Here is a 144,179-nt window from a genome sequence, read left to right as displayed (position 1 = left end):
GGTTGGTGTTCTGAAATCAGCCACTATCAAACAGCTGGCGAACACGTGATCTTGGCGCTGCTCTTGTGGGTTCTGTGAGGACACTCCGTGCTAGCTCTAAGTCTTGGCTTAATATTCCATGTCCAAAGATGACAACCCTTGGGTTTCCTCGCTCATACGTGCACCAAGTTGGGCGTTCCATGGTTGGCAAGGAAGGCTGTCCGGCAGATTGATACTCTACTTGTTTTGTTGCTGGCATGTTTCTTTGTATGCTACTGTTTTGTTTGTGTGCTGCTGGGAGCTCTTCTTTTGGTGCCTCATAATCTTGCCATGCTTCCACGTTGTTGTTTAATCCAATTTGAAAATGATCCTCCTTAGTCTTCAAGCAAAAATCAACAAGGTTAATAGGTTCAATGGGCTTTGCAAGTGCAATGATGCAATTATGTTTTTCTTCCTTTACTTTGGATTGTGGGCTATCAATAATTGCATCAACCTTGGAACTATTTTTGCCTATTAAGTGGGAATTGCTTAATCCAACTACATTCAATTTTAATAAAGTCAACTTGCTTTCCTGTTTGAATATTTCAATTGTCCCAATTTTTGAACAAAATTTTAAATTTAATTTAATACTAATTTAAGACTTTCTAATAAATTACTCTTATGGTGACACATATTTAAAATGAATATTTTATAAACAACTAATTAAATGAGTGTATTAATATCTAAATTGTTAAATTTAATATAAAATGATGTGGTAAATATTAAATAAGGACTAAAATAATTATTTAAGTATAAATATAAATGTTTTAATTAATAAAGATAGACTATTTAGTCCAATTTAAAATTATCTTATGATGATTAAATGAGAATTTGTGATTTATCTTTTTTATTACCATCATTTTGGGGGTAATAATACTCAATAATGTGCTTCGAATAAAGCCCAAATAAATTAAAAAAATAAAATTTCTTACGAGATTGTGGACTTGTAGAATTTTGTCTATTTTTCCAATTGATCAATTTAAAAACATAAATAATCTTTTTCAAATTATAAAAAGTAAAAACTTTAAGCTTGTAACTTGTCACTTTTAGATTATAATTGTTCACGAACAACTATATATAAGTGGTCATTTAAAATTATAAATGATCATTTTAAGATTATAAGTGTAGATTGTACAAATTATTTAAAAATAGATTTATTATACTAAGATCATTTTATTTAAAAATTTGTGAAAAAAATGCTTATACCGGAATTATGAGACATTTGAAATTTGAAGTTTGAAGTTTGAACACATCAAACCCAGCTCAAGTTGTATTGAATTGATTAAAAATCTTTACAATTTAAAATTAAATGTTGTTGGGGGAACATGCTCAAGTTATTATTCGCCTAAACAAGGCGACATAATAAAGGTGTAAACTACCACACAATTTGACATGAGACGCCACACATAGTTATATGTCAGAGATGAAACAAGGTTACTGCTCTCTCCGTTGCATAATATTTGCTATAAATAGTGACATTTTTCCATACAATATATCACACTCAGTAGCAAGTATTATGAAACGGAGAAAATATATCTATATGACAACCTCTGAGTTAAGTATTAGTGAAGTTAGCCGTATTCGGATATGATATGCCATAACACAATTGGACATAAAATAACGTCTCGAAGATTTTTCTATGATAATAATACAATTTGACACGACACAATTTTATAGTTACCATATGACAATCTTCATGATATTGTTATCAACGCATTGAATAAACAATTCATTACTAATATACTTTACTAATATATTATATTTAAGTCACCAATAATAAATATATTTTATGTTAAAATTATAAGAAACTATCTAATCTATACCTTTTTTAAAAAACTACCTTATATAAAAGTTTTTGCAAAAAACTACCTTACATAATTATATATTTCAAATTTTTGCAAAAGACTACCTTTTAACGGATTTCGTTTGTTGACCGTTACTTTTGACCGTTGACCATCACGTGACTTAATAAATGTCTCCTTCTTAAATCTTAGAACTTTTTCTGCACTTCCTTAAATCTCCATCACCAACACTACTAATCCTACAAGATCTTCCGCCATTGTTAAACATCTCGAAATTCCCATCGCCTCGAAAGTCGAAACTCGATATCTTTGGTAGATAATCCAAACCCACTCCTCCTCATAGCAGCAAGATCAGGTATAGGAACTCTTGAGTAATCTGATGATGATGATATATCATGGTTTTCTACTTCATTGTTGTATTTTAGGATTAATTTAAAACTTTTTTTGTTTTAAAAATTTGAATCCATTTTGCATTTTTTGATTTCTTACTTCATTTTTATTAAGAAATTGTTCTTCTCCCAATTAATCTAAACTATAGTTGGGAGGAAATTACGGGTGATGATTTCCGCACATGCAAATTTGATATTCGTTCTCCTCAGAGCGAGTTTCCAAGAAGATGATTTGGAAATGTACAACGAAGAACTATAGTGCGGAAATCACATGCCGGTAAATATGTCACGTGAAAGGTTCTGCAAAGAACGAACCTCATTGAAAAAGAAGGAGACATTTATTAAGTCACGTGAGTGTCACGTGATGGTCAACGGTCAAAAGTAACAATCAACAAACAAAATTCGTTAGAAGGTAGTCTGTTGCAAAAATTTGTATTATATAAGGTAGTTTTTTGCAAAAACTTTTAGATAAGATAGTTTTTTAAAAAAGGTATAAATTACAAAGTTTCTTATAATTTTGCCATATTTTATTTATCTATTAGTACTTTCTCTGGCCCAAAGATATAACATCAAGAAGAAGGAGAAAATCAAGAAAAGTAAATAAAGTGGTACAATACTACGATGTACTCGAGACCCGCCCCATCCCCGTCCCATCGGGGCGGGGATGGGTCCCGGTTTGATGGATCATGGGGCGGGTATGGGTATAAAATTCATACCCATCGCGGGGATAAAAATGGGGATGGGTTTTAGGTGATACCCGCCCCATCCCCGCCTCGCCCCGCCCCGCTCCGCCCCCCTCAAGATATGTACAAATATACAAATTTATAAATGTATGAAACTATGAATAGTATGATGTACAAGTATTAAAAATGTATTTATTTAAGTATATGAGCTATTGGGCTTTGTACAAATTATGAGCCCAATATTACTTATTCATTTGTTGCACATGTACTGAGTTATTTAAGTAATTATTTGAGACTTTGGATGGATGGTGGGGCGGGGATGGTTTTAGGTACAAACCCATCGGGGCGAGAACGAGGAAAAAAATTATACCCGCCGCGGGGATGGGGACGAGAATGGGTATTGCATTAACAAATGGGGATGTGGATGGGAATTCCAATACCCGCCCCGCCCCGTTTGCATCCCTAATAACAACTTGTAATATTGTGATTCTGCATAAATATTAATAATTGATAAGATTATTTAAATTGTGTGAATTATTTTAAAGCAGAGTTGAAATGTGTGGATAAAAATAAAAAACATTAGAAACTTTTCCTTGAAAAAAATTGCAGTAAGTAAAAAAATATGAACTAAAAAGAAAAGTGTGACAATCTCTTAAAGATAAAATTAATATATTTTATGAATAAATTAGAAAAATATATGAGTAAAATTAAAAGATATAGTAGAAAGTAAAAATAAAGTAAAAAAATAATAATAGTTTTTTTTGAATGAAAGGGTAAAATGTTGACCTAGTGGGTCAAGTAAGTTTTTTTATTTAATATTCCCTTGCGTAGCCTTGTATACGTGGCGCCATTCTCAAGTGGAAAAGGTAAAAGACTAGGGAATTTCGATGCAGCATCGTTTCGCAGCGTCGCATCCGGTGTCTGATATCAACTTGCACTATCAATGGCTCAATACCGTCTCATGTCATCACTAAAAAAAAAAAAAAAAAAAAGAATTTGAAGACAAAAGTCATCTACGAGGAGAGGACGTTAGTGATAAATTTAGTGATAAAAATACTTTGTAAAATCAACTAGGGACAAAGAGTTTTTTAGTTGAATTTGTCGTAAAACTAATTGTTTAATTTAATGAAATTGAATTTTAGAAGAATGAGCGAGAAAAGGTGAAATTGAACATTAAAAATGTCTAACGATGAAGTATTTGTAGTCAATTTTGTCGCTAAATTATTTTCCAATTTCAAAATAGGCAAATTTTAGCGACAAAGGTTTTGTTGCTAACATTTTTTCTCGAATTTTAAATGCGGACTTGAATCACTTTCTCATTTCATTATTTAAACTTATTTCCCTTCTTTTTCAACTTCTCTTTACTTAATTAATTTTCTCCTCCCTCTCTCTACTTTTCACCATTCAATCTGGTGACTTTTCGGCGTTTTTTCGGCAAAAATTCTTGCTTTTCCACCGGTAATCTCACTCTTTCCTTTGTATATAACGTTCGTTCTTACATACTTTCTCCATTACATTGTACTTGTTATATTAGATTTTTTACGCAATCCAATGAGTTATTTCGATCATTTATGTATTGAACTATAAACATCGAAAAATTATAAGAAGTAAATATTATGAAAGTATACGATTAGACGATCAAACAAGATCTCACTTGACTATGTTTTTTCTTACATATTAGCCGCAATATATAAAATAAGCTTGAACGATAAATAGTTAATAACCGTAATGTAACAAGTATTTCTGTACAGAAGAAATACTTTGATACTTATAATCAAAGTTGTTAAATCGTGATTCTAATTAGAATCGTTTAGAGAGGTTGAATCGAATCGTAGGATCGTAAGATTCTACAAAAAACCTAAATTTGCTATTTGATCATAATGTTTTCATCTCAAAAGTTTAAGTTTAAGAATAAAGTTTCTTTAAATCATTTTTAAGAATAAAATGAGAAAATTAATAAATAATTATTTTGAATCTTCATATCGATGAAGAAATTTTTTTTTTAATTATGATATATTGGATCGTTGAATCGAAAGAAAAATTAATGAAAGATGATACATAAGAAAAATTAATAAAAATTAAGAATAAATTTGTAGAAACGAATCGCTAAATGGTAGGATTGTTGAATCGTGTTATGATTTTACCTCTACAAATTTTATTGTAATTAGAATCGTAAGATTATACCAACTTACAATATTCTACCTACGATTCAAATCGTTCGCTTGTTTTCGGATCGTAGAATCGTGATTTTAATAACCATGCTTATAATTGATTGTGACACATTAATATGAAAAAATATCACTATCAGTTACTTCTTCTGTTCCAAATTACTTGCAATAATAGAAATATTACACTATTCACTCTTCACTTTATATTTGTCATTAATTCTTAATCTATGCAAGTTAAAATATAGTCAAATGAAACCTTGTTTGATTTGTTTCAATGCAAGGATTATTAGTATTAAATTTTTATAATTTTTTAGGAAAAATTACCTAGAATAATCCAACATTTTCATGATTTTCCTACAATAATTCCACCTATTAATTAACCATAAATAATCTCAACTTTAGGGGGTATTTGCTTAGAATAAACTTGGGTAACCCGATAGCCTGATATAGTAGGTAATTTACCAAAATAGTAAACTAAAATTAATTTAATATTAGAAAAAAATTTGAAATTTTACATAAAAGTTTTTGAATAATAAAAAAAATCATAAAATTTTTGTAAATATTTTTTTAACATTTTTTCGATATTTTATTTTAATTTATTTTTTTTTTAAAAACAAAAAACTTGCTAACAAGTCATCCGATTACCGGGTTTACTCTACGAAAATACCCTTCAAAGTTGATATTATTCATGGTTAATCAATAGGTGGGATTGTTGTAGGAAAATCATGAATATGTTGGATTATTCTAGGTATTTTTTTCACTTTTTTACTATATGCATTGGAGATATTAAGGATTTAATTAGTGTATTGAACTACGTGAAAAAGCAAAGATTGCAAATATTATATAACAGAGAAAGTATAAGTATAATGAAAACTCATTTTCTCTGTCTAACATGATATCAAGAGTCGTAACATTATTATAATGAATTGAATGCCCCAATAGACACCCTTTTATCATGAAAGTAAAAAAAAAATAAAAAAAAATATTCAAACCAACAACAATACATACCAAAAACCCCTCTTTAAAATCAATAAAAAAATCTAAATCTACCTTAAATAACCTAAAATTTTCTCTCAAATGAAAACCTAATCCTACAAGCCCTAATGGATGATTGGGGCATTGAAAAGAGAGATGTTTACATACAAATATACAATCTTAAAAAGTTGATGCTTGTGAGCTTGAAAAGTAATCTTCTCATTCAGGTATAAACATTTGATTTCTCGAGAAAAATAACGTTTCTTGAGACTATATCCTTTAAAAATGACTTAATTAGAGAAAATAATTGACAAAGATTATGAAAGATTCAATATTACAAATTGAGATGATAGAAAATTTGAATAAATAAAAAAAAAGAATAAGTGTAGACAATCATTAAAAGTGATATATTAGTTCATATAGTCGATTCTAATTTTTAAAAATTCAAAATTTGACATTATTGTTGACTATTTATATATTTTGTTATCTTGTCCAATTCCAATTTCATGAAAGTATTAACTACTTACAATAAACATAGCCGAATCCATAGACATATTAAATAATATTTCTTTAACAGAATTATGGATTAATCTAATAATAAATTTTTTTTTTTCACCTTCTATATTTAAAAAATTAATTTCATTTCTCCTCCTATCGATAAGATATTTTTTTCTAACCTATTCCAAATCATTGATAAAAAAAAATCTATCTTCAACAGAAGTTAGGTACATCTCAAATTATGATTATAATAATAAAAGGTGTATGAAAATTAGTTGATCGACTAATGGAAATGGAAACGAAGAGAAAATTTCTTAAATTGGACATGAAAAAGAAGTTGAATTAGGAATGCTGTGTAGCAATGAATAACGTGTTACATGTGGCCACTAAGCCAAGCCAATTTAGTAAAAGGTTTTGTATGAACTTATTTCATATTAATTTAATATACATAAACCTAATAATAAAAATATACTTTATAAGTATTTTTTTAATAATTATACTTGTCAACTAAAAATTATTACTACTATTTTCGTTCTCTGATGTTTTAAAATATATCCATATAAGATCATATAAGATCTCATTAGATTCGTCTTAATGTATATTTTTTTATTATGTATTTTTATAATTGTTTATTATTCATATTTAGAGATATTAAAGATAATAATTTGCTCTGAAAATAATACAAAATGTAAACAAGAAAAACAAACAAAAGAAAGAGAATATTTAATACATTTTAAAGTTATTGCGCATTAAAATAGTATAGACTAAATCCATAATTTTTATGTCTAGATATATAGTTAGTAGTTACACTTACACTTAGTCACTTACCCCAGATAATACCTTGTCATTCGCCAAATTCCATACAAAATTCCTTCCCCAGTTACAGCCTTGTTGCATCCATTTTCTCTTTATTGCTTTTGTCCTTCCTCAGTTTGTTCTTAGAAGTAGTTCTTACCAACTTTTTGCTAATCCTGATTAGCAACTAATTTAAATCAATCTCACCCATCTAGACTCCCTCATAGTTCATAAAAATCAATTCGAGTTACCAAGTTGGTTAGATACCTAAATATTAAAAACTAATATAAAAACTCGTATAATGCACGGAATTTTCAGTTTAAAGACATATAAACATTTATAGGGATATGTCATAATAAACATACTATATACTAAAGCTAAAATAGTAATTGTTAAAATATTGTGATATGTTAATGTTTATTTTTGTAATAACTTAAAATTTTTAGATGATATGATATGTTGTTATTTTAGAACCTTTTATATCATTCTATGCTACAAAAATTTCTAGCTAATTAATTTTATAAATGTTCACATTCTTTAGTTTATAAAGATGATAAATTTAAGGTATGTAATAAGTTCAAATTAATTATTTATCTAATAAAATTAATCAACATCATAAAATATGCTACAAAAATTAATTTTATTTGTCATGTAAGGAAACATCAACCAATAGAAATTTTCTATTTAACGGGGCTACATAAGGCTGACACGTGAAATTTTTCAGCATTTTTGTTAAATAGTATGATACTCATAAAATAATTTAACCTCATGTCTTCGGACATGATCCAATGCCAACGATTCTAAAAAGTTAACGAAATTATTTAATAAATGACTTTTTAGTTGATTTTTTTTATTTTTGGCTTATTAGTTAGTTAAAAAATTAAAAAAATGTTTTATACATGTGTCTCTAAGGAGCTAGAAAACTAGTTTAATGGTTTTTGGCTTGTTAGTCCTTTTTTCTCTACTAAGCAATCAACATTCAAAGTTGTATTTGATTAATGACTTTTATGTTGACTTTTGAATTTATGTTTTTTGTTGGTCAATAAGCTAAAAATCATGTTTACTTTTCAGTTGATTTTTAAACCAAAATAAAAGGCTAACTTGATTGGCTTGTTTTATTGGCATTTAGCTTGCTGACCACTTTTACATCTGGTCAAATAAGTCAACTAAATAAGTCAACATTTAACAACCAATAGCCTTATAAAACACTCTCAAAGTCCATTATACATATTATCTCCATAAATAGCTACCATTTTCAATCAACTTAAAAGCTAATAAAAATCTTCAGTATTTCCAACTGGTCAAACAAGCCTATTACAAGTCTATAACCAAAATCTTACAATAATTTGTCAAATGCTTTCAATATCTAATATATCAAACATCTCCTTAATAATAGGAGTAGTTTATTCAACCAATTTAAAAAGCAATAAAATCTCCAAAACTTTTAATTAATTAAACAAGAGAACTAATGATTCAACAACTATTTACTAAAAATCCCTAAATATTAATGATAATTGTACATGTTTTTCAATTAATTTTTATTCTTTTTAATTTTAGTACCAATTTAGCTAAAGCCAAAGGTATTCAACTTATATGGAGTGGTAAAATTGTGTTGGGTTTAACCCTCCAACCTCTTCATACTTCTTATCGTAAAAATTAGCCGACAACACAACCTTTTTATACTTCGTAAGCAAGTGTACAAATTTCCATTCCAAAATATCTACCTTTCAACTACTCCCTTTGATATTCCCACAAAAAAATATTTATAAAATGTAAAGAACTAAAAGTTGAATCTTGCGTGTACAATAATAATAATGAGATTCATGATGACTAGTATTTTAGACAAATTGTTATGTGAAACGGTTTCTTTGAGAGACCATTTGTAATTGGATCGGTTTATTTTATATTTTTAAAATATTATAAATAGACATTAAGAATAATGTATGTAGACATTTATGATATTGAAATATAGGTATCAAGGTTACGGTAAGTAGGCATTAAGAATAATGTAAGTAGACATTAAAAATACGATAAGTAAACATTAATCTTTAATGGGTTGGACTTGATATACATCTTTCAAAGAGACCGTCTCTCAATAGACTAGCTGATTATTTTAGCATAATGAAACTAACGATAAAAAATGCGCTAACCATCAAAAACATATTGTCTGTTTGTTACATCCCTCTCTCATATTTAATTTGTGTGGAATATTGATTGATGATTAAAACTAAAATGAAGAGACCGTAAGTATTTATAAATATTGTAAAAATTTTAGTAAGTTATATACGGGGATATAAGTATTATTACAAATATATATATAAAAATAAGGATGACTAAATTTAATTTAGTCCAATTGTTTTTATATAAAAAGTAAGAACTTTAAAAACTACTTATTTATTATAACTAAATTCACTTTTTCGACATAATATTTACTGACATTATAAAAAATTATTGATTTATATTTTTAATGTAATAATTGTTGGTTTTGATAAACTTCCACTATAAAGTGATTTAGTGACACTTTATTTGGCCGTTCGTGACATACTAATTGTTATAGCCTATAATAACATTTATGAGAAATGTGAGCAAATTCTATGTCGCGAAAAACTTTAATATGATTTTTTATTATGCTGGTAAATAATCTTATAAATATCACTAAATCCCCTATATATACCATTAGAAATTTAAAATAATTACCACACTAATCTAGAAACATATCCCAATAAAAGTCATATTGTAGTGATTACAGTAATGGAAAGATCATTTATGAGTGAAGGGCATATTATATTTTAGTCCTTCTAAATAACAATTTGAACAATATTCTTTTGTCCGTATCAATTTGAAAATGATTTTCTAAACTTTATCCTTCTCAATTTTCTTTTATAATTTCATAAATATTGAAATCTACAATATAAAATGAAATACTTATTTCCAAACGCAATTTAATTATGTTTGTTTGAGCATTGCTTCTTTATATTTTAAAAATCAAATTTAAAAATACTATCTTGTCAAGAAGATGATATATTTTATACTTCCTCCTTTCGATTATACATGCTACATTGACTTTTTGTGCAACTTAATGTGTAATTTTAATTCTTTATATATTGAATTATGCATAACTAGAAATTATAAAAAGTCAATGTTATGAAAATATGCAATTAGACGATTTAAACAAGATCCTACTTGACTATAACCATCTTTACGCACAACAACAAAATTAAATTTTTGCGAGATATAATTTAGTGACATTAAAAAAATGTCACTAATTTATATTTTTAGTGTAATAATTATTGATTTTTATTTTAAGTTTCATTATAAAGTGATTAAGTGACACTTTATTTGACCTTTAGTGACATATGTAATTGTTACTATATTTTGTAGTGACATTTATGAGAAATGTCATTCGATCCTTTGTCGCGAAAAACTTTAGTATGATTTTTTATTGTGCTGCTAAAGAGTCTAATAAATAACATTAAATCCACTATATATGCCATTAGAAATTTAAAGTAGTAACATGTAAATTAAATATCATTAAATATATCCCACTAAAAGTATGTAAATGTTATAGTGACACATTAGCCGCAATATATAAAATAAGCTCGAACGATTATTAGTGCCAATAACCGTAATGTAGCAAATATTTCAGACCAGAAGAAGTATAACCCTAACATGTTTTCTAGAGGTGTACAAAACAGACACGACGACCCGATATTTACCTGATCTTGAAACTGAATCCGACTAAAACCGACTTCAAAATGAATTTAAAATGATGTAGAAATCAATATGGACACAAGACTCGATTTTAAACCGACCCGAAACACCTAACCTGAAATTAATTCGATGACCCGAATGAACACCACCTCTAATGTTTTCTATCCAAAACCATCTATAATCACATATAGTCAACACTCAACACTAAGTTAGGATCTACTTATCTCTTGACAAGTTTGATAGTCATGATTATTCTCCTTCAACGATCTTATTTTCTTCACAAAATTCACTTAAATGCATCACTATTGAAAATGTGATATTAGTTGGTAATGAAAAATTGTGAAAAAAAAAATTTTATGATCAAACTTTCAACAATCGGAGGGCTTTTGTGGTTTAATAATAAGGCCTCTTCTAGTAGTGCCATTTGTATGTGGTAGATTCTCCAAAGCAGATTCCCGACGAAGGTTAGGCTTGCCAAATGGGGGATCACCTATGGTGTTCGACGTGTTTTGTGTCATCTTGAGGTGGAGGATAAGGATCATAATTTTCATGGGTGTCATTACATTCAAGAGGTTTATCATTATATCTGTTATCATATTCTCTTTCATTGGGCTTCTTCTTTTGAGAACGAGGTGCACTTGATGACTAAGTTGTGCAAGAGAAAGTTTTCCAAAGCTAGTGTCTCTGTTATGGTCTGGACTGAGATGTTATACCAGACTCGGCTCCAAAGAAATGCTAAGATCTTTGAAGGAAAAGTCTTATTGGCTTGGTGTGTGGCTAAAACTGTCATCTTTTATGTTGCTTTTAGACTTAAGGATGATAGAAAAGCTAGCCTTATGTATACTTTGACTCTTTTGTTTTTATTTGTTTGGTCTTTCTTGTTGGCTATTCTGCTTAGTTTGAAGTCTCTCTTTCATGTTTAGGGTGATGTTTTTTCCTTTCATAGCATAGTTGTAAAACGTTTTTTTAGATTTAATATATTCCTCTTAATTGTCAAAAAAAACTTTTTTTTATCATGACATGATCCATATTATAAAAATTTATACTCTAAATCATTTTTATTTTCAGTTTTACACCATTTAGTAAAGATTACCAAATAGAGCGTTAATAACAAATTAAAAAGAGACAGAGGAAGTACATATGGATGATGTAATTGTAGGGATAACCTTTCATTTGAGTGGCCATAGTTGTGATTAGTATTATGCACTTTTTATAAGTGCACTGTGCACTATAAAAAGTAAGCTTATTGTTTTCGATCCGCCAAAAATCAAAACAATAAGCATGGGATTGTGGTAGTTATCAGCTTAAATTAGATTGGGACTTTGGTTTGAAAACCTATCCAATGCTGTCTATTCATTTTAAAGCAGATGCACTCAACTAACCTTATTACCTCTATATCATATTCCTTCTAATGAACACACATTATTTTTATTTGGGATGTTTCATTTTCGCTATGCACTTTTACATTACAAGCCACTTTATTTGAGTTTTAGTGGCTACAAATACTTCATGCAATGTTGTATGGACTCTGTTCATAGTATACTAATATTGCACTTTTTTATTTGAATAATAAATTAAGTGTTTTAAGTACAAAAAATGAAAATATAAAAATTATTACACATTATTTTAGTATTGATTAGGTTCACACTAGCCTTAATTATATACTTTCTCCGGATTTTAATAGTTGTTATAGCTTCTGTAACAACTACTGTTCATTAATTGATCTTATTTGGTATGTATATCTCCATTTATAATGTAAAATATAATCAAGTAAGATCTTGTTTAATTCGTCTGAATGTATCTTTTCATAATATTAACTTTTTTGAATTTTTATCATATAAAATTAAAGATATTAAAGATTAAAATTGTGAATTGGATAGCGTAAAAAATATAAATGTAGCAACTATTAAAAATCAGAGGAAGTATGAATTATTAATTGAGAAATGGGCAATGAGCAATGAGGAGCAGATTGCACCCGTGCTAGGACTATAAAGGCATATTGATTCGTGTTATTGCTTTAGTTTAGCGTTGATAAGTTGGCTCGAACGGACAACTTATATAACAAATTGTAATCTAATTGAATGTTTAAGATAGTTTGAGCTATACACAGTTTGGCTCGAAGATTTCTTTTCACGAGGAAAGTTTTTTGTTCATAATTCACGTATTCAAATGAATTTTATTGCTCCTATATGTAGGAAAGGACACCATCCCATACGTCCTCTTTTTATGCAACTCTTTATTAATCAATCTTTAACTAAGTAATAAATTTTAAATTAACCTATGAGCCGCATATAACTCCATGAAAAAAAGAATACACAATATACTATGTAGGCTCTATGATACCCTTCATCATCAAGAAGGGTTTAATGAACACCTTTTCACACTCCTATTTAATATTGTTATTAACCATAAAATTAGGAGATGTTTGATGTAATAAGAGGAATGTATAGAGTTTGGGTTTGAGATTTTGAGTAGAAATATAGAAAAATTCTTATTTATTTAAGGGTACTAAACGTTGAAAAAAGGTTGAGAAATGAGACTCAGAAAAAGAAAAAGTCTCATAAAAAAGGTCTTCAAGAAGGGATGCTAATTGAGATGAGACATGAGTAAGTAATAAAAAACCATTTTTAACATTAACGAAAATAAATAAAAATGAAAATTAAGGACAAATTTGAAGATATAATCAATTTTTATCCAAATCCATCTACGTTAATTATTTGCCAATGACATTAGATATATTTATTTTCAAAGTCTCATCTAATTAATTCTCATTCTCACTTGCCAAATACCTCTAATCAAAAACTTTTTATTTCACGCTTATAATAATAATACAAATTTAATTTCTATTGTCTATATAAAAATTAATTTTCCTAAATATATAAGGAATTTTCCCATTAGAATTTATTTTTTATTAATATACTGTTTGAAACAACTGTTTTATTCTCAAGTTTTGGGTATTTTTCTTAATATAGTGTTTGGGAACAAGTCTCATCTAAATATATAAGGAATTTTCCCATTAGAATTGCTGAAATGTGGTGACTCGAACAGAGTGAACTCTGCGGGGCGCGGAGTACCTGCTGTCCCAATCCGCGGGGCGCGGAGTAGGTTCTGTCTCAGTTTTCGCGGCTCGCGTAGTTTTACACGGCTCGTGTAATGGCGGTTTCTTGGCACGTTTTTGGCCGGTTACTCTCGGTATTTGACGGTTTTTTGTATTTTCTTAACCCTAATTTCTTTTTATTATGAGGTATACTATATAAAAGCTCCATGTAATTAAAATTAGAATGGGATGCAATGCAAAACACAAAGTGAGGAAAACTAAGAGAGAAAAAGCTTGGAGAGCCATTGTTGTGGTTTCTCGTGTTCATCTTGTAATTTCCCGGTTTATAGTGAAAAGTTTAATCTCATGCCGGTGGATGTAGCTATCACGTTGATAGTGAACCACGTTAATTTCTCGGTGTGATTTTCTTTATTATTTGTTTGAATCTTTATTTTTTTATTATTGTTTTTCGATCTTTGCTTCCGCTGTCGCACAACAAGAATTATGAAATCACAAAAGAAGAATTTGAGAATGACAAGTTTCGTATAGTCATTCTCAAATTCTCAATTTTAACTACTTTAAAAATAATAGTGAAATTTGATTTAAATTCAAATTTAAAATTTTTAATTTGCCAAACAATAAATTTGAATCAATTTAAAATTTTCAAATGAAATCATTATTGCTAAAGATGACGTAAACTCATTGTCTTGGGACCCAGGTTTAATCTTAGATTGCATTGGCATTTTGGTAAATACACCTCCAAAATCACATTTCCAGCTTGCATATTTAAACAAGGTGGCAACACAAGCCTTCTCTCTCCATTCCTCAAATCCTCTGAAGATCTGTCAGCCAACATCCCCAATTACAAAGGGCAGGTGAGAAGTAGAAGGAAGAGTAGTAGGAGAAAGGAAATACATCTTTCTCCGTCCTCTTTCTCTCTCACAAATACCGACCAGAAATCAAAGGAAAATTGTAAGAGGATCTCAACTTTCAAGCCATTCAACATGATTTCTCTTCAAAGGATCACTTTTCTGGTAAGTTAATGTAAACCCAGTTTATAAATCACAAATTTATTCTTACCCATTCACTTGATTTCCCCTCATTTCTTGAATCCATGATCTGGGTCTTTGAATTCCTCTGATTTTCCCCATTTTTTCATTAATTTGTTTATTTTTATTGCAGAATAACACACCATGTATGTCTGGGAGATCAATCGTATTGATCCGGTTTCAGACGAGAGGTCCTCCAGTGGTTCGGGTGGCGGTGGGCCCGTCAACAGGTCGATCAGGGGAAGGAAACGGTACCGTTTTAACAGAGGAGGGAAGAAAAGGAACATCATTTTCTCCGATTGATTTGAATGATAAATCGACGGTCAGTACTGGTGGTGTGGAAGACGTGTACGTTGAAGATGCTGCCACGGAGGATGAGCTTGTTACGCCGTGGTCTCTTTCTGTTGCTAGGTAAGAAAAATAAAGTGCTTATGAAAAGATCAATATTTTGTATGCTTGTGTAGATTTTCTTTGGTTTTTTAAATTGTTTTTCTTTTGTTGTTTGTTTTCGTCAGTAAATTATTTGGTCTTTTGTGACGTTTCATATATTTTCTATCCTGCAAGATTAATTAGAAAAATTATTTTAATAAGTTGTATTTATGGCCAAAAATAGAAATAGAAATAAATCATTACACTAATTAATACTATCTATACGATTTGGTGATAAATTTATACTTTAGTCAAGTGTAATGGTATGCACAATCCTCAGGCTAAAATAAAAATATATTTTGGTGAAAAATAAGTATATTATTTGTGTAATTTGAATTGAAATTATAATATATGGGTGAAATTATAATATAATAATTACAGTTATTTATGTAATTTGCATCAAATTAATAAGATGATTCTATTTTAGAAAATAAAGTAATATGTCCTTTCTCATAATTAAAATATAATATATGATAGTTTAATAATGTGTAATATTCAATTCACTAATTCTTAATACATTTTTTGTGTTAAAATAAATACTTATAACGTTAAAGTGATTACTTATAATTTAGTGATTATTTGTAACCTTAAAACGATTACTTATGATCTTAAAGTAATCAATTGAAGAAATGGGCTATTATATGGATCCGTCTTATGGTGAGACGGTCTCATATAAGACGAGCTATATCCAATTTCTTATTTTTATATTTGTATTATCCTTAAAAATACAAAATATTTTGAAATCTAATTTATTATTGTCAATTTTATAACCGAAAGTGGAAAGTGGTCACTCACGCCTTTTTTTTCAAAAAAATCTGTGGGGATAATATCATAACCCCTTATAGCAAGAACATAGAGATGCTTCCATTTTTTTGATGCTATTAAAAAGTTTATCTTGAGTATCTGATTCATCTTATGACTTGAATTTATACAAGTATACTCTGAATTTTCCAAGTTTTGGTCTTTTGCGGAAGAAATGAAATTGTGGAATTATGGGAATATAAAGCTGTAAAGGGGCCGCCTTGGAAGAAGAGATTGAAAGAGGAAGAAAAAGGGGAAGTCATGTATCATAAATGGTGAGAGGAGAGGTGGCCTAACTTAACAACTGTCCTTCCGAATGCCTTATGATTTAACAGGACTGGGACAGTAATGAATTGTTGACATTTCATTTTTATTTTTCTCTTTGCTAGTACTCCCTAAATTGCAATAGTAGGATATGACGCAAAGATTAAGGAATGATACTGATATTTGAATTGTGTGGATGATATTTAAAGATAAAATTAAACATGTGGTATAGTTAAAGGGCGGACTAAAAAGTAAAGTGACAATTTTCAAGGGGACAGAGAGAGTATTTATTTTATTTCGACTTTTGTTTTACCTCGTGGAAAATTTTGGGTATAAAGCCAAGTCTGATCCTTGGACCATAGACATGTACTTGTGTGTGATCGTTTGTTGAATTTAGTTGCTTGAATTGGGAGTTTATGGCTGTGTGCTGAATTTAATCTTTGGAGCTAAAGAGTTTCAGGTTGAATTATGGTGTTGCAGCTAGTAGCATTTAGAATTTGCTGTTTGTAGCAAAATACTGTACTACTCTGTCCTCTTTGATTTGCATCAAAGAGAAATTGAGTTATTTTTAAGAATGTGGTAATTAATGAATTGTGTGGATAAAATTCAAGAGAGTTAAAATGAATGAATGAAATTAAAAGAAAATGGTGGGCCATTATCCAAAAATAGAAATGATGCAAATTAAGTGGGGCGGACCAAAATGGAAAATGCTGCAAATTCAATGGGATGGAGGGAGTATCTATTATTGTGGGCCCTTTACCGTTGTGTGGTTGAGCTTGGTACTTAAGTCTAATGCAATGGCCTAAAAGCTTTATTTCATTTTTTTAAAAATTCATCGGAAGAGAGTGAGTGAGGATGACAAAGTTAACCCCCTTGTTCGAAATACATAATTATGCACTCTTTTCTGTCTTGTGTAAATATGTTACATTCTATCAGACTTTTACTTGAATATAGTAGGTTGGGTGATTCGATCATCTGTTGATGATATACAGTCGTTTGTTGTGTCTTGTTTCATTGGTTGATACATTTCTACCCATGTCTAGGTCTTCTTTGCTCATCCTCGGAACATTTGAGTCAGTGAAAGTTGATTATGTCCTTTTGTTTATATAAGGCGTTCCAATCTATGGGATCATGACCTAAAAAAAAATAACCATCATCAAACTTGCATCTGTTGTCTACTCGAATTTGGATAAGGTCTACTTTTTTAATCTAACTGCATCTGTAATCGTATTCCTTTGTAAGAAGCTGACAATGAAATGAGTTATTTCTGCTTATTAGGATTTCATGTGCATGTAAACAACTTTGTTAGCAAGAACTAGTGCTTTGTGTGACATTGATGAATCTTTGCTTTTTTTTTCTTGGCTGCAGTGGCTACTCGCTGTTGAGAGATCCTCGCCATAACAAGGCACTCGCCTTCACAGAAAAAGAGAGAGATGCGTACTACTTGCAGGGTCTTCTTCCCCCAGCTGTTGTTCCTCAAGATATTCAGGTTTGTTTTTCTAATGCAATTCTACTGGATGATAGTTATCTTGATCAAAGGTTGCTTGAGGTTTTTTTGTTACCTGTTAAAATTTATCTTTGTGCTGGTGTTTATCAATGTATAGGTGAAGAAAATGATTCACAATATCCGCCAATATCAAGTTCCCTTGCAGAAGTACATGGCAATGATGGATCTTCAGGTACTTTTTTCATCTTTCCCTTTTTTTTTCTTGTGTAATTAAAGCTTTTTATGTCCATCGCATTCTTGCTTCTAGTTTATGGTGAAGTTACAAAAGATGTTTTGGGATAGTGATTTTGTGATAAACGTTTATGAATTATATTGAATATGTAGTGCTTCTATAGGATAAGATTCGTTCTGTTATCCTTCACAGGCCACTAAGATTAAGTGAAAACAGAGTTATAAGTGGCTGATGAAATTTAACGATGTAGTCTTCCCTTTTTTGCAGGAAAGGAATGAAAGGCTTTTCTACAGGCTCCTTATTGACAATGTTGAAGAGTTGCTCCCTGTGGTCTACACCCCAACTGTTGGTGAGGCTTGTCAGAAGTATGGGTGTATCTTTAGGCAACCTCAAGGTCTCTTCATTAGTTTGAAGGAAAAGTATGTTAGTTGTCGAATCATTTGTCTAATAAAATTATTTTGTTCTTCAATTGAAACAGAGCGCCATCTAGTAGATATTTGACAACTCTAAATGGTTTTGTACAGAGGAAGGGTTCTGGAAGTATTAAGGAACTGGCCAGAGAGGCAAATCAAAGTGATTGTTGTTACAGATGGTGAGCGTATTTTAGGTCTTGGAGATCTTGGTTGCCAAGTGAGTTTTCTCATTTTGTTAACTTTATCCTTTACACGAATAAGTTAAGGTTTATATTACCCTTTATTTTTTTAATTGTGATGTCAACTTAATTTTCAGGGAATGGGAATACCTATTGGAAAGCTTGCCTTATATACTGCCCTTGGTGGCATTCCTCCTTCAGCGGTAGGTTTTTGTCTATTCACATGCCTTTTCGGTCATGTGTGTTGTTTTGGTAGTTGTCAGAATGCTTCATCATTTTGGCTTTCTAGCTAACGCTACTGATATTAGTGGTTAAAATACTGAAGCTATACAACAACTGTTTATTATATGTCAGTGTCTTCCGGTCACTATCGATGTGGGAACAAACAATGAGACCTTGTTGAAAGATGAATTCTACATTGGGCTAAGGCAAAAGAGAGCAACAGGCCAGGTGATTTTTTTGCTACTCTGAATATTCATACTATGGTAATTCAGATCCACAAAATGCCAATTCCTTTAATATTGTTGATACAGGAATATGCAGAACTCATGCACGAGTTTATGACAGCTGTGAAGCAAATTTATGGAGAGAAAGTTCTCGTTCAGGTGAGACTGATTTTCTACCAAATGAAGAATGTTTTGTGTTTTTCATTGGGTTTTAGCGTGTGCATATGTTTTGCCTGCATTAATCTTGTGCGTAAACTTTACAGTTCGAAGACTTCGCCAACCATAATGCTTTTGACCTACTTTCTCAGTACGGATGTACTCATCTTGTCTTCAATGATGATATACAGGTACATCTGTCGACAGTAGTTAATATTCTCATCCTCATTAGCCTCAAGTTGAAATACTTAACTCTCTTCTTTAATCTGTTTGTTGTAGGGAACGGCCTCTGTTGTCCTCTCTGGTCTTCTTGCAGCTCAAAAGTTGGTGGGAAAAACATTGGCTGACCAGACATACTTGTTCCTTGGAGCTGGAGAGGTATGTGACATCCAACAAATGCAAATTGTTTTATTGGATAGTGTTTCCTTTAAATTGGAACATTTGTGCATAGACCCTAGGCGAAGCTACTAGATTATCAAACCATGGTCCATAGATATATACTTTAGTTACAAATGCCTATCAAATTTCTCTTGTGTAGTTTTTGTCCTAGCATAAAGGACAATAACTTGATGTAGACTTTGTGCATTATTATTTAGGAACGAGCTTCAATATCCATTCCCTTTTATCGTTTTGGTAGTTGGAGATTTTCTATGGGTTCATGGTGTAATGCCAAATAGTTATATTTCTTATTTTTCATTTATGTAATTGTCACAGGCTGGCACTGGTATAGCCGAGCTTATTGCTCTCGAAATTTCAAAACAGGTTAGAAATTTTATGTTTTTAAAAACTACTCTTACGTGTTTTTGTGGCATTTTATTGAATATGTTACTGTTCATTCCTGCAGACCAATACACCACTTGAGGAGGCTCGTAAGAAGATCTGGCTCGTGGACTCTAAGGTTTGAGAAATTTAGATTGCTGTTATTCAATACCTTAGACTTTCCAACGTGTTATGCTTATGTGAAGATTAATTATCAACAGGGGCTTATAGTCAATAGTCGCAAGGAGTCGCTGCAACATTTCAAGAAACCCTGGGCTCATGACCATGAACCTGTAACAGGACTCCTCAATGCTGTTAAGGTGAGTTTCTTTTACCCTGCGAATTCAAAATGCTTACATGTAGATAAGAACAGTCAAGAATCTTTTAAGTTCTTTTCTTTTTCTATTATTGTCATGCATAGGCTTTGAAGCCGACTGTCTTGATTGGGTCATCTGGAGTTGGCCGAACTTTTACTAAGGATGTTGTTGAAGCAATGGCTACATTGAACGAGGTATGCCTATAATCTATTCTTGCCTTTTTATTCTGTATTCTATCAATGATCTTAGTCAGGAAGTGCTTTTTTTGGGGAAGACACTAATTATGTTTGTGAACTCCATGCAGAGACCTATAATATTTGCTCTGTCTAATCCAACTTCTCAATCAGAGTGCACAGCTGAGGAGGCTTATACATGGAGTAAGGTATAATACTTTGTAAATACAAAACTTCAACATATCTTATGGTGATTTTATTTAGGTTCCAGAGCCCTAGTTGACTATTGTTTGCCCTCGGAATAAGTTTGTCTTCCATCAATTTTTAAGAAAATAAAGTGTACTATTCTCGTGCAATTTGCAGGGTCGTGCCATTTTTGCTAGTGGAAGTCCTTTCGATCCTGTCGAATATGAAGGGAAGACTTTTACATCTGGACAGGTCCTCATCCGTGACTTATTGATGTTGTTGAGATTATTGTTTTGAATTTTTGTTATAGACAATGTTGATTTGAAAATTATGTTTTCAGTCAAATAATGCATACATCTTCCCTGGCTTTGGTCTTGGCTTGTTAATAGCTGGTGCTATCCGTGTTCATGATGATATGCTCTTGGCTGCCTGTAAGTGCTTTGCTACTTCTTACTTCAAATCTTTTTTACTTGATTAAGTGTCTTTTCCCTTTGCTCCTCCGGTAGGGCAGTTGTCCTTGGAGTAATGCGATAGCAATTCTAGAAGATAGAAATGATCCTCCTTTACGTTCTAAGTTGTGCCTAATTTGGTGTTTTTGATGTTTCTGATAGGATAATTGAGGTAATTTAGGAAAAATTGATCTGGTTGTATAAGCTCACTTAACACTGATGCAGATTAGAGTTGAATCTTTATTTTAGGATATATATATATATATATATGGGGAGTAGTTATCCGAGAGAACTTGTGTCCATTAGTAAGGGCAAGAAATTAGGAAAAATGAATCCGGAATAGTTTTGACGTGTTAAGAGGGAGCACCTATTGAAACCCTTTTCGTGTTGGTGTAGATATGTAGGTCCAAAGCACATTGAGTATGAAACTATGCATTGAAGTTTGACTGTAGCAGCATTATTAAAGATAGAGGTAGTTTAGGACTTCAGTGTTGTATTTTTTTTGTGGTGTTATGTTTTGGAACAAAGGATGATAACAGAGGTGTGTGTTGGAAAAATAACCCATATGTAAACCCGCATCGAAGATTAGAGAGAGGTTGACGATATAAGCTTGATGGGTTACCCCTCTAATTACCAATTGGTTTTAGGATGAAACCTCATTGGGCTTGTGTGTAGTCAACTTTCCTCTTATGTGGGTTTTGTTGTGTACATGGCCAATAATAAATTTATCAGTGTGTTATTTAGATACAAGTGGGCTCCCTATAAGTGAGTGTTTCAAGCACCTTGGTTAGGTGTTAGATATTGTTCTATATGTTATGTCACACTAACTGAGTGTATAATATAGAGTAGTTTTTGGTGAACAGTCTAGACTGACACAATATTGGTTGACATTTATTTATCTTCATTATACTTGATCTTGCTGTGACATCTCTGTTTGTGGTGCAGCCGAAGCCCTAGCAGCGCAGGTAACCGAGGAGCATTTTGCCAAGGGTCTTTTGTACCCTCCTTTCAAGAACATCCGAAAAATATCAGCCTATATTGCAGCCAGTGTGGCAGCCAAAGCATATGAATTAGGTGAGTTTCATTTCTCGCTAAACGTCATGTACCTAGTCTCATGGAATGCTTTATTTAGTACCCTTCGATAATTTCCTTTCAGGTCTTGCAACTCGGCACCCAAAACCGGAGAATCTGATGAAGTATGCAGAAAGTTGCATGTATAGTCCTGCATACAGAAGCTATCGGTGAAATTTTTGTGGAGCAATTTCTCCGACCCCACCCATTGTTGTTCTTTGTTGTACCGAAGATTATTATATAGTTTTATTGTATGTTTTAATATGCGAAATGTAATGCTTATTATGTTTGTATATGAATTTGCAACTTAAAAACCCCGAAAAGAAACAAAAAATCGATGGAAATAGGCGGAGGTAAGGTAAAATAAACTTACCTCAATAGATCAAGATTATTAAAAGATGCCTAGTGTGGTCAACAAATTACTGATAACGATGAAAAAACGGATAGAATTCAGTATGAACTCCGAGCAAGGACATAGTAGTTGCAGAAAGAAAGGGGACTGGGGAAGATACTGTAGGAGATGCTAATACATTCTTATGTGTAATCAATAACGAGTGTCATTATCTGCTATAATGTACAAGTTTGTGTCGTTTTAATTTTTGGTTTCATTGAATCGTTTTCAATGGAGCTAAAGTTTTGTAGTAGCCATAGTTATTAGAATTTCGATTCTAAACTATGATTCTACGATCTTATGATCTAAAAATAGGCAATCGATCCGGATCGTAGGTAGAATCTTAATGTGGTAGAATCGTGCGATCCTACTTAGCTCAAGAATCTAGGTGGTAGGATTATAACACGATTTTACGATTCTATGATCCAACGGTCTGATCCCTACAAAAGTGATTTCAATCATAAAATATTTTCATATAATACAGATTTCACTTACGTATAAATATATAAAATAATTATATCAATACCTTATAAAATTCAAGTTTCTTTTAGATTTGTAGTTTAAAATAAATTATTAAAAGTTTTTTTTCAAAACTTAGTAGATGAAGTTAATTAAATTTTTAGTTACACCTTAAAAGTTAAAAAGAGAACAAATACAATCAATAATCAGTAATCCTAAACACATTAATGCATATTTGTAGGATCACATGATCCTATGATTCGATTTTATCGATTTCGATCCTGTCCCTTCAAAGTAGCTCTTTGGTTTTTGATTTCACTGAATTGTGGTTAATGGGGTTGTTTGGTACTTGGTTTTTACATTAGCTTCTTGGTTAACTATTGCCTTTTAGCTTGTTGGTTGTTTAAATAACCAAAAATTTGTTTGGTAAATGTCTTTTAAGCCAATTGAAAAGCTGGCAGCTCCAGTTAGCTTTTCTTGCTGGCTTTTGACTTGTTGGCCAATTTTTTCTCTAATAAATAACCAACAATCAGTACATAATTTACCAAAAATCTCTATTGATAGTTGGCTATTTCAGCTAACTTTAAAATCAACAAACCCATCGTTTTCAGTTGGTCAAACAAGCCAATTAAAAAGGTTAATAGCCATCAGTTAATCGTCAAATACTCCCCATGGCTCGTTGAATCAGTCATATTTTTCTTTATGTGAAATTTCAATTTCTTTTTTTCTCAATGGTAATGTTGTGTGTATCTAGTCTTCGAACCTCTGCTTAGGCGGAATTTGCGGAATTTATTTGGCATTGAGATGATGGTATGCATAGTGTTTTTGAACGACAATATTGTTTGAATTGGTAGATAAATAGGCTTGGTTATAGCCAAACTTAGTTTGTATTTCAAGCTCCATGGAAATGGATGTTCATACCTAGCTTGTCGACTTGGTTGTTATAGCCTAAAATAGTATTTATTTCAGGGCCCTATTATTTGGGGGCCTGAATATTTTAATACATCTTATTTTTTAGTTAAAATCTTAAAATATGTAACATTTTTTTTTTGAAAGAACCACTCGTGCAAGCCATTATAGAATTTATGTTAATAATTTAATGTCATTTATTATCTTGATGTTTACTAAATGTTTTGTGATTATTTATTTTGGGTTTTTAGTTAGTGTGTCATTTGAAGTTTTTTTTTTTTAATTTTTTATATGTTTTTTCACCAATAATAATTGAATTGGCAAGGAGAAAAAGAAGGAGGAAAGGAAAAGAAAGGGAAGAAAGCAAGTAGAAGGGGAAGCAAGAAAAAAGTAAAGGTAGGAATTCCAACCTTAGAAAAGAATATGATCTTAACAAAAAAATTCCATCTAATCCATTCAAAATTTTCTTTGGTTTTGTTATCTAAATAAGGTATAATTCATTCCTTTAAATATCTCATGGTATTTATATTTATATTAAATGTTTTAATTTTTATTTAGTAACTTTTTCCCTTACTAATGTCTCATGGTATTCAATTATTCATCAAATTTACATCAAAATATCATTTTTTTTCTTCTTATTCACTCTTTTTATATGGTCCTTTATTTTCTTTTTTTTTTATTTAGTGCCAAACAAAATAAAACATTTATTTTAAATATGAGAGATTATATAATCAAATTTTTACTTTAAAAGTAAAGTAAATAGATATGTCAGTTGTCAATACTTCAAAAGTTTTGCCTCGCATTTGACCGGTCCCGTTGACTAGCAACTACCGAGGTCCACTTGACTAAGTTAAGCAATAAGAAAAAACAATAAAAAAAAGTTCGTGTTATCAATCGTACATTGTGATTTTTTATTATTTATTTTCTCCGATTCACAATGCTAGTTACGTATCGGGTGTTTTTTTGTTGGTTATATTTAAAATTTTTCTTGTTATGGTATTATTTATTTATTTATTTATTTATTTATATTATTCATATTATATTATTTAAATACCCCTTGACCTTTTGGGTTGACTTTGACTTTCGGTCAACGGGCCTTTTCTGGATTCCCCATCTTCCTTGAATGGCCCATGGGCCAATTATCTCTAAAAACCCTAACTTCCCATATGGGAATGACCATCAAATTGACTCATCCCTCCACTCTCCCATAATACATGGTTCTCCTTGCTTGGTAACTTCTCACTCCCCCTTAATTGTATGGTAATCCCTCCTCCATGGGAATGGACTGCCCATGTCTCCCATGATCTTCAACTCCCACTCTATGATGTAACTTCCCTTCCTCATCATTATAAATAGGGGCTACCATCAAGAGAGGATGAGGCATCTGAAAATAATCCTCTTAAGCATCCTTGCTCATACTCCACTTCACTAGCCTACCAACAATCCAATAACATTCCCCACTGCATCTTTTTGTATTCATTCTGTACCATATTCTCATATCCACGTTCTAACTTGAGCGTCGGAGGGGTTTTCCGGGAGATCACCCCCCGGACAAGGCTAACGAGTTGTTTTGCAGGAATTCAAGTCACTTCCTCCCACGAGTTGCTCCTCTTGATCACACTTCTACCTATCTCCAGGTATTCTAAGTGTCTTTTGCACTCCCTCGTTTCATTACCGAAACAGTTTGGCGCCGTCTGTGGGGAGGTGCGACAAAAAGTCATGGCTCCCAAAAGAAATCCAACACAAACCGCAACCGTGCATAGCACAGATACAGACACTTCTGCAGGTCAGGCCAACAATCAGGCCGTGACCCGCCGTGATCTGGACATGCTAGCACGAAACCTCACCGATGCGTTTTCCGAACAGCTCCGCGCCGTCATGAATAACAATAATCCTACTCCACAACAAGTATTGGAAGATATGGCGGATCAAATAAAAAATCTGCGGGAACGGATCGAGCCCCCTAACGAGACACCCAAATCCCACGAATCTCAGGATGGGAACTCGGAGATGTCACGTTCCAGCAAGAGAAACAAGAGGCGACGGGAGAGACCAAGGACTCATGCAAGCCTCAGCAGAAGTGATCCTAGAGACAGAGAGTCTAAAACCGCCTCTCAAGATGCCCGTACTTATTTAGAAAGCAAAAAGCATAAGGCATCCGAAAGCATCCAGTCGCTGGTGGATCGACGGAGGGAAGAGAGGAAGAGGGTGTAGCTGATAGGATCTAGCCATCCAGCGAGTCCTGTAACCATGCCGCGGAACGAAGTCGAGGTCAATATCCTCCCTGGAGATCCTACGCCTATAATCTCCCCAATGGCTCCGGAAATACTAAACATTCCCAACCCGGGGAAAATAAAAATCCCAAATATGGCAGCGTTTGACGGTACGTCGTGCCCCGAAGAACACTTGATGGCGTACAAGAATTTGATGGTGCTGCACACAACCAATCCTTCCTTATGGTGTAAATTTTTCCCAACTACTCTTACGGGAGCAGCCTTGACGTGGTACACCTCCCTTCCACAAGGGAGTATCCACAATTTTGCCCAACTAGAAGGCAAATTTCTGGGCCACTTTATAGCCTCAAGAAGGCAGGAGAAATCAAACTTCCACCTACTTAGTATCACTCAATTGGAAGGAGAATCCATATCCTCCTATCTGAAGAAATTCCATGAGGCGGTGCTAGAGGTGACGGATTTAGAGGAATCAGTCGCCTTAAACGCCCTTATCAATGGAATGAAGGCTCAAAGGCTCAAGTTCCAGTTGGTGGAAAGCCAGGTGAAGACATATGCGGAGGCCATGAAGCAATGTCAAAGTTATGTCACGGCCTCCGAGGTATGTCAGGCACATGACCCCAAGAGGCGGAAGTCTGACAAGAAAGACGTCGCACCTCCCCACCAATCCTCGAGGAACAGAGAAGAACACCAGTCGAGGAGGGAAAGAAATTACACGCCGTGTCGTTCCGCGCCCCCTTCAGACATGGGACCCCCGCGTTCCCATCACGTTTATACCACGGCGGGGGAATCCAGAACACGCAATTTGTTAGACGGAAGAAACGACCCGATGTTTAATCGAAACAGAAGGGATATTTTCTTTGCCGTTCGCGACAAGTTGCCAACTCCACCTCCCACTACCACTCCTTCCGACAGGCGCAATTACAATTTGTAGTGTGACTACCACAAAGAGCACGGCCATACCCTCGCCCAATGTCGCGAACTCAAGCGTATTTTGCATCAACTGGCCGATGAAGGAAAGCTTTCCAGGTTCCTCAACAAGAGGGACTATGACGCGGGGGGAGGAGCAAACAGAAGGCAGTGGAATCAAAGACGCGGATCCCCCAAGAGGGAAGAGGCAAGGTGCGAAGGTTCCCATACACAAGGGACCATCAACATAATTTTTGGAGGATATATCGAGGAATATCCTACCGTCCGCGCCGCGAAAGACAGTGTCCATACTCTGCTGAAAAGACCGACAACTACCGTAACCAGCGGGCCGGTCATGAAATTCGATGCCACGACCTCTCAAACGCTGCAACAGCCCCATACTGACCCTCTGGTGGTCACCCTCAAAATCGGACAGATAAAAGTCAAAAGGGTACTCGTGGATACTGGAAGCACGGCTGATCTCATTACAATGGAGTGCTTGAGAAAAATGAAGTTTGAGGAAAAGCACTTGCAGCCCCTAGAAAAGCCGTTGATCGGGTTTGGGGGAAGTCAGGTCATTCCGCTAGGAACGATCATTCTCCCCGTACGCGTGGGAGAAAGAAGTGAAAGCAGGTCCCTGCCCATACGTTTCACGGTAGTGGATCTCACTTTCCCTTACAACGCCATCATGGGACTACCCCTCATTAACAAGATCAAAGCCGCAATCTTCCCTCATCAACTCTTGTTGCAATTCGAGCGGGACGATGGGAAAGTTGGCATCCTCAAGGGAGATCAGGTAACGGCCCGCCAATGTCTTATAAACACTCTGAAGTGCGGACATTCCGCGACACCCGCCAAGAGGGAAAGGGAAGACCAAGACGCTCCCGCTGTCATGAGCGTATATACGGAAAACCCTAGCACACATGAAAGGCCTCGCCCCATAGAAAGATACGAGGAAGTAGACATGTTCGAAGGAAAGCAAGTCAAGATAGGGAAAGATCTTCCTGGTACGATTAAACAAGAAATCGTGGCCACCATTGCTGAGTTCCGCGACGTCTTCGCCTTCAGCACCGAAGAAATGCCTGGCATCCCTACTAGCGTCATGTGTCATAAACTTGACATAAGACCAGGCCACAAACCAGTAAAGCAGAAGCTGCGGCATCAAGGAAAAGAGCGGACCGAGGCCGCCAAAGAGGAAGTTGAAAAATTGTTGAGGGCCGGATTTATTAAAGAATGCAAATACTCCGATTGGCTATCCAATGTCGTCCTCGTGAAGAAACCAAATGGCAAATGGAGGATGTGTGTCGATTTCACGGATTTGAATAAGGCCTGCCCCAAAGACGACTATCCACTTCTAAAAATAGATCGCCTTGTGGACTCCACAGCAGGCCATGCGCTACTAAGTTTCATGGATGCCAATGCCGGATATCACCAGATTCGATTGGCGCCGGAGGACCAAACACACACGGCCTTCATTACTAGCATGGGGGTCTACTGCTACAAAGTCATGCCCTTCGGGTTAAAAAATGCTGGAGCCACCTACCAAAGGATGGTAAACAAGGTCTTCCAATCTCAGATTGGACGGAATTTAGAGGTATACGTGGATGACATGATAACAAAAAGCAAGCATGCAACTCAGCACGCTGCGGATTTGCGTGAAACGTTCAACACCCTCCGTAAACACCAGATGAAGCTCAATCCAGACAAGTGCGTGTTCGGGGTCACCGGAGGAAAATGTCTCGGCTTCTTGGTAGACGAGCGGGGCATCGAGGCAAATCCAGATAAGATTCAGGCCATTCAAAACATGAGATCCCCTACCTCCGTAAAAGAAGTACAAAAGCTCACGGGGTGTATAGCTGCACTAGGAAGATTCCTTTCAAAGTCAGCGGACAAATGCTCGCCTTTCTTCAAAACGATGAAGCAACAGAAATTCGAATGGACCGCGGAAGCAGAAGAGTCTTTCCGCCAGCTTAAGGAGCACCTATCGGCCTTGCCAAAACTAGTTTCGCCCATCAACGGGGAAAAGCTAGTCTTATATGTCTCTGTCTCCGGATACTCGTTATCCGGAGTGCTTGTGGCGGAAAGGGAAAAGAAGCAGCTCCCAATATACTATGTGAGTCATGCATTCCGCGGCTCAGAAGGGAACTACTGCGAAGTGGAAAAGGTCATATTTGCAATAGTGATGGCCAGCAGGAAATTGAAGCCATACTTTCAGTCCAACCCGATCATTGTCCGGACTGATCAACCTTTAAAAAAGATTCTTGAGGGGAAAAACAAGTCGAGCCGTGTCACAGATTGGGCAAACCAGCTAGCAGATTTCGGCATCGAGTACGAGCCTCGAACGGCAATTAAAGCACAAGCCTTGGTCGACTTTATTGTTGAAAGCACTTCCCCCCCTCCTGCTGAACTTAATCGTGAATGGAAATTGTATGTAGACGGGTCTTCAACACAATCGGCGAGTGGGGCCGGGCTCCTCATTGTGTCTTCCGCCGGGGTCCGCATGGAAAGGGCGGTCAGATTTGAGTTCGCGGCATCCAACAATGAGGCTGAGTATGAAGCATTACTGATGGGGCTGAAAATCTGCTATGAGGCAGGGGCTAAAGAATTGGCCGCATTCTCGGACTCCCAATTAATAGTGGGGCAAGTAAACGGGGAATTCGAGGCTAAAGATGATAGCATGAAAATGTATCTGCAGCAAGTGAAGGACTTTGTTCCAAAGTTTGATAAGTTCACGTTGGAGCACATTCCACGATCCCAAAATGCCCAAGCCGATTCCCTAGCAAAACTCGCCAGCTCCGCAGATACTTCCGCGGCTCGTGATATAATTTGGGAAGTGCTCCCCAACCCCAGCATCAACTTCATGATCAATACCATCGACAGATCTGAAACATGGATGGGGCCATACGTTAAGTACTTGCAAGATCAAACGCTCCCCCAGGACGAGAATCAGGCCAAAATGCTCCAGAAGAAGGCCAAATGGTTCGAACTTCATGAAGGAATGCTTTATAAAAAGTCATACACACATCCCCTCCTGAAATGTGTTGCTCCTGAAGAAGGAAACTATATCCTACGCGAAATACACGAAGGCGGATGCGGAATACACTAGGGAGTGCGAACTGTCATTAGCAAGGTCCTTAGGAGTGGTTATTATTGGCCTTCACTCTGGAAAGACGCGGAAGAGTTGATCCTACGGTATCCTGAATGTCAGTATCACTCAAAGATAGGGAGGAAACCCTCTAATTACTTGACCGTCTTGCAAGCCGTCTGTAACACCCCGAGTTTTTCTGACGTCATTAATTAATATTTTAGTAACTTTTGGGGATTTTATAATTATATTAAATTATTTCTGAATTAATAAATTTCTTTCATATATGAATTTAAATGTGAACTTATATACATATATTAAAAATATAATTACGATTTCTCAAACAAAGAGGTTCGAATCAAATTGATTATTTTATTAAAATGTGTGAGTCCACGAAGGTGAGTCTCTTAGTTGGGTCTCGTAAGAAAACAAATCGAGATGAAAAAAAATAAATAAATAATAATAATAATAATAATGATAATAATAATAATAATAATAATAATAATAATAATAATAATGATAATAATAATAATAATAATAATAATCATAATAATAGAAATAACTAGTATAAAACCGTTGAAACCCTAAACATTCAAGAAGGAGCCGTCACTTTCTTTCCTTCCTCTTCTCCTTCTCTTCTCTCAGTTCGCTTCCCTCACTCACGGGCGCAGCCGCCTTCTCTCTTCACCACCACCAGCCGCATTTTCCTTCACCGGTGAGCGACCATTGTAGCAGCAGCAGCCCTGCCTTCCTCCCTCGCGACACGCAGCAGCAGTGGCTGCTTCATCCTCCTCCTCCCTGTTGCAGCAGCGTGAACCCACAGCAAGGGCAGCCACCTTCGTGGTGGTTTTCCCGGAAGCAGCAGCCGTGTCTAGCTGTCCACCTTCGTGCTCCACCACCACCACAACACCACCTATACCCTCACCCTTTTCTAGTTTCTCCATTGTAAGCCACTTCTTCCATTGTTTTGATTTTTTTTCTTACTTGTTTCTAATTGCAATTTTAACAAAGTTTATAAGTTTGGTGCTGAATTTTTGTATGATTGTCATTAAATCTTGTTATGGGCAAGAATTTGATTGATGATTTAATGTACTTATGAATTGGGATTTTGAAATGTGAATGAAAAGGGTTGAACTTGTATTATTTTCATTGAATCTTTTGTGGGTAAGAGTGTTTGATGAATTGAACATGTTCATGACTTGAAGGTTGATTTGAAATTATGGGTTGTGTGTTGATTTTGTATTAGTTTCTTTGAGTCTTAATGGGTAGTAAATTAAAGTGTTATTTTTGAACATGAAATGACTAGGATTTGGGATTTAGAGATGAAATTACTAATAATGTGGATTTATGCTACATTTTGGTGGTGTGATGAATGATTTGTGATGAATGATTTAATAACCTTTAAAGTTGTTTTGAGACTTAGTCGATTGGTTATTGTTATGATAATTAGTAATGGTGATGATTGTAGCTGACTATGATAGTGATTGTGGTGGTTGTAAATGATTAGTAGTATTTGTTAGTTGTCGTGTGGTTATTGTTTGTTAGTAACATGGTGTCATTGTTGTTAATAGTGATTGACATTGTTGATTCTGTTTATCGTTGTCGTAAGTTGCGTAAACTTAGTTGTATTTATTATGATTTATCTAAATAACTTGTTTCTTTTCATTGTTACCACCTTAAACTTGAATAATGTAGGAATATAAAGTAATACCATCATGAGTATTTTCATTATTATTTGGTGTAATACATTGCATTATAGAGCTTAAGTCTACTAATTTCTAAAAGTTATGCTAGTGCAAAAAGTATATAATTAGAAGCTTTCTCATTAGATCATACCTTGATATAGAGTTGAGTATAAATTTTGTGTTGTGGTTAGAATTGTAATATGATATTTTAGTTCATAAGCTAGTTTAGGATTAAAGTCATTGTGTGTGGCTAACGTACTTGTTAGCACAAGTTGAAACTTGTTTGAATGGCAGTAGAGTCATTTCTTTTAAAGTAAGTAGCTCTTAAATAAGACCAAAAAGGCTTATTAGTTTGCTATCTCAAACTCGTATAGGTACTCAGTATATAAGAGGGTCGTAAAACCTCACCTTGGCTAATTATTGTGACTTTTGGTCGTATTGTAGCAGTTTCAGGTACGTACACGCAGTAATAACCCTTATATGCAATTTTCTTTAAGAAATTATTGTTTATTTTGATAATATGCATTGTATTGAAACTATGAAGTATTAGTGAGTACACTTTATATGAAGAGCTATCGACTACGAAGTCCTTGCGCTTAGAATAGCTTAGAGAATGAGAGTGTTAATAGAAGGTGGGAACCACCCCCTTATTTATTTAAGAATTAGATTATGCCTAATTGGAGTTAGAATGACTCCTTTATAGGTGAATTTTATATTCTATTGAGTGGCTCAGTGGGTTTTGGCGCGCTGCTATCCCAGGGCGCTCATTAATAGTTGAGAGTGGAAGTTATTCCCATCTGATAAGGTACTATATTATGATTGGCTGGCGTGACTTAACTGGATTATGTCCGGTTGTTTTATTAGTCCCCTAGGTGAGGTTCGACGGGACCACCGTAAGGGGGGTATGAGCATGCTTGGGTCACTGGGCGCCGGATGGCCGATACCGCCCCTTGACCGAGGTGATACCATGCGGGCCTTGCAAACCCCAATATGGTGGCCTCTTCACTGGTTTAGTACCCCAGTGTGTTAGGTTTTTTCTGAAGGTAGGACCCGAGAGGGTCAGCTGGAGGGGGCATGAGCTCATACTTTGCCAATGGGCGCCGGATGGCAGATAACGCCCTTGGCCGTGTCACTATGCCAGGAAGTAGAGAAAAGATCCACTGATAGAAAACTATTCAGTGATAGAAAATTTATTCATTGATCGAAAGTTATTCATTGATAGTAGGTTCATTCTTTGGTAGAAAGCTCACGCGTTGATAAAGCGTTTACTCTTTGATAGAATATTTATTCATTGATAGAACATCTACTTATTGATAGAATAGTTTAGTTTATGCTAGCGAGAAGTGTGCCTAAGTTAAGTTACCTCAAGGGTATTACGGACTATGATCAAACTTACCTTAAGATAGACAAGCTTTATAAGGTCATGCGTTAGGTATTCTGTTAATGCCTTGGTAGAGTTGATACTATACGTGTTTGCAGGAGTTATGTTTAAAAAGAGGAGCGTGAAGACCTGCATTCTACCCAAGAAAACATGGTTCGGGTTAGGAAGCACGTAGTGAAATTAAGAAGTATAAGTGGCCGATAAACGGTTACTCCATGTGCTGGTGTCTTATGAAATCGTCTTATGTTGTCTTATAATATAATGTTATCTAGTAGTTGGCCTTATTATATTTGATGCTAGTTACTGACGTGTACGTGTTTGTGTTTATGTTTGGTTGTTGATGACTTTCTATGATTGTCCTGCTATGACACATTGGCCTTTGGTCTAATGTCGAGCAGCAGGAGGATCATAGACAAGCGTAGTAGGTACTGGAGCTTCTTATGTATTGCATTGCATTGGGAAAGGTGATGAGGGCGAAGCATAACCTGTGTCCTTACCGCTATCTTTCGATTTTGAATCACTTGTTATCCTTTGTAAATTTTGATTGTATATGTTTTGTTATGAGGCCTTGTGTCCTCCCACGTGTATTTGTATTTCCGCTGCGTAGTCTATAACTATGTATGGTTTTAAGGAGTTAAGTCTTTTTAAAACGCAAACGTCGACACTGGAACCACGATCCATGTTTGGCATGTTGATTTGAGAAGCCGGTGACGAATCATTCCGCTGTGACATAGTTTTGATAGGCCATTAGTGCCTTTACTTTATTAACTTCTTAATTAACTTTTGTTTTTCTACAAAGGAGCACAGTTTTAAGGCAGATGCTGCCAAAATTTCCACTCACTCATTTTTTTTTAAAGTCAATAATCAAAGTTTATCTAAATTCTTTTTATTTTTCTTTTATGTAACACTCGAATTTCCTCCCGTCTTTTACGGTTTTGGTTTCGTTAAGGGGTCGGAAATTCTGGGGTGTTATACCGTCCTACCATTCGACAAGTGGGGTATGGATCTCCTTGGCCCTTTTCCACCAGCAAAAGGGCAGCGCAAGTTCATCATTGTGGCTATTGATTACTTCACCAAATACGTAGAAGCAGAGGCTCTTAGTTCGATCACAGACAAGCAAGTCTGTCAGTTTTTATGGCGGAACATCATCACAAGATACGGCATACCACGGGTGATCATTACGGATAATGGAAGGCAATTCGTCAGCAAAAACACCATCGAATATTGCGACAAATTCCACATCCAAATCAGATTTAGTTCTGTGTCCAGGCCGCAAACTAACGGTCAAGTCGAGTCCGCCAACAAGGAGATACTAAATGGTATCAAAAAGAAGATAGAAGGGGTCAAGGGCAATTGGGATGAAGAACTACCTGGAATCTTATGGGCCAGTCGAACCACCATAAAAGAAGCCACGGGGCACACACCGTTCTCTTTAGTGTACGGGTCCGAAGCCGTACTTCCAGTGGAAGTAGGAGTACCCTCTACAAGGGTCACCTACTACTCATACGACGAGAACGAAGATGGAAAAAGAGCAAACTTAGACCTACTTCCAGAGACCAGAGGAAATGCACTACTAAGATCGATGGCCCAAAAGCAGAAGATGATTCGTAGCTTCAATCGCCATGTGAAAACAAGACGTGTCCAGGTCAACGATCTCGTCCTCCGTAAAGTCGAAGCTACTGGGAAGATTGTTGAAAAAAGAAAGTTAGGAGCCAACTGGGACGGACCTTTCAAAGTCACTCGCATCATCAAGCCAGGAACGTTTGAACTAGAAGACATGAAAGGGAAGAAACTACCCCGTCCATGGAATGGAAACCACTTAAAGAAATTCTTCATTTAATAAAATTTGCAAGGGGCAATCAGTTACTAGTATCAAGTGTAAGCAGCTTCATCAGTGACAGACTTATCATTATCAATCCGAGACTACCTTCATTCAACAACAGTCGCGTTGTCATTCGAAATCACTTTTGTCATCGTCATTTGTATTCTTATCAATCATTTATAAACAGAAGTTTCATTTTCAGATTATCCGGCTCTTATGTTCGCAAATATTTGGTAAAATTCTTTTGCAAATCTTATTAAATCAGTAATATTCATAAGTCGGACCCCTTGAGAGGGGTCCCATTATCAAATTATTCTAAGTCACTAACGAACTTGTGATACCTATAAGTCTGACCCTTAGAATAGGGCTCCAAGACCAAAAATCATTTGAAGCATTCACCATCTGTTCGTAGCATCGATAAGTCGGACCCCCAGTTTGGGGTCCCTGAATTCAAAAATTTTCTAAAGTTTTTTACAAAGATGTTTCCCAACCGGGACATCGATAAGTCGGACCCCCAGTTTGGGGTCCCTAAGTTCAAAAATATTCTAAGTTTTTCACAAAGATGTTTCCCAACCGGGACATCGACAAGTCGGACCCCCAGATTAAGGTCCCAAACTACAAAAATAGTCAAAGTTATTCGCCTAAATGTTTCCCAACCGGAACATCGACAAGTCGGACCCTCAGATTGGGGTCCCAAATTAAAAATCATTCCAAATATCTAGCTGAATGTTCCTTGTCCACAACGTCGACAAGTCGGACCTTCTGATAAGGGTCCTGAAGTTCAAGCCGTGACATCTATTAAAGGCTGTTTCCCGCCTAGTGAGGGAGAGAAGCCGCGGCCGATGAAAGAAAATTTGAAATACTTTAAAACAATACGTTGGAATGATTTATCATCAAAATAGTTCGAAGCACAAAATAATTCTATTCAAGGTTATAAAAGTCAAAATTACAAAAATTTATATTACAAAGACTAGACATTATCCAAAAAGGCATCGACGTCCCCCTCTGTGTCCTGGGCCGGCAACGGAGGAGATTCGGCCGCCCCCTCCTCAAGACTGGGAGTGAAGCACACAAAATCTTCAACATTGAACGGCTCCACTTCAATCCCGGATAGCTCCTTGGACAAACCCTGGAGGTTTCTTCCTTCATCAATAAGGAGATTCGACAAGTCTAGGCACAAACTCTCCAGATGGGAAAGCGCCAAGTTTCCAGGGGCCCCCGAGGTCGAAGGAGGGGAGAGGGTTAGTTGATCCAGATCAAGGCATAACGCCTCCTTTTCAGCCGCGACATCAACCCTCTCCGACCAAGCCCTTGCCTCCTCCACATCCCAGTCGGGGTCCACCAGTACCGCCGACTCCCGGTCCAAAATTGGAGCTAGGTTGGCCAAAGCTTCGTTCCCCTTGAGATATGCCTTTTGTTTGAAGGAATCGAAGTCAATGCCTAACTCCGCGGCAGCCAGACGGTACCTCTCTTCAGTAATTGTGGACCCCGTGCCCACCATTTCCGCCGTCAGACTCCCTAAGAAACTCGACGCTTCCGGTTCGTCCGAAGTGAGCCAATCCCTAGCTATCCGGGCTCGTCTCCCTAAGCTGGTCTTGTAAATCCGAGCCGCGGATAGCAAAGTCTTGAATTTGGCCGAATCAGTCGACACCTGTTCCAAAAGACACTGGTTCTAATGAACCAGTTTAGCATGAACATCCATCAGGTGACCGATTTCGTGGCCGAGGGTGGCCGATTTATTAGAAGCCGCGTCCAGACTCTCGACGGTCTCCTCCAGTTGCTTCCTCGCCCTCTCCCGCCACTGCTCAATCTTGACTAAACGCTCCTTCAGCTCAGAGCATTTAGCCAGCTTTTCCTTTAAACCCGGCAGTTCATCTCGGAGCTTTTGAAGCTCCTCGTCCTGCTCATCGCAGCGGGAGGATAAGGCAGCCAGAGTCTCCCTATCCGCGGCACTTTGGCGACTGAGGTTGAGCTCAAAAGACAACCTCAGAAAAGCCTGCAAAAAGAATATATCAAAATCTAACAGTTAGACTCAAAGAGATGTAAGAGGAAGGAAGTTACCTCAGCCGCGGAAACTTGGAGTTGACGGACCCTATCGGTGGGGGAAAGGGAATCTAATAGATCAACATCCACTTGGCTGATCAAGTGAGACGTCGCCCTATTAAATCGGGTTATCATGCCCTTATGGCCTAAGTCGGTGAAAGGGGTGTCGTGCCGAAAAGGAAGAACCTCCCGACGACGATACACCTCTTCCACCTTCGCTTTAGGAGCCTCGGCCGACTCCCCCACCTTCTCTTTGCCCCGACTCAGGACAGGGGACGCCTTGGTTTGAGGTGAAGCCACCTCCTCTTCCACCGACCTCATTTGCAGAGGTACGGCTGACATAATTGTTGTTCCCGCTGAGGCCTTTTTTGAGGCACTCTCTTCATGAGAGGAAGAGACTCTCTTTCTCTTTCTCTCCCTTTTCTTCGATTCCCTCTTCTTAGAAGGGATTACCCTCTAAGAGTCATCGGGAATATGGACCTGTCTCCTCTCCTCAAGGAGCCGGAGAGCCTCCTCTTCGCAGGGGACTTCATCCAGCCCCTTCTCCGCCGTTGCAGAATCCTATAAGAGAAAAAATTAGAAAGAATCAAAGAAATCCACTATAGTTCGGGAAGAACGAAGAAAGTTATACCTTTGGCGGAAGAGGTAGAGGTTTCTCCGCGGGCCGTTGGATGGCCCCTTGAGCAAGTCTCATGACACTGAATTTTTTCATGAGTTCCGGGTCTTTTGCTCGAAGATTTTCCTTGGCTATCCCTGCAAAAACCATGAGTTAGAGGCAAGCAAATAATAGAAAAAGAAGGAAGAAGTCCGACAACTCTTACTCCGATCGATAGCCAGGCTGATACCGAATGCTGAGAGGAGGTTTTCATTCTCCAACTCAGGACGACCGGGTATCCAGTTGAGCTGGACGTTCATGGGTTTCCTTCCCAGTTGAACGTCCATCTTTGCATACTCGATTATCACCGCGTCGCTAAGAGAACATTGCGGGATACCATTATTGAAACCCGAAAGGTTGGGTTTGATGTCGAAGGAAGTCTTGATATTCCATCCTTCCGAATTATAGAGGTAGGCAAATTTAGTCCTATACCCCCTTTGGTTATCAGGGAGGTCATGGACTATCTTCAGTCCCCGAAGATGGGTAAAAGTTATCCAGCCGCAGCCGTATGATTGAGAATTACATAGGCGGGCTCTGAATATATATCTAAAGGCGGTGAGTGTTGGTGGCACGACCAAAACTTTGCACAAGATCAAAAATGCCACCATACAACCCCAGGCGTTTGGGTATAACTCGGGCACTGAAACGTTCAAAAACTCTAACACCTCCCTAAAAAAGGGTGAAGAGGAAACCTAAGTCCTAACTCAAAAGAGGGAAAGTATACAGCTATACAGTGTGGGGGAGGAAACCTAACAGTGTCATAATTCCCCGGGGTAATAATGTTTATGTTGTCTTTCAAACCCCATTTTTGAGAGATGGCTTCCCGACGGTTGTCTAGATCTCTCTTGGTCTGTAAATCAATGAAGTAGTTTAGGGGCCCGCCGTTTGGAATGTAGAATGGAGGAGGAACCGGCGCTGCACTCTCCCTTCCAGAAGACTCGGCTGATCCTTCAAGGTTTTCCATATCTACATACAATAACCCTTCCAGGTCAGGATTTATTCGCGGCAAGTAATTGGGAAAGAAAGCAATGCTCACTTCCCAAGGAGCAGTTTTCATAATCTCCGGAGGGTATATAGGGGATACAGACGACTCATCCCCGGCTTTTACTGGTTCGTAATGTGGGGTAATTCTCACCGAACTACTTTCGTCCTAATCATTCATTAATAACCCCTTTTTATTAAGACGTCTACGTACTATCAAAGGAGTCTCCGGCAAGTTAGTAGGGTTGATGTCTGAGTTAGCTATGGTCTCTTGAGTAGCCGCGACATCCATGTTAACAAGAATCATAAAGTAATAGGCGAAACTTGTAAAGGACAGAGACTAAATTCATAAAACGAATTCAATGTCCTAGGCTAACATTCAAGAATAATTTGAAGAAATTCAAGAACAAATCGAAAAAATTTAAGAACAGTTTGAAGATTAACTTGAAGAAATTCGAAGATCTGGGAAAAAGTTTGAATACCTTTAAAGAAAGTTGGAGATTTGTCAGAAACTTGATGAAGATCTGTCAGATATCTTGAAGATCTTCAAGAATTTGTCAGAAGTTTGAAGGAGGGATGAAGATTGTCAGAGCGTCTCTCTCTACTTTCTCTTTCCAGCGATGTAAAAATGTGAAGGAAGTAATGAAAATTAAGTGAGAGGGAACTGTTCCAACCACCCTATTTATAACAGCAATAAATGCCTTTGGGACTTGAGTACAATAAATGGACAAGAGAATCCCAAACGAGAGCCGGGAAAAAGATAAGTCGGACTCCCCATGAGGGGAAATCGTTGGGAATTTTTCTAAGTGTTCAACGTGTTCCGTAAGGTCTACAAGTCGGACTCTCAATAGAAGAGAAATATTGAAAAATCTTTAAAGTGTCAGTTCTTAACTACAGCCGGGAGATCGATAAGTCGGACCCCCAAGGAGAGGGAGAGTGTGGAAATTTGTTCTAAGTCTTCCAACACTTGAGTACGTCCGGGTGGTCGACAAGTCGGACCCTAAACTGCACCTCCAAGAATGAAAATTATTTCAAGTATGAAAAGTTATATATTCAGCTGTCCGACTTATGGATACGGCGAACGCCATGCCACACTACTTTTGCTCTAAACCGTCGTATGTATGAGGTGAAATATTTCAGAGTCCGTATGATTGATAAGTCGGACTCCTTGGAACACTCATGTAAAAACTAAGTATGGTATAATCTGCCTTTATCCGTATGATCGAAGATGCGGACCTAAATGCCCCTTCCGCGTCATAGGAAAGTTATGGATATGTTTTGTGGTCTAGTATTGATAATATTCCGAAAGGTCGATGAGTCGGACCCTGAGTTACACTCCAGAATGAATGCGAATTATTCCGTGTTGTGGTGTCCGAATGGTCGACAAGTCGGACCCCCAAAGGGTCCCAGTTAAGGTAAAAATTCTAAGTACGGGAGAAATGCTTCCGTACCTTTAGTGTCATCCGTGACATGGAATTAACGAAATCTTTCCGCGTCTTTTGAGATAGAAGGGGGTATGTCAGAACGAGGAAATTCAAAACGACAAGTTTTAAAAATTCCCCGCTTCATCGATAAGTCGGACCCCCCTAAGTACCTCAGTAAAGAATAAAAATCAAAGTATATGTTCAAGCCGTGTCTTCCATACATGTGGCTCATTTAGCTAGGGGGTCAGTTCAACTATGCCGCGGTATCATGTTTCCTTCCTACTCTCCGGCCCGAAGCCCTGATAAAAAGAAGATACCCAGGACCTTGGAGATCCGTGAGGTCGATAAGTCGGACCCCCCCTTGGGGGCTGCCTTACTCAAAAATATTCTATGTACTGAGACTTCCGCGACATCAGTGGGGCACGTATCGGGGTCCGACTCCCACATCTATTCTTCCGAGGATAAATAAAAAGGATAGCCAAAGATATTCCGCGGCATGCTGGAAGCCGCGGCTTTTATGGTGTTAATCATTTTTCTTTACTTTGAAGCATCTCTTGCGGTTATTTTGAAAAGCCGATAACTTCTCCATTATAACTCGAAATTTGACATGTGAACTGTCGATTCGAAGCTTACGAGCCAAATTTTCCTAATCCGTCCGAAGATCTGCCAGATTGTGGCCGTATTACTCCTTATGAGCTTTTGAGTATTCTCTACGATCATGTTTCTTCATTAAACCAAGTCCGACGGACGCGTATTTTTCCGCATAAAGAAAGATGTTTCTGATCGCTGGGGCTATTCCTCTCATCCTCCTTCATGCGTGGGGCTAAATGTCATGGTATTATTTATTTATTTATTTATTTATTTATTTATTTATATTATTCATATTATATTACTTAAATACCCCTTGACCTTTTGGGTTGACTTTGACTTTCGGTCAACGGGCCTTTTCTGGATTCCCCATCTTCCTTGAATGGCCCATGGGCCAATTATCTCTAAAAACCCTAACTTCCCATATGGGAATGACCATCAAATTGACTCATCCCTCCACTCTCCCATAATGCATGGTTCTCCTTGCTTGGTAACTTCCCACTCCCCCTTAATTGTATGGTAATCCCTCCTCCATGGGAATGGACTGCCCATGTCTCCCATGATCTTCAACTCCCACTCTATGATGTAACTTCCCTTCCTCATCATTATAAATAGGGGCTACCATCAAGAGAGGATGAGGCATCTGAAAATAATCCTCTTAAGCATCCTTGCTCATACTCCACTTCACTAGCCTACCAACAATCCAATAACATTCCCCACTGCATCTTTTTGTATTCATTCTGTACCATATTCTCATATCCACGTTCTAACTTGAGCGTCGGAGGGGTTTTCCGGGAGATCACCCCCCGGACAAGGCTAACGAGTTGTTTTGCAGGAATTCAAGTCACTTCCTCCCACGAGTTGCTCCTCTTGATCACACTTCTACCTATCTCCAGGTATTCTAAGTGTCTTTTGCACTCCCTCGTTTCATTACCGAAATATTTCTTTTTTAAAATTTTTTTCAAATCAAGTGAGAAATGAATAAAACAAATTTATTGATCTTTCAATTTAATAGAAAATTGCGAGGATATTAGAATTTCTTGATTATTACTTATTCAAATAATAAAATCTAAAATGAATAGATCTCTGATTTCTAATTCCAATTATAAAACATGAAGTAAAGCATTTCATGATTCCTTGTATTAATCATCGTGTAAGATACCAAATATAATCAAAATTGTGAAATAGAAATAGTTTTATTTATTTTAATTTTTTGGGTTACAATACAAGTGGGATGAACATATTTGTAAAATAATTGTTAGTTAGAGATGTTAGCTAAATCTGTCAACTGAAAGTATTAGCTAATAAGCCAACTGTTTGAGCTACTTGTTTAAGCCAACTGTTAATAGATCTTTAATAAATATTATTTGTTAGATGTTGGTTATTTATTAGAGAAAATGTAGATCAAAAGCTAAGAACTAATTAATGAAAATAACTACAACGAGTAATTTTTGCTTTTAACTTAAAAACCATTATCAAAACATATTTTTTTAACTGTTTGACCAATCAAAAACTAAAAACCAATAAAAATGCTAATTTCTAAATGGCCCCAAAAAAGTAATGTAAAAGTAAAATATAAAGCAAGTGCATTTTCTATCATATTGGCAAGCAGCAAGCACCTTCCATGTTGTAAAGTATTGTATTAATGCTGGACCTACATTCAACATTCCAGTAAAATGTGAAATGTGAAATGTAAAGCCGTCAAGACCAAATAATAATATCCATCACATGTATTGTCATTGGCTCATTGCATGACTCATATTTGGTGTCTATGACTATTTTTTCTAAAATAACCATGATAGTGTTGTAATTATAGCTCGTTTGGAAGGTGGTAATAGAAATGAAAAATTAGTGTAATTTTAGTTAGAAAATCTCTTGACTATCTTGATGATCATGCTTGCTTGTTCAACTTTAATCATCTCATTTTTTTCATAAAATTCATTGCATTACTATTGGAAGAGGTGGTAATAAAAATTTGTAAATAAATAAACTTTTTTGTGATTAAAGTTTTATTACCATAGGAATGATATGAAACTTTTGATAAAATTTTACACTATAAATCATTCCCATTACCATCATTTATTTCAACTAACCAAATTGGTTGTTAATGTTTTTAAATATTAAGAACTTTTTAAACTTCACTGCATAATAATTTTTTAAAATTTCATTTAAATTTATATAAAGCTGTAAATTTAAAGAGATAAAAGATTAAAAATTTTATTGATTATGACAAAAAATTTCCTTCATTGGAGGGAGGAGACAAGGGGATAGGAAAAGAGAGTTGAAGATTAGTTTGTCTTAGTTAATACTTAAGATACTTTTTTGCGAATGTTTTGAATGCGAATGTTTTGAATTTGATTTTCACTGTCCTTATTCCTCCGACAACCCTATACTACAAAAATGATGATGGGTGAAGGTGATTATGAATATTTTGGGCTTGCTTTACTAATGAGTCTGATATATTGATTCGATCCTCTTTTCTTTCCGCATCTCTTTTATATTTCTCCAATTAGAGAATGCTCCACATTGTAAACAAACTAAAAAAGAATTGGTATGTACTAGTGATGAATTTAAATGGATTTTGTGAAGCCTTTCAGTGCAATTTTCGTATCAGTACATAATGATTATTGAACAACTATTCCATTGTAGTAATTGTTTAGCCACTTGAATGACCATTTCAATTGCTTTTATCTCAGCCATGGTTTGTTAATTGTTACCCTCTATTACTTTATCCCAAATAATTAGTCTATTTTTTGTTTTAGTCTGTCTTATTTAGTATATTCTTATTTTTGCTCATGATTTATATTTTATAAATTATCATCTACACATTTTAATTTATCTTTTTATCTTATTCACATATTGCTCTTATTTTTTTTTTACTCACTTCTCCTATGTAGTCCAATGTGGTCTCTCTCCTTTTTCTTAAACTAGTGCCAAAACAAATGAGATAATTGATTAGAACAAGATGGAGTATGTTTTTACCATTTTTACTTAATATTTTTTTGAGTAGTATAGAAATTATAATGTAGATAATTATATGTCAGACTTAAATCCGGTTAATTCAAACTCATTTTATATACTGTGTGAACCTAGACCCATTTACCTTTTAGATCCGGAACCATAATTAGATTCATTGGGTCTTAAAAACTTGAATCATAACGGGGAATAAAGGGTTTTAACCTTTTTGACAACTTTCTTTGTTTATTGTTAGCTACAACAAACAAATACTTGATCTTAATTTTGTGAAGACGCTTATTTTAAAATTCAAATTTCAGAAACTTCTTTTGTGAATTTTTTTGAAAATAAACTTATTTTTTTTCAAATTTTTATCATTAAACCTTATGGTCCAGATTTCAAAATTTAAAATCCGACAAAGTTAAATCTTGACTTTAAATGTATATATGCCCAAAATAAAAAATTCGAAATTTTAAGTCTAACTTTTTTTTTTGAGTGGAAAATTTAAGTCTAACTAAACTCGATCTAAATCCTTGTTATGAGTAATGACAATCTTTAATTTTTCATATAGAAAATTAAAAATAAAATAAAAAGGATAAAAAAAAAAGAAGCAAGGAGGACGTTAAATTAACTCCATAGTCCACACAAGACGCACCGCGTTCTTTTTATCCTTCCTCTCTATTCTCTCCTCACTCCTCTCCTTTCGTCTCCTTTATTTATTTATAATCCTTTTAAATCTCCTCTTCTTACAAACTAATTCTCTTTTTTCCTCTCCCTTTTTTTTTTTAATTAAAATCCTAAAACCCAATTCAATTTATCAAATTCCAACCGAATCTAATCCAAAAATCCCATCCACTCAATCATAATTAATTAATACATAAACCAATCATCTAATCAACCCAAAATCTCCAATCAATCATAATCTTTTCATCCACATGCAACTATGACTCGTCGATGTTCTCATTGCTCTAATAATGGCCATAACTCCCGCACTTGCCCTACTCGTAGCAACGCCGCCGGCGCCACAAACTCCTCCCCAAATAGCACTTCTTCCAATGCCGGCGGAGGTGGCGGTAGCGGCGGCGGGGGTGGGGGTGGGATTAGATTGTTTGGGGTAAGATTAACAGATGGTTCATTCATGAAGAAGAGTGCAAGTATGGGAAATCTTTCTCATTATCACTCTAATTTTTCATCTCCCAATAATAATAATACTACTTCTCCTTCGTCTGATCCTCTTCGTCTTGATGGGTATCTTTCTGATGATCCTAATCATGCTTCTTGCTCTTCTAATCGTCGCTCCGAGAGGAAAAAAGGTAGGATTTTTTAAGGATTGTTTTTTTTTGAATTATTAATTGGATCATGTTTAGAAATATTTTTGTGGGTTCCTTTTTTTCTGATTAGTTTGTGGTTATTTTTTTGAAATTTTAATAGTCTTGTGGTGAATGTTGATTGCTTTATTGTGTTTTTATGTGTTATTTTTAGTGTTTCTATGTGATTTTGGGGATACAGCCAACTTATGTGATGTGGGTTTCATTTTTATTTTTTTTTTAAATATGTGATGTGGGTTTCTAAGCAAGTGGATATATAACTTTAATTATTTATTGGTTTTGTTTTATATCTTGTTGAAGCTGGTGACTACTCATGATGTTTACAGTTGATTATTGTATTTTGGAGTTTGTTTCTTGTAATTTGGATAGTAATTCTATTTAATGTTTATTGAAGTTGTCAATTTCAATAATATAAATAAATATTAAGCTTATAAGAGAATGAAAATTGAAATACTAAGCATTGATTGGACATTCTTTACTTAACTTAATAATGAATTGGGGTAATTTGTGTGTAGATAATAATAATAATAAACACATAAAAAGGATATTTGTTGAGAGGAAAGCTTGACATTTGGGGTGTAGAGAAGTTACATGTTACACTTGTGCATAGAAACCAAACTTTGGAAATGGGTGTTGGAGAAAAATAGTGTATAGATATAGCTAAGAGATCAATTTTGGCATATTTTTGGGGGTGGACCGATGTTCCACGTAATATATTCAGGTATTGGATTTGTTTGACAGTAGGATGGTAGTGGTTGTTGTGGTTTTCAACATTATGCATCCATTTTCGAAGGGGATTAGACGGTCACGTTTTTTTGATAATACAGAATAGTTGTGGTCCTACTATCAGAGTTTATGGATAGCCCTTTATCCTAGTTGAACTCTATTGACGGAGGTTAGTTTATTAGTAGTATGTATGTGTGCACAAGGAGAACTACTTTGTACATCAGTACAAACTTATGGTCGTATTTTGTCTGTTGTTAATTTTGAGTTTTGTTATTGTGGAGGTTGGTGTCTCATTAATGCATCTAGTTTTTGTCCTTTAACAACTTATATTTTGAGAATTGTGTTGTGGGTTCGTACCTTTGTGGATTAACATGGTTTGTGTGTTCGTAATTGATTGTATGTCAAGTCATTTTTAAGTGGCTGTTATTAACAATGATACGGACTTGCTAATGGACTATAGTAGGAAGATGTGTTTTCTGTAATTTATTTATATGTTTGGATAGAGTATACGAGCTGCATATGAATGCATCTAGTTTGGGTCCTTTAAGTAATATTTTTGAGAAGTGTGTTGTGGGTTCTTAGTACGTACCTTTGTAGATTAACCAGGGCTTTGTGGTCATAATTGATTGTATGTTAAGTCCTTTCTAAGTGGTTGTTAAGATTAACAATGATAAGAACTTGCTAATGCACTTTGTAGGAAGATGTGTTTTTGTAGTTTATTTGTATGTTTGGATTAGTATACGAGTTGCATATTAATGCATACCATGGGGATGGAGGGGAGAGGAGATTTCAGGGGATAATATCAACTGTTTGGTTGTTGGGTGGACCCAAAATGCCCTGGATATTGGTAGGACAGGCAGTACATAGCATACCATGTTGAATAGTTGGGGTCAGATATGTCTCACATTGTTCAAACATTAGGCTTTGAATATGTTCTGATTTGTGAATTTGCATGTGAGTGATTGGTAAGCATATAGCTGGCTACTTCTCTACTATGTTGAACTGAGCTTTGAAGATCCCTCAGTTTGGTTATTTTGTTATGAAATGTTCTTCTATATGTTAACTCTGACTATGGATGCTTGGTGTCTGTTGACCTTTGGAATTATGTTGTGTTCACGGACTGGGATTGTCTTTGCTGATGTTGATGATCGTTTCAATGGTTGTGCTTTTCCCTTTAAATTGTTTTTAACTTTTCATCAAGGACTCAGGATTATGTTATTTGTTCATGTAAGCTAAATGGAGTACGCTAGACATATTTCTCATATATGTTCAGATGGCAGACAGCTCCATTTTCTAAAATAGTGTTTTGTCGGCTTTCATCTCGGTGTTGAAGTCTCATAGAAAGTTAGTTGATTCTTGTTCTTCTTAAGGAAACGAGATGTCCATATGAGACATCTTTGCAATTGAGTATGCCACACCTGAAGTTTGATCTTATAGTAACGTGTTTTAATCTTTACTCTTTTCACATCATAAAATTACGTTTTAGGAAACTTAAGGTTAAACTAAGTTTTTGCAAAAAATACCCAGATTCACTCACATTTGGAATAAGCTGAGATTATTTCATATCAGCTTATATAGTTAAGACGAGGTACGTTTAAGGTGAAAAGAATGAAGCCTAGCCTGTGGGCTTTGGCAGCTCTTGCCTATGGGCGACAAGAGCTCTAGGTTTTTTCTTTTTAAATTTTTTTATTACTATTATATTTGCTGTAGTTTTTTCTTTCAACTACATTGTATTGAAGATTAAGCACTTGGTTTCAGTTAGCTTGCATGCAAAATTGTTTTCCCCCTTCTTTTTAATAGTTTTTCTATGTACCTTTTTTTTTTTTTTTTTCCCTACAATCTGTTTTGTGGTGATGATAGACCAGCCGTCTGTGCCTACTCCCTAGCTCCAATTATATGGGCTACCTGTTATCCCTTTCTTTCTGTGAAGAATTAAAAATTGTAGAACTAGGAAGAAACTTTTGTTCTTTTTAGATGATTATACTTGCTGACAGCTGATATGTAGTGTAGTTCCTTGCAGATAATTATATATGAATGATGGTTAAACTATAACTTTTTGCTTGTATTTTTATCAATTAATATACATTTCAGGTAAACCATGGACTGAGGATGAGCATCGTTTATTCTTAATTGGTCTTCAGAAGTTGGGTAAGGGAGATTGGAGAGGGATAGCTCGCAACTATGTGGTGTCAAGAACTCCTACCCAGGTGGCTAGTCATGCTCAAAAGTATTTCATCCGACAGAGTCATGCCACTCGTAGAAAGAGGAGATCAAGCCTTTTTGACATGGTTCCTGATATGGTTAGTTTCCTGTGTGTTTGTGATGGTTATGATGTGCATATAAGGCACTATTGACAGTCCATTTTTTGCCATTTTCGACCGACCGATCATTAATTTATTTTGACTTTGGCTTGGTTTTAGTTGAGTTGGACCATATCAGTTCAATTTATCCCTCCACTTTCTCATGTTTTCACTAATCAATTATTTCAGTTTAGTTGCATTAGTAAAATATTTCAACTCAGTTTTTACAAGTTAAGTCTAGTAGACTAGGACCCTAAATAGAAATAGAAAGTAAAATAATGCTTTTATTTTGGGACGATGAGAGTATTGGATTTGGAGATGTCACTTAAATATAAGCAAGGCTGGTAAATTTGGAGACTAGAGTATTTGAGTATCATTGGAGCTTGGTTGTCTAATCTGTTGATTCATATGCTAAAAAAACAGACATGAGATGTGGACAGGCGCACAATCTGTTTTATTGGAGCTTTGTTGTCTATTCTGTTTTTTTTTTTTTTTTTTTTTTTGTTAATGCTGAAGCTATTCTTTCATAGTTTGTAAATTTTCCATACCTGTGTCAAGTTCAAACCTACACAGTTGCTCACCTTGTGAGATCTTTTTAAAAAATGTATCTAGTCCACTGGTGACTGGTGATCCTTAGGCTCGATCTTTTTTTGCCTTGCTGCCTTTAGGTTTGTATCATTGTTCAGTTTAAGAAATCCCAAAATATACAGAATATTGAAGGTCTAGTACTTTTGTAGCAAGTGTATCTTTGCATGGAGGATTTGAGATGGACACAAAGATGGGCATCGAGGCACAGGTCTATAGTAAATTTGTTCATGTCTTTGAGTATTGCACGTTGAACATGGAACCTCCAAGGAGTGTATGTGCTTTATGGACCCTTCTGCAAGCTGATATATTGCTGTTTCAGACCGACAGATCTATCGAACTACATGTCTTAACTACCGAAACTGCATTAATGAGACTAACAGGGTAGTGGTCAGAATCTTGACACCTTAATCCCTTTGTCATGCTTTTGAAGTTCTTCCATAGGTGTAAGGGAACAAACTTTCTGGTATTTGCTGATTATGTACGAGATTTGGCTGAGGCTTTCCAAATCCTTTGATCAGGATCAGGATCAGGAGAAGTAGTATTATTATTTTTGGGAGATAAAAAATTAGAGTGATGATGAGAAAGATTCCCCATGCTTGCACTTTTATTCAAGAATGAACCATCTGCTAATCTTGCCCCAAATAATATAATCCCACCGCCAACGGCATTGGTTGAGGTGCTATTGGAGAAGGAGTTTGTGCCGGTGTCGGCATTGCTACGAGTAGGGCAAGTGCAGGAGTTATGGCCATTATTGGTTCAATGAGAACATCGAGTCATAGTTGCATGTGGATGAAATATTATGATTGATGGGAGATTTTGGGTTGATGAACTTATTGGATTATGTATTAATTAATTGTGATTGGGTGGATGGGATTGTTGGATTAAATTGGGTTTGAACTTGATAATTGATTTGGGGGTTTAGGATTTTGGTTTATGTATAGTTTTGGAAGTTATGACACCTTTCCGGTTATCCTTTTGTCCTTTATAATGGTTTATAAATTATAATACTACCTCGTGTTTTAGCCATAACAAGAATTAAAATGTGTAGTCTTTAATCTTCTTGATTCAGCTGATTTCTTGGCACTAATTGCTCAAATTCTTTACTCCCTGCTGCAAGTGTTCAAGACATCTTATCGGATTAATTAAGTTCAAATGCTTTAATTGCTCTGCTACTTGAATTTTCGAATCTCCGCTATAGTATAGCACGAAGGGTGCCATCACAGATAGTGGCAAAATGTAGGTTTAAATTACTGTACTTTGGAAATTGTTTGAAATTTTAGGATTGTTTGATGTAAAATTGTAGCCTATCATTTAAGGATAGTAGGGACTACAACTTTGTTCAAAATTGCATCTGGGTGTACATAATAATTTTGGTCTGCTCATTCATATCGTTTTTTTCAAGGTAACTGAAGAGCCCGAGACTGTTCCTGAAGACCAATTGCTTCCTCTTCCGTCCGAGCCTACAGAAACCGAAAATACAAGTTCAATGCCATCATTAGATCTCTCCCTTTGTACGGAGACGGAGCCCATGGAAGCTACATCTACAGAAGAAGTTAAAGAAAACGACGAGCCACTGGCACTTCAAACCAACCTAACACCTACTATTCCCACATTCTTTGTACCCGTTCACTATCATTCCTTCTGGCCACAAGCTATCCATCCGGAAGAAGATAATAAGGGTGAAACCTCGCAACATCAAGTCCTGAAGCCAACCCCAGTGCTCCGTAAGGATCCTGTGAATGCCGATGAACTTGGAATTTCCCAACTCAATCTAAGTGAGACTGAAAATAATAGCCATATAGTTCCCCCGCAACTCTCTCTAAATCTTCTCGGCTCTCCATCTCGACAATCCGCATTCCATGTCAGTGTTCCGATTGCCGTTAGCAAGTCTGACGTAAATGAAGGTAAGAATAGTCCAGTTCAAGCAACATGATGGATTTGAGGAAAGTCGGGTGTTCCAGTTTTCGTTTTGTCCCGTGTAATGTATCTTCATTGTAGATGGGTAATAGGATGCTTGTTAGGGTCTGAATATCTATGTCATTTTGTCTCTGAACTTGTTAGAGTAAATGTTATTAGTTACATTCTTTTTCCCTGTAAGGAAACTAAAATTTTTTTAGATAATTGAAAACAAGAACTGAAAAGGGAAGTAAATACCCCTCTTTGTACATCATCTTGATGTTTCTTTTTCTGGTTTCAACCCCCTCTTCTCCCTTCCTCAAATAGATTAGAAAATGAAGCAATGTTGATGAAAATGCAAGCCTCAAAGAGGTTTAACAATGAAAAACAAACGAAAAATATAATGCAAATGTTTATGAGGTATCTTGGATACCTCCTCCTCAAATGTAGTTTTATTATATTGAAATTCAACCCCTTTATCTTAAGAACAATCTCTCAAGATCATAAAATGCTAGAACAATAATGAACACTCTCAAGTTTCAATCAAAGTAATAGCTTTCTCAAAATGTGTTCGTGGTGATCATTGTTCTATGAATGATACTCCCTTTTATAGTGGAAGGTGAGTATCATTCTTAGAACCTCTCAATTACTCACCATAAAGTACCTTTAACACCCCATTTAACACCCCGAATAACTATAACAATAAACATTACAGTATTGCACCACATTATTGCATAATTACCACAAATTCTGACCAAAAACAGGATCCAATGTAGTCTGTTGGACTACTGCTCGATCGAGCCACTACCTCGCTCGATCGAGCGAGCTTCCAGTGAAGCTACTGACTTGTTCTAGGCATTCTGCTCGAACGAGCCAATATCGCTCGACCGGTCGAGCTAGGCATTGCTCGATCAAGTGCCTGGTCGAGCCACTCACAGTTTGCTTCTTTTCTTGTTGCTTTGATCAAGCAACTCTCATCAATTGTTTCAAACCTTAAACCACCCATATCCGACACATCTTTGTCGACCCTCTCCAAAGTACAGGACAAAGCATGTTCGATTATATGTTTAAAGTTAACGTCATCATTAAAATTATTGGCACTTGCTTTAACAGTTGATGTTCTAGAAGTCTCGTCTCATTTAATTTGCTATATTTGTATTGCCCACATAAATCCGATGAATATTTGTATCAAGCAGCAAACACAGGGCAAAGGAGTGTAAAGTAATGAATCATCATCTCTGTTTGTATTGCTCACATAAATCCAATGAACATCATGTGACTTTGCACCATAAAGTTTTTCACCAGAGTGTCTTGTGTCTGTTTTTGTTACATGTGAATCTCATTTTCGAAATGTAAGCGTTTTTTCTATGAAATAGTAATGTGGGCTTGGGCATGTTGGCCATCTTGATGAATGAAAACGACATAAAATTCGTGTTATTCATGCTTGTTTTTTTCTTTTTATTACGGGTATGATTTGTCCGTTATCTTTCTCTCTTCCGAAATCTGAACTTCGACTTGTGCGGAATATTGAGTTGATGGCTCTGATTCTGACTCTTATTTAGGGGTGTTCATAATTGAGTACCAAAAAATCCCAATATATTAGGTTTGTCGTTAAATGCGACCTATATGCTGACTCAATTACCGGATAGTTAAAAGTGTGACCTATGTATTGACAATTTATGTCAATGGTTGACAATGAAGTAACCCACTGATAATACTAAATAGAAGTACTTTTTTACTCCGGTTATCACCTTGAAAAAGCACCTAAAATTTGTAATGTAAAAATTTATTTGTAGTTACAAAATAAAACAAAATATGACAATCATGATCAGTTAAAATGTAAAGAAAAAATAAGTTTGTAAATGAAATTAAAAGAAAAAGAGTGCGAACGTAAAAATAAAGGTGTAAATTTAATAAGACAGATCAAAATAGAAGACGGAACAGATTAAGTATGAATTCCAAGTTACAATCACTAATGTTGTCTAGGATTGCAAGGACAAATTCAAGTAAACAGGTATAAGATGAGTCAAACATTCATGTGTTGAGTATGGATTACTTATCAAAATAATAACATACTTTGAAGGAAATTAACATGAGATGATATTCTGATCCCTCTGCCCTTCAATCTTTGGAAACATGTGTAGGAAACATTAAACAGGGGTCTGATTTTCTTTTCTCCCAACTCTCAGTCTCACCCACTGATGACTGACATATGGAATCAGAATCAGAATAAAGGATTAAAGGGAGAATCTCTAATCTATGTACTTCACTTGCTTTACCCAATTTGAGCTGTGAAATATTTTTCCGATTCTTATTTGTCGCCACCTTTTTTATTTTATCGCCACCCCTCGAATGAAACTACAAATTTGTCCCTGAAATTTAAAAAATTACGAAAATGCCACTAACCTTAAAACCTCTATAAAAACACTTCAAATTCACTCAATAACACTCTCATCACTTCCATAAATTCAAATTCTTCACATAAAAGTAATCGGAGCTAAAACTTTGGAATCGAAGTCGTCGACAAAAATTCGGGGTAATTTTTATTTTAATTCATTCGAAGAAAAAAAAAAGTTCTTCACAGTCGCACGAAAAGTGTGACTGTACCTAGGTACAGTCGCACTTTTTGTGCGACTGTGAAGAACATTATTTTTTTTATTTTTTTATTTTTTTAAAATTTCGAATGAGTTTGTTGTGTTTAATTAATTTATTTTCTTAGTTAATGTTATTTAGTAAATATTATAATAGAATGTATTATGATAATGTTATTGTAAGAAGTAGTTTTTAATTTAGATTTGAGAAAAAAAAAAATTCTCCGCAGTCGCACAAAAAGTGCAACTGTACCTAGGTGGAGTCGCACTTTTTGTGCGACTGGGATGAACATCTGATTTTTTTTTTTTTTAATTTCGAATGAGTTTGTTGTGTTTAATTAATTTATTTTCTTAGTTATTGTTGTTTAATAAATGTTGTAATAGATTGTATTATGATAATGTTATTGTAAGAAGTAGTTTTTAATTTAAATGTGAGAAAAATTAAAAAAAAATTAAATAAATAAAAAATTAAATAAATTCAAACCCCAGGTGCACAACCCAGTCGCACAAAAAGTGCGACTGTACCTAGGTGTAGTCGCACTTTTTGTGCGACTGGAATTTTTTTTTTTTTATTTCGAATCAGAATTTTGAATTAATTTTTTTTTAATTTGGAATGAATTTATTTTGTGTAATTAATTTATTAAATTTTAGCTGTTTAAATATTTATAAATATAATAATTGTTTATTTGTTTGTAATTGTGAATTATTTTTGTTGTTACTTATTTGTAATTTATATGATTCTAAGTGTTTATTAAATTAACTTTGGAATGTCGTCTTAATTTAAAATATGAAAATTGTAGTAAATGGCTGGAAATCAAGGTAAGGGAAAAGGATTTTTTAGAGGGTTATTAAGCGGCAATAGATCTAGGCCAACTTTACTGAGAGGGGATCCCCATGAGAAGGGGGTTACGGGATCTGCAAGGCGAGCAAGGCAAGAACAGGTGGCCATACATAGTCAGGCCCAACGTTCAAGTACCCTAGAGCAAGTGCGTAGTCGCTTTGAGCGCCAGAGTAGCCTACATAGTCATATGGTCGGCTCAGGTGACGATGATACTGATTACGACGAGTCTCTTAGTCGGGAAAAGTCACTCAGTCAGGATGAGTCTGCATGTCATCCTGTTGATTGGACGATCGTAAGAGGGCATGCTAGTCAGTTCAGGATTAGAGGGCATGGCTCGGGTGACACTTCTGACCAAGCAGGAGTAAGCCAGGTTGAGGATGCGGCTCCACGGGGGAGGAGGTGCTCGCAGTCGGCGAACACGGACTGGTTGATCACATCACCCCAGCCCGGGGGCCCTGTTGATACCACTTTAATACCTAGCTACGGTGGGCACGTAGCAAAGGTTATATTTGAGGGATCGGAGCGCACCCCTCCGATTTTGGAATGTCGTGCTCGGAAGAAGACGTTGGATTCAATCATCAGACTTTAGGACATGTCTGATGAATTGTACAGGGTGTTACCTGGCAGTCCCCTTGGTCGTCTGCCGTATATAATGCACCTGCACATCGACAATGCTCTCATTATGGCATTTGTGGAAAGGTGGCAGCCTGACGCCAACACCTTCCACATGCCATGGGGGGAGATGACCATAATGTCGCACGACGTCATTCCAATGATTTCGCAAATGGGCCACTTTTGCTTATTTGTTTTGTACGTTGTGTCTATCAACACAACATGGGGCCACGAACGTAGCATCTGGATAGATGTTGGATTCGCAATCAATTATTTAGTCAACTGACCCTCACTTTCCAAGTCTGTCCAAACTACATAATTATGCTCCGTGGCCATATACAGACAGTGTTGAAGAGGAGTCCTACCATCCATCTCTTCTCTCCTGATTGACTGTCTGTCTGTCTCACATTGTAAATTTGATTCATACTAGCATAAAAACGAGGAAAATTTCTTCTAATTAAAGACATTATAAATGCTGGTTGCATGCCAGTTGCACTTAGATCTCGTATGTGCTGCCTGATATCCGCAGTCATCCTATTTACTCTTATTTGACCATCTCTGTACATGAAGAATGGGTGGTTATGTCTTCCTTTTTCACCAGGAAACACTCTAACCGTCCAAGGTCTTTCCTCTGGGTTACGACTAGTTCCTAAAATCATAAATTTACACCCACAACCCCTACTTTTGGAACCAGGTCGGGCAGCATTGTCTAAGTTATGCAAATCACCCCTTCTATTATCGTAGCGGTGACATCTTAAGTACAGACTCACTCTAGAACGTCCTTCTTTTTTTTATATGAAGCACGTGTAAATTGAAAACCAATTGTTACTGCTATCTCATTAGCCTAACCCAAGCATGTAAATCATCTACTGAATCAAATTCTCTGTCGGTAACAAATCTATCAGAATAATCTACATTATCCCCTAAATTTTCAAAGTCCTGCAAATAATAATTATAATAACATTATCATAATATATCAAAATAATAATAACTTCAAAAATAATTATAAAAAATCAGAAGAATTAATTTTTCAATAAAATAATTAAAATAAAATAACATTATTATAGCACAATAATACATTAAAATAAAATAATATATTACAACATTTATGAAATAAAAATAACTTAAAAAATAATTTAATTAAACAAAATAAATTTTATAATTCGAAGTTCAAACAAATAAAAAAAATAAAAAAATCAAAAAAAAAAATAAATTCCAGTCGCACAAAAAGTGCGACTCCACCTAGGTCGAGTCGCACGTTTTGTGCGACTCACCCTAGGCACAGTCGCACTTTTTGTGCGACTGGTTATATTATTTTTTTAAAAATTTTTAATATTCAACACTACTACACTAATTATTATAATAACATTATCATAATATAATAAATTAAAATATATTAATTAACAACAACTTAAACAATAAATTAATTACATGCAAGATATTTTAAATTTCGAAATTCAAAAACACAAAAAAAATTTATTCCCAGTCGCACAATAAGTGCGACTCAGCCTAGGTCCAGTCGCACGTTTTGTGCGACTGGTTTGTGCGACTGCTTCCTAATTTTTTTTTTCAAGACAAAAATCGAACCGGTTAATTACTTACCGAATCGTTATCATGCTCGTCTTGGTATGCCATTGATGTTCGATGTAGAGTTCTAGCTTGTTTAAGTTAACGTAGTGTTTTTAGAGAGAAAGTACCGTGTTTGAATTCGAATATACTACAATAACGCCTCTGAAAATTCAATATATATATATAGTTCCGATAATAATGTTATTAAGCGATAACAGTGTTATTAAGTGCCATTTACATTTGTTAAACATTTTTTAAGTGAAGTGATATTTTTGTAATTTTTTTAACTTTAGGGGTAATATCGTAATTTCATTAGAGGGGTGGCGATAAAATGAAAAAGGTAACGACAAATAGTAATTCCATTGGCATGGTATCCAACACATAGGGATCTGTTCAGAACTTCAGATAAAAAAAATTTCAAACAAAGGTATAAAACGTGGACGGCAGGATTCGAACCTGCGCGGGCAAAGCCCACATGATTTCTAGTCATGCCCGATAACCACTCCGGCACGTCCACCTTCCTGCTTTCCAGTTCAACATTTTTTAACTTTAGATCAATTTTGGTTTAAAATACATCAAAAAATACTCCTCTTTCTTTTGAGTTTTGACCCTTAGAAAATACATCAAATGTTTATTAAATTTTTTTATAAAGTAGGAGAATAAGATGAATAGATGAAAGAATTACATGGATGAGATGAAGAAAAAAAATAAAATCTGTAAATAAAATTAAAAGTGATAATACATGATATTTATCAAATTTTAAAGTGCAAAGTAATTGTAATATTTATAAATGGTTTTTTTACAAATCTATAGGGAGCGCAGGGGCAAGTTTGTAGTGATACGATAATTAAAGGAGTTTGGTTTAGAAAAAAATATATGCAGCATGCAATTTTCATTAAATTATTATTATTATTATTATTATTATTAAAACAGTGCAAATTATAATTATTATTTTTCTGTTTGGTTTTTTGATAGAAAAACTATTAAGTTTGAAATAGAGGACTACCAATTAATATTAAAACCAAAAAAGCGGATGATTGTGTTAAAAGTTGGGGAGAATATAAGTAGAAAAATTTGATACCAGTTTGTTAAACTAGTATACTTAGTACGCCAATAGCCATAGCAATACAAGCAATCATACATATTTATAGTACAATATTTACACTATTCCTATATTATTCAATCACTATTTACAACTAGTCCTAGAGATAATATTTCCTCTTTATAATGCATTTATCATTCCTAACTGATTCTTAATTTAATCTAGTTTTGAAGGAAAATGTACGTAAAAAGCTTGGAAAACCTTTTTCATTGTAGTTTTTCATGTTAGTATAGTTCTAATTCGACAAAATAAATAATGGTAAATGAAAAAAAGTTCTATGAGATTAAGAACTAGTGTTTTGGGTTCAAAGCCTTAATTATAATTGGGCCTTAAAACTTAGTAAAAGAAAGTTCATAACTTGGTCAAACCCAAGTCAAAGATAGTCAATGAAATATTCAAGCCTAATTTAGTATTACGCATAAATCCATTTCATCAATTGAGTTTGTAAAGTAGATTCGGTCAATTTAAATGTCAATTAGAACCAATAACTATAACCTCTGTTTAATTTATAAATATACACATCATAATGAAGTAAGTTTTCCCAAATTATCTCCAAGTAATTTTACTTTTATATTCACATTCAACCTCCGTTTAATTTAAGCATTAGAGAGGTTTTATCGGGATCACTTCGGGTTAGTAACCTTTGTTTGTTTAGTAAGCTCATTCGAAGATCTTCAACCATTTTCAATCATCTTCAACCCCGAAGAATTGGCCATGCTTTAAATTGGACAACTTTATACCTAGACACATTGACAATTGGACAACTTTATACCTAGACACATTGACAATTATACTTAGACATATAATAGACATTACTCTTTTTCCACGTAATACAAAATATAACTCAGTTTCACCTAATACAACTATAGTTACTATTTGTCATTTTAATTTTATTGCACTACATAAAAAAGCTTTTGCTTAATGCAAGTTATGCAACAAGATTAAAGAGATAAAAAAATACATTATTTTCTCAACATTCTTTTGTAAGTTATAGCCTATCACTAAGATTATTTTATTTCAAGTTGTCCCAAAAATGTCCTTTTCTCCATTTAAGATATTCCTAATACATAATTGGATTGAATTAGTGAATCAAAAGAAAGCAAAGTGAGTTGAGTGTCCCACATTAGAAAAAAAAAACTAAAGAGCAAAGTGAAGTTGATTAGTAATTTAGTAGTATAGATATCACTATTCATAATTGATATTAGAGGCTCCTAACACCTAAGATATTCCATTCTTCCAAAATTATACTTCCACTTGGTATTCTTATTCTCCCAACATTCATTAACAACACAAGCAAGTGCATTCAAATATCACATTCCATCCTATAAAAAAAAATTTAATACTTATATAATATATCCTATGCAACAGAGATATAATTGCATATCGTTTTAATCTAAATTCTCTATATGGTATCAAGAGCTTTGATCTTTTTTCATTCTAATCATAATGGTCTAACACTCCCATCTTAACCATTTCCTCTCAAACAAAAACAAAAAAAATTGTTAAACCTGTTATGGGGTCAAATAAATAAACCCGTAATTTATTTAGTCAAATCCTAACCACCTAACTCAGTCTAATAACTTCTTAAAATAACTACCCATTACTCACCATAATCTACCACTCACCCATCATCCCCATGATTCCCACATTTATTCACCATTTAACCTCCATTCTACCATGATAAATACATGTCGCGTACATCATTTGCAGGGGACTAAGCTTTTATATTGCTATCGTTACACCACAATAAATATTCACCCTCCTACGTACAATCTATACTGAACCAAATATTCCTTCAATTGATCTGAACTCATCCTACAATCCGTTAATCTTGTATTCATTCATTATCATATATTCATTACTTTCTGTCTCCCGATCTGACTTGAGCGTCGGAGGGGTTTTCCGGGAAATCACCCCCCGGACAAGGCTAACGTTGTATTGCAGGATTTGAGGTCTCATCAGCGGAAGGATCATAAACATTTTCAGCATATTGATGGTTGTACCCGATTACACCTATCTCCAGGTATTTTAAGTGTCTTTTACAATTCATCATTTCATTACCGAAACAAAACCCTTATTTCACCCATCGGTGGTAGTTTAAATCTCACTTTCAAACTAACCATTAATTTTTTTGGCTTCCACTAAACTTCATGGCTACATCATCAAAACCGTTGTCAACATTGACAAATGATGGTGTCCGTATAATAATTTTTTCATTACCTAAATTGATAGTTCAATAATTCAATGTCCCTTTTTAATGGAGGTCGTATAAATTATGATTCTAAACCAAGACTAAAACCAAATTTTATTTCATAAAACTCATATTTATCTCTCTTTTTCATTGGTTCAAACTCTATTATACTCAAATCCTAAATTTTTGAGTTGAGCGTGTGTAAAGAAACCAAATAACAATAAAATCCCTTTACTTTCTTTCGTGATAAGAAATTCTAGTGATTTTAATACATCACTCCAATGACCTTTCTTCACAAACAACACGATATCAACAACACATTTCTCATTGTGAAACTTTTTTTTTTTTTTTCATATCACCATCATCAAACCTTCCAAATCCAAGTGCTCTCCCACCAACAACCTCCATAAAACATGTCAGGATAAACTCTCTTCTTTAACTATGTTCGTGCTCATTATCGCTTATTGTTCAAGATTGTACTTTCCCTTTCGGACGTTCATCTTGAGGGGGAATAATAGAGATATAATTGCATATCATTTTAATCTCAACATATCAATCAAGATAACTCTATTGATATGATGATTATCTTGGGAATATAATTATTTTATCTAGTAATAATTTGTAATATTACATGTAATCTTTATTTTAGTATTTATATTATTCTATGTAATATTCTAGATATTTCTTTTCTAGTATAAATACAATATAATGTTATGATTAATATTAACAATCATTTTAAAAACTTCTCTAAACTCTTATAAACTCCCTACACTTTGCTCCCCATTAATACTTTTCATAATGAATATTTTTATTTAAGAAAAGCGAACTTCATACATAATTCAACGATATTTTATAGATTAAATATATTCATGTGAGATTTAATTACTAAAATCGTCTCAACATATAAATTTTATTGTATATTATATATATTTTTTTTACAAAATACTTTAATAGATATAAAATCCAGACAACATGATTTAAGATTGTGAAAAAAAAGATAAGAACATCAAATAATAACCGAGGAAGTATAACATAATGAAAAGATTGATAGTGGATAGCCATCATCCATGTTATGGTAGAAGGTGAATTCCAAAGATAAGTAAAAGAGGCACATGCATAAGATCTACAGGATCCCAAACAAAACATAAACTAACAACAAAGCAAAGCATGCTCATGACATGCATCTACGGTGCAACGTGAAAGGAAGAATGTCTTTCTACAAAGTATGAATACCAATTTACTTAATTAAAATATTAGATATTATTTCAGATTGAGAATAAGTACGATTTTTTAAATATGATTATGGATCAATTCTCACGTAATTCGCTCCGTCCCTCTGCCTTATCCTATTATAAAAAAGTAATACTCCTAATAATGATTTGGTTTCTCCAAATCAAAAGCTCATCTCAGGACATAAATTACTTTCACGTATAAAGTATAAGGTTTAAATCTCAAACCCATGTAATGTATGATTCTTTTTAGCATCGACGTACATAAACATATGATATTATATTCTCTAATTTACTCAATTTAACTATAAATAAATGTTAGTCAAAGATACTTTAATGATTAAAATATTGGTCAAGATCAAATGTCATGTCATTTTTCTTTGACTTTTAATTTAACTCTCTAAGATTTTACTTACGTATAAAATATATTTTTTTAAAATAATTAATCTCTTTAAGATTCTTATTTAGATATAAAGAATTAATGTAAAATTATATTTAAATACTTACTTAATTTAACTTTAAATTCATTTAGGAAAATAAATTGACATGCACATAATCATTTATAGTCCTATTAAATTAAGAAAATAAATTGTCATGTACACAATCAATTATAGTCCTATTAAGTTAATACTTCTATATTTGGCAAAACTCTAAGCAATCGACATGTGTTATTTTCCAATTTTTTTTATTATATTGTGTTTAGTTAAAAACAAAAACATTAAGTTAAAATTTATTAGTAACGGGCAACAGCAGACAATGACTAATGCTTAAAATGTCCTTATTTAGAAGTGGACCGCCTCTTTCTTTTAATGTTATCCGTACATTATAAATTATCACTCAATTTAATTTGATACACACCATTCAACTCGCTCTTAATTTATATAAAATATTCAGTTTTCTTTAAAAACAATTATCATCTCGTTGATGCTAATTAAAAAGGACCGAGTAGAAATACTATTTTATATCAATTATTAATTCACTGTCTTGTGTTTTTACCATTCCTCTCTCCAACAATTCAACTTAGTTTGTAATGGATCAATGAAAAAAAACTCCTATTTGAAATGATTTGTTGGGACATCCACATTTTTATGAAGATCATATATGAGAGTATATGTTGGATACACACTTCTATAAAGACTATATATGAGGAGAGCTGGAGTCCAAAAAACACTCATTCAAAGGCATAATAGAGCATATGTTGCACTAAAAAGGTTGTATTCAATCGAGTATTTATTATAAAAACCATTTGTAATTCACATAAACTAACGAACTGTTTTATTATAATTTTGATGCCACAAACTGATTAATATTTAGTTTCAAAAAGGATATCACAAATTTTCATTTAAAACAATCTCATCGTGAAACAAATTTAAATTAAATCAAACATTCTAACTAAATTAATTAAAAGATGAAAAAAAATATTAGAAACTACCTAGAAAAAGTTTGTTTTTGGCAAAAATCACCTATAAAATATATTTTGTTTCTCAAAGACTACCTATTAATGATTACCGTTAAATATCAATTAGTACTCAAGATTTAAACTTAAAAAAAACAAAATTAGAAATGTTTTGTCTTATCACGTTCAACTTTCCCCTTCCCCAAACTCAACATTATGAAACTCAACATCTCTAAAAGTGGGGTTTCAAAATTTTTCCCCAAAATTTCCTTTCCCTTCCCAGTTAAATTAGGGTTTTGAAATTTCTTCCAATTGTACTTCTTCCATTACAATCGCACTTCTACCATTTCAAACTCATCATGATTCGTTGATTCGTTTCTCAGGTAAGTTATTCTTAGTATCGAAATTTAATTTACTTCACTTAAATTGGATGATAAAGATTGAAGATTACTTAAACTGAATTAAAAAGTCAATCTAAAAATCATGTATAACAATATACCTTAATCAAAATTTTTTGTTCGCATATGACCTGCTGTTAGTAACGGGCAACAGCAGACGATTACTTAAATTGAGTTAAAAAGTTAGTAATAGTGAACAACCTTCTAACCTAGGTTTGGAGATTTACGTGTTTATTTTGAGAACTAAGTTTCCCCATACTTAATTTTGGGTTTTTCATATACTTTTGCTCATTTTGTTCAAATTTCCTGTTTCTCAATAATATAAGCCTACCTATCATAAAAAAAAATCTAGCTTCTTTTTGTTAGTTTGTTTTGGGCATTTCTCATGGTTACACAAGACACATATTTTACAGAAGAAGACATCAATAAACATGGCCCGAAGCCTTGAAGTCGGCATTCAACCTACCCAACATTTTATCATGAATTCATGATCATAATTTGACAAAGGATCATTGTCAAAATCAAGATCGTAATAATGCTAAGTCGAATTGGAAACGAGGCTTCACTGGTGTCTGAAAAAATTGCAGTATCAGATCAGAACTGAAACAGTCGTATTTCATTAGTCGTTTTTAGCGCCTAATTTTTCTTATATATTTATTCGTTACTAATTGTAATTTAATTAGTGATGGTAGTAATTTGAAAAATCTCTATAATGATTAGAAACTTGTTAATTCGTAACGTGATTATGAATCGTAATAAGTAACGTAAATTTTGGAGGTAAAACTTAAAGTTGAGCAACTACCGATAACAGTTCGAGAAAATTTTAATTATTACCCAAGCATATTATATAACCATGATGGGAGTAAATTAAATATTTCGCACATATACAAGTGATTTTTAAATATGAAGTACAAGTTACATAACTTGTTACATGTACAATAATTTTTACCCAAACCTTAAATTATCTTAGATAAACATTTCTTACACTATAATAGATCAAATGATGGACAAAAATCACCAAAAAAAAAACTCCAACCAGTCATGCTAAAGCTGTCCTACTTCCCCTTATAGCCCTTCGTATACTTACATACACAAGCTAAAAACTCTACCCAATAATCCCTTTTGTTCTACCCAAAGCTTGTGCATCATTACAAGCATGCAAGAGGCAAATATTTAAAGCAAAAACACTCTATTTTTTGAACAATTATTCAGCCATAAACCCCAACACATTGCTCCCAAGTTCATCTATAAACAAACACTAGAATCCTCCAAACTTTCAATAACTAAAACATTTTCTTTTCTCTTCAAATCTTCTTCAAAAACCCATCTAAAACTTCTGAAAATTTATATTTATAAACTCAAATCTCCCATAAAAATAATCTTCATCTTAAGAGCTTTCTATAGACACCAAACATGAAGAAATCCACCAAGTATAAAGAAAGTTATGTTCATTTCTTTATTCCACTAATTTTTGTTAAAACTTGTTCATATAAAACATTTTTTTTACATGAATCTTTCTATAAACTAAAATCATTATAAAATGAGTATTTTATCTCTAAACTAAGAAAATCATCACTTATAAATCTATAAAAATCGGCCATAATAGAAAGTAAGAAATGTATTTCCACAAACATATAAATTTTGTTACTTAAAAGATTCAAGTAAAATTATGGGACTTAACTAAGTGTGTTACTCAACATAATAAGTATACTCCAAATATGTTAAAATCATCACAAGTATTAATCTAACAACTGTAACTAGGGAAAGTTAAGTGCATGTTAGAAATCCAAAATTATTATTGATTTTTGGATGAATGCAATATGTTTAGTTAAAGAGTTGGAGTTGAGACTTGAAGGGCAAGGACCCGAAGTTAGAACCACTTCTAAGAACGCGTAGGAGCTTACGGAATAATTATATAGGCTTGGAGTCGAGGTATGTCACATGGGGTGATTTTTAAAGGATTTAAGAACAAGTTGGAAAAGTTTGTGTATAAACTTGTTTTTAAAAAAAAATAAAAAATTCCCAAAGAGAAGTTCTTAAATCATGAAAAATGATGTCAAAATGCTACATTTGAGTATGGAATAATTTATTACATGTATTATTATTGTGGACATCATACATGTTGATTTTATAAATTATTGTATGTTTAAAGGCATGTTTAACAGTACTTTGTGAAAGTTATTGTGATAGAAATGATTATATGAATTTGAAAATATTTGAAATTCATTTTAAAAGAGATTTTCAATAGCTATATGTTAAGAAAATTTCTTGGATACTTTTTGTTGAGATTATTCGTTATTAAATACTCTTATTATAAAACATGGTATTAGATGAACTCTTCATCATCAAAAATAATTAATAAAAACATATTATAATGTCTCCAACAAGATTTGGCCATAATATATTTAGTTTGAAATTTTTTTTTATGATTTTTGAATAATCGTTAAATTGTAAAATGGTAAAATAAAAATAATTAAGACATATGGACTTGAAATTTTTCTCACATACTCATATGGACAGTAGGTAAAATTGGTAAAAGTTTAGAAAGGTTTTGTTGTCATTTAAGGACCTTAATAATTTTTATTCGGTTATTAATAATCGGTAAGTTTAAAAACAGTAAAATATAAAATAAATACTAAATGACGTCTTTTGGACATGAAAATTTTAATTGACACTTATATAAACAATAGATACATGTTCAAAAATTTATATGGATTTTCGTGACCATATATGGACTTAAATAAATTTTATTCAGTTTATCGGTAAAATAACGATATTAATTATTAAAAATACCCCACATGATTTTTAATGGTTATTTAAAATTTTATACCCCCTAAAATAGCTTCTAGAATATCATATAATTTTTATAATATTTTATTCAGACTCAAATAATTTTAAACCTATTTATTCTATTTATCGATAAAATGTCTATACAAAATAATAAAACATCATACATGACTTTTATAAGTTCAAATGGCCTAATAAACATGTTATATGATTTCTGGAACTTTGGTATAATTTTATAAAATAAATTATTAATTATTTACTAAATTATCAAATTAATAGAAAATGTTTATTTATTAAAAGGTGTAATATTGTTAATTAAATTTCCGTATAAATAGACCTATATCAAAAATTTATAATTATATTAATAACCTACTGCCTCATAGTATAAAATAAGTTTAAATTAGATAGTTTATAAATTTTACGGATTTAAGACACCATTTAAATAACGGTAAATACCCAAATTGTCGAAAATAATTGTAAGATCGTTATAAATTTGCATAACCAATTATAATCTGATGGGACAACCTTAAATTCATTTTAAATAAGATATTATAATGACTTGATTAATTTGGGCCTTGTTGGAGAATTAATATGTATTTTGTAAATCAATTATCGATTTTATTACGGCAAAACTAGCTCGTATTTAAGAAAATAATGTTTTATGAAATCTTCTGTCATAATGATTTTATAGACTGATGAATCATATTCTAGTTGTTTTGAATGAATTTCAAAACCCTTTTAAGTTATATTTATTTTAAGAAGGATTGAAACGGAACATTTTAGTGGTTTCCTTAAAAAATCGTATTAAACTTTAATCACTTTTTGTTACGATGCATTTCCATACATGCTAGTGATGCCCCAATATAATACAAAGTCTATGTTTAATGATATGATTATGCTAAGCATGTCTTACCATGGGAAATATTATGATTTGATTTTGCTAAGTCGCAAATAAAGTATGTTTTGCTATGTGCAAAAAAAAGATGTTTATCATATTGAAAAAGTTAATATTTTTGACTTTCAAATGCTATTAAAATTACAAGATATATATTATATACCAAAAATGTTTTAGCCTAAATGGCGGGTACATATGCCACAACAAATGTTGTGTGCATGATTAAACGGCTCACCAATGCTGAGCGCGTATTGTTCACAATAGCACTGTGTTACACTTGCCGGACATGTCGCGGACGGTAGACCGACTAACAAACGAGTTACAGGATGACTCACAGAGTACCCAAGTAAACTTATGATATGAATTTGAAATTGATTTGGATCCATTGAGATCTTATGATTTATGATGAAAAATGAGAATTTGAAATGACTATAAAGCCATTGAACTGGTTTGAATGATAATATGATTTATCAAATGAAAAAGCATATTTCAAAATGAATTTACTCAAATAAAAAAAGGTTTTAATAACTTGTTTGACGGATACCAGTGTGTTTATACTCAGCCTTTTGCTGATACTCTGCTTTGTATGTTTTTCCAATGGTTTTGTTTTTAGAGTAAACCCCTAAGACACGTCGACGGAGAATGGATATGCGAGCGGAAGATGAACCCGAATTGGAGTATGACTCCCCTTTTGTTTAGATCTCTTTATTGTATTTGAGAGACTATTAGTTTAGATTTGGACTATTTTAAGGATGTAATTTGAACTTTAGACTTATTTCGATTTGGTTGTAATTTTCCTATATTTTGAACAGTAAAGACTTCTGTTACTATTATACTTAGATATTGGTTTGACCTTTAAGTAACCCCTTAATTGTGTTGGCAAAAATAAGCTTCCGCTTGATTAATACTAAATTCCAGTTAGTATTTGCCTTCATAATTCGAGGCGGTTACAAGAACCAACGAATGCCAGAATCAACCATCTTCCCATTCAACATGATCATCATCATCATCATTATCCTCCTCTTCCAGAATCTCAGCTTGAATGTTCAAATCAGTCACCTTACAACCCTCTCCCGCATTCCCTGTTAATCAAATGACACTAGTCAGACTATGCAAAAGTGATACCCGTAGCAAAATCAAATAGCAAACGAAACTTTTTTCTTTGGTTTTCCTTTTTTATGGGAATGTGCAATAGAACCCCACTGGAACAAACACCTCACGTATCATTACAGCCCAGATAACAGGAATGGACTGAATCTTGTGATCTCACAATAGGACCCTAACACAATTTTGTATATGTATTATGTAATCCAGAATACTTGCAGCAGAAACTACAAACAGAGCCCGGTTCTATAATCGAGTAGTGGATGGCTCACAAAGAAATAAATACAATGCATTTCATACTTACATTTACCGAAGCAAATAATCTAAAAGAGCATCTACCTGAAGAAGTAGCTTCTTCCCATACATCATCATCTTCAATTTCATCCTGACGTTTTGATTTCATCCCAACTTGGCGATCTGAAGATGTGTGATGATCAGAAATATCTGTATTAGACAGATCCTGCTGTCTCTTGACGTCTTGGTCTTGTTCCCGTTGTCGTTCCAACAAAGCAGCATAATAAGCTTTGAAGTACTCACCCTACATGAATATCCAAAAATATTAAAAGATTGTCCATAATCTCTGATTACGCTTTCTGAAAACATTGAACCCTAATGAGACAAACCTGAAGGCTCTTTTCATCCTTCACAACAGTTCACTTCTTGTCATCTGATAATGCAGACGGGTCTGAAGTGATGTCTGCCTTAGTTTCCTCTTTCACCTCACCACGCTGCTCCTTCATTAGTTTCATACCTTGTTTGATCATCCAAGGAGGTAGAACTTTCATGGGTGTACTTCCACTTCCAGCATTAGAGTCTTCCTTATCTTCCACGCCGTTAATTGCAACATCAATCTGACAGCACATAACTAGCTTTTAAATGTACTATCAAAATAGCTGACATAGGGAAATCTTCAAAATTGAGATGTAAATGCCTATATGGCATCTTATCACCCCTCTTCCTTCCAAACATAAACCCAGCTACAAATGGTTTTTATTGCTTTTTTAGAAGTTAGATTTGGATATTGATTCGCGAAATTTATTGAAGAACAAATCCAAATAGTCTCCCTTTACATAACAATACTAATATACTAGACGCTACTGATTAGAAAACTAATATTCACTTTTTAGCATATGGGATATTTTAATACTCAACTCTTACCATTTTAATTCTACTAAAATATTCAAGATGTCTAGCACAAACTAATAAACCGGTACCAGTGCAGCGATACCAAAAATTACACAGAAGTACAAACATACAATAACGCTGGTTTAATAAACACAACCTAACCTTTGGATCACCAAGAAAAGGCATTGGTGTGCCACTTTGAAGTGATCTAGAGGGATCATTGGGATTTTCTCCAGCTGCAGCACGTGCAGCAGCACTAGCTCTAACTTCCCAAGCTTGCAGAGTTCCAAACTCAGGAACTGCCAAATCTTTAACTCTATTGAGTTGTTCAACTAAAGGCTAGAGCTGCTCCTGTAATTTATTACATTCAAGATCCCAAGAAAACTTATAGATATCGAAAGCACAGAATATTTTAGATGAAGCCAAAAACATTGCATAGCTCGTCTTTCCAGACTGAACTTCAGTGCATAATGTATAACAAGGTGAAAATTCGGGGAAAATACAAAAAACTAATCGTCAGTGCAACTGCGGACAGAATTAAAACAGATTATAATAAATCAGATTTTCATCTTGAAAAAGGTACATGTATTCTTGAAATTCAATCCAGCAGTAACACTGTTCAGAGCAAGACAAGACAAGAGTTATCAGAAAGACACTTATAGAGCCAGAGGCAGTCAAGGCTACACCTGAAAACATAGAATTAATTGTTCTATAACTACTTTCATCCCTAATAGTTTACCTGTGTTACTTTTCATTCGTCTCAATTTAGTTTTATATATTTCCTTTATGGCAAGGAACCACAATTTATCAAACATCCTCTCCCCTTTCGGATCCAACATATCTCTCTCAACCTCTTTTCATGAAATAAAAATTATACCCCATTCACACCTACTTTAAGCTAAAATATTTTGACATGTTCACCCACCAAAACACTTCAAGTATCGCATTTAATGATGAGCGGAAAACAAGGTAAATCAAAGAAAGGCTTCAAAATACTCCCATATGCACCTACAAATTCAAAAAACATTGCTAGTTTACTACATGGCATTAGAAAGAATGTAACAGCGTAAGTGTAGTCAACAAACTCACAAACCTCCAATTTCTGAAGCATTTCTTTTAGCTTTTCATGGCGACGCCTCCTTAAATTATCATCTGCTTCTCCTACTTCTTGAGCAGCAAATTTGTCACTTTCTGCCACAAGTTCACCTTGACATTTTTCACAAAGAAAATTTTCACCGTCGTTGGAAATAAGCCTTGCTGCATCCAGAGCAGTATATCTGGGTATATATCATTAGGAATGTTTATGGGAATGCAAAAATACATAAAACTCTTAAAAATGTGTTTCGATAAAGAAAGGAAGAAAAGCAGAGCTGCAGAGTGAAGAGTTTACATTCCATATCTGTCTTTTGTGGGAGAAAACCGTTTCATAAAATATAAAACGTTATTCATCCCTTCATTTCTCTTCCCTCATTTGTTACCAAAATGAAAGAGAACCCATCCGTCCTTTTCCCTTCCCATCCTTTTCCTCCGATTTTTACATTTTAAAAAAGCTTTTGAGCTAGAGGAAACAGGGTGACAACCTTTGGCCACAGTCAGGGCATATATATTCCTGGATTGTGTTCTTGCTGTCCAACTCGTCCTTCAATTTTTTCTTCATACAATGCATTCTATACCTCACAACATCATAAATCTGCAAGAAGTTACAATTTTAGAACCTCTGAAAAACTCCTATAAACTATTTATGTATATGTCATCCATTAACTTGACTACTATTGAACTAGTAGTAAGCAAAAGCTTGTTTTTATCAAAAACTTCAAAAAGGTGATTGATGATAAATCAGTTAGAAAATGAAAAATTATGTTCACTACTAATCATAGGGGAAAAGTAGGAGAGTTTTGCAAAACATACAAGCCGTGACAAATATGAGGCAGAAAATAACACCAGGTATTAACTTCATTAAATAAGGAAAGACAAAAAAAATCCACTGCATATAGAAACATAATAAAAGAACTAGAATCGTCGAGAATAAGCAACCTGCGCATAATCTAAACAGCAGTATGAGTGAGTGTGCAACTTGATCTTTTCTTCCCCCTCTCTTCCATGATGCTGACCATCTGTAGTGGCTGAGACTGCTGCTGCTTGTATTCTTACACCTTTTGCTGTCTGCAGAAATAGTGCATATAAGACAGATAAAATTAAAAGCACGATATTTCAAAGAGATAAAACTTCGTAAATGCGAACTAAATTGATTGGATACAGGAAAATGAGAACAGTCAAAACCTATCTCGCAACCTCTCCACTAGGAGAAAAGAACTTTTTAATTCACAAAAAACAACTGTCGTGTGTGAGGCTGCATTTCGTTCTATTTCTCAATAGGACTAACAGACAGACAGCCGAGATATTACTAAAAAAATCAGTATGTTCATTCACAAGAACCCTAAAAAGAATGAGATGAAGGCTAGAAATAGCCGGTTAATCCAGTAGAAATTCTTTAGAGACAGTTTGAGGAAAGAGAGGGATGGCTTTCCAAGTGTTCTCAACATTATTGATGCTTCAATTTAATTCAAAATCAGCATGAAGAACAGCAAACAGGTTTACTGAACAATGAACTCAAAGCAAAATGAGAAAATATAAATTAATTTCTTAATTACTCAACCTAGATAGGAGTTGGTGCATAAAGATGGAAGAGGTAGCATAGCAAGAAAGCACATGTACTCACAAGGAGAGAGAAAAAGAAGTATGGGAAAGACAACAATAAATATGTGATGAGAATGTGAAGGTTGGTCCAAGAGACATATAGGGGGTCTAAGATGTGTCTATACAGGAATCATCCAAGGTATAATCTTAGTCAAAGACCATGCGGTATTGGTTAGATTATTCATTTGTATGTAGTAGTTAATAGTGTTTTTATCATTAGTAGTCCTATTTTGCAAGTCTAAAATCTAGTAATGGTAGCAGTATTGCGTAGGAAGCCTCACAATAGTAGTCCTTGCTAGTGTATGGATGTACAATGCATAGTTGTCCGAGAGTAAAGGAAGCCTAGTTAAACATATGTGGAAATTAAGAAGTCAAATGCAAGAGCAAACGCACATGAGGATTGCACGGTGTTGAAAAGCCATTGGTCTACTTGCCTAAGCCACATGCAAGATGAGAGTCCGCCTCTTGAAGAGTCCTAAAATTCCTAATAGTACATTACTAATTGAAGAGTTCTAATATCAATGTGTACTTGATGAAGTCAAAGGCAACCAAAACTGTGTGCATGTGTGCTAGAGTCCAAGTACAAGTCAAACAAAAGAAATCATTCGCAGGAAGCTACAGGAAAGCCAAAGACCAAGGATATTTTTTGAGCAATACACTGCACATCCAAGATAGTACACATCCTTGGATTGTTTAGTTAGGAACTTAGGATAGTATTGTAGTTTCTTATCTATTATTTTGTTAGCTAAAATATTATTTTAGGTTCTTATCTTTTTAGTTTATCTTTGCAAAGTTTATTCTTATACTTCCAATATAAATGAATGCTTGACCAACGTTTTGGGTAGAGGATTATTCACTCAATCAAAGTCTCATGACCAGAGTCATCTCTATCGCATGAACGGCATGAATGACGGCTGAGGATCCTATTATTTTAAGGGCCTAAAAAAATTAATAAATCCAATTTTTGAATTAAAGTTAAACATATAATATTTCTAGCAGCACATGTCAATCTTCATATAATCTATGTCAATACTTTTTCACGATTCATTAACTTGATAATGAATACTTGTTTGATAATTACTAAATTTTGGGTTTCTGGCTAGTAGATATTGTTTGATTTATTTTTTTTCATTGATATTTATCCAATCTAGGTAATTAAGTAGTGCTATTATTCCTATCAAAATAGTTATGCAATTATTATTTTGTTGTATTTTCTTCTTCAACTAAGTTTATTGAATAAATCATTACTTTATTAATATAAAATAATAGTTTATTATTTTATTATCACTTAAAAAATGGATATACATGTTTGTACTCAAAAAGCTCATATATAATTTTCACTCGGGGCCTTTAAAAGTTTGAAGACAGCCCAGTTGATGACTCGAGTACTCAAACTTACAATCCTGACATTAAGATTTCAGGAGTGTTATTGTGAGCTAGGAAAGCCTCAATAAACGAGTGTTTTAAAGAAGAGGAGCAACTGTGACAGTTTATGTTCGTATTTCCAAAAGTGGTAAACAATCAGGTTACATAGGTTATGTCAAATGAGTACGCAAATGACTTAAGAAATCTTTGAAATTAAAATCACTTAAATAACCGACCCTGATACGAGGCTGCATAAAGAGAAAGAGTTGGCATAGCAAAAAAACATGTGCACTAATACAAGCAATAAGCAAAGAAAGAAAAAGAGACATAAGAGATGCACAACAATACGCATGCAAAAATTTCTAGAAATCACTAAAATGACACAAAAGTCTGCAAAGTAGAAAAGCTAGAGCTTACTACCACCCTTTAACATGGAAAAGATTGAATGAGATCATATTTTTAAATACACTTGCCCAAAATAAAAGATTATTGATCAAAACAATAGCACGTAGCGAGTTTATAGATATCACATTAATAGTTTGAATTTTAAGTGTATGCAAAACTTATAAATTTTGAAAGCAAAATGATATAAGAATAGGGATTTGCAAGAGCAATTGATCGAAATGTATGAATGAAATTTGGTTCGTGTAGCAATCCTCATGAAATTTGGAATAAAATTTTGACATTATTGTAATCTATTTCATATTCGTTTTTTATGAGTTTTGACAAGAATTATAGTAAAACTTTTGTTAATGGAAGGTGTGTTAGTATCAATATTAAGGGTATATCAGTATCAATTTGACTGACAGGTTTGTCTCATATGACAATAAATGTACGTAACTAGAAGCAAATTAGACCTCTTTTCTATGATCACGCACAACCAGCTTTTCTTCCTCAAAGAAACGCAATGTACGACGAAGTTGCTTCAAATGAAGTTTCAAATCCTTTGCTAGATCTCCTCTCTCACCCATTGACATCTGAAAATGCATGTTGTACATTAAAAGTTAAAACTAGAGATCGATCATTTTAAATGCTACGACAATGCTAGTTGAAATCAAGAAAAAAGTAAGGGAAATTTTTTTTATTTATACAAAGAAAAAATTATATGTATCATTTTGAATGCAAATTCACTTTACTACAACAAAGCAGCCCCATAGAAGTCTGCAAAAGCAAGATGGACATTAAAAGCATAGATCAAAAATTAATGACAATGGCATTCAAAAGAAAGAAAAAAGAAATATAATTCATCTAATAAAGCATTTGGAACTGCAAATTCACTTTAGTTCAAACATATCAACCCCCATTCTATCCCACAAGTAAAAAAACATTATTTTGACATTCCACCACCAAAAACCTATATTTCATTGCATGAGTGTCTCTCTAAAGGTCGGTAAATGTTTCTATGGAGTCTGATGTATGAGAGAACCTTGAGACTTGGTGAAAGATTTTCAACAAGACATGCAAGTGACTTATAGGTACTTCTCTTCTCCATAGCAACTAAAGGTCGTAGAAAACTCAAAAGGATAATGGGTCAAGGAACTCCTTTGGTTTCATAAATGTGGATGGAGCTTGTAATAATAAGGGAGTTCTTGTTTGTCAAAGAGTTTTTGCAAGTATCTTTTCAAAGTGGATAATCAGTTTACAGACAACTAATATCAAAATGTCTTTTAGTCTTTTCATCACTTACACAATCTCACAGCCGTATGAAGCGGTCGGGACCATATAGAGAATGATATGAAACATAGTGCAAAAAAGGTTGCATCACATTGCATTAGTCGCATTGTAAAGATGTCAAAAATACAGAAGCTATATTTCTCACGTTGTAAAGGTGTAAAAACTTATGAGGGACCTTTCGTGCTTTTAAACGATATATGTTGTCACAGTAACCGCATCGCCGTGTCCTACCACATTTTGCACTATGTATGGTATCTCTCAAATTCATTGTTGGCAGCTGAAGATACAAAGCATACAACATGACTGGTTAGCTCCTCTTATTGATTATATGTTTTTTCCAGTCAGCTCTTAAGTCTTTCAAAAATGACTGCTAGAAACACTTTCAAAAACAGAAGCAAAAGGCAAGGCAAGCCTAAGCATCATAAAAAAGGAAAGAGTTAAACAATGCGTATTATTCAAGTGCAAACTACTCTACTACCTCAAAACCATAATTTAAAAGCAATAAATCAAGTCTTGCACTAAGTTAACCCTCAGCACTTTACCTTTGGTTAATATCAGGAAAAAAAATTTGTAAACAAGTCTATTCAACCACAGGCCCATTTTGTAAGATTTTGATGGCCTAGGAGAGAAATAAAAAATAGAGACCCTTTTAATAATTATTGTTGATGAAATAAATTTCAAGATGTTATGATTGGTAGTATACTAATGATCATGAATGGAGTATACTAATGTGTGACTTGAGTGCACTTTAATGGGATGAATTCATGAGTGTGACTCTTGGTTATTTGGTAACTAAATGGGTGCAATTATGTGTGGAGTATTGATGAAGAATTATGGGTGTTAATGAGGTGTAATGAAGAATATGTAAGGGTTGATTTATGAGATGCTCGAACAATGTTGCTGACAGAGGTTCTGAAGGGTCGCTCGACCCACTCGCTCGACCGAGCGAGCCAATTTGGTGGGTCGAGCGGTCAGACAGAATGCTCCAGATTTTGATGTTTCTCGCTCGACCGAGCCGCTCGACCCGAGCGAGCTCTCTGTTCCGGTCGAGCGAAGTCTCTGACGTGCATAGGATGCTTGTTTTCGACCTTTCAACTCCTTAGACTTAATTCTTAGTATTCATTACTCAATATTAACTATGTAATTATGTGAGCCATTCATCTTCAAGTACCTAGTACTATAAATAGGGCTCTCATACCCACACTTCAAGTATGAAAACACATCAAACACAAACCCCTTAGCCAAACACATAGCCTATTGTTGTTATCTCTTTCCCAATTGTAATTCTTCATATTTTGAAGTGTTGTTTGTATTCATTTGATATAATATAAACATAAACTACACACCACGGAGGACGTAGCCATCATTGGGTGAACCTCCTTAAATCTTTGTGTCCTTGTTTGTTACTTTGTCAATCTTATTTTGTTCATTGTTGTTTGTTCTTATCATCGCAAAGCATTAGGCGATCGTTTTCAATTGGTATCAGAGCCAAGGTGTTTTTGCGGTGTTTTAAGAAACCATTGCTTGAAAATCATGACTACAATGAAGCTTGATATTGAGAAGTTTGACAGGAGTGTAAACTTTGGCTTGTGGCAAGTCAAAATGAGAGCCATTTTGGTTCAAAATGGTGTACACAAGGCAATTGGTGGTATTGAGATGATGCCGGAAGGAATGTCCGCATCAAGATGGGAAGAGATAGACACAAAGGCGTTATCCGCAATCCAATTATGCTTATCCAATGAAGTTCTTAGAGAGGTTGTTAAAGAAACTACAACCAAGAGTATGTGGGAGAAATTGGAATCACTCTACATGGCCAAGAGTGTTACCAATAGGCTACTTTTGAAGAGTAGACTCTACGACTTACGCTTGGAGGAAGGTAAACCTTTAAAACCTCATTTGGATGAGTTTTGCTCCATTGTCATGGATTTGCAAAACATTGATGTTAAGCTTGATGATGAAGACTTGGCTATTTATCTTTTATGTTCTTTACCCCCTCTTATAAAAACTTTAGAGAAACTCTACTTTATGGTAGAGATAATTTGAGTTGTGATGATGTGAAGAATGCCTTGACTCAAAGGGATCTTATTGATACTCAATTATCACAAAAGTCACCAAGCAATGCTAGTGACGGTTTGTTTGTAAGAGGAAGGTCACAAGAGAAAGGTTCCACTAGTGGGAGTGGAAATAAGGGTAAAGGAAGGTCAAAGTCCGTGAGGCCAAACAAAAATAAGACTTGCAACTATTGCAAGCTTAAGGGCCACATCAAGAAGGATTGTTGGAAGCTTAAGAGGAAGCTTGATGAAGAGGCAAGGGAAGGAACTAGCAATGCAAATGCTAGTTACGTGAATGATAGTGATGATGGCGATGTGCTTGTTGCCACTCATGAGTACAAAGGTAATGATGATTGGATTCTTGATTCGGGTTGCACATTTCACATGACTCCCAACAAAACTTTCTTCCATACTTATGAAAGTGTTGATGGGGGGAATGTTACCATGGGGAACAACACCACTTGTAAGGTTGTTGGAATTGGGAGCATTAGGGTGAAGATGTTCGATGGAATCGTGAGGACCTTAACCGATGTAAGGTATGTCCCGGGTTTGAAAAAGAATCTTTTATCTTTGGGTACTCTTGATAAGATCGGGTGTAGAATCACTTGTGAAGGTGGAGTTATGAAGGTAGCCAAGGGTTCACTAGTGGTGATGAAGGGGAAGTTGAATGGGAGTTTATATGCTCTTCAAGGTTCAACTATACTTGGCTCGGCGAATGTATCCACAAGCACAATGTCCGATCGTGACACCAAACTTTGGCACTTGAGGCTTGGTCACATGGGCGAAAGAGGTATGTTTGAACTCTCTAAACAAGGTTTATTTGATGGCAAGAATTTTGGGAACCTTGGTTTTTGTGAACATTGTGTTTATGGGAAACACAAGAGAGTTAGTTTTAAACCCGCCATTCACAACACTAAGGGAATTTTAGATTATGTCCATTCCGACTTGTGGGGGCCTTCTCGAATGCCCTCCCTTAGTGGTTGTAGCTACATGTTGACCTTTATTGATGATTACTCTAGAAAAGTTTGGTGTTATTTTATTAAACATAAATATGAAGTTTTTGATGTCTTCTTGGAATGGAAGAAGATGATTGAAAAAAAAACCGGTAGGAGCATCAAGACCTTAAGAACCGACAATGGTCTTGAATTTGTTGATAGTAAATTTCTCAAATATTGTGCTAATGAGGGTATCGTTAGACATAGAACTTGTGCAGGTCGTCCTCAACAAAATGGTGTTGCGGAGAGGATGAATAAAACATTATTAGAAAGGGCAAGATGCATGCTTAATCAAGCAAACTTGGGGAAGCAATTTTGGGCCGAAGCGGTTGCTACGGCATGTTATTTGATCAACCGTTCTCCTAATACCGCCTTGAAGTTCAAGTCGCCACAAGAGGTGTGGTACAACACTCCGGTAAATTATTCTAGTCTTAGGGTCTTTGGTTGTCCAGCTTACTTTCATGTGAATGATGGTAAGTTAGAACCTAGAGCTAGAAAAGGTATTTTTGTGGGATATGGAGTGGGTGTAAAGGGGTATAGGGTATGGTGTAATGAATCAAAGAAAATTATTGTTTCTAGAGATGTTGTTTTTGATGAAGATAGCATGCTTGTATCTAATTTTGAAAAACCTTGTAATAATGATAATAATGCACAAGTGGAGGATGAATCCTCCAATGTTGATGATGAGAAAGACAATGATGTTCAACAAAGATCTCCTCCTTTGTCCACAACTAGGCAAAGAAGGAAGATCGTGGCTCCAAGGAGGTATATTGAAGAGTGTGATTATGTGGTTTATGCTCTCAACATTGCTAGCGAAGTCGAAGGGTTAAATGAACCAAGTACGTACAAGGAGGCTATGGCCTCAAATGACTCAAGCAAATGGTTGATTGCTATGAAACAAGAGATGGAGTCTCTTGCGAAGAATGGAACTTGGGATATCGTTGTTGCACCAAAGAAAAAGAAGATTGTGGGGTGCAAGTGGATATTCAAGAGGAAGGAGGGTCCTTCAAGTGATATTCCTCCCATCTACAAAGCAAGGGTTGTTGCTAAGGGATATTCTCAAATTGAGGGTATTGATTTTCACGAAGTTTTCTCTCCGGTCGTGAAGCACTCTTCTATTAGAGCATTGCTTGCTTTGGTGGCGATGGAGGATTTGGAGTTACATCAATTGGATGTAAAGACGGCTTTTCTTCACGGTGAGCTTGAAGAAGAAATTTTCATGAAGCAACCGGAAGGTTTTGAGGTAGCCGGTAAGGAGAATCATGTGTGTAGATTGAAGAGGTCATTGTATGGGTTGAAGCAATCTCCAAGGCAATGGTACAAAAGGTTTGATTCCTTTATGATTTCACATGATTTTATTAGAAGTTCTTATGATAGCTGTGTGTATCTTAAGAAGTTTGAAGATGGTTCTTTACTATATTTGCTCTTATATGTTGATGATATGCTAGTAGCATGTAGCTCTTTGCTTAAGGTGGAGAACTTGAAAGAGTTGCTTTCAAGTGAGTTTGATATGAAAGATCTTGGTGAAGCCAAGAAGATTCTTGGGATGGAGATTTTGAGAGATCGGGCTAAAGGTGTCTTATACCTTAGTCAAAGGAAGTACATTGAGAAAGTTGTGCAACGTTTCTCCATGGATGACGCTAAAGGTGTGTCTACTCCTCTTGCTTCTCATTTTAAATTGTCCAAGAATTTGTGTCCACAAACTAAAGAGGAAGAAGAGCAAATGGTAAGAATTCCATATACTAGTGCCGTTGGTAGCGTTATGTATGCTATGGTGTGTTCTAGGCCCGACATTGCTCATGCGGTGAGTTTGGTGAGTAGATATATGTCTAATCCGGGTAAGGGACATTGGGAGGCACTAAAATGGCTTTTGAGGTATTTAAAAGATACTTCAAATGTTTGTCTCATGTATGGGAAAAATTCAAGTGAGCTAACCGGGTTTTGTGACTCGGATTATGGTGGTGATCTAGATAATAGAAAGTCCACAAGTGGGTTCGTGTTTACTTTGGGTGGTTCGGCGATTAGTTGGCAATCATCTTTGCAAGATGTGGTTGCTCTTTCTACAACCGAAGCGGAGTACATAGCCGTGGCCGAGTCGTTCAAAGAAGCAAAATGGCTTAAAGGTCTTGTTGGTGAAATGTGCAATAAGGTGTGTGAGGTAAGTGTACATTGTGATAGTCAAAGTGCAATTCATTTGGCTAGGAATCAAAATACATTTCATAGAAGGTCCAAGCACATCGATATTAAGTATAACTTTATCCGGGATGAAGTTGAGCACAAAAGGGTGTTATTGAAGAAGATTGACACTACGGAAAATCCGGCCGACATGATGACAAAGTCATTACCTACTACCAAGTTTGAGTTATGTGTTGACTTGGTAGGTTTAGCTCCTTGCTTGAGGTAATGCCCTCTTGGGCATTTTTGAGGTGTGTATGTTTCTAGTATGAAGTGAATTGTTGTTGTGACTTGGGTGAACTCAAGTCAAGGTGGAGATTGTTATGATTGGTAGTATACTAATGATCATGAATGGAGTATACTAATGTGTGACTTGAGTGCACTTTAATGGGATGAATTCATGAGTGTGACTCTTGGTTATTTGGTAACTAAATGGGTGCAATTATGTGTGGAGTATTGATGAAGAATTATGGGTGTTAATGAGGTGTAATGAAGAATATGTAAGGGTTGATTTATGAGATGCTCGAACAATGTTGCTGACAGAGGTTCTGAAGGGTCGCTCGACCCACTCGCTCGACCGAGCGAGCCAATTTGGTGGGTCGAGCGGTCAGACAGAATGCTCCAGATTTTGATGTTTCTCGCTCGACCGAGCCGCTCGACCCGAGCGAGCTCTCTGTTCCGGTCGAGCGAAGTCTCTGACGTGCATAGGATGCTTGTTTTCGACCTTTCAACTCCTTAGACTTAATTCTTAGTATTTATTACTCAATATTAACTATGTAATTATGTGAGCCATTCATCTTCAAGTACCTAGTACTATAAATAGGGCTCTCATACCCACACTTCAAGTATGAAAACACATCAAACACAAACCCCTTAGCCAAACACATAGCCTATTGTTGTTATCTCTTTCCCAATTGTAATTCTTCATATTTTGAAGTGTTGTTTGTATTCATTTGATATAATATAAACATAAACTACACACCACGGAGGACGTAGCCATCATTGGGTGAACCTCCTTAAATCTTTGTGTCCTTGTTTGTTACTTTGTCAATCTTATTTTGTTCATTGTTGTTTGTTCTTATCATCGCAAAGCATTAGGCGATCGTTTTCACAAGAAATGATAGATTTGCTCAGAGTTGAATTTTTCTTCCCCATTTTTCACAACGAAATACATTTTTAACATTAATTTTATTGCATAAATTATAACACTAACGACCTTTTTGGTTATTGATGTGAGTGTGTAGGAATGGTAATGGAAATTTAATGTAATGTAACTAGAAAAACTAGTTGGCAAGGTTATGATCAAGCTTGTCCTACTCTAACCATTTTTTCTTCTTAAAATTCAATCTCATCCACTACACACTTGAAAAGATGGTATTATATGATAATAAAAAATTTAAAAGAAAAAATACGTGTTTGAGGGTAAGAGTTACACTACCATAGGAATAAGTAACATAACAAACCCTAGGGAAATTCATTGTGGGGTGTTTGACAAATGACTGATAGCTGGGGCTAAGAGCTGATTATAGTGGCTCGGCTAATTTTATTAACTGATTTGACCAGTTGATTTTGAACCCGCTGCTATGAATAGCTTGTTCAAAAACAGCTCTGTTTCAACTAGCTAATATACCAAACAATTGATTTGACTATATTTATATTAAAATAAGCTAAAATTGGCTAATAGGCTATTTGCTAAAACACCCTGATACCAATAACTAAATGAACCATGATTAAATGACAGGATTATAAAACAATAGTTACTGATTTCTCATGACTTGTAAATCTATTGTCTACAATATACAACCGGAAACAAATCAAGAAACAAACTTTTTTCCCTCACTCATTGCTTAACCAACAGAAAATGCTTCAAATTAAAACATAAATCATTCCCTTTTACATTCAAATTGCATCCAGAGATTAAAATCTCATATCCACAAAATCCCTACTCAATTGGAAAACTTACAAGTAATTTGAAATCAATAAAAACTCACATTATATAATTTCAATTCCTAGGTCATTTCATTGTATTTTAATTGAAAAACATTGAATAACACTTAACAAACCATATGGGGCCGTTTGGTTGGGTGTAATAATCAAAGGGAAAGAAAATGGACAAACCAAATTCCCTTTGAGGTTGTTTGTTTGTCACTTTTTATCATTCCCTTTCCTTTTTTAGTTTTGGATTTACCCAAAATTATTATCACCTTATTCCCCACCCTCTCCTAGACTTTTCCATTTCATTCCCCACTTTATTACCCATCACTTAAATTTTAAACTTTGATTTATGGTTATTGTTATAATTCGCCACTTTTTCATTTTATCGCCACCCGCTAACTAAATTATGAATTTGCCCCTAGACTTTAAAACATTACGAATTTGCCATTGAACTTAATCACACTATTATCAACTAAATTAATAAAAAAATTATCAATAAAAAATTAAAAATTAATTAACAACTAAATTTTAATTAATATATTATTATTATATTAAAAAATAATTAAACATTCAAATAAATTATTTAAATTCAAAACTAATTATTATAATAACTTTATCATAATATAATATTATATTAAAATAAAATAATTTATTACAACATTTTATTTAAATAACAATAACTTAAAAACTAAATTAATTAAACAAAAAATATCAATCGCACTTTTCGTGCGAATGGTAATTTTTATTTTTATTTTTTAAATTATTATTAATTTTATTTATATTATTATTGCTATTATTATTATTATTATTATTATTACACCACCAAACTTTTCGACCCAAACCCATTTAAGACCCAAACTTTCTTTAGATCCATTCAAGACCCCGCTATACTAGATAGTTTTATATCCGTCTAGATCTAGCACATTACACCACCAAACATTAATTTTAAATTCATAATAAACCTATTTCTATAATTACTATGACTTAATTTAAACTTATATATAACCAATAAATTTATTTTAATGCTAATAAAACCTTACAAACGCAAAAAAGTTATATGCATAATTAAATTTTAATAATTTAAAAATCTAAATTCGAATATAAATCCGCATAAAATCAATGAGTCTGGAACTAGATCTTGTCAGACTCAATCCATTACCATCATAACCTTGTTTAAATGTTGATTGAACTAATCAAGGCAATTAACACTAAGATAGTTCATAGATACTACCTCAGTACCTCTACGATATATTAGTAATTCATACAATTTAGAAGTGATTATATTATGATTGATATAATTGAGAGACGCATTACATCAATATATATATATATATATATGAGAGAAACATATAATTTTTAAGAGAATGATAATAAATGAAGAGAAAAAATAAATCGTGTGAATGAAATTAAAATATATGTATGAGATTAAAAGAAAGTAATAGGTTATTGTCTAAAATTATAAATAATACAAATAAAATAAGACGATTAAAAATGGAAAATGTGCAAATTCACGTGAACGGAGGGAGTTGAATATTGAAATTAGTAGAATAGAAGCAGTGGAGTATTTGTATTTCTTTGTTTCTGGGTAGAAGATAGCACCTCACTCAACAGAAAAATCGCCGATCCAGGTTCAGCTGTTCATCCATTCTTTCTTTTTGTAATCAGCGGCATAAATTAGTAGAGAATCACTAGTGATACACTGCTGACTCAAACCTTTTTTAGAAGAAAACAAAATTTTAATAAAGAATTTGAAGGATTCATTCAATGGCCTTCCGAATCTCAGTGAAGTTTCTGGGTATGTCTTTTTTTTTTTTGTATACAATTATGTTTGTTCTTTTATTCGTAGCGATTATAAGTAAAAAAATTTCAGATAAGTAAAAATAACACTCGATTTTTTGTCTAATAAAAGAAGCTTGTTTCATTTATTGTTTGGAATTAGGGTTTGTTTCAGCTCTTTTGATTCTATTTTGTATTGGATAACGTTTTTTAATATTGTGTGCTTAGGTTTTCGTTCACTATAGTAAGTTTTTTTTTTTTGTGGAAGATTTTCGTGATTTTTGTATTAGAATGATTCGGTGTTTGTTGTTTAATTTTCAGGCTTGAGATTAAAGTTAGGAAATTAGGGTTCTTGTGTCAATGATTATAGTCATCCGATAAAGAATGGTATTAAATTTTGGAGTTCTATAGATTTTGGGAGTTCTCGTAGTTTTAATATGTTCCAAAATTTTAAATTTCTGCAGGTTCAAGTATTGTCGTGTGATTTGATCGTTAGGTTTGGATTGCTTTGGAGCAATTGTGAAGAAAAATTTTAAATTGGGATATGGCTTCTTACCGGCCATACCCTCCTGCACCACAGCAGCCATCATTTGTACCTCCTCCCCCAACTCAGAATCCCCTTCCGCCACCAATACTTCGACCCCAATCTCGTGGGAATCAGTATCCTCAGAATTGGGGTTCTGCCCCTCCTCCATACCCGCAAAACTATGCACAAGCACCCCCTAACCCAAATTTCCCACATTCCGGCTATAATTCGACAAGCCATCAATATCAACCACCACCACCACCACAACAGCAACAATACCCATTCCAGCCACCACCACCGCCACCCGATTCATCGTATCCTCCTCCCCCACCTCCACCTTCTTCTAGCGGCCAAAACTCAGTTAACGCCCACCAACAGTATTATCCTACTTCACAATACTCTCAATTCAGCCAACAACCTCCACTACAACCACCACCACCGCCACCCCCACCCTCTTCTCCGCCTCCAAATTCATCAGCTCCTCCCCCACCACCACCACCATCATCTCCCCCTCCTCAACCTTCGCAGATTAAGGAGAGTGGGAGAGAAAGAAGCAGGCATGAAAGAGATAGAAGGGCACCGAAAGAGGAGAATCACCACTTTTCTTCTAAGCAGACAAAGCCTCCGGTACCTCCGGGTCTTGTTAAAAAAGCTAATGGGGCTCCCGGGAGGGTTGAAACTGAAGAGGAAAGGAGGTTGAGGAAGAAAAGGGAAATGGAGAAGCAAAAGCAAGAAGAGAGGCATAAACAGCACATGAAAGTGACACAGAATCAGCCGAAACAACCCCAGGTTCAACCTTCTGGAGCTAAAGGTCATTTGTCGATTTCAGGGTCTAGGATAGGTGAGAGACGGACTACTCCAGTGTTAATCGGTGAAAAGGATGAAAATCCAATGAAGAGACAAACAGCATTTATGTGCAGGATGAAGTAAGCATCGCATCATGTTTTTTGACATTAGTTAATTAAATTCAGACATTTCACATTTGATGGACAAGTACAAGAATATCAGTTATTTAATGGATGTATGTTCACGATGTGAGGTGCTTGTGTATAATCTTGCCTTATAAAATGAGTTTGTAATTCTGCTTTTATGTTTCTCTGCCCAAGCTCTGCCCTAGAAATCGTCTTGGACATGCGTTCTGCAACACTCATACTCTATAATTTGTTTTAGGTTCCGGAATGAACTTCCTGATCCATCTGCACAGCCTAAGCTTATGAATTTAAAAAGAGACAAAGAGAGGTATGATTTATGCCTGATATTGACTAAATCTGCATGTTTGCATCTGTTTAGTATTACTTTGGTAATTAACTTCAGCTTGAAATTTCATTCTCTATTGTCTCTATGCAGACATCTCTAGATGTATTCAGTCTTTTTTTGACAATTATAAATCCATAAACAATCAAGAAGGCAGAAGCCAAATACATTATTTGGTAACTGAACTACCAGATGCAAAGAACAGAACAACCCACGGAAATTTCTTTTGTGAGATTTGAGAATTTACTGCACTTGTCATTTTGACGTGTTGTAACGTGTTTGTTTTTGTTTGCAGATTTACCCGATATACTATCACGTCATTGGAGAAAATGCATAAGCCAAAGTTATACGTTGAACCTGATCTTGGCATTCCACTTGACCTCCTTGATCTCAGTGTTTACAAGTATATAATTCATCCAGCTGCCGTTTGAAGTATTCTCTTATTTATGCTTCTCTAGTAGCCATCAACTGAAATCATAATTTGTGCTCTTCTGTTAATCTCCAGCCCTCCCAGAGAGAGGTTTCCTCTTGCCCCAGAAGATGAAGAGTTGCTACGTGATGATGAGGTAGTAACCCCATTGAAGAGGGATGGAGTAAAGAGGAAAGATCGCCCTAGCGATCAAGGTGTCTCTTGGCTTGTTAAGACGCAATATATTTCTCCTCTCAGCAATGACGGGACCAGACAGGTTTTTATTGTGATTTACTTGCCTGTTTTTCCATGCTCCTGCGAGACTCCAGTTATTGACTGAAAATTACATGGTTTTGCAGTCTTTGACTGAAAAACAAGCAAAAGAATTGCGTGAAATGAAGGAAGGTCGCAATGTTCTGCAGAATATTAACAATAGGTTTGGATCATTATATTACTCTAGAGTATTTGTGGGACAATTATCATGATCAACCAGTGACTTTTTGCTCAACCATATATTTTCAGGGAAAGACAAATTAAGGAAATCCAAGCATCATTTGAGGCTTGCAAATCACGGCCTGTACATACAACCAATAAACATTTGAAGCCTGTGGAGGTTCTACCACTGCTTCCTTACTTTGACCGGTATGGTATCTTAAATCTTTACTAACATATACTTCAAGTGTGCCCTTGTGATTGGCCAATGGGTTATGGTTTACCTTCCTTACAAATTTGATGTATCTTGCCTATTTATGATATGATGCTACAGTTATGATGATCAATTTGTTGTGGCCAACTTCGATGGGGAACCGACAGCTGATGCAGAGATGTTCAGCAAAATGCCCAATTCTGTTCGCGAAGATCTTGAATCAAAGGTAAGACCTGTAGACTACTTTACTTTATTCAGCAGCTGAAATTGATGATGTTGCTCATATTGAATACAATCACTTTCACGATTTCTCAGCTGAGTGAACTCTGAACTTCTTGAATTGCTGTGGAGATATCAACTGTACTCTTGTAGTTCTGATCCTGTAATATTTACCCTTAGGGCCTATGTCTAAACTGATCTGCTTCACGTTTTGATGCAGGCTGTAATGAAAAGTTTTACAGCAGCAGGTTCAGATCCTGATAAACCTGAAAGATTTTTGGGTTACATGGTCCCATCAACGGATGAGGTAGGATTACTAAATTAGCCAAAACGCTAATGTGACAGTACTAATGTACTATTTAGTTACACTTGCACTTGGCTATACATAACCTTACTTAGCTAACAAGTCTGCTTGATATCAACAGTTATCGAAGGACATATTTGATGAAGACGAGGATGTCTCTTTTTCCTGGGTCCGAGAATACAATTGGGATGTATGTAACTTGATTTGATTTACATGTTCATTTTATTTTCTTATTTCTGTTTATTTTTCTAACCACATGCTGAATATTCTCATTTTGTTCTTTTGTCATGATAGGTCAAAGGAGAAGACCCCGAGGAACTCTCAACATATGTAGTGTCATTTGATGAAGATGCTGCTCGCTACTTGGTATTACAACTTCTTCCAACAGTGTGAACTATGTGCTCATGTTATTACAGAGTTTCAAATTCCCACTGTCATTGCAGCCTCTTCCAACAAAACTTGCACTAAGAAAAAGGAGGGCAAAGGAGGGAAGGACTCAAGAAGACGGAGAGCAATTTGTACATCCAGGCAAACTCACCGTCAGGCGAAGAGATACTACCACAGTCATTGAAAGGAAAGAATCAATGGTATGTTCTTGATTAAAACAAACATCTGATGTACTGATATATCGAGGGAACATAATAACAGATTGATCTTGGATGTGATATTTTCAGAATGATTCCTACTTTGGATCAAGTCCAACAAGATCGAGACTAGGATATGGTTTCGAAGAGGAGGAGCAATAACCTGTGGATCCTGAAGATGTTGGGGACGATCAGATGGGACTTTACAGTGGTGGGGAAGATTATATGTCTGATTAATGAGTGTCTAAATGAGTCTTGTAAACACAAATGTTTTAAGGTTTGGCATTCCAGTTAATGGCTAATTGCAGAACGTTTTTGGTAGTTCATTTAACCTTTCACCTTCTTCTCATTAGGTTAAAGATTAGAGTAGAGCTTTCAGTTGGAGAATCACTGAAAGCAAAGTAAATAGTAGATAGTTGATAATTGAGGATTTCTGTATTTATCTTCCAAGAATAAACAATTCATATATTAGGAATTTGAACAAGCAATAAAACAAGGAAGTCTTCTATGCATATTTCAATTGTCTCTTGTAATGATTCGTAAAAAATTACTTAACAAATAAACTTATAGCAATCCAAAACAATCAGTTGGCAAATCCAAAACAAATAAACTTAATTTTAACAAATAAACTTAACATAATATTTGTAAAATAATCAAACTATTTAATTCGTAAGGTGAAACCTAAACAATCCAAAACCAATTTGATCTACCTTTTAACACAATTACCATAGTTGGCAAATCTAATAGACTAAAGCTACATACATTTCATACTATCAAAACAATCACCCAAACATCGTAAAATGATCGGTAATATAGCACGATGTTTGAAGCAATGGAACTACAAAATTTCAATCTTAAAGCAATCCTGCTCTTAGTCAGTTGGAAATCCAGCTAACTAGTGCTAAATATCGATGTTTCTGAAAATCCTGCAGAGAAATTGAACAAGGAATCAAAACACAACGGACTCAGTTCACCTAAAACTTTAGGCAACTACATCAAACCTCTAGCTTACGATATCTGGTACACTTTACTAAGACACAACAAAAATATGTTAAAATGGCAAATCCAACGACCGAGGCTGTAGCTTTAACAAATTTGGACATTTAAGCATATACTCCGATATGCATCCTTTTCTGAGTGTCAAAAAATCAATTTACATGAAGAAAGTAGGCGTTCAGACACACATCGGGCCTGAAGGGGAAACTTATAACAACAAATCGTACAGTTTGGTCTTGAATTGAAGTAGAAAGATTACAGAGAAGTAGAAAGATTAAGAGGTAGGAAACTTATATCCTAACTAGACAAGAATATACGACTAGTTTAGTGAAACTTTTACAAAAAAGGATCATTGCAATAAAACATCCAGAAATACCTTAAATGCTTTTCACACTTTCTCAATAAGGCCTCCACCAGAATAAATCACCATGCCAAAGTCGGCCGAAGTAAAAGACGTCCTACACAAATAACATTCTCATTTTAAGCATATTTGTATCATCAGTGATAATAAAAAAGGAAATAGATCTACTACATCCTCTTCTTCTTGTCCCTGCCTAACCCCATTTACAGTCGCCCACTCTACTCCTCATGTGTTTCATGACTTCATCCACAAGCCTGTTGTAATACTGGAGGTGACCATTACATCAGACCCGTAGTTGTCTCCTTTCCTCCAGTTTCACTAGGCATTACTGCTACATCCCTCTTTTTACTCATGCTGCAGTTGTCTTGTTTAATTTATTATATTCATCCTCCTCACAAAAAGAATAAAAATCCAAAGACCTCTGAAAACAACCTCTTTAGTCTTCACCCTATTAATTAGTTAAGATAATGCTGCACATACCTAACCTACTGCAGCAGCAAGGGGACCATACTGAGGCAGCGGTGAAGCCTTCATTACTCACCTTGCAATTCATCTTGGCTGTTTGAAAATAACTTCTTCATGCAATTGAAGCCCTGAAAGATCAAAAACAAAAGAAAAAAAAGACATGATAAGAAGGCGGCACACAGTTTTTGTCTATGATAACTATGTATGAATAGTTACTAACCATGCATGCCGGCATCTGACAGCTTCTTGACGAACAGTCCTCTTTGGATCATCTAAAACCTTAGACAAAGCTCTGAGTACCTGTATTTTCAAACATGAAGCATATCATTTCAGTCACTTCAGCATTATACGGCCATAACAGAAGATTATTTTTAACCACTTCACGGTTCATAATTTGCAACTAAATTATCAGAACTTCCAGATAGCTTAGGGAAAGAATGCATTTAGGGCGACATGTGCTTGACAGAAACAAGATCTTTGCAACTAAATTGAATTCACCTGTGCTCGCATTGGATAGATTCTTGCATGGGGCAACCCTGACACAGCAACAAGACATTGCACTGCTGTTTCTCGTACGAGCTGCATAAACGCAGGAGGGACTAGTCAATTACTTAACCACAATCAAGTTTAACGAATTTCTTGAACACTGCCAAAAAGTAATACCAGGCTTCAGAACCCAGATCAAGCAGAGGACAAGTTAAGCTCTGTTTGTAAGTATGGATCTCACTCTCCAATACAATCAAACGCACTTACTTGATTCATATGTAAATGATGAAATTTAAACAGAAACTAAGAGATGACAAAAACTTGACAAAAATTACGGCTTTTGGGGGTACTATTTAAGGGTTTTATCTAACTTACCCCTGTGCTTTTCAAATAGCTTAATTGTACTTGCATGTTTTTAACTCTACAAACTTCGCTGTGGCATTCGGAGTGTCAGCAACTCCTATCCTTACATTACAAATAGTAAATCCCCTGGTAATATGTTAAAGACATTTGAATCTCATTCTGGGTTTTAAACCCATTAAATGGTACTGTAATACTGTAGAGTCGAGAGTACTCTGTGGAATTGTGGACCGGAGATCATCTCTTATGACTAGAGATACAACATATGACATACTAAAGCATCAAATTATGCTCACATCCCTCAGCCATAATGGCCTTACTTTTCACTCCAATCCAAACCCAGAACTCGATTGGCAGAAGTCACAATTCTAAGTTGGTGATTTTGAAAATCCAGAATGTTTGATTTCAAAAAATGAGGCTTCTCTTCTATACTGGTAAAAAAAAGCTACCTACTTCAGACTAAAATTTAATGGTTTATCAGAAGAAACTCTATCATTAATCAAGTTGATATCTGAGATAACCTTGCCAATGAGTATCCAGAAGCATATTAACTATCATTTGTTAATTGAAAGAAAGGAAGACATGACAGAAAAAGCAGAAATCTAAGAAATATTACACCAACAAAGGAACAAGGTCAGCAACCAATGCCTCTGAGCTTCCATGGACAGAACAAAGAAAATTAGTAATTTACTCTCTTAGAGCAAGGGTCCCATTTAGTTTTGTGCAAAGTATAAGAAAATGCAAGTTGGAGGATGAAAGTTTTTTGTAGGGAAATTTTATGGGAGCCAAACAAAAATATGAAACACAAATAACTTTTTAAATAGCAAGAAGGGACACTCGTAGTGAAATTGCTCAAAATAGAAATGAGACACTTGTTGTGAAATGAAGGGAGTATAAAATAAAAAAATTCAGAAAGTTTCTGTATGACATGCAGTTAGGCATTCCAGACAGTCTCTAAACATTTTATATAAAAGATGATAGACAAGGCTAAGTGAGCTACATTATTACCATCTTATGGGAGTAAGAGAGCAGTCCAGTCAAGCAGTTTATTATGACATGAGCATTCTCCACGGTAACGTCTTGTCCTGCCGAATAATAAAAAGGTAGAAGTATATTCATTTCGTGTCTGAGGAAAATGGTAAAAACACATAATAACGTAGCATCAATGACAGAACATATAGCAATATTCGTAAAATGACTTGTAGCTGTTGATGTATTCTACAAAGAGAACAAGTGTTAGCCCACCAAGAATCTACAATGAATTAATTTCATACAACTACTTCTAACCTCCAAAAAAACTGCATCCAAAATCAAGGCGTAGCACAAAACAAGTCGATGAATATCAAAACCATGCAAGCAATTACCTTTCAAATAATAGCAAATCAATGTAAACGTGAAAATTTTGAAATCTACAAAATAAAACTTCAATATTGCATTCAAGATTTATGTGACCTTTCAGCAAACCAAAACCATTAATAATGTTTCCAATTGATATCAAACAAGAGAAACCTGCAACTCTCTTTACAAGACAGTGTTATGTCAGTTTTGATTTTCAAAATAGCAACAATTTTGTTATATTGAGAAGTTCCAAATCAATCCCAACATAGATTATCACCCAAAAGAAGTTCAACCAATCAAAACTACTCTAAAGAGTACTCAAGTGGTCAAGCACAAATCCTTACATGATCAGAAAAGGGCGGTGTTTCTATTGCTGATTCAAGCAAGAGAAATATTCAGCTCACATTCGGGGCTCAAGCGTTTCACCAGAGAAACGTCAGCATTATATTGATAACTGAAATTGAAAAATGGCATCTCAACCGAGCAAAAACAAGCTTAATACTTAAGGATAAATGAATAAAATGGTGTGTGAGTAACACAAACTGATGGAGACAAATGTATTAAATGGGTCCAAATTCAATCCATCCTAATTTTCCAAGAACACACAAGCGTTGGCTGTTGAACTCTCTTAATACTAAAGGATTAAACTTGAAGATATTTTTTTACAAACTTATAAGAATTTTCAAATTTTTTTAACACAACGTCATGGATTCTTAAACATAATAAAGAGTTATTTTGTAAAATTCAAAAAACTCATGATCAATATATAGAAAATTGAGAAGTTAGAAGATATGGTACAAAATTTGCCATCTCATATACTCCATGATCCCTTCGACCTCTTTCTTTTTTTTTTTCTTTTTTTTTTTAATATTTTACTGTAATATTTTCCTCATACACCATCTAATGCCTCCTAAAGTTTTCTTTTAAGTGTTTCCTTAACTTCCCGTTTGATGCACATATGCAATAATGACATTCAATATTTCTCTTACATGCACAAATTTCATCAACATAATATTATTTATTCTATACACATATACCACAACCTTGATAAACACTTGTCCATAATAATACCAAGTCTATTTCTCTTCTTATCTTGCCCATAATACCACAATATGTATATTTTCTCTCATTTGAATGCTTTCCATAACTTCTAAACCTGCAAATAATGTTGATCTTATGTTTTCCATAACTTCTAAAACTGCTTACTACTTCCCTAAAAGAGTTCTTCCAAAATGCAAATCTTAGCTTAGATGCAATTCTTTTCCTTTGTCTCTTATGCCTAAGACCAAATAGTCTTTGTTTGTTTGAAACTAGATTCGTAAGATGTGACTTGTTGCTTTCAGGCAATACCAATCCTTTCATATTTGACAATACATCCGGGTGAAGTGTAAAGCAATTTGACAATACATCCGGGTGAAGTGTAAAGCCTTGCTCATTAGACTCCACAATTTGGACGATGTGACATGCCGCTTTTATGTGGCGACCCAGAAACCCTTACATACTTATCACAATACCCAAAATGGAGTGTTTGTCTCTTTGAAACACATTGTAAATATGCATTCTTTAATCGGTTCAAATACCCATCACCAAAACTTTCTTGAAAGCTACTAACTGTATCCATTACATTTTACAGAATGTTAGGATTTAGTTATCACCTGTGGCATAGAATATAACATACCATTTTTATCCATTAGAAGACCAGAAATGACCAGCAAGAGATTGTAGATCATATCTTTGTCAAGACTGTCCTCACTAAGGGCAGAGATAGCATCCAAGAGTACAGGAAGAACCTGCAAAGATCGTCAAAAAATCTCTATTACTACTCGAGACATGTTGTCAAGATAGAAAGAAGAAACATAAAGGATAAGCTCAAAGGCTTTTCAAAAAATCAAAACCTTCTTAGTTTCTATCAGGATAGCTGCTACTGGTGTGTTTGAAATAACATGTCCGATTGCTCGGTAAAGCATAGATCTGATAATACAAAGAAAAATATAGCCGAAGCTAGGTTATCATTACTCATTAGTCAATAATCAGAACTAGCAAAGCATTAAAAGATAAAGTAACTCGAAGTTGGCATAGCTACAAAGACAAAACACATATTTCGGCATTATGATCTGAGATGTATGCCAGCTGACAGATCTACATAAAAGTTGGCAGCAGAATCAGTACCTACAGAACTAAGAGAACCTGAACAGACTCAAGATGGCTCTTTAGAATAACAGAAACTTCAACTTAAAAAAATATAATTCAACTTATGTCCCTTCTCATATTCAGGCAGATAAAGAATTAACCGAAATTTTGGAATGTAAAAAGTTTATCAACTTAATAAATGATACAATTGTAACTATGCAAGACCAAAATTGCGGCATAGGGTGACAACCGACACCCTAAACGAAGAAACAGAGTCAATCCAGGTCTTTTCAACCCTTTAAAGGTAATAAGTAATAGCTGCAATCCCTATGAAAGCCTTTTCCCTCCACATTATTATTATATTGCTAAAGAACCAAATTTAGAATCATGAATTCACATATAAGATTCAACATCGATAAATCATGAAAGTGAAGAGTAATTCCAGAAAAATATATCAAATTAACAATGATGGATGAGGAGAGTTAGATAACATGGGGTTAAAATGTTACATAATTGGTACCTCATTGAATGGGACTGGGTCTTCTTCACTGCAGACAGCAAAATTGGCATTACAGTAGAGAAAAACCGCTGTTTGTAAAGAGGTCTTATAATTGCATGAAATGTTTTATTCAAACAATCCTCAGAATCACTCATAAGAATGTTAAATGCATCTGCTGCATAATTTGCCATCAATGGTGGTATCTCCCCTTCTGCTGACAAACTTTTATCGCCAGTTAAGGCTTCTGATTCAGTGTTTGAGACTAGAAAACTGAAGAAAATCATAGTTATATCTTTTAACTTTTCATGTCCCCTCATTAGCAGTCCTTTCCCTATCCATGCAAGCCCAGAGATAGATTTGCCTTGAAGCGGAAGACCAATAGACACATTTGGACAAAGCTCACCAGAATCAATCTCAGAACTACTTGAAAGTATACGCTTACTGTAACGTCCTAAAATACTTTCTAAAATCAATGACAAAGCAGCATCCAGGTCAAGGTAGCTAAAATCGTGCATGTCATCATTCTTCAACGGCATCTTATTGATGATTGAACCCAATGCTTGAGCCGATGCCACTTGACCCTTTATGAAAGATGTCAACAGTAACTCTATAACAGCTCTAAAGTTACCAATAAGCGTTTTAGGACGAAGTGCAATAACGACAGATGCAAACAGTGATGTAAGCCACTCATCTCTGCACAAAAAACCATCTGGATCTCCTGATATTTTCAACTCTCCTAGCTTGGAATTGGGTACAAAAGACAAATTTGATGAAATCACATCAAAAGCTTTCTCAGTGATCTGCAGCTGACCTTCCTCCAACAGCATAGCAACAGCCAGTTTTAGAGCCAATCTCGTTGCATCTAGAAGAGGCTAAACCAGAAGAAAATTTATATAACATGTAGAGGAGTGGAGCAAGCATGTGCACACAGTAGAGAGGACCATAATTTTGAGGATTGTAGATGAATATAACTACTCACCTTTCCCTCAACAATAAAACTGCTTGCTGTGGCTGCTTCAATTTGATCCCATATATCAATGGCAAACCTCAAAAGCAAACTCTCAGAGCCCTCAACTGTGTGAAACCTAAACAAATATGAGAAGAATGTCAAGATTTCATGTTTTTACTGTCTTTGATAGTAACATTGAATACGCAGGATAGTTATGTATATTGATAGCAAAATGTTGGGAACACAAAAAAACTAAAAGTATAATAACAGTATTCCACAATATATGGAAGGTAACTAAAATAACTGAATGCCTCTGGTTAACCGCATTAATTCCTAAAATAACCACACAATATAAATTGCGTTAAAAAAGGTTTCTAACAAGCTTGATGATCAGGAAACTTTCAATTCTTTTGCAAGTTAAACAGATTACATAGTCCAGGGGTCACTTTCTAGCATTCCACACACTTCCGTTGTTTCACATAATGTAGTGTTTGGGAACAAGTATTTCATTTCAAATTATGAATTTTAATTATGAAATCATAAATGAAGAATTTGAGAATGACCAGGTTTGGGTAGTCATTTTTCAAAATCTCAATTTTAACTACTTTGAAAACAACGATGGAATTTGATTCAAATCCAAATTTAAAAATTTTTGATTTGCCAAACAATAGATTTGAGCCAATTCCAAATTTTCAAATGAAATCATTATTCCCAAACATAGCATAAAGGAATTTGACATGCAATGGAGGAAATATTAAGGTGAAAGTGAAGGCAGGAAACAAAAGAAGATTCAGTATCATTTGATTCTGACAGTAGGATAAAATGGGCTTGTGAAAATCAAAGGTTTTGATAAGTTGGTCTCTATTGTTGTGCAAAAGTGCAGTTTGATTGCAATTACAGTAACAGTGATGTGGTAACAGAGATGCAGCTGTCATACCCAAAAAATATGGCCACAACCATAATATTCCCTTAAAACCGCCTAGAACCATTATTTATACCTTTTCAATGTGGGTAGTATCGGTTGGGTAAATTTGAAACTTTTACAACTTCCATCATGATATTATGCGGCCTTACTTTTGCACTATGGTCTGTAATTCTCTATAGACAATCTTTCACAAGTCAATATTTAAACCAAACAAGTTCTAAAAGGATGGTCTCTAATAAATACAACAAAAAATAAATAAACAAAAAATCTTGCAGGAATCTTTGCAAGTTGCAAATTCATTTTACAATCAATATATTATACTACTATTTGACAAAGGCTTCATGTGTCTCCTCTATTTCCTTTTTTCTAACCAGAAACAAGCCAAATAGAACTTACAAGGCATAGAAAGTTATGAAAAAGAGAAAATCTCCCTTACACATGTTCCGTCTATACATTGATTTACATACTATTACCAATCCACGTTTTCCAAATTTATAAAAAATATATTGAATATTTCCATTATAAAAGAAATTCAATGTGAAATAAATAATTCCTGCATACTCAAACTACTAGTAGTCAAGCAAGCAATCATTAGCATAAACCAAATGCTTCTTTTTCCTATGCAAATTAGTTAAGAAACTTAAAAAATAGAGATGATGCACAGGATCAGTTCCTTGGTACCATATATACTATATACAATATAGGCATTCCAAATGTGATATTAGACTAAGAGACTGAACTACTGAAGCAAATGAAATGAATTCCAAGTTCCAACAATGCATTCTTGCAAATTAACCCATGCTAACGTCCATAGAACACTCAACATATAACCAAGTCCATGTAAGTCGAGACTCCAGAATGGCGACAAACGCAGAAGTTACACCAGGTTCTTTAAAATTTCACATATTCAATCCTCAAGTCAGCAATAGATGGACAGTCTCATTCCTGTTCAGATTACAAATTTAATGTTCCTCTGTGTTGCAGGCTAGCAGATAAGGTTTCACATATTTTAAAAGTAGAATTACTGAAATCATTCAACAAATAGCATTGAACAGTTTGGAAATAGATTGTAAGTTCACTAAAGAAAGAATTGACTAAAATAGAAACACTTCGTAGTAGGTAAATACCATGGAAGTAACTTTATAGAGTAGCAATCTAGAAGCTGCACCAGGTCTGCACACACTTTCACATCTCCATCAAGCTGAAAAAAGGCAAAGGCATCATCAGCTTGTTGAGGTGCTTCAAAGGTAGGAAAATACAAGCAGAAAAAAGTCCATCTGAAAATATGATGCAACATGCCAACAAATTATTTAAAGGTAGACTAACATACATAGAACTTTGCAAACTTGACTGAAATCGTGTCTTGCATCCCTTGAACAATTTTCAACAACACTGTGTGCCCAGTAGCACCAATTTTAGAAAGTGCTTCTAAAAGCAAAGAGAAAGGAATAGCTGAATCGTCAGACGAGATTAGAGAAATCAGCCTCTCAACAACAGTAGATGTGTAGCTTAGCAACTTCTCAGAGTATGGATATTCGTACAGAAATGTACCAGTTTCCGCTAGTGCATTCAGTGATACATTCCATAGAGTGGGCATGTTAAAATTATTATTGACGATTGATACAAATATACCCATAATAGTATCAAAAGTTGTTGTTGACACAGGAACGGAATGTCCAGGAAATGTAGCCAGAATCTGAAGACCCTTCACTGCAGCACAGAAACAAATATTAATAAAAGAGAGATAAGAATAACATGGTCTAGTAGTTTCACTTCAGTTTGATGAATGCTTTCTCCGATATTGTAAAGGACCCTATGCTTAATGATATGGTATAACAGTAGCTTGTGAATGGTGCACTAAAATCCCAGACAGCCTTTGGCAGTTGGCAAAACTTTAGCAAACATGCTTTCTGCTTACAAAGGAAAAGGCCATGTCAATTGAACTAGAGATAGTTTAACAATGAAGTTTCGGATGAACATATCAGTTAATAACTTGCCGAGAATCGATCCACTCTCAGTTGAAGCAATTACCACTTTTCCTGGGTAAAGGGCCTAGGTTTGACTCTCATCTAGCTCTTACCTTCCCTTAGCATACCCTTTAATCATAAGAAAAAAAAAATAAATAAAATAAAAAAAAATAAAAAACCTTGCTGATGAGAATTCTCTTGATAAAGAACATGAAAGATGTGCACACAAATTTAATTTTGCTTGAGTTTCATAAGATAAACACTTTTTATCATCCTAGACTGAATGAAATTTTTGCTACTATTTGTTCCCTTTCACCCCCAATATTAAGCTATTCAACCCATCCTGAAGAAAAAGAAGTGAAAATGCTAATGAAAAAATGAGGCAGAAGGATGGTTTAGTGGGCTTCAAAAATGGAAGGGGGGATAAATACATCATACATACATCGACCCTTTTATCCACTATAATTTTGGAGTTTGTACTCAAAAAAAACTGAACTAGTCATTCATGACACTTAAGCATTTCCAATCTAGATAAATCACCTCGTAGAGAAACATCCTCATCATGATACATCTTAGCAGTGCTTGATTCCAAATTTGAGATGAATGCCTTCATCAATGAATAAGAATATCTCGCAAGTGTCTGGCACCATGCATCTTCAACAAAGTTATAATTCGCAGTCTCTCGAACAGAAGTAACAGCTAATTCTCGACATGCACCAAGGATTTCAACGCATATATAACCAGCACAGAAATTCAATCCCTGGTACGATAAATTAGAATCTACAGCTAGCATATCCTTTGAAGTACTGACAGAAGCTCCAAGATTGTCCAATAGACGGAGGAAAAGAGTATCAAACACTGAATTACAAGAAGTTGTTGACGCTTTTGCTAAAACAGAGAAAACACGACCAACTGAACGAAGATTCTGCTCATTCAAAGGCGGAACAGATTTATAACTTCCAGAAACAGAAATATAGTTTAAAAGGCCATTTATGTCCTTATCTTCAAGAACTAAGTTCACAAAGCTATTGCTCTGTTGTGAGGCAACCTGTTGAAGAAGTACTAAAGCTTCTTTTGTAATTTCACTCTCTTGGAAACCCATACTATTTGATAAATCTGAAGCCAGGGTTGAAACATCTGTTTGAAAATCACAAAGTGCAGCTTTCAAAGAGCTCCATATAGCTCCTGCATGCTTTGCTAGTCTTTCAGGCCCATACTTCACAATGCAGTAGCTTAGATACCTCAGTGAATCAATCTACCGATATAAACTTTGGCTCAGAAAGAGCAATAGCAATATAAAACCTTAAATTGGCAGCAGTAAGGCATAAAAGGAATTGAGTGTGCGCTTTTCACTAACCTTCGCTATTGGCAGATTGGACGAAAGTTTCTCCAAAAGCAAGGGAATGGCAAACGGCTCAAAAAAGGGCGATGCAGAAAATGCCAGCTGTAAATTTAGAACACGACTAGATAAATTTATGGAAAATGGTAAGAAACTAAGAAAAAAATATTTGCATATGAATCTCAATTCTCAAATCAGAGAGATCAAAAGAGCAGTAGGAATAAGAAAAATATTGGGTCCCGACTCCTGAAGTTCACTAAAGATTGTATTTCTCAATACACAAATTTAAAATAACTCCGACACTCAGAATTGCCCAACCCCAGTGAACATATTCAGGTGGAAGGGAACCCTCCAATCAGATTGGTCATGATGGCATCTTTGCACCATGACAAGGTATATCCACACCAATTGCAAGAACCAAGCATAAAACCCCACCCTCTTGGTATATGCGCAAGTGTCCTGGATAATGCTACAAGATCAGGCTCAACATATACATGGCTGTAATCTTGCAAAAAGGGATACGCAAAGCTGCAATTTTAGTGATAGCAACTGTTGACATCACTTTCTCAAGCTTCAGATCCTTCAACACCTAACAAATTGGAGTTAAGATGATACTGGAGTACTGGATACTCAAATAACTACACGTCTCTTATAAACCATTAACACGCCAACATTCCAGGTATCAGTTGCACCCTTCCAGAGCATCATGCTGTAACATTTGGAGAATAGTAACAATGTAGAGTGCATAGCCATTAAGCCTAACAGAAAAATGCATAAAAGTCTCCTGCTCAAAACTGCTTTAATTGTGGTCAAACAAACTTGTCTTAAAATAAATCACCAAATACACATAAATTCAGGTTGAAAGAGTGCAAGGTTCCCAATATATCCTACGGAGAAGGTGTTTCAGGACTTTTATAGGCTGGGCAACATCACAAGTTCATAACTCACAGGACAAAAAATAATGCTAGTTAGAATACTGTATAAGAATTGTCCCTTTCCCAAGTTGGGAAGGCATCTTAACAGTGACGAGTAAAGACATTACAATGTCCAAGTTTAGATATCTTAGGGAACTGTAGCATAGATTGGCTTTGGTAACAAGCTTCACAAAAGCACACCATCATGTTCACGAACCTAAAATAAGACATAATGTAGAGATAATGAGATAAAATGCCTAAAACATCACATCAATTTTATAGATTAATATAGGTTGTTATATAAAATATCAACATACATAATACATCATTAGGCACTTATATATTGTCAAAAAAGAAACAAATCAACTTCCTGAAAATTTGCGAGCTCAAAACGCCAAATACATCATAGAGAAAAGGCAGACTCTACAATGTTTTAAATTTAGTTCCAAGACTACAACAAATTGCATTACCCCAATGCCACTAAGTGTCTCCGGTCTAGGCAAGATTAGAGAGTTGGATGTACGCAGTCATACTTTTATAACAAAGAGACAGAGGTATATTCCGATTCAAATCTTGATTGCAAACATCATTGATAACTTCCTATAAATAAAGTACACATGATTTAAATAAACCATTAGTTATAATCTGAATTATAAACCAAATAATTATGAATCTATTGGTTTTGTAGGAATGAACAAAGTTCCATGACTCCAAGCACACATTAAAATTCAAATGAAAGCATAATAGTACATAAGTACACTAGGGATAGATTAAATTGCTCATGTGCATAGATCAATCAATAGAAGAATAAAATGTACAACGTACCATCAAAGCCTTTGAGAGTTCATCTCTGTTGACATCAACATCTTCACCCTTCGTCTGCAAGATGATATGCCCCAAAACCATATGAAATAAGAAAAAAATTTATCGAACATCAAACTATAGATGGAAAATCTTTCTGAGTGAAGGATAAATATTGTTAAAAAATTAAAATGATACTGATAAACTACACTAGAGGTGTTAATTGGGCCATCAGGTATCACTAAAGGTTTGGGTCAGATCAATTTAGGTCTAGTGTGCAATTATTGACCATGTTACCTAGTTTCATTTTTAAGCTAGAGTCATTTTTAAGCTGAGGTCAGTTTTGGGTTATTTCGAATAATCTTTAGGTTGGTTCTTAAGGACCTCTAGGCATCACAAGTCACAAACAAACCAACATTTAAAAATAGGAAAACAACTAAACAAAAGATAAATTTCTTATAGAATAAGCATGAATGAGGCCCGGAGAGCCAGGACCAAAAGATAAACAAATGTATTAGTATTAGAATAAATACTAAAATTCATGTACTCCCTTCATTCTTGCTAGTTTCCATTTAAGGGAGTTCTCTTTGTTCTTGCATTTGCTAACTCAAGCTAATTTAGGATAGATGTTTATGTGCAAGTGTAATTGTCACTTCCATCATTAGCTTTTCCCACGTGCAACTAGACAATTGGCCTTCACCATCTTTGGATCAATGTGTAAGGCTAGAAGACAATAACAAAAGAAGGGAGTATAAAAAAACACGGCCATATGGAAAGCAGAATATGCCACCTCCCCGTAGCAAACCAAAACTAAGTCAAAAAGGATGCAACTTCAAGTGACTATTAATCTAGCTTGTCATACTCATAAGGATCAACTTGCCTAACAAAAGTTTGAAGTCTGTTTCACTCACAATTTAATATAATCTCGGGATTTAAAGCCACACAAAAAAAATTCTAGAATACTCCAATTTATTGTATACAACCTAGCTCGATATATATAGCGTAAAATATAATAAAACCTTATATGACTAAGACATGTTTTGAATTCATACTACCAATAAAATAAGAAGAGAAAAATTATTAATAGATCTAAAATACCCTCATCAATAATTTATATTCTCAAAATATTTGTACACCATTTACCAAACCATGACTCTTGTAAGTTGACATATGATTACAAGAGAATGAAAATAATGAAGACTAGGTATTTTTCCAAAATATTCCTCACTGGGTATTTTTTTTCCTTTTTTCCCTTCCTCACCAGGTATTCTTCCAAGAACCAAAAAAGAATAACCCAAGAAATAAGAGGGAATAGAACATATTTGTACTGAAAATTGCATCATATTGAAAGTTGAAACCATTAGGCCTTCTCCAAATCCTTATTCAGGGCGAGGCATATTCCACACAGCTTTTATTACTTAATGCAGAATGGAATCGCATCACTTCAAAGCAAAATATGTAGAGATCGAACCGACATCACCTGATGGAGAATCTATACAAGAAATGAACATGCTCAACGATAGCAAATACATGAACCAGCCTCAGGTGAAGTTTATAGAGGTCAAGATGTGTTATGCCATAATCCTCACTAGCAGTCACAAAGATAGGCCCTAGTTATGCATCAAGCACCAACATGCCATGTGTTCACCAATATTAACTTACCAGCATCTTGTTTCCTATATTGGGTTGTGAAATTTCATATATTGTCACTTGAATGCATGTGAACATACAGAAACAAAAAGGCAAGCAAAAGATCCTTAGGTGATGGTAAAATAAGATATGCTACATACTAAATTCCAACCATGGGCATTAGGGAAACATAAATTTGATAATTCTGAAGAACTTTTAATCCTCAAGATCATCACCTTCACCAAAAACTTTAGAGCCTTACCCTCAATTTCAAAATAGAAGCATTCCTAATTGGAATGTTTCACCATAACTGCAAAATTTTAATAATGGAAAATGGCACCGTGTAAAGACAGTTTTTGCCCCTCAATAAAGAACCTCACATGGACAACAAAACTACAGTCTCAACCTATGTCCCATAGGGATAGGTTGCAAATGTGAGTTTGCACAATGACAATAGTCAACATGCAAGAGCATTAGAATAATCAAGATGGATATATTCATCGCATACATGATACGTTTTAATACTTAAATATTTAACGACTATCTTTTGTTAGAGCTCTAGTAAGTACTAAGTAGTAATTGGGGTCTATTAGAGAAAGACAACTTTGATAGATAGATTAATTATGAAAAGTGGATACATTGAGAAAGTAAAGGAGCTTACATGTGTGTAGTGGATAGGAAAATAACAACCTATTATGTCAAAGAGATCCTCAGCAAAAGTTGCTAAAGGTCCAGAAGGTTCAGGAAATATTTTTGCCAAACCCTCCACGATGCAGAACACATGCATTAAACACTGAGGATCTTTTTCTCCTTCGATAGCTTCACAGACACCATAAACAACGTGATCACCCTAAATCATGAATGCAACTCATTTAATATAATTGCTAAGTTTCAAATGTTGAAACATCACAGATATCAACTCATATATATTTCAATCAACACAAACTCCTAAAAGCCACAAACAAAACTAGAATGGATTATATGATCAAAATAGAAATATCAGTAAAGACCGAATCGGAAATTAAATAGTTCAAGTTCCTATTTCCCCATTTAATTGTCAACAAATTCCAACCGTCATCTCAAGTAAATGCTATATTTTGAAAGTTGTGGTAAAATCATCTCGTATGGATGAATACAAGACAAATCAAAGAAAAATGATCAAAAAAACTTGAAAGATAAACTAGAAAAAGGTGGCTAATTTAAGTGACTATTGAAAATATAACGCTAGAAAAGTCTGCCTCCAAAATAATCAATTATTATTAACACAGACTGTTTTAGTTGCAAAGCAACAAATTTTCAAGTCATAGTTTAACGGGTGCATGGATTCACATAATCAGGTTACTAACCATATACAACAGTGATGCATGTCCCATGCCATGACTGAAAGAGATGATTCCACACTCTTGTGACAAACTCAAAATATGAAGCGAAATTCCTTAACAAACAAAAACGTCAAGAGACAAATGACCATTACAATTAAATAGTCATCATGCACTGCAACTATTAACCCCAGCATATTGCAATCAAGTAACACAGTCTCAAAGACAATGACCATATTAATTAGTAATTGTCCCAAAGAAGATGCTAGACTTTACAACAAATAACCAAGATGATGCTCAAATCAAATGGTAAACTTAAGTTTTAATGAAAACATCAAGAAAGTTAAAGAAAATTCTCTAGTTAATCACTGATTACAAAAATGGAAGTTTCGTGAAGAACACCTCAAATAAAATCTTTAAAAGGGTTTAAACAACATGCCTGTAAAGATATTGATTTTGGGTAACGCTCTATAAGGCATTCCAGAAGTTCAAAGCACATCTGCAACAATAACATCAAAGATAACCTAAATTTAGTAAGACTCACTACAGCATGCAGGCAAAACAAATCTAACTTACCAACATTGTTAGGCAACAATTAAGATATCTGCTCAAAAGATATAACATAAGATACCTTGTTCAATCATACCTTTCTATCTAGCTGGCCTAGTGATTGCACCTGTAAGTTCTCCAAAAAAGACTTGGCCAATAATTTAGCATCAGCTTCAGTTACCACTCCTGCATCAAATTTTCTTCTCACAAGGGCCAAACAACCAACAAGTGCACCACGTAAAGCTCTCCAATCTGCCTAATGCAAATTTTGTATCATACATCTTATTATAGAAGCAAAAATAAAGATTACCACAATCATCCCTAAACATTTAAATAACTTTAATGATAACAGTGTAACTCATAAAATACAAATATAAGATTAATCAAAAAGTGTATCAAGTTACAAACTTACAATGTACCCTATAATCCTAGACTTAGACATAGGTATATAGATATGTATTCATATGAAATTCTAGACTATGATATCTTTATAACAAAATATGTAAACTTAACAAGAAAGCGACCTTTAAATGTTTAACAAAACAAATGATCTAGTTTTCACGCATTCAAGACGGTCGTTTTCCATATGCCTCTCAAAAATCATCAAAACCAATACAAAAAATGTAGAAGAAATCATGCCAAAAGAATTAGTGTATAGAATTTAACAAGCAAGCTTTGATAGATGATAATGCACTTACAAAGGAAAATAAAACCAAAAGATTTTTCAAAAAAGTATGTTGAGAAAAAGAAAGATTAATTTACAAAGCATAATAATCTTTCAAAAGACACAAACATTTTAGTACCTCAAGGTCATCAAGTGGCTCCCATGGCCCCACCTAGACTCCCACAATCCCACCTAGGAAGAGTTTGAGGAGTCAAATATATGCTACTTTATCCTTATGAAAACAAAGTTGCATTCAATTTAAAAAATGTGGATGATTTAACAACTCTATGCTCAAAAGGCACAACAATGTCAACGCCTTAATCGCAAAACTAAAGAACTATAAATATTGGCAAAATTTAAATTGGACACCAAAGTACTCAAAAAAATGGGGGAAAATAAAAAAAGAACGAAGGAAAAACTTTATATAGTCAAATACCAAGGCAGCCAAAGAAGACAAGGTTATTCGAAAAGTTGCAAACTGACCAGTCTCTCAGTGAAGAACCCTACTAAGGTGTGGATTGAAGCATTATCAAGTGGCTTTGACCGTAGATGCTCAAGTACTTCTGCAAGGAGAAGAATACCTAACAAGAAACAAGAAATCTTGAAGCATATTGATTGGAACTTGAAACAGATGCACACATTATTTGGGAAGTTCAATTGCTTCATAAAATGTAGCAGAAAGATAACATACAACTATACAAAGTAACAATCATTGCCTTTTCACTTCCCTCTCCCATTCAAGTGATAAATTTAAATAAACAATGAATTATTAGTACGTGACATCAAAACTACTTGTAGCACCCACCCAATGCCAAAACAAAAAGGATTTTTTAAGTTCACATGGGTAACTATCCTCAGAATCTTTCAAAGAACAAGATAAAGATCTAGTCTTTGGCTTGTTTCAGCTACAAGCAAACAAGTGAATCGGATCCTAGATGTAGTATGAGAACGTCCGATTCTTCTTGTTCGGCTTCATCACAAAGCGATAGGGAATGAACAATAAGCACCCAATAACACAAGACCTACTACTCCTATTTCTTTTATTAGTACATATTTGAATTTTCCAAAAATATGTATATTGGTCAAAAGTGGACAAAACAAACAGTTGCAGAACAAGTACTATAATAAACTTCCATTTCAACTCAAACACAGTAAATTTTTCTTCTCTTCAAAATTTTAGGCCAAAAGATCCTACATGGAAACAGAAATTAGCAACCAGAAGAAAACAAAATTTTAGTATTCAAAATCCTTATAAATTAAATTCTTTATGACACACAATTCTTAATTCAGATGGACATAAATTCAATACAATACCTCTTGCACGAAGAATATGGTCGGTGGTGGTAAGATACATCTCCATTTCCCTCACCTAAAAAAACCCACACAATAAAATGAATAATAGCAATGAATATGATAAAAAAAACTGAAAAGAATGTTAAAAAAAAAAAAAGCCTTCTGAAGGATTTAAAAATATCCATGAAATCAGAAGTGGGTAAAGATTTTAACCAAAAATTCCATTGTAATTGCGCCATTCTTCAAGAGAGACGCAATAGAACTAACATTAGCCGCCTGCAAAGCGATAGAAGTAAAATTATGATTATAATAACAAGAAGAAAATTGAAATTGAAGAGATAATGGAAGAACTAAAACCTGCTGAGAAGAAGACGCTGAAGAATCAACAAAGGATTCGATTTGCTTCACTAAGAAAGATTTGGGTTCCATTCGATATTTGGGAATTACTAGAAAGAATGAGAAATTGAAGAGTTGAGAATGAATAGAGCCTTCTTGGGTTTTCAGTGGGGTTTAACCGACGTTTAATTGGAGGGTTTAATTTGGGTATTATTATTTGTCGCGATCTCTTTTATTTTTTCGCCACTTTTCTAATGAAATTACGCTTTTACTCCTGAAGTTAAAAAAATTACAAAAATGCCACTTCACTTAAAAAATGTTTAAGAAATGTAAATGGCACTTAACAATATTGTTATCGCTTAATAACATTATTATCGGAATTATATATATATTGAATTTTCAGAAGCATTATTGTAGTATATTCGAATTCAAACATGGTACTTTCTTTCTAAAAACACTACGTTAACTTAAACAAGCCAGAACTCTACATCGAACATCAATGGCATACCAAGACGAGCATGATAACGATTCGGTAAGTAATTAAGCGGTTCGATTTTTGCCTTGAAAAAAAAAATTGGGAAGCAGTCGCACAAAACGTGCGACTGGACCTAGGCTGAGTCGCACATTTTGTGCGACTGGTTTGTGCGATTCCCAATAAATTTTTCTTTTTTTAAAATTTTTTTTTGTGTTTTTCAATTTCGAAATTTAAAATATCTTGCATGTAATTATTTATTGTGTTTTTAATTAATATATTTTAATTTATTATATTATGATAATGTTATTATTATAATTAGTGTAGTATTGTTGAATATTAAAAATACGAAAATATTAATATATATATATATATATATATATATATATATATATAAAAGAAGTCGCACAAAACGTGCGACTGTGCCTAGGCTGAGTCGCACAAAACGTGCGACTGAACCTAGGTGGAGTCGCACGTTTTGTGCGACTGGAGTATAAATTTTTTTTTTATTTGTTTGAACTTCGAATTATAAAATTTATTTTGTTTAATTAAATTATTTTTTAAGTTATTTTTATTTCATAAATGTTGTAATATATTATTTTATTTTAATGTATTATTGTGCTATAATAATGTTATTTTATTTTATTTATTTTATAGAAAAATCAATTCTTCTGATTTTTTATATTCATTTTTGAAGTTATTATTATTTTGATATATTATGATAATGTTATTATAATTATTATTTGCAGGACTTTGAAAATTTAGGGGATAATATAGATTATTCTGATAGATTTGTTACCGATAGAGAATTTAATTTTGTAGATTATTTACATGTTTGGGCTAATGAGATAGCAGTAACAATTGGTTTTCAATTTACACGTGCTTCATATAAAAAAAAAGAAGGATGTTCAAGAGTGAGTCTGTACTTAAGATGTCACCGCTATGATAATAGAAGGGTTGATTTGCATAACTTAGACAATGCTACCCGACCTGGTTTCAAAAGTAGGGGTTGTGGTTGTAAATTTATGATTTTAGGAACTAGTCGTAACCCAGAGGAAAGACCTTGGACGGTTACAGTGTTTCCTGGTGAAAAAGGAATACATAATCACCCGTTCTTCATGTACAGAGATGGTCAAATAAGATTAAATAAGATGACTGTGGATATCAGGCAGCACATACAAGATCTAAGTGCAACTGGCATGCAACCAGCATTTATAATGTCTTCAATTAGAAGAAATTTTCCTCGTTTTTATGCTAGTATGAATCAAATTTACAATGTGAGACAGTCAATCAGGAGAGAAGAGATGAATGGTAGAACTCCTCTTCAACACCGTCTGTATATGGCCACGGAGCATAATTATGTAGTTTGGACAGACTTGGATAGTGAGGGTCAGTTGACTAGACTATTGATTGCGAATCCAACATCTATCCAGATGCTACGTTCGTGGCCCCATGTTGTGTTGATAGACACCACGTACAAAACGAATAAGCAAAAGTGGCCCCCTTTTGCGAAATCATTGGAATGACGCCAATAAATCATAATTTCTTGGTTGCATTCTGTTTGATGCGAGATGAGGCGGCTGTGTCTTATTCTTGGGTATTGGAGAGGTTGAGGGATATTTACGGGAGAGTCCAGATGCCCGCTGTAATCGTAACGGATCGGGATGAGGGTTTGTCTGCAGCTATTCATGTTGTCTTTCCAGGTAAACAGGTTTTAATTATTAATTATCGTCGATCTATATATTATATATATCTCAATTAATTATAAATTTATGTTTAATGCAGATGTACGACATCTATTATGCGTATGGCATTTGGCAATGACGTGGAGAACATGGTCGATAAATTGTGTGGCGGCAAGAAAAATCAACAGGGGCAATTATTCAGGCAAACAAAATGGAACCCCTTGGTTAACAGTATGACGATCGCCAATTTTGAAAACAGATGGGAAGGGATTGTGTCCACTTGGTCGACTAGGAACTGGAGGGTCGTGCGATATTTGGCTGGAACATGGATTCCTCACAAAGAGAAATTTGTGCGTGCGTGGACGAATGATTGTTTGCACTTGGGTAACCAGATTACCAGTAGATCTAGTAGAAAGCCAACACTCTTCCTTCAAGTACTATTTGGGTGAGTTGAAATCCATGTCTGCAACAGTGTCAGACAACCAGCAATAGTCTTGCACCCAGCCCTTGTCGCCATACCCAGTTGGCGATACATGTGAGCAAGCGTCAATGCACCCCATGCAATGTCAGCCTGATCAGCGGTGACAGCAACAACAGGGTGAGGACGCATCCCGACTCTAGTCTTATCCACGAGCAACGTGGAACCCACTATAGCCATGTAGTAGGCAGAAGCTTGAGTATCCATAGACTGAGAACGGTGGCATAGCTGCAACAGTGCACCAACGTTAATGCTGCCGCTAATGAAGTGCCCCTTCCCACGCAGCTCCGACAGTGGCTCCCCAAAAAGGCCGGCCAGGCCAAGCTGTCAGTCACCATCAGACGGTTCCACAGAAAGCGAACCGTCAATGTTAATTCATAAGATGCGTTGCACGTCGTGCAACATTATGGTCATCTCCCCCCACGGCATGTGGAAGGTGTTGGTGTTAGGCTGCCACCTTTCCACAAATGTCGTAATGAGAGCACTGTCGATGTGCTAGTGCATTATATACGGCAGACGACCAAGGGGACTGCCAGGTAACACCCTGTACAATTCATCAAACATGTCCTGAAGTCTGATGATTGAATCCAATGTCTTTTTCCGAGCACAACATTCCAAAATCGGAGGGGTGCGCTCCGATCCCTCAAATATAACCTTTGCTACGTGCCCACCGTAGCTGGGTATTAAAGTGGTATCAATAGGGCCCCCGGGCTGGGGTGATGTGATCAACCAGTTTGCGTCCGCCGATTGCGAGCGCCTCCTCCCCCGTGGAGCAGCATCCTCTGCCTGGCTTACTCCTGCCTGATAAAAATGCCACCCGAGCCCTGCCCTCTAATCCTGAACTTACTAGCATGGCCTCTTACGATCGTTCAATCAATAGGATGACATGCAGACTCATCCTAACCGAGAGACTCTTCGCGACTAAGAGACTCGTCGTAATCAGTATCATCGTCACCTGAGCCGACCGTATGACTATGTAGGCTATTCTGGCGCTCAAAGCGACTACGCACTTGCTCTAGGGTACTTGAACGTTGGGCCTGACTATGTATGGCCGCCTGTTCTTGCCTTGCTCGCCTTGCAAATCCCGTAACCCCCCTCTCATGGGGATCTCCTCTCAGTGAAGTTGGCCTAGATCTATTGCCGCTTAATCCTCTAAAAAACCCTTTTTCCTTACCCTGATTTACAGCCATTTACTACAATTTTCATATTTTAAATTAAGACGACATTCCAAAGTTAATTTAATAAACACTTACAATCATATAAATTACAAACAAGTAACAACAAAAATAATTCACAATTACAAACAATTAAACAATTATTATGACATAAATATTTAAACATCTAAAATTTAATAAGTTAATTACACTAAATAAATTCATTCCTAATAAAAAAAAATAATTCAAAAAAATTAATTCAAAATTCTGATTTTAAAAAAAAAAATTTAAATACCCAGTCGCACAAAAAGTGCGACTACAGTCGCACTTTTTGTGCGACTGGGTTGTGCGACTGGATTTTAATTTTATTTTTATTTATTTATTTATTTTTCTTTTTCTCAAATCCAAATTAAAAACTACTTCTTACAATAACATTATCATAATACATTCTATTACAACATTTACTAAATAACATTAACTAAGAAAATAAATTAATTAAACACAACAAACTCTTTCGAAATTTTTTTTTTTAAAAAAAAAAAAATGGTTGTTCACAGTCGCACAAAACGTGCGACTGTGAAGAACCGATTTTTTTTTTTTTTTTTTCCTTCGAATGAATTAAAATAAAACTTACCTCGAATTTTTGTTGACGACTTTGATTCCAAAGTTTGAGCTCCGATTACTTTTATGTGAAGAATTTGAATTTATGGAAGTGATGTGAGTGTTATTGAGTGAATTTGAAGTGTTTAAATAGAGGTTTTAAGGTTAGTGGCATTTTCATAATTTTGTAAATTCCAGGGACAAATTCGTAATTTCATTTGGAGGGTGGCGAAAAAATAAAAATGGTGGCGACAAATAAGAATTGGGTTTAATTTAGGGGTATACTTTAACCGATATTTAAGGGTTTAGCTTGCATTATAAGTACTCCATTCGTTTTCTCATTAAAACTAATTTTTAGTTACAAATTTTGATTAAGTTGTACCGATTAAAATTGATTTTTACTTATCGTAATTAATTTTTACTAATTATAACTAATTTTTATTAATTATAACTAATTTTTACTGATTAAAATTGATTTTTTTTACTTTTAAAATGTTTTATACTAACTACTTTTTTAAGAAAAACTAAATCAAACGAAGGTGATAACCAAAGTGTTGTGTTAAATGGCTTCATAGTTTTTGTTTTGTTTATTGGTCAAAAAGTTATTAAAAAAATTATTTGTTGAATGGCTTTTAAGCTAAAATGAAAAAATTTAGCTTACTATCTATTTCTATTAGTTTTTGCCTTGTTAATTCACGTTTCTATAATAAACAAGCGTCAATATATTAATTATCATACATATAACTAATTCCTAAACAATTAGCTTGTCTAGTTAATGTAAAAGCTAACAACAATAAAAAAATACTTTTAATTTGTCCAACAAACCAATAACCTACAAATCTAAAATATTCAAAGTGATCGCTTATAGCTTTTAAATAATCAACTATAATTTTAAAATAATAAATTTTTTTAGTTCTAAACTCGTTTCAGATCATACGGTCTCGGACAAAACTTAGCGTTGTTTGTATTATAGAAGAAGAAGAGCTTAGAGGAGTACAAAATCTTCAAATAGTTGAGCCAATAATACCCAATTGAACAAAGACGCAAAACTAGCACAAGTATAAAGATTCCCCTTCGCAATCGCATGTTAAACCTGGGAAATCAATTCCCATCAACAAAAAACTTGCTCAACCAAATCCCAATAACAATGTCTGAATCATTCACAGAAATCCAAATTCCTCAACAAAAACACTATTCATACTCCACCCTTTTCCCTCTAATTTTAACTCCAAATTTCAACTCTTCTTCTTCTTCTTCCTTCATCGACTCCATTAAAACCCACAAACATTACCTTCAATCCCGCCTTCATTCCTCAGGGGCTATTCTTTTTCGTGGGTTTCCATTAACAACTCCCACTGAATTCAACGACGTCGTTGAGGCATTCGGTTTCGATGAATTTCCATACGTGGGCGGCGCTGCTCCTAGGAGTAACGTTGTTGGCCGTGTTTTTACTGCTAATGAATCTCCACCGGATCAGAAAATCCCTTTCCATCATGAAATGGCTCAGGTTTTTTTTAATCTTTCTATTAAATTTGAGATTGCAAATGATGTTTAAGGTTGACATTTGTCCGTTCATAATCAGAACTTCAGTAGCATGAGGATATTAGTATCAAGTAATCAACATTCATATGTGAATTGAAGTTATTTAATGGTGAAGATGTGAGAGAGCAATTGCTTCACGAACTCTAACTAAACCGACTTAAGAGAAATTGTGGAGGAGAACAAGCCCTTTATGGGTATTGCATTTGAAATTCGATTTTCTTACAATGTCTCTGGTGGAATATGTGGACAGGTTCCTGAGTTTCCATCGAAATTGTTTTTCTTTTGTGAAGTAGAACCAAAGAAAGGAGGAGAAACTCCAATTGTTCTGAGCCATATCATATATGAAAAGATGAAGGAGAAACACCCTGATTTTGTTCAACAACTTGAAGAGCATGGATTGATGTATATACGGTTGTTGGATGAAGGGGATAATCCAGCATCTCCGATTGGTCGTGGTTGGAAATCTACATTCTTGACTGATGATAAGAGCATAGCTGAACAAAGGTGTGTGGTTTATGTAATCTGTTTGTCATTTTGCTGCACCATATCCATATTGCATTGTTGCCAAAATCTTGTTTTGCTGCAGCATCTTATGTATTGTTCGTGTGATGCTAGATCAGCTGATTATGAAAATAGTTTCCCTTTCAAATTCATATACTACTTTAATTTCTTCAGGGCAGCTAAGTTAGGCATGAAGTTGGAATGGTTGGAGAACAGGGTAAAAACAATAATGGGTCCAATCCCAGCTATCAAATTTGATGAAAGTAAGCAACGCAAGGTCTGGTTCAACAGCATGGTGGCAGCTTACACAGGCTGGGAAGATGAACTAAATGATCCTGTCAAGGCAGTTACCTTTGGCGATGGAAGACCATTGCCGGCCGACATTGTATATGACTGCCTCAAAATTCTTGAAGAGGAGAGTGTTGCAATTCCATGGAAGCAGGGTGATATCCTTTTAATCGACAACTGGGCTGTTCTTCATTCTCGTAGATCTTTCGATCCACCACGACGTGTGTTAGCTTCTCTTTGCAAGTAGGTAATACATTCCTGGCTCTTTTTCTGGAACATATGCTCGTATGTTATTTTTCCTCAATTATTATATAAATAGCGAAAGAATGAATATGTACATATATATTTGTTGAAGATAGTGTTGCATAAGTGATGATTACTGAAGTGCATCATATTTGTATTACATTTTGCACGAGGGAAATAAGGCGTATATACTTCTTTCACTACTATAGATACCCATGATTAACTTCATAGAAGTTTTAAGATCGATAAAAAAATTACATCCTTCTTGTTATAAGATTAATAGATCTCAAGTTACAGTTTATGATCTGATATAATAGAAGTCGTGCAATACGGTATAGGTGGGCAATGGCTGTGCAATGTGTTAGACTAAACTCAGCACAATCGACCTAGCGAGTAGCAAGTGTGTTAGATCAAACTGAATTCTATTCTATTTTTCAGAATTCTAGACTTGCGTCTTAAATGCCCTACAAGCGTAAGGCCGCTTGGCATCGCATCAACTGCATTGTAAATGTTCTAGTAAAGGTGTTAAAATTGCATTTTGGATTCTTTCGATAACCTCATTACTCCCGTCATTACCGCATCATCATGTCGTTACCTCACTCGCGACCATCATCGCATTTTTATACTATGCCCACAAGTTGCTTCAACAAGTACTTGATTCAACTTTGAAGCACGCTTTCAAAAGTTCAATACCAACAAGAATCAAACTTGCATTGAATATTAGAAGGATCCTAACGAAGTGGCACATCAACTTAATTCAATGCTTATTTCAGTCTAGATAGATCAATGATAGAGCAAAGATTAAGAGTCAATACATGTTCATATTTGTCGGATAGGTGTTGTTACTAACAAAAAGTTCCCATTCATATGTATAGAGCATCTCAGTGCAATGAGCATCATCAAAAGATCCACAATTGTTCAGAACAACATCAAAAAAGTTGATTTCAAGCTACCTATTATAACCTCAACAAAAATGATTTTGCTTAATCTTCGTCTTCGATCACCTTGGTACCAAGACCTTTCAAACCTTCTAGGGGAATTTCAGCAACGGTAACCAAAGAGTAGAGCTCCTCCTTGGCGTCCTCGTCATCATTTCTCTTGCGTGCAATGCGAACTCTGATCCTTCTCGGTACACTCCTGATTCCCCTGCTCCAAATTTGTTTGTTTAGCTTTACATCTACTCTGACATCCTTGGTCCCCATTGCCTTCTCAGCAAAAGCTTTAATTTCCTTGATGGCTTTGGGTGCCTTCTTCTTGAATGTGCTTCCATACAAATCAGCATCAAACAAATATCAACACCTAATTTCTTTAATAACAATCAAAATAGACCAAATCTCTACAATCAAGAACTTCCTTTTCACTATTTTACAATCAACACAAGAAAGGCAGAGTTACAAGAAAAAGTCACTGATGGCACAAATCTTGTCAAAAAAAACTGTTTACACTTTACTAGTGGTGTTCAACGGGCTAAAACGGGTCAAATTTAAATGGGGCGGGGCGGGGGTGGGTCATGCCAGATTTAAACGAGGCAGGGCAGGTCAAAGCCCGTTTAAATCCGACCCACTTTGACCTGACTTCAAAAGTTCATATTAGTTTTTTTATTCTACTATATGAGCTTACTTATATCAACAAGCGTCAATAACACCCCATGATCACTATATAACAAAATTCCAAAGAGTAGTAAACCAAACTAATGGTTTGTGCTTGGTGTCTGTCTCAATTTACATTTTCTCTTCATAGCTAATACACTCAACAGTTGACATAGAAAAGAAAAGAAACCATTTAAACTAAACATTTAACCTACAAGAATCCATTCTCCCAAAAAACTTTTTCCTTTATCAACCCAAAAATGAATCTACAAAATTAATTAGAACGTAGCTAATATTTGATCAGTTGTCCACAAAGCCAGAAAATAGACTGTCAATGGCATATTATAACAGAAGACCCAAACAAATAACAGATGAAGATGTAAACAAAAACAAAATCCAATTCACATACACTCATTGCTCCAACCACGATTCTGGGAAAACCCAAAAATGTTTCCAAAACAAAAGGCGAAAACATTTAAGAAGCACACAACTCACACATCTACAAAGTGAAGACTTCTTTATCAGGGATTCCTTTTCAGTAAAATTGATGTAAAAACCGACTTCCTGAAAAAAGTTCATCACAAAACCAAACACACACTAACAAATGCAAACAAAAAATCATAAACCAAAACCCATGCAATTTCCACAAACTGCAAGCAAAATCTACAAGTACCTAATTTAACAACATCATTTCATGATCCAGAATCCCAAATAAACCTAAATCCAGTTACAAAACATAGAAGAAAATAGACAAAAGGAAAGTACCATCCATGAAGACGTTTGTGGAAATTTTTGGTGTACTCCCTAGTAACAACTTCTTCCTTTCTTCCCTTTGTTTTCTCTACCATTTTCGCTTTGTGAGGGCGGCCTTAGGGTTTTCGGGAAGAATGACTCTGATTGGGATGGTCGTGAGTAGTGGGTCAGGACTAGAGGTATTCATGCCAACGGGTCAAAGGTCGGATTACATTTTAACGGGTTATTAGCGGATCGGGTCATTAATGGGCTTTGGTGTAAAGGGTCGAGCCAGGCTGGGTCGGATAATTATGAATTGGTTGGGAAAAAAATGTACTACTTCTTTTTTATATTTTTAGATCATATTATTAAATACATGGGTGGGTCGACCCAACGGTCCAAAAGTGTAATAAAAAAACTATTTTATGAACTTTTGAAACACGGGTCAAAGTGAGTCGGAATTGAACGGGCTTTGACCCGTATAAGTTTCAACTTTATTCAAAAAGTAAGCGTGAAATTCCCAAACCTGAGGTTTGGGGCTGTTCGCAATTAGTAACTACGAACAGGTCAAAAAAGACAAATAGTTGTTACCAGTTACTAACTACTAACAGCTATTTGACCTGTTTCGACCTGTTCGCAGTTAGTAACTGCGAACAACATGCTCCACAAAAACAGGTCAAATAGTTGTTCGCAGTTAGTAACTGCGAACAACTATTTTGTCTTTTTTGACTTGTTCGCAGTTATTAACTGCGAACAGCCCCAAACCTCAGGTTTGGGAATTTCACGCTTACTTTTGGAATAAAGTTGAAACTTATACTATTTTGTTCATTTTTTTTGTAAATTGTGTTATACATTTCAAATTTTCATTATTTGCTTGTTCCAATTTTAATTGTTATTTTCTTGAGCCATGTCAATTTTACAAGCCTTATTTTTAGGCTTCTAATTATTAAAAATAATCGCTTTTAAATAATAGGGAAGTTAATTTAGGCCCTTTAATCCATGATTATCAACTTTTCTAAATTTTTAGGATATAAAGTTCATTTTAGGTTTTTATTTAAAATAACCCTTGCTTTTTAATAATTATTTTTTTGAATTAATTGCTTATTTTGGGAATTAAGTTCATAAATTGCTTATTTTTTGAATTTTTTTATATTGAAATACTTATTCTTTTTAAATTTTCAATACTTAATGGGTCTATGTTTGGGTTTAGGGTCTTTAAATCCATTTAAAACCCATATTTGTTCGACCCGTCCCAAACGTTAGATTCACTCTAGATCCAATTTATTATATAATACAAATTCATTTATAAATTCGTTCTACACTTATTTTAAATTTTATTTGGATTCAATTTAAGCTTATATATAGAAATCATGTACCCATTCTATTTATTTCCTCTTCGATTACTTGTGGGTGTTCTTGTTCTCTAGTTTTTCTGGTTTCTATCAGTATTATTAGCATTATTGCTTTTTTATTTATTTATTTATTTATTTATTTATTTATTTATTAATTTACTAATTTTTTTATTTTTTATTTTAAATTTATTTTTTAAGTGTTTTTACTTATTTATTTTATCTATATGCATTTTTTTTTATCTTTCCCATGGCTGAAACTTTTCTTAATCTTTCTCGAGTTGGAGGACTCTTTTGGCCGCGCTCTCCTGTATGGGTATGAGTTGCCGCCATCCTTCCCTCTCCAGACCCTGATCATAGTTTTCTATGAGCGGAATACACAGGGTATGGTGATGGTGATGGTGATGGTGATGGTGATGGTGATGTACCCATTTTAGTTCTAATAATGTCTTTAAAATGTAAGAATGTTTAGGTATAAATAATTAAATGGACACGTTTAGGACTCATTAAGGACTCTAGATCCATTAGATCTGACGATCCTGGGTCCGAATCCAACAATTTCAGACCTTATGAGTCTAAGTTCGGGTATAAGTCCACCAAAAATTAATGTGTTTAAATCCAAATCTAGTTGGATTCGATTCAGAACCGATCTATGACCATCCATGATTGGGTTATTGGGAAAGTGGGGTGGAATAATTTTATTTGGATCATTTTTTGTTGGGATTAACAATGTTCTTCAAAATTTGTAAAATAATGATACACATATTTCTCATTTAAGACGATTTATAGGACTAAACTAATCTAACTAAAATAATTAAATAATTTACTTTGTACTTAAGATACTCGTGTTTAATTGTTTGATGTATAACAAGTAATTTTAAAGTTAAAAGTGTTAAATATGTGTTAGCTCATCTATTGTTGTGAGAGACGGTTTTATGTAAAACGATCTCAAAATAAAGTGCCTATGTTCTCCTATTTTTACATTGTATATTTGTATGATTGACTTAGGAGTTTATCAAAATATGCTTTGAAAATATGGTCAAAGCTCCTGATTGATTTAGATTGAATGTTGCAAGATTATAAGATAACATATGACATATGTCGATTGAATGCCATCAAATATTAACTATATATTATTATAAAGTAGCTCATAAAAGATTTAGTGAAGATCAATACACATATGAAGCACCATTCATATCTAGATGGCACTAGGTTTTGTTATGCCTTTGGATGGACAGAGTCTTGAGGATGCTGGTGATGAATATTTCAACCATCTATAGCAAATTAGCAACGGTGCTTCTTCCAAGATGTTGAAAAAGATTTAAGTGGTGGAATTAAATCATGCAAATGCATGATTTGATCCACAATGTTGCTAAAGAACTTGCAGGCACTGAAATCTTGTCATCCAACAACAGCACAAGTCATTTTAATGAGAAACCTTGTCACTCTTTTATTGATCTTATTACAATCGAAGGAAGTGATGATATTGTTAGTTCTTTCAACAAGATGAAACGAATGCGTTCGCTTTTAGTAAGTAATGATTTCTGGAATGATAGCAAATATTGTCCCTCATGTTCAAGAATAAATCTATTGTTATCAGAAGTGAGATATTTAAGAGTCTTAGAGTTGCGTTGTATGATTTTAGATAAAGTCACGAGTAAGATTGGTCAATTGACGCATCTAAGATATCTTGACCCTCTCATATAATAAACTCCTCAACATGTTGCCGGAATCCATTACTAAGCTTTATAACCTGAAAATATTGAATCTACGTTGTTGTTTGGAACTGAAAACATTGCCAAGAGACTTGAGCAAATTAGTTAATCTCAGGGACTTGGACATATTTGACCGCAAAAGTTTGAGATATATGCCTCCAGGGATGAATAAAATGACATCCTTGCATAAGTTAACAGGGTTTATAATCAGGAGAACAAGAAAGACTTCTACGTGGGGGTCAGGTTGTGTTGTAAAGCTTGAAGATTTGAAAAATTTTACGAATCATGCTGACATTCTGCAAATTTTGGTTAGGAAATTTGTCAGGTATGATGCATTTGAAGCTAAGATATGTGGAATCTGTTGAGTAAGCATCTCAGGGAAATCAAGATTATTTGGCGAGATGACAACGATGATGACGATGATAGTGAGGAGAATACTAATGCAAATGTATTGTTACAAGGCCTAAAATCCTGCCATAATCTCTCAAAGATGTACTTGGAGGGGATTTTAAGGTTAGAGCATCTTCCACCGTTGTATCATTTTCACCATTTGAAATTCCTTACGTTGTTTGGATTGAGGAACTTGAAATATGTAGACAAATGTAACATTAGTGAAGATGGGGCTCCTACGGCATCGGAAAATACAGAGAAGTTGATATTCTTTCCATCCCTTGAAGAGCTTCGGCTGAAAGATCTGCCAAAATTAAAGGGGTGGTGGAAGACAACATCAGAATCAGATTCAGGGAAGGTGGAAGCTCAATATAATCAGTTCCAACAACAGGAATACATTTCAATACATATTCATTCCCTCGACTTACTTACCTGGTAATATGTAAATGTCCTTTTTTGACAGCCATTCCTCGGTGTCCAAATCTAGAAAAAATGAGTTTGAGGAATTAAGATATCCAGCGTCATCTATCTCTACTGAATCATCACATGATGAGAAAAGATTTGCATCACTACTCCATCTAATCTCAGATTTCATTGCTCCATTAAAATTCCTCAAACTTATGTTTTCTAGATTTGGACACAGAGGAATGGCTGTCAAAAAAGGACATTTACATATTACCAGACAAGTAAGTCGAGGGAATGAATATGTATGGAAATGCATTCCTGTTGTCGTGAACTAATTATATTGAGCTTCCACCTTCCCTGAATCTGATTCTGATGTTGTCTTCCACCCACCCCTTTAATTTTGGCAGATCGTGCAGCCAAATCTCTTCAAGGGATGGAAAGAATACCAACTTCTCTGTATTTCCCGATGTCGTAGGAGCCCCATTTTCACTAATGTTACATTTGTCTACATATTTCAAGTTCCTCAATCCAAACAACTACTCCATCTAATCCAAATTATGCAACGGTGGAAGATGCTCTAACCTTAAAATCCCCTCCAAGTGTATCTTTGAGAGATTATGGTAGGATTCCACGCCTTGTAACGATACCTTTGCATTAGTATTCTCTTCACTATCATCGTTGTCATCTCGCCAAATAATCTCGATTTTCCTGAGATGCTTGCTCAACAGATTTCCACATATCTTAGCTTCAAATGCATCATACCTGACAAATTTCCTAACCAAAATTTACAGAATGTCAGCATGATTCGTAAAATTTTCCAAATCTTCAAGCTTTCCCATACAACCTGACCCCCATGTAGAAGTCTTTCTTTTTCCCCTGATTACAAACCTTGTTAACTTATGCAAGGATGTCATTTTATTCATCCCTGGAGGCATATATCTCAAACTTTTGCAGTCAAATATGTCCAAGTCCCTGAGATTAACTAATTTGCTCAAGTCTCTTGGCAATGTTTTCAGTCTCGAACAATCACGTAGCTTCAATGTTTGCAGGTTGTAAAGCTTAGTAATGGATTCCGGCAACATGGTGAGGAATATATTCTCTAAGAGGTCAAGATATCTTAGATGCATCAATTGACCAATCATACTCGGGACTATCTTTAAAATCATACAACGCAAGTCTAAGACTCTTAAATATCTCACTTCTGATAACAATAGATTTATTCTTGAACATGAAGTACGAAATTTGCTCATCTTGTTGAAAGAGAAATCATTATTACTTAACGCATTCGTTTCATCTTGTTGAAAGAACTAACAATATCATCACTTCCTACGATTGTATTACGATCAATAAAAGAGTGACGAGTTTTCTCAATTAAATGACTTGTGCTGTTTTTGGATGACAAGATTTCAGTGCCTGCAACATCGTGGATCAAATAATGCATTTTGCATGATATTTCCACCACTTGAATATTTTTCAACATCTTGGAAGAAGCACCATTGTAATAGATGGTTGAAATATTCATCACCAGCATCCTCAAGACTCTCTCCATCCAAAGGCATAACAAAACCTAATGCCATCCAGATATGAATCAAATCATCCTTCATAACCTTGGGAAAAACAGCACAATACTTGAAGCAGCTCTTCAAATGAAACGGAAGATGATAATAACTGATTTTCAACACAGGTAGTATTCCATTATCATCTTGTTTTATGTTTACCAAATCAGTGTTTTTTATATATTCCCATGTACGTGTATCTTGACCTCGAAGAAGACTTCCAACAACCCGTATGGCAAGTGGAACGTTTTTGCACTTGCAAATAATCTCTTTCCCGATTTTAACCAAATCATCTTCATTTTGATTGTTCTCACCTTCAAATGCAATTCTTTCAAACAACTTCCAAGAGTCATCTTCAGAGAGGCCTCCCAGTTCATGAATCTTACGGCTTCCTACAATATTCGCCACCCCATTAGAGCGAGTAGTCACTATTTCCAACAAAACACTCAAATCAACCCATTTACAGTAGTCTTCGTTCCAAATATCATCTAAAACAAGGAGATATTTCTCCCCATTAAGTACTTCCCTGAGATTACTCTGGAGTTGGTCCATAGTCATATTCAGTTTTTGCCTGTCATTCCTCAAGTGTTGATTTTTTGCATCTGCAATAATTTGTTGAAGAAGCGTCCCAACATTGAAATCATCAGAAACACAAACCCACATTCTCAAAGGGAATTCAGTCTGGATCATTGCATCATTATAAACTAATTGGGCAAGACTAGTTTTACCCAGCCCTCCAATTCCAACAATGCTAATAACGGATACATTTTTCTCAACAGAAGTGCTGCTGAGTAGCATGTCAATGACTTTCTTCTTGTCGTCTTCTCTGCTTATAATATCACTTTCTGTACAGAAAGAGTGAGTCTCCCTGGGGTCATGTGTCACCATCCGCTTTCTTATCATTGGTAGTCTCTGTATATGTTTTAAACATATTTATATCAGAGCAGATATGACGTGAAGCACCAGTATCTACCCACCACCCTTCTAATCCACCAGTAAGGTTGATCTCAGAAATCATAGCCGTAAACGTGTAACACCCCGGCCCCTCGGACCACCGGTGACTACTCATGGAGACTGTAGACTGGCCTCACAAATCAACACAAGTCTTTCCAACGCACTTTGGCCTCACTCGTGCGCGCCCGGGAAAACTTCGCAAGTGGTCACCCATCCTAAGATTGCTCCACACCAAGCACGCTTAACTGTGGAGTTCTTAGCAAATGGGCTCCAATGAAAAGAAGATACACCTTGTTAATATGAGTAGTTTATCAATATTTTTTCAAGCTAAATCTGGGGTATTACAAAACGACTCTTCAATCATGCTAGCATGTGTGAGCGTAGGATTAGGCATGTTCCTGCACTTTCGTGTCATATGACTTGGTTTTCCACATCTATAACAAAGAAATTGACCAGAGTCATTCTTAGGTGGTTCAGACTGTTGTTGACCATTGTGATTTTGATTATGGTGGTTGAATCTTTTCTTCTGGTTCTTTGGCTTGAAATTCTTTACATTGGGTTTGAGGGAAACTCTAGTTTTATTTTTATTAGGCGACACTAGCAACACTTCCTCTTTTTGATCTTGCTTACGGGCTTCCTCTTCAATATGGAGACGGGTCATAAGACTTTCTAAGGAAAATTCCTTAGTCTTGTATCTTAAATTATTTTTAAAGTCTTTCCAGGATGGAGGTAACGTATCAATTATAACAACTATTTGAGATTGTTCATCTAGGGTCATATGTCCAGAAATAATTTCATGAGCAATATTCTGAATTTCGTGTGATTTCATTTCAACAGATTTATCATCTACCATTTGGTACTATAAATACCTACTCACAACATATTTTTTAGCACCGGCCTCCTCAGTATCATATTTCTTTTATAGAGCATCCGATAAATCTTTAGCCGAATTTTTCCTGTTATAATAATCATAGAGATTATCACAAAGGCCATTAAGAATATAATTTTTACACATAAAATTAAATTCATTCCAAGTGTTTATTTCCTTAGTTAGTTCATCTTTTTGTGCATCCGTTGCATTTTTGGGTATAGTAGATCTAACATTAACCAAGACTGTAACATCCCAGAATTTTCAATCCCTTAACGAAACCAAAACCGTAAAGACGGGAGAAAATTCGGGCGTTACATAAAAGAAAAGGAAAAGAATTTGGATAAACGTTAAATATTAACTTTAAAAAGGTGCGTGGAAATTTCGGCAGCATCTCTTCTAAAAATCGAACATGTGGTAGAGCATTTAGCAATATAAAAACATTAAACTAATCTAAGGCATCATTGCCTTTAAAATCTCACACCAAGGCGGAATGATTCGTCGCCGGCTTCTCAAATCAACATGCCAATCATGGATCGTAGTTCCAGTGTCGACGTTTGTGTTTTAAAAGGACTTAATTCCTTAAAACCATACAGAGTTATAAATTACAAAGCGGAAATATAAATATACAAGGGAAGACACCAGACCTCATAACAAACACATACAACCAAAGTTTGCAAAAGATAATAAGAGCTACAAAATCGAAAGATAGCGGTATGACACAGGTTATGCTTCGCCCTCATCACTCTCCCCCAATGCAATGCAATGCAAAAGAAGCTCCAATACCTGCTACGCCTGTTTATGATCCTCCTGCTGCTCGACATTAGACCAAAGGCCAATGTGTCATAGCTGGACAATCATAGAAAGTTATCAACAATCAAACATAAACACAAATACGTACACGTCAGTAACTAGCATCAAATATAATAAGGCCAACTACTAGATAACATTACATTATAAAACAACATAAGATGATTTCATAAAACGCAAGCACATATAGTAACCGTTATCGGCCACTTATACTTCTTAATTCCATTACATGCTTTCCAACCCGAACCATGTGTTCTTGGGTAGAATGCAGGTCTTCACGCTCCTCTTTTCAAACATAAACTCTTTAATTCATCAATCAAATTCTTACCCACAAAAAGATTCAATGAAGTTAACACAACCAACAACAAACTCAATACACTTAATAAAACTCCAATTAAAAGCTAGAAAATAAATTAGAAAAAAGAGGAGATGGCTCACAAAGGGGAACTAGTAAAAATGGTGAAGAGGTAAGTGAAGGTTGTGGTGGTGGTGAACCGAGGCTGTCGTGGTGAATGAAGGGCCCAACGCAACAGCTTGCTGCTGCCTACTGGTTGCGCAACACAGCATGGCTGCTGGGATTCAGGTGCACCAGACGGTCGTTGGTGGGGAGGGAAGGAATGCTGCTAGTTGCTGGCTTGCTGCTGCTAGGCCGCCTGCTGCGGGTGGTTCTTGTGGCTGCAGATGGATCGTGAGGGAGAAGGGAGTGAGAGAAAGAGAGAAGAGAAGAGAGGGGGAGTGACGGCGTGTGAATTGAATGAGGGAGGGAGTAATACCCACTTAAAACCCTAACTCATCCTATTTATTTAATTTATACACTTATTTATTTATTTGTTTACCTAGGTTCATCTTCTTGAAAGGCCTAACTAGGAAAACTCACATTCGAGTGCTCACACATTTTAATAAAATAATTATTTTCATTCGAACGTCTTTATTTAGAAATCGTAATTGTATTTTTAATATAAATATATGTTAATATTTAAATTCGTATACGAAAGGAGTTTATTAAAACTACTTCTAAATTAATTTACATAATTATAAAATCCCCAAAAGTTATTAAAATATTAATTAATGACGTCAGAAAATCTTAGGGTGTTACAAATACAAAAAATACCTTTTAACGGTCAAGAAAAACATCATCTTTGTTTCCATCTTTTAAAATGAGTAACCTCAAAACTGAAGGGTTTGTTAAGGTGGATGGACAAAGTCATATCTTCGGTAGCCATGTTCTAAAAAAGGTAGAAAATAAATTGTTCTAAAATTGTTGTAAATATCACTACAAAAAACAAGAACAATGCTGCTGAATTTAGCTGAGTCGCGGACTATGTCGCTCTCTTTAAAACATTTACGGTACTACCCAAAATTTGTGCTAGCAAATCTGCACGATCGAATGTCCCCAAGATAAAACAGTCTTCTGTAAAGTACTAGTAGTTTGCACAATACTACTAAACCGATGACACCAAAAATATATGGAGTAATGCTCAATATCTAAATTGGGAATAAAAAGAGAAGATAATTTTTTCTGTGTTGTATATCTTTACAAGCTGCAAGATGACCCTTTATATAGGAAACAAAAGGTCGAAAATGTTCCCAAAACAACACTAATAATTTCCATTTATTATAAGGAAATCAATTCCATTAAAGAGTAAAAACAGTCAACTCATTTAAAGGTTGTAATGGTGCAATTGATTAAAAAATAAAGCAACGGTGCAATTGATTATTAAAGAAAGCAGTAAATTACAAAGCTATTGCAAAACAGCTAGTGTCGAGACCTATCTCAAGTCCAGCCCATTAAAGATTAATGTCTATTTACTGTGTTCTTAACGCCTACTTACGTTATTCTTAATGCTTATTTACCGTATACTTAATGCCTACTTTTAATATCTTAAACGTCTACTTATATTATTCTTAATAATTACTTATAATATTTTGAAAAATATATAATAGACCGACCTAATTAGAGATTATCACTAAAAAAGCGTATCTAAGAATTTGTAATTGCCAAAATCCCACTTTCTTAAAACATGGGTCAAAGCATTTTGACAAATTCAATAAATGTATTAACAACATTAGAAGACCATCTCAAAAAAGAAAAAAACAACATTAGAAGACGAAGGAGATTTGGGAGCGAAGCGGATGACCGATGACGGTAAGAATAGGAAATTAACTTAATAAAGGGTTAAAAAGAAAGGGAATCAAAATTCAAAGGTATTGGTTTGAATCCAACTCAAGACATTTTTTAAAAAAAATATTTGTTCTTCCACTAACAAAATTAAACTGATGGATTTTGAAGGTCTTGGTAGGATGGGAGAGTAGGAGCACTATGGTAATCATACCGAAAAAACTTAAAAATATATCATGATTACTTTTTTATTTTAGATCGAAAATTTTTTCAAGTATTTTGATTCTTTGGGAATGACTAAAAATGGTTTAACTAAATTCATTTATTAATATTTATATTATAATTTTTTTACAATAATCTTTTAATAGATAATCCATATAGTATTTTTGTGTTGATTGATTACAATAGTATAAAATATTTTTAAGTTCTCTATTACTTTTGTGTATATATAATAATTTAAATCGAAATAAATTACATATGTATGAATGAGCACGTGCTTTTATGACGGATTTGGAGTTTTATAGGAGTGGATTCAGAAAAAGATTAAATGATGTTAGCATCGAAATAAAAAACAATTACAAGTAATGTTGTCTTATTAAAACTGAAGTCATTAAAATTAATTAAAAAAATGTCTTTCAAAGTAGAACCAATGTTCATATTCCCAAGTTAAACTATTAGAAGTAATTGTCAGTAAAAAATATCTTCCTAATAAAATTAAAAATTTGTAACAAATAAATAAAAAATAATACCAATTTGTATAAATTGTTGGAAATATAGGTTTTTCAAGGTCTTCACAAAATCTTTTAACAACACATATTAATAATAAGAATATGTAGAACATTTGTATATGAAAAATGTGTTTAGAGTTGAGTTTAGCATGTGGTATGATACGTATTTGTCGTTGCATTAAAAAATTTATTTCCCGACTATCTCAAGTGTAAATAGACGGGGCTTTTCTAAGGTTAACACACCTACTAAAAACAATGTACACTCACTACTTGAGATGTGGAGCAATACCACTCTTGCACATGTGAATAAAAGAAATATAATAGAATAAGAGTTGTGTGTTTGCAAATGAATTAAAACATCATCTATTTATATGGATTTTCTAATAACTCTTTTGCAACCATCATAAAGTATGGTCAAAGAATATAAATTTATTTTATTAAGATTAATTCACACCATAAATGAAAAAAGAGTTATTGGAGAAAGCAATAACCATTTATCCAATATAAATTTGATTCATATTTTAAAAAAATATATTCAGCTAATTAAGTCTTAGTTTGTACATAATTAACAAACAAAAATTCGCAAAATTTTAAACGCAAATTCATCCAATTAATAAACAAAAAATTGTCTCTGCCTAATTCATCCTCACTTTGTATCAAATTATTAATAAATGGGAAAATCAATATATTTTCGAACGAAGATTAGACGTATTTCTTCTGAACCTCTTATTTAACGCAAATTCTCATTTAAGTCGGTTTCACTGTGAGACTGTTATAATAAAAGTAGGCTAAATAGTTCAAGAAAATTATACTACTAATTAATGAACAATGTTGCATAAAAACAATGTATTCTCAGTCTTATAATGATTGGCCTTCTACCATTTATTGATCTCTTTCTTTTCTCATAGAATGACTGGATGAGTCTTTCTCTTTGAAGTTGCACGCCTTCAAGAAATCAAATGGCATTGAAATGCAAGACATAGCAAACAACAACCATTACTCATAGGGCGAATGCTCTTAATTCGATACATCCACAGTCGTACTCTCTAGCTATAGCCTATAGGACGATATCAGAACAATCGTGGTTCAGCACTGTTCTGGTAAAAGATAGTGCCTGCACGCGAAACAAATAAAATCTTAAAATGTGCTGTACATTAGAAAAGAATATGTTACTAGATTTGTCTTGGAGCTTATGTAGATATGAGATGGTACTAGATTTTTCTAACACAACAAATAAGTCATGGAAAATATTTGTAATATTTAAAATCTTAAAATCTGATAAAAATTTAAAAAATTCATATTTTAAACCTACATTTTAAGATGAACTTTTACTAAAATAATAATGAAAAGATTTTCTAACATTGGTCAGAAAAATATTACACAATGTTAATTACTAATTATAATTATAATTATAATTATCTCTACTAAAAGAATAAGCGATGAATCCCAACTAAAAAAATGATAGTAGGTATAAATTGTCTATTATAACAATCGATTATGATAATAGATTTAAAATATAATTATCTCTGCAAAAGAAATAAATGACAAATCTGGTTAATAGGGGATGGGAACCGAAATGAATTGTCCATTGGAAGTTTCAGTTAGTTTGTTTACCTGGAACTTTGCTCGCAATTTAAACACTAGTATAAATTGTATTATTATATACCTGTCGAATAAATTTAAAAATGTTAGAAGTATTAAGAAGAATATGAATAACATGATATGAAGTGATGATGACTATTAATTAATTAGAAATAAGCTTCTTCAACAAGTATGAACTTGAAAGTATGATGAACCAATAAATTTCACTCAAAAATTGAAAGCATAAGAGTAATTAAAAAGTGCAGAATATAATAACTCGAATTTTAATATTGGAGATGTGTTGGATATTGGGCCAGTCTGCACCACTTGGCTCCTTGCATCTTGCGTTAAGTTCCGCTGAATTACTTATCAAACTAAGTTGTTGCAAAGAGGTGAGATGGCGCATCACTTCTGACATTGATTTCAAATTCTTACAATTTTTAATTTTAAGGGATTGGAGTGAAGTCAAGTGGCGCATCCCATTTGGCAGCTTCTTTAGCTTTGGGAGATCATCTAATTTCAAATCACGAAGAGAAGAAAGGAATCTCCAAGGTGTCACCTCCTTTCTAATCTCTCCTTCATCTCCATGCTTGTTGCTGTTATTGTTATCTTCTTCTTCTTCTTCAACATCCTCCAACTCCAACTCATGGTTATGACTCAAACAGAGGGTCTCCAAGGCAGTGCAATAGTCCCAAAATCCTTCCCATGACAATCTCTTTAATTTCCAGCAATAATTAATATCAAGAGAGCGAACAAAGCATAGGCGGTCACTTTGGAACACCTTCCCACTTGGAAAACTCTCTGTAATCTTGTAAAAGGATATGCTTAGATGAGAAAGGCGATGGAAAGACACAAAATTAAAATATCCAGCGTCATCTATCACTGATCTTCTATTAATTGAATCATGACATGTTGAGAAAAGATTTGCATCACTACTCCATCCAATCTTATATTCGCTGAATGCTCCATTCGTCTTCAAATTTATATAATCTAGATTTGGACACCGAGGAATGGCTGTCAAAAAAGGACATTTACATATTCCCAGTTGAGTAAGTCGAGGGAATGAATATGTATTGAAATGCATTCCTGTTGTCGTGAACTGATTATATTGAGCTTCCACCTTCCCTAAATCTGATTCTGATGTTGTCTTCCACCACCTCTTTAATTTTGGCAGATCTTCTAGCCAAAGCCGTTCAAGGGATGGAAAGAATACCAACTCCTCTGTATTTCCCGATGCCGTAGGAGCCCCATCTTCACTAATATCACTACTTTGCACAAATTTCAGGTCCCTCAATCCAAACAACGTAAGGAATTTCAAATGGCGTAAATGATGCAATGGTGGAAGATGCTCTAACCTTAAAATCCCCTCCAAGTATATCTTTGAGAGATTATGGCAGGATTCCAAGCCTTGTAACGATACCTTTGCATTAGTATTCTCCTCACTATCATCGTTGTCATCTCGCCAAATAATCTTGATTTTCCTGAGATGCTTGCTCAACAGATTTCCACATATCTTAGCTTCAAATGCATCACACCTGACAAATTTCCTAACCAAAATTTGCAGAATGTCAGCATGATTCGTAAAATTTTCCAAATCTTCAAGCTTTCCAACACAACCTGACCCCCATGTAGAAGTCTTTCTTTTTCCGCTGATTACAAACCCTGTTAACTTATGCAAGGATGTCATTTTATTCATCCCTGGAGGCATATATCTCAAACTTCTGCAGTTAAATATGTCCAAGTCCCTGAGATTAACTAATTTGCTCAAGTCTCTTGGCAATGTATTCAGTCCCGAACAACCATGTAGCTTCAATGTTTGCAGGTTGTAAAGCTTAGTAATGGATTCCGGCAACATGTTGAGGTCTTCATTATATGAGAGGTCAAGATATCTTAGATGTATCAATTGACCAATCATACTCGGGACTTTCTCTAAAAACATACAACGCAAGTCTAAGACTCTTAAATATCTCACTTCTGATAACAATAGATTTATTCTTGAACATAAAGTAAGAAATTTGCTAGAAGGAAAGGAAGAGAAATCATTATTACTTAAAAGCGAACGCATTCGTTTCATCTTGTTGAAAGAACTAACAATATCATCACTTCCTTCGATTGTATTACGATCAAGAAAAGAGTGACGAGTTTTCTCATTAAAATGATTTGTGCTGTTGTTGGATGACAAGATTTCAGTGCCTGCAACTTCTTTAGCAACATCGTGGATCAAATCATGCATTTTGCATGATTTAATTCCACCATATGAATCTTTTTCAACATCTTGGAAGAAGCACCGTTGCAATAGATGGTTGAAATATTCATCACCAGCATCCTCAAGACTCTGTCCATCCAAAGGCATAACAAAACCTAGTGCCATCCACATATGAATCAAATCATCCTTCATAATCTTGTAATCCTTGGGAAAAACAGCACAATACTTGAAGCAGCTCTTCAAATGAAACGGAAGATGATAATAACTGATTTTCAACACAGGTAGTATTCCATTATCATCTTGTTTTATGTTTACCAAATCAGTGTTCTTTATATATTCCCATGTACGTGTATCTTGACGTCGAAGAAGACTTCCAACAACCCGTATGGCAAGTGGAACATTTTTGCACTTGCAAATAATCTCTTTCCCGATTTTAACCAAATCGTCTTCATTTTGATTGTTCTCACCTTCAAATGCAATTCTTTCAAACAACTTCCAAGAGTCATCTTCAGAGAGGCCTCCCAGCTCATGAATCTTACGGCTTCCTACAATATTCGCCACCCTATTAGAGCGAGTAGTCACTAGAATTTTGCTACCGCTCCCACCTTTTTCCAACAAAACACTCAAATCATCCCATTTACAGTAGTCTTCGTTCCAAATATCATCCAAAACGAGGAGATATTTCTTCCCATTAAGTACTTCCCCGAGACTGCTCTGGAGTCTGTCCATACTTAGCATATTCAGTTCTTTCTCATCTTTCCTTGCCGCTGCAATGATTTGCTGAAGAAGGGCACCAACATTGAAATCATCAGAAACACAAACCCACATTCTCAAAGGGAATTCAGTCTGGATTATTGCATCATTATAAACTAATTGGGCAAGACTAGTTTTACCCAGCCCTCCAATTCCAACAATGCTAATAACGGATACATTTTTCTCAACAGAAGTGCTGCTGAGTAGCATGTCAATGACTTTCTTCTTGTCGTCTTCTCTGCCTATAATATCACTTTCACTACAGAGAGAGTGAGTCTCCCTGGGGTCATGTCTCACCATCCGCCACGTCTCAAGAGTTACCGACTTTCTCGGAACAACCTCATGTTGATGATCTTTAACGATCTTATCCAAGATCTTCCTGATGTTTTTCATCTCTTTAGACCAAATGTAAGCAGAATAGAGCTGATTAGAGCTAGAAAAGAAAAGACATAGCTCTCTGCTGACTTTGTTGGAGGACATGAGATTCTTGCGACATTTAACAGTAGCAATCTCATCAAATAAGTCGTCAGCTTTGTAAAGAGCATCGTTAAGCCTCTGGAGTCTGTAACGTTCAAGATCACTGCGACGCTGTTGCTGATGAAGCTCTTCTTGATCAGCACCAAGAAGCACAGCCTGAATAGTGGAAATGGTTTCCTTGAGTTTTACAAGCTGAGATTCAACACCCAATATGGAATCAATTTCCCTCCAAATTGGTGAACCCAGCGTGGCTAAGATAGTTTGAACCAATTGAAGACCTCCAGAAACATCCATCTCCCCCTTAGAATGGGTTTTTTTCTTTTTATTTAAATTTTGGTATTGTCTAGAGTAAGAATACAAATTCTGGGCAATGGAATATGCAGGTTCAGAAAATTCTGGGATATGATGAGTAAATTTGGGCAGTGAATATAAAGTATTATAAGGCTAACATATTTTGTTGGACTTGCACTCTTTTGCTACGAAATTTATAAAACCACTACTATTATTTTTTCCTATGAAAAATAAAAGCAAAATGTCCAATCAATTACTGGTAACTTGTACTAGCCAGTAGCCATTAGGTGTATTTGCGTGTTGATGTTCGAAGTAAACAAAATTTATAACACCACTACTATTATTTTGTCCTATGAAAAATAAATGCAAAATGTCCAATCAATTAATGAATGATAACAACAAATTAATGAAGTTTTGTCCTATTTGTACTAGCCATTAGTTGTATTGGGTGTTGAAGTTTCAAAGGTAACAACAAATTAATGAATGATAGAAAAGTACTACCTATTTTCATCGGTTGGTTCAAGATTCAATTTTCATGTAAATCAAGGAAAAAGAAAATTAAGTTTTAAAAGTAAAAGGAAATAAAAAAATATATAGATAAGATGACAAAAATAAAATAAATATATAGATGGGAATTAAAAATACAGTGTGGATGTTTATTTCTAAAATAAAAATAATAAAATTGATGGACTACTTATCCTTTGATAATACACAGATCAGTTTTTCTCCGTTCTAAATTACTAACATCATTAGAAATATTACACTTTCCATTCATTATTCTTAAATTGAGATTAATTTTTAAATTATAAGTTAAAACATAGTTAATTGAGATCTTATTTAATTCGTTTAAATAAAAAGATTAAATTATACATGATTAGAGATATTAAGAAATTATATGAAAAAAGTCAAAAAGTTATAAAAGACTTTAGCATTATTAGTATTTTTAATTCTTAATAGTCCTTCAATTCACTTCTAGTGTTCCATTTACTTTATACATTCTATTCAATGCACTTATTTAATATTTAATATCTCTAATTGTATATAATTAAAAATTATGGAAAGTTGATATAAATAATCCTTGCATCAAGACGAATCAAACAAGATCTCATTTGGCTATGCTTTAACTTATAGATTAATAATAAAATATAAATTAAAAATAAGAGATAAATAGTGTTCAAAAGGCAAATAACACATTAGTAGAGAATTTGAGGGGTATTATTGTAGTATGACTAAAATGTCATTCCATGGTTAGGTGGGAATACGATATGCCAATTTTTCCAAGTGCCATCATGCCATGTACGATATGACTAAAGTGGAGAATTAAAAATGACTGTAATGCCCAAATGATCAAGTCCATAGTACCCGAATTTAGCAAATTTTAATCTTCATAATCTCTATCATAATTCATATAGTGATTTGTGATATTAAGTATTTCCTAATAAAATATTAAAATGACACCACCAATTTAGAAATTTTTGATGTCCACATAACGGAAATGGAAAATTTGGAGGAATGGGTGTCAATTTGCAATTGCAAGGACTAAATTTTAAATCATAAAAATTGAGTATTTAGAAAATTAAATGTGTAAATAATTAAATTGTGTAAATAGGATTATAAATGAGAGAAAATATATGAATAAGAATTAAATAAAATGTAGAAAATATTACCCAAAATAAAAATAGTAGTACAAAAGAAAAATCTCACATGAAAAAGACATTATATATATATATATATATATATATATATATATATATATATATATATATATATATATATATATATATATAAATAACCTCTTAAAAAATTAAGGCATCAAGACATTGCTTATGGTACTTGTTAGGACCGAGAAAAACTATCTGATAACCGAAAATTCGATGATTCAATTCGAATGTGAGGATATCCAATTCGAAGTTATACTTCGGATCAGATATCCGATTCAAAAATTCTCAGATACGAATTCGAATATTAATCTTTGTGGTTCGAATACCCTAATATTTGACATTTTTTTATAGTCGAATATCGGATATTAGCATATTATAAGTAAATTCGGATATCTGATATACATAAGAATAAAAATATATTTTTAAACAAAACATTTTGACAAAATTCAAATGTTGGATAGTGGATATTTCAGATATTCGATTGGAATTTTCAACTTATCCTCATTGACGTCGGATATTGGATATCTTGGACATCCAATCCAAACATTGTCGGATATCATATTTTCAAATATCCAAGTCGAACCAAATCGGATATCCGATTAACAGCATGTTTTAGATCGGATATCCGATTATGCTCACCCCTAGTACTCGTGTGCTAGAGAGTCTAGCCAAGTAGAAACACCCTAGTTATCAAATTTATCGGAATAAAAAACACAATAAACGTCTTTATACAAGTGCTAACCTTAGCTAAATATAACATATTTCTCCTACGGGTCTAAATAAGGGTTTGGCTTTTTCAAGGTTTGGTCTAAATTTAATGAAAAATATAGGAATATAAATTTGGATTTTATGAACTTCAATTTAAAATCTATTCAAACTGGATTCAAAATAATCATCCTTATATAAAATTCATCAATACTTTTAAATTTACATCACACAAACTACATCAGATGACAGAGCATATTTGACAGATGACTTTCTAATTGATTTTCAATAAGCCATAAGGTTGTGATTTGGAAACAAACATTTCATTTCAAATTATAGATTTCAATTACGAAAATATTAATGCAGAATTTGAGGATAACAAGATTTGGAAAGACATTCTCAAATCCCCATCTTTAAGCACTTTTATAACAATGATGGATTTGACTCAAATCCAAATTTGATATTTTTTATTTGCCAAACCCAATTTGAGTCAAATTTATATTTTCAAATGAAATTATTATTCTCAAATCCAAATTTTGGTTAGGAAATTTGTCAGGCATGATGCATTTGAAGCTAAGATATGTGGAAATCTGTTGAGCAAGCATCTCAGGGAAATCGAGATTATTTGGCGAGATGACAACGATGATGACGATGATAGTGAGGAGAATACTAATGCAAAGGTATTGTTACAAGGCCTGGAATCCTGCCATAATCTCTCAAAGATATACTTGGTGGGGATTTTAAGGTTAGAGCATCTTCCACCGTTGCATCATTTTCGCCATTTGAAATTCCTTGCGTTGTTTGGATTGAGGAACTTGAAATATGCAGACAAATGTAACATTAGTGAAGATGGGGCTCCTACGGCATCTGGAAATACAGAGGAGTTGGTATTCTTTCCATCCCTTGAAGAGCTTCGGCTGAAAGATCTGCCAAAATTAAAGGGGTGGTGGAAGACAACATCAGAATCAGATTCAGGGAAGGTGGAAGCTCAATATAATCAGTTCACGACAACAGGAATGCATTTCAATACATATTCATTCCCTCGACTTACTTACCTGGTAATATGTAAATGTCCTTTTTTGACAGCCATTCCTCGGTGTCCAAATGTAGAACTTATAAGTTTGAGGAATTTTAATGGAGCAATGCAATATGCGATTAGATGGAGTAGTGATGCAAATCTTTTCTCATCACGTAATGATTCAGTTAATGGAAGATTGAGGGAAGTAGAGATAGATGACGCTGGATATCTTAATTTTGTGCCTTTGGAATCTTTCCATCGCCTTTTCATCTAAGGATATCCTATGCATAGAGTTTGGAAATTATAGAGATACAGAGAGTTTGCTAAGAGGGAAGGTGTTCCAAAGTGACCGCTTATGCTTTGTACGCTCTCTTGATATTAGTTTTTGCCCGAAATTAAAGAGATTGTCATGGGAAGGATTTTGGGACCATTGCACTGCCTTGGAGACACTCTGTTTGATGAATAACCATGAGTTGGAGTTGGAGGATGATGAAGAAGAAGAAGAAGAGAACAATAACAACAACAGGCATGGAGATGAAGAAGAGATTAGAAAGGAGGTGACACCTTGGAGATTCCTTTCTCATCCTCTTCGTAATTTGGAATTAGATGATCTCCCAAAGCTAAAGAAGCTGCCAAATGGGATGCGCCACTTGACTTCACTCCAATCCCTTGAAATTAGAGATTGTAAGAATTTGAAATCAATGTCAGAAGTAATGCGCCATCTCACCTCTTTGCAACAACTTAGTTTGATAAGCAACTCAGCGGAACTTAACGCAAGATGCAAGGAGCCAAGTGGTGCAGACTGGCCCAATATCCAACACATTGAGCTTATTAGTCTTCAGTTTTGATTCAAATTGAGGTTATTGTTCTTCTGCCTTTAATTTTTTAGTGAAATTTATTAATTCATCATACTTATAAGTTCATACATATGTTGTTGGAAGAAGCTTGTTTCTAATTAATAGTCATCATCGCTTGATTATATGTTGTTTATCTTCTTCTTAATACTCCTGACATTTTCATTGCATATTTTTTTAATTTTTCTTACTTTCAATTCTCCTTGTTCGACGACAGGTATTTGATAAAGATTTTACAGAACAATTGAAACGTTTGTTATGAGAATTAAATCATCGGCAAAGCTCCAGCCTCCAGGTAAGAAGTCGTTGTGCGATAGAGTGTTTTACTCGTCCCGTTTTTATAAAGTCTTGATAATTTAATAAATAAATTTAATAGGGGAAGGGGAAGGGAAGGAGAAGGGAGCCGGCAAAAGCAGAGGGAAAAGGGGAAATGGGAGATAATGATTTGTAGTTTTTAGTATTATGTTTATCATTTAAGAATATATATATATATATATATATATATATATATATATATATATATATATATTTAAAAAAATTAACCTCTTAAAAAATTGAGGCATCAAGACATTGCTTATGGTACTTGTTAGGACTGAGAAAAACTATCTGATAACCGAAAATTCGATGATTCAATTCGAATGTGAGGATATCCAATTCGAAGTTATACTTCGGATCAGATATCCAATCAAAAATTCTGATATCAGATACGAATTCGAATATTAATCTTTGTCGTTCGAATACCCTAATATCTGACATTTTTTTATAGTCGAATATCGGATATTAGCATATTATAAGTAAATTCGGATATCTGATATACATAAGAATAAAAATATATTTTTAAACAAAACATTTTGACAAAATTCAAATGTTGGCTAGTGGATATTTCAGATATTCGATTGGAATTTTCAACTTATCCTCACTGACATCGGATATTGGATATCTTGGACATCCAATCCAAACATTGTCGGATATCATATTTTCAAATATCCAAGTCGAACCAAATCGGATATCAAATATCCGATTGACAATATGTTTTAGATCGGATATCCGATTATGCTCACCCCTAGAACTCGTGTGCTAGAGTCTAGCCAAGTAGAAACACCCTAGTTATCAAATTTATCAGAATAAAAAACACAATAAACGTCTTTATACAAGTGCTAACCTTAGCTAAATATAACATATTTCTCCTACGGGTCTAAATAAGGGTTTGACTTTTTCAAGGTTCGGTCTAAATTTAATGAAAAATATAGGAATATAAATTTGGATTTTACGAACTTCAATTTAAAATTTATTCAAACTTGATTCAAAATAATCATCCTTATATAAAATTCACCAATACTTTTAAATTTACATCACACAAACTACATCAGATGACAGAGCATATTGGACAGATGACTTTCTAATTGATTTTTAATAAGCCATAAGGTTGCGATTTGGAAACAAACATTTCATTTCAAATTATAAATTTCAATTATGAAAATATTAATGCAGAATTTGAGGATGACAAAAATTGGAAAGTCATTCTCATATCCCCATCTTTAAGCACTTTTATAACAATGATGGATTTGATTCAAATCCAAATTTGATATTTTTTATTTGCCAAACCCAATTTGAGTCAAATTTATATTTTCAAATAAAATCATTATTGCCAAACATAGCATAAAAGAAATTTGAAAAATAACTTTAAAACTAATGGAAAAACCAACTTTCTATCATCCATGCACATATGTTACCAATATTCAACAGTTACTATTTGGATTTTCAATTGTTTAAAATGTTTTTTTTTTCTTTGGTTTTGTGTCGTATGTAAATTTTGTGGTCAATCTAACACTTTACAAAATTTTGTTTTCCTAGGATGATCCAAGATTCTGATATTGTTATTGTTTAAAATTTTGCAAATATATGCTCTTTAATATAAATAGCATCTGGATAATCCATTCCAACTCAGTAGTAGAGAGGACAAAGGATGACAATTAATTAACAACACAAGGATCTCTGGTAGGTTGTTATTGCTAAGGCCTAACATCTGTTAACCAATCTAATTACGAACTACACCAGAAAAGTGATTACTCGATAAATCTATGAAGTTCATGTTCTTGAGCCCCTTACTTTTCGGGGAATTTTATCAACTACTATACGCTTATCTTCAACTCTTAAATTGTAATTGGATGTGACCCAAGTAGTTTTCAATTTTGTGGCCAATATAAGACGCTAGTCCACTAATAAACTGAGTAAGCAAGGATAGGTTGAATCTTGATAAGCTAAATACTAAAGACTTCAATTTTTTGGATTAATTTTTGCCCTCAAAAAAATTGAGTTTTATTTACTATGAGCTAAATTGCTATCTGACATAACAATTTGTCTTACACTGTAAATGGCTAAATTTATCTTAGATTATAAATAGCTAATTCAAATTAGCATCTTCACTTCCAATTATCAGCTGCAGGTATAACAAAAATAATCATCAGCCTATCCATTTTGATAGGGTACCACAATACAAAAGTCAACTAATCCTAAAGATGGGATTGGCCAATATATATACATTTCATAAACCATCCAATCACATTTACTTAAAATTTTCCAAACTAAAGGATATAAATCCATCTATAATCTATAATACCCATTAATATACTCACTCAGATGAGTAATTATAAGCTACAATGTGGCCTGTGGGTATCCTTATGACTTATGAAGCTTCCACAACTAGACTGCAGCCATGAAATCCTAAATTAAATGCTACATCAAAAGATTTTCAATCACTCTTAAGAGTCTCAGTCTCAACTCTCGAGCCATTCATATGCACTTATGTTGCAGAGTAATATGGCTTATGAAAACTTGTCGATAATACTCTTAATTATTGTTCATTGAATTTAAAACATCTACTTAATCCTACATACACCAAGTATTGAGATACCTAACCTTGTTGAAACAGTCCAAACCGGTGTAAACAATATAATAATAATGTCTACAAAGCACAGCGGAAGACTTATAGAAGTCTGGGCTGAATCCGACCTGTGGCTCGATAGCCACAGCAACCAATATCAGAGTATTTAAAAACTTTACAAAATTGTAATACAATTACTTACAACCCAGTGATAAACTAAGTTAATACATTATAAAATATCTATTTTTTTTAAAAGACATGATTTGTTAAAATATCATTATAAGTTAACCTTCCGGAAACGATGTCCTCGCTATCGCAACACATGACACATAAATGAGCAGCACATCCATCAGCACTAAAGATGGCAACCTGAAAGTGGATCTATCTCCTGTGAGAGATAGGCCCTATAAAATAAAACTGTCAACAATTGCATTGTTGAGTAATCCAATAAACTACTACAAACATTTATAAACATTATTTTATCCAAATTAAAACTCTTTTAAAAGACCGTTAGGCATCGACATAATACGGCAATGAACCTTTAGTTCATAACGAATCAAAACACAGCTATAACTTTACAAGTTAATAGCGTAAATCAAAATGCGGCTATTACTTTACAAGTCAATAGCAAAACAATACGACAAATGACAAACATGATATCATTTGCAAAACAAACAAAACTTTATGTACTGAACGTATTTATTCAAAACTCGTATTGAATCAATAATTTAACAGCACTTTAAAACGTGGGAATATATGGACCGTCAGGAAGTAGGCTTGATCTAAATCTTGAGAACACGGGTGATCGTCATCACCGAAAATACGGTTCTTGCAAGAACGAAACGGGATCGGGGGCTCGAAACCGATCTGAATAACCATTACCTATTATCAAGCTATAGGATTTCATAATAATCCGGATATAAATATATTTTGCCAATTTCCAAAAACGGACATTTCTCAATGTCGAACATTTCAATATAAAACAAAACAATAATTCAATTGATTTTCTTTGAAATCAACAATCATACCTCATCTTCATAATACATTATTTCAAGACTCGTATTTTATAAGTTAGTAACATACAAAGCATGCTTTTGTAATCTCTTTAAATAAATACAATATTTAAGAGTTCATAAATAAAAACATATGAACATTCAAAACATAAGGACTAGGAGCAAGGTCAAGCAAAGTCAAAATCCAACTTTTCGAACACCAATAAATATACGATTTTGCTCAAATATCAATATTAGTAATACCACACCTTATAAAACATAACTTGAACTTTGAAATACTTGAATTAAATTTAAAAGATAGGATAGTAGTTTGATTGTAGATTACCTTTCTACGCCATGAATAACAATCAATAATTAAAATACCAATCAATTCATATGTTCCCAAATTTATACTTGAACCAAACACTCATTTTATTCAATTAAGATCCATAACCCAACAATACCAATCCAAAAAGGGAAAACAATAAACTTAAGTTAATCTCAATTACTCAATAAAACCTTAAATCTCCAGTTTATTTATACTTCCTAATCCCACATAATAAATTCCATTTTAGTACCATAACAGGACACTTGTTAATAATTTGGTCATAACCCTCTCATACAAACTCATTTTGGGGCGATTCAAGTGCCCACACGACCATGACTCAAAGCTCTACAAATCTCATGAAGACACCAAAATCCTAAAACGACTCTAACTACTTCAAAAACAGCAACACAAATTCGGACAGAATAAAACGGAACCTCGTTGTCGATTTTCATGACAGTCTACTAGTATTTTGGACATAACTTCCTCATACGAATTCATCTCGGGGCGATTCAAGTGCCCACACGATCGCGACTCAAAGATCTACAAATCTCAAGCAGACATAAGAGCCCAAAAACAATCAGAACCATCCCAAAATAGCCAAAACAGAATGTTCAGATTATGAACTAAAATTCCAGAATTCCAAATACTCAATTTGATACTAGAACTCAAATAACCCAAATAACCAATACTAATCAACACTAGCAAGAATCCAATTACTAATTAAACTCATATACTCTAATTAAATTCAAGTTGATAACCAAATTGAATCCACAACCCAAATTGAATCCACGACCCAAATTGAATCCACATACCAAACTACTTTAAAACATTCAATTAATACTTAAATAAAATAGTTTGTGGATTACCTCAATCACCATTGAAGGAAGAGGAAGGAGTGTATGGTGGTGTGGTGACACAAGTCAACCCAAGGGACCCGGTGGTGGTCCTGGGCCTAGACGCCTGCTGCTGCCGTGGAAACAACCACAAAACGTGGCTGCTGCTGCTTGGGGAGGAGGAGTGTGTTTGCGGGTGGCTAGTATGGAGGCGTGGCCTGGTGGAGCTGGGGTTGCTACTGGACTGTGAGGGAGATGGAGAATGAGCGAGTCCAGTGTGAGGGAGGAAGAGAAATAGATGAGTATAAGGGTTTATAATTAAGGAGTTACCGTAATGAGTCATGAATTACGTGGCGAAATTACGGTGACTCAACTTCATACTCATACTCACGAAAATATGAGATGGGTAATACACCCATATTTTTCGTCGTATAATTTATTTTTTCAATACTTTATTTAAATTTATTTTTATAAAGATAAGATAGTAATCAATTAATAAAATATAATCAAAATACACTTTTGTCGAAGTATTCTTTATATAAATTTTATACATTAAATAAAATATACCTCTTTCTTGAAAATATTAACAAATGAAATACTTGAGTCAATATTATCAAAATAATAATATTATTACTCGAATTAACTTACTTAATAACCCCAATCAGCTTAATAAATTTATAATTAAGCTTTATTAAATGTAGTCTATTTCTCTTGTATACCCTCAATTATTATTATTAACTCAAAATGCCTTAAAAACAGTCGGAAAATAATGTGCATAGTATTCGAGGTTAAGTAACCTGAATTCCCGATACCCAGAGTACACAAAGTTAAATAATAATTTAGGGTATTTTAAGTCAATCAACAATAGTTACAAGTATTCTTTACAAATTTTTCTGTGGCATATAGATCATTCATATGAGTCAAGTGGCGCGTCCCATTTTAGATTTGGGAGATCATATAATTCCAAATTACAAAGAGAAGAAAGGAATCTCCAAGGTGTCACCTCCTTTCTAATCTCTCTTTCATCTTCATGCCTGTTGCTGTTATTGTTCTCTTCTTCTTCATCATCCTCCAACTCCAACTCATGGAGATTCTTCAAACAGAGGGTCTCCAAGGCAGTGCAATACTCCCAAAATCCTTCCCATGACAATCTTTTTAATTTCGTGCAAAAAATAATATCAAGAGAGCGAACAAAGCATATGCGGTCACTTTGGAACACCTTCCGTCTTGGCAAACTCTCTGTATTCTCGTTAAAGGATATCCTTAGATGAGAATGGCTATGGGAAGATTCCAAAGGCACAAAATTTAGATATCCAGCGTCATCTATCACTACTTCCTTCAATCTTCCATTAATTGAATCATTACATGATGAGAAAAGATTTGCATCACTACTTCATTTAATCTCAGATTTCACTGCTCCATTAAAATTCCTCAAACTCATTTTTTCTAGTTTTGGACGCCGAGAAATGACTGTCAAAAAAGGACACTTACATATTACCAGGTAAGTAATATTACACCAACAAAGGAACAAGGTCAGCAACCAATGCCTCTGAGCTTCCATGGACAGAACAAAGAAAATTAGTAATTTACTCTCTTAGAACAAAGAAAATCTAAGATAAACGATAATCTGTAAACAAAAGACATCACCAAATCCGAAACATTACAAATTTTCAATAGTTTATATGTCCACTTTACTTTATGAACCAATATCAACAACACCAAATAAAAGCATTGCAAGCAGACTCGACTATCTTTGTAATCTTCTTGGGCAGAAGAAAAACCTAAGACCAGTAAGTATGCATTCCCATAATGACACTCCTAACAAGCTAAATCCTGCCAGCAAGAGATAACTACCTGCTAGACCAATGTTGAATTCTGCCTAAAGTTTTACTGACAAGGGGCTTACAATCTAATAGCATCCACCATATTCTGAGCAACATCATCAGAAACACCTGCAATATAAATGGCACATTTTTTTATGATTTTGAAACCCATTTTGTAGATACAAACAAAGGTCTGTACTGGATAGACAGTACTATACCACCATCCAGCACCATTAAATCCCCACCCACAATTAGGAGTAACAAAACAGATTAAAAGTTCAATCTCAAGAATCCCCAAACAAAGAAAACCTAATTAATTTTTCAATCAACCCAAAAAATGGAGATTCAACAGCACTTCATGAAATTCAAATTCCATATAATATTTGGGGTACTTTTATCAGCCTCGAAAAACGGGCGGGCATGGACAACGTTTTTTAAAAATAGTTTAAGTTTGGGCGGGTAATACCCGCCCGCCAAGATAAATGGGCGGGTAGCGACACAAAAAAATACCCGCGGATATACCCGCCCGCCCGCTTAGTTTAATATATATTAAATTTTTAAAATCAATTATATTAAGTTACCCGAAAGAAAAAATACTTTTTGTTATTCTTTATTATTAAAAGTTGAATATATTTTAAATATTATTATTTTTTTATTATTATTATTATTATTATTATTATTATTATTATTATTATTATTATTATTATTATTATTATATGGGTACTCTCTCAAGGTACATCGAATATGTTTAATTATGATGAGCTATGTTTAGAAGAAGATGAAGATGACGATTGTGTTACTATTGACCAAGTTTTTTGAAACTTTTTATGTATTTTTCTATACATGTAATTCAAGTATTTTGAGACTTTTTATATATTTGGAGTATTTTGGACAATGTATTGTATTTTAATTATTATCAAAACCCAACTTTATATTTTGTATTATATTTTTGAAATTTATGTAATAAATACCCGCCTACCCGTGGGTCCCGCCCGCTTTAAAAATGGGCGGGTAGCGACAAA

General features: G+C 34.4%; 11 protein-coding genes and 1 non-coding gene across 20 annotated transcripts; 6 read left to right on the top strand and 6 right to left on the bottom strand.

Annotated features, from left to right (window-relative positions):
• Positions 1-14,318: 14,318 nt before the first annotated feature.
• On the top strand, positions 14,319-22,740 carry LOC130799616 (NADP-dependent malic enzyme-like). Its single transcript, XM_057662771.1, has 21 exons — positions 14,319-14,493; positions 14,795-15,110; positions 15,259-15,536; positions 17,988-18,108; positions 18,224-18,298; positions 18,566-18,717; positions 18,823-18,928; positions 19,028-19,093; positions 19,245-19,340; positions 19,424-19,495; positions 19,600-19,683; positions 19,772-19,870; positions 20,207-20,254; positions 20,337-20,390; positions 20,473-20,571; positions 20,673-20,762; positions 20,873-20,950; positions 21,105-21,179; positions 21,268-21,358; positions 22,322-22,450; positions 22,533-22,740. The coding sequence occupies exons 2-21, from the start codon at positions 15,081-15,083 to the stop codon at positions 22,619-22,621; spliced, it is 1,932 nt and encodes a 643-aa protein (XP_057518754.1). The 5' UTR covers positions 14,319-14,493; positions 14,795-15,080; the 3' UTR covers positions 22,622-22,740.
• A 5,114-nt stretch (positions 22,741-27,854) lies between these two features.
• LOC130815609 (uncharacterized) lies at positions 27,855-30,452 on the top strand. Its single transcript, XM_057682120.1, has 2 exons — positions 27,855-28,898; positions 28,986-30,452. Exons 1-2 carry the CDS (start codon positions 27,855-27,857, stop codon positions 30,450-30,452), a joined length of 2,511 nt encoding a protein of 836 aa, XP_057538103.1.
• Positions 30,453-44,513: 14,061 nt separating this feature from the next.
• Positions 44,514-51,077, top strand: LOC130799626 (transcription factor MYBS3). Its single transcript, XM_057662783.1, has 3 exons — positions 44,514-45,278; positions 48,111-48,319; positions 50,310-51,077. The coding sequence occupies exons 1-3, from the start codon at positions 44,909-44,911 to the stop codon at positions 50,838-50,840; spliced, it is 1,110 nt and encodes a 369-aa protein (XP_057518766.1). The 5' UTR covers positions 44,514-44,908; the 3' UTR covers positions 50,841-51,077.
• Positions 51,078-56,851: 5,774 nt separating this feature from the next.
• On the bottom strand, positions 56,852-56,933 carry TRNAS-AGA (transfer RNA serine (anticodon AGA)). Its single transcript has one exon. It is a non-coding gene; the product is annotated as a tRNA-Ser (tRNA).
• A 9,671-nt stretch (positions 56,934-66,604) lies between these two features.
• LOC130799604 (uncharacterized) lies at positions 66,605-73,833 on the bottom strand. Of its 2 annotated transcripts, XM_057662761.1 has the most exons (9): positions 73,563-73,833; positions 70,678-70,806; positions 70,224-70,333; positions 69,737-69,920; positions 69,569-69,651; positions 68,806-68,994; positions 68,142-68,369; positions 67,858-68,056; positions 66,605-67,496 (listed from the first exon to the last, which is right to left on the bottom strand). In XM_057662761.1, exons 1-5 carry the CDS (start codon positions 73,701-73,703, stop codon positions 69,631-69,633), a joined length of 585 nt encoding a protein of 194 aa, XP_057518744.1. In that variant the 5' UTR covers positions 73,704-73,833; the 3' UTR covers positions 66,605-67,496; positions 67,858-68,056; positions 68,142-68,369; positions 68,806-68,994; positions 69,569-69,630. The 2 variants fall into 2 exon arrangements, with proteins under 2 accessions (XP_057518744.1, XP_057518734.1); XM_057662751.1 differs by having other exon boundaries at positions 68,806-69,651; positions 73,563-73,832.
• Positions 73,834-83,045: 9,212 nt separating this feature from the next.
• LOC130799589 (protein PAF1 homolog) lies at positions 83,046-87,760 on the top strand. Of its 2 annotated transcripts, none has more exons than XM_057662733.1 (13): positions 83,046-83,330; positions 83,776-84,763; positions 85,008-85,076; positions 85,387-85,494; positions 85,597-85,777; positions 85,860-85,936; positions 86,023-86,142; positions 86,267-86,372; positions 86,586-86,672; positions 86,791-86,859; positions 86,964-87,035; positions 87,113-87,256; positions 87,344-87,760. In XM_057662733.1, exons 2-13 carry the CDS (start codon positions 83,856-83,858, stop codon positions 87,413-87,415), a joined length of 2,013 nt encoding a protein of 670 aa, XP_057518716.1. In that variant the 5' UTR covers positions 83,046-83,330; positions 83,776-83,855; the 3' UTR covers positions 87,416-87,760. The 2 variants fall into 2 exon arrangements, with proteins under 2 accessions (XP_057518716.1, XP_057518724.1); XM_057662741.1 differs by lacking the exon at positions 83,046-83,330 and adding an exon at positions 83,460-83,698.
• An 80-nt stretch (positions 87,761-87,840) lies between these two features.
• On the bottom strand, positions 87,841-106,741 carry LOC130799567 (MMS19 nucleotide excision repair protein homolog). Of its 4 annotated transcripts, none has more exons than XM_057662710.1 (22): positions 106,595-106,741; positions 106,451-106,513; positions 106,259-106,313; positions 105,428-105,525; positions 104,378-104,536; positions 104,171-104,230; positions 103,074-103,262; positions 100,808-100,861; positions 99,087-99,173; positions 98,270-98,984; positions 97,093-97,472; positions 96,890-96,963; positions 94,868-94,973; positions 93,910-94,760; positions 93,155-93,230; positions 92,938-93,049; positions 90,930-91,006; positions 89,574-89,654; positions 89,296-89,375; positions 89,091-89,203; positions 88,626-88,707; positions 87,841-88,179 (listed from the first exon to the last, which is right to left on the bottom strand). In XM_057662710.1, exons 1-20 carry the CDS (start codon positions 106,664-106,666, stop codon positions 89,188-89,190), a joined length of 3,405 nt encoding a protein of 1,134 aa, XP_057518693.1. In that variant the 5' UTR covers positions 106,667-106,741; the 3' UTR covers positions 87,841-88,179; positions 88,626-88,707; positions 89,091-89,187. The 4 variants fall into 4 exon arrangements, with proteins under 4 accessions (XP_057518693.1, XP_057518684.1, XP_057518707.1 ...); XM_057662701.1 differs by having other exon boundaries at positions 89,152-89,203; XM_057662724.1 differs by lacking the exons at positions 106,451-106,513; positions 106,595-106,741 and having other exon boundaries at positions 89,152-89,203; positions 104,378-104,532; positions 106,259-106,299.
• A 5,215-nt stretch (positions 106,742-111,956) lies between these two features.
• LOC130799551 (clavaminate synthase-like protein At3g21360) lies at positions 111,957-114,547 on the top strand. Of its 2 annotated transcripts, XM_057662685.1 has the most exons (4): positions 111,957-112,469; positions 112,755-113,008; positions 113,180-113,540; positions 114,412-114,547. In XM_057662685.1, the coding sequence occupies exons 1-3, from the start codon at positions 112,047-112,049 to the stop codon at positions 113,538-113,540; spliced, it is 1,038 nt and encodes a 345-aa protein (XP_057518668.1). In that variant the 5' UTR covers positions 111,957-112,046; the 3' UTR covers positions 114,412-114,547. The 2 variants fall into 2 exon arrangements, with proteins under 2 accessions (XP_057518668.1, XP_057518660.1); XM_057662677.1 differs by lacking the exon at positions 114,412-114,547 and having other exon boundaries at positions 113,180-113,739.
• LOC130799561 (60S ribosomal protein L31-like) lies at positions 114,520-115,974 on the bottom strand. The gene is made up of 2 exons (XM_057662693.1): positions 115,891-115,974; positions 114,520-114,799 (listed from the first exon to the last, which is right to left on the bottom strand). The coding sequence occupies exons 1-2, from the start codon at positions 115,971-115,973 to the stop codon at positions 114,520-114,522; spliced, it is 363 nt and encodes a 120-aa protein (XP_057518676.1). The 5' UTR covers position 115,974.
• Positions 115,975-120,051: 4,077 nt separating this feature from the next.
• Positions 120,052-122,175, bottom strand: LOC130815503 (disease resistance protein RGA2-like). The gene is made up of 5 exons (XM_057682011.1): positions 121,242-122,175; positions 121,029-121,129; positions 120,605-120,870; positions 120,364-120,490; positions 120,052-120,252 (listed from the first exon to the last, which is right to left on the bottom strand). Exons 1-5 carry the CDS (start codon positions 122,173-122,175, stop codon positions 120,052-120,054), a joined length of 1,629 nt encoding a protein of 542 aa, XP_057537994.1.
• Positions 122,176-127,462: 5,287 nt separating this feature from the next.
• On the bottom strand, positions 127,463-132,252 carry LOC130799536 (disease resistance protein RGA2-like). 3 transcript variants are annotated; one of them, XM_057662658.1, is made up of 4 exons: positions 130,382-132,252; positions 128,610-130,261; positions 128,366-128,417; positions 127,463-127,865 (listed from the first exon to the last, which is right to left on the bottom strand). In XM_057662658.1, the coding sequence occupies exons 1-3, from the start codon at positions 132,060-132,062 to the stop codon at positions 128,385-128,387; spliced, it is 3,366 nt and encodes a 1,121-aa protein (XP_057518641.1). In that variant the 5' UTR covers positions 132,063-132,252; the 3' UTR covers positions 127,463-127,865; positions 128,366-128,384. The 3 variants fall into 3 exon arrangements, with proteins under 3 accessions (XP_057518641.1, XP_057518633.1, XP_057518650.1); XM_057662650.1 differs by having other exon boundaries at positions 128,610-132,252; XM_057662667.1 differs by having other exon boundaries at positions 128,892-132,252.
• Positions 132,253-135,658: 3,406 nt separating this feature from the next.
• LOC130815432 (uncharacterized) lies at positions 135,659-136,704 on the top strand. Its single transcript, XM_057681941.1, has 2 exons — positions 135,659-136,302; positions 136,515-136,704. The coding sequence occupies exon 1, from the start codon at positions 135,659-135,661 to the stop codon at positions 136,289-136,291; it is 633 nt and encodes a 210-aa protein (XP_057537924.1). The 3' UTR covers positions 136,292-136,302; positions 136,515-136,704.
• The last annotated feature ends 7,475 nt before the right edge of the window (positions 136,705-144,179 follow it).

The sequence above is a fragment of the Amaranthus tricolor genome, chromosome 1, assembly GCF_026212465.1.
Source record: "Amaranthus tricolor cultivar Red isolate AtriRed21 chromosome 1, ASM2621246v1, whole genome shotgun sequence".
NCBI lineage: Eukaryota > Viridiplantae > Streptophyta > Magnoliopsida > Caryophyllales > Amaranthaceae > Amaranthus > Amaranthus tricolor.
The sequence above is the reverse complement of the archived record's forward strand: the minus strand, read 5'-3'. Positions and strand labels throughout refer to the sequence as shown.

Bases quoted from the DNA above. Each gene is read 5' to 3' on its own strand.
- LOC130799551 (XM_057662685.1), top strand. From the start codon at position 112,047: ATGTTAAACCTGGGAAATCAATTCCCATCAACAAAAAACTTGCTCAAC. The intron at 112,470-112,754 runs GTTTTTTTTAAT...ATATGTGGACAG, and splicing joins TCCATCATGAAATGGCTCAG to GTTCCTGAGTTTCCATCGAA. The intron at 113,009-113,179 runs GTGTGTGGTTTA...TAATTTCTTCAG, and splicing joins AAGAGCATAGCTGAACAAAG to GGCAGCTAAGTTAGGCATGA.
- LOC130799536 (XM_057662650.1), bottom strand. From the start codon at position 132,062: ATGGATGTTTCTGGAGGTCTTCAATTGGTTCAAACTATCTTAGCCACG. The intron at 128,418-128,609 runs GTTATTATATTC...TTTATTCGACAG, and splicing joins TCTCCAATATTAAAATTCGA to GTATATAATAATACAATTTA.
- LOC130799561 (XM_057662693.1), bottom strand. From the start codon at position 115,973: ATGGTAGAGAAAACAAAGGGAAGAAAGGAAGAAGTTGTTACTAGGGAG. The intron at 114,800-115,890 runs GTACTTTCCTTT...TTTGTATGGAAG, and splicing joins CACAAACGTCTTCATGGATG to CACATTCAAGAAGAAGGCAC.
- LOC130815609 (XM_057682120.1), top strand. From the start codon at position 27,855: ATGAAGTTTGAGGAAAAGCACTTGCAGCCCCTAGAAAAGCCGTTGATC. The intron at 28,899-28,985 runs GTAAACAAGGTC...CATGCAACTCAG, and splicing joins GAGCCACCTACCAAAGGATG to CACGCTGCGGATTTGCGTGA.
- LOC130815432 (XM_057681941.1), top strand. From the start codon at position 135,659: ATGACGCTGGATATCTTAATTTTGTGCCTTTGGAATCTTTCCATCGCC.
- LOC130799626 (XM_057662783.1), top strand. From the start codon at position 44,909: ATGACTCGTCGATGTTCTCATTGCTCTAATAATGGCCATAACTCCCGC. The intron at 45,279-48,110 runs GTAGGATTTTTT...TATACATTTCAG, and splicing joins TCGCTCCGAGAGGAAAAAAG to GTAAACCATGGACTGAGGAT. The intron at 48,320-50,309 runs GTTAGTTTCCTG...GTTTTTTTCAAG, and splicing joins TTGACATGGTTCCTGATATG to GTAACTGAAGAGCCCGAGAC.
- LOC130799589 (XM_057662733.1), top strand. From the start codon at position 83,856: ATGGCTTCTTACCGGCCATACCCTCCTGCACCACAGCAGCCATCATTT. The intron at 86,143-86,266 runs GTATGGTATCTT...ATGATGCTACAG, and splicing joins CTGCTTCCTTACTTTGACCG to TTATGATGATCAATTTGTTG. The intron at 86,373-86,585 runs GTAAGACCTGTA...GTTTTGATGCAG, and splicing joins GCGAAGATCTTGAATCAAAG to GCTGTAATGAAAAGTTTTAC.
- LOC130799567 (XM_057662710.1), bottom strand. From the start codon at position 106,666: ATGGAACCCAAATCTTTCTTAGTGAAGCAAATCGAATCCTTTGTTGAT. The intron at 93,050-93,154 runs GTTTTGATTTTT...CGATCTTTGCAG, and splicing joins TCCTGATAGAAACTAAGAAG to GTTCTTCCTGTACTCTTGGA. The intron at 89,655-90,929 runs GTAATAATGTAG...GCGTTTATGCAG, and splicing joins TCTCTTACTCCCATAAGATG to CTCGTACGAGAAACAGCAGT.
- LOC130799604 (XM_057662761.1), bottom strand. From the start codon at position 73,703: ATGTACAACATGCATTTTCAGATGTCAATGGGTGAGAGAGGAGATCTA. The intron at 70,807-73,562 runs GTCTAATTTGCT...CTATTTCTGCAG, and splicing joins TGCGTGATCATAGAAAAGAG to ACAGCAAAAGGTGTAAGAAT. The intron at 70,334-70,677 runs GTTGCTTATTCT...AACTTCTTGCAG, and splicing joins GCTGTTTAGATTATGCGCAG to ATTTATGATGTTGTGAGGTA.
- LOC130799616 (XM_057662771.1), top strand. From the start codon at position 15,081: ATGATTTCTCTTCAAAGGATCACTTTTCTG. The intron at 20,391-20,472 runs GTTTGAGAAATT...AATTATCAACAG, and splicing joins TCTGGCTCGTGGACTCTAAG to GGGCTTATAGTCAATAGTCG. The intron at 21,359-22,321 runs GTAAGTGCTTTG...TTTGTGGTGCAG, and splicing joins TGATATGCTCTTGGCTGCCT to CCGAAGCCCTAGCAGCGCAG.
- LOC130815503 (XM_057682011.1), bottom strand. From the start codon at position 122,175: ATGATAAGAAAGCGGATGGTGACACATGACCCCAGGGAGACTCACTCT. The intron at 120,871-121,028 runs GTTAGTTCTTTC...ATGATTTTAAAG, and splicing joins TCGTAGGAAGTGATGATATT to ATAGTCCCGAGTATGATTGG. The intron at 120,253-120,363 runs GTATCGTTACAA...TAGATGGAGTAG, and splicing joins AAGAGAATACTAATGCAAAG to TTGTTTGGATTGAGGAACTT.